Source organism: Cydia pomonella, chromosome 4 (genome assembly GCF_033807575.1).
Source record: "Cydia pomonella isolate Wapato2018A chromosome 4, ilCydPomo1, whole genome shotgun sequence".
NCBI lineage: Eukaryota > Metazoa > Arthropoda > Insecta > Lepidoptera > Tortricidae > Cydia > Cydia pomonella.
In genome coordinates this window covers 1,011,807-1,155,985 of record NC_084706.1, presented here as the reverse complement: position 1 = coordinate 1,155,985, position 144,179 = coordinate 1,011,807, and the positions used below count along the sequence as shown (strand labels likewise).

Genomic DNA, 144,179 nt, shown 5'->3' with positions numbered 1-144,179 from the left:
GCAGAAAATGATACGTTTCTGCTTTAGTGCACTGTACTTTCTAAATACGATTGTTTACTTTTTTAACTCTGCATTCCATAAATAACGATATTTTTACCTAAATTGTCAAAAAAGTAGGTAGAGTGTTTAACTTGGGTGAAAGGCACTATTTCAACCCTTGATTATCAATCTACTAAGTATTTAAAAAAATAAAAAAAACATTTTGACAATTGAGAACCTCCTCCTTTTGAAATCTTGAAGCCGGTTAAAAATATCTATAGATTTCCAGTCGTCAAACCTGAAAAAAATTAAAAATTTGTTATTTTTATATAGTTTACGTTTTTAGTATTGCATGAAAATTGGAAAAGTTATTTAGCGGAGAAGCCTAACATGTGAAGTGATTCCGTTTCTTTGCACGCGAGTGTATAACATGGGAACTGACTAAAATGTAAGGCTTGTGTATGTAGGAAATTATCATATGAATTATTACGTCCGCGTGGTAAGACTTCCCAGTACACCGTACAATAGGAAGTGATAATTAGAGGTTAAGATTCGACTCTGACGCAAGCGGTGTGGGCGTTCGTATTAGCTTCCGTCTTACTCTCGAGCACGGCACGGCGCCGCCGCCTCAGCCTCTCGCACCCACGGCTCCGACTCGCTAAATAATGTATTTGATGTCCGACAATGACACACCAAGTAGAAGCGACGAACCGCCCGTTTCGTTACGGAATTGCACAAAATATTCCATCCATGTTTATACGAACTTACATACATAGCAACTGATGCGAGATTATCTTGACGTTGATTCAATAGTATCAAAATTTATTAAAGGCTGTGAATGTAGCCATTATTGAATTCGACTGCGCTGTGACTGGGTGTGTTCCATTCAGAAAGAGCGGGCGATTGCGCACTGATGCGCGTTGAGCCTTCGGATGTAAAAGGAGGCATAAAAAGTGCTGCATAAAGCGCACGCAAGCCGGACACCCACGTCGCGAATTCCTGGCCATTATCGCTGCAATCTCACGGGCTCGTGTGACGAACAGAAGCCAATGCTGGGCGGTGCTCCGTTGCAGAGATTTAATTTTTGAGAAAAAAATGCTCTTGCTCTGATTACACAAAAAGCGAACGCTACTCGCTTTAGAGCTTGTTAAAAACCGTTTTAATTGAACAGTTATGTTCTCCAGTCAGATATCAGATTTTGTTTACCATAAAAACTTAAATTTGCCGGCAAACGAACTCTCGAAAAGTGTGTATTATATTGCGGTTACCTCATTAAATGTAAAGTAGTTAGTAACCTGAACTCCTCAGCGATCCTTCCATCGTAAACCACGCTAGTCATAATATAAGATAAATAACGCTGTGTTATTGTTTATGGACCACCAGCCAGGCACGAGATAGGCTCGTCCCCCGCGAAGACTGTAATCTCCGCCACCTACATTGGTTGTTGAATATTATTTTTAAAAGTTTTAAACAGAAGTGCACCACATGTGCACCTGACCCCGAAAGTTCCCACGCCGAGTATTTCCGAGCCCTCGAAACAAAAACGTCGTTAACGTAGTCACTCAAACACATTTCTCGTATTAAGCTCGTAACTTGAAACACGTTGAACAACGTTTTAAAAACTACCGGGTTTGTTTTCGGGAGCAAAATGTCTCGCCCGTAGCGAAGCTTATACTTTTTTCTGTTTACTCAAATGATCTGGTGATTGTTTTTTAATTTATTTTGTCGTCGCATGTGGATCCAATCAGAGTTAGTCAAGGCTTTTAATTTTTTTATAGAACATCTTAAGTTTTAAGTGATCGTATGGTTAAATAATCCCGAGTTTTTAGCTAAATATTCTAGTTTTTGAAGTCTAATACAACGATGTAGACTTTTCTAGTTTTTTTTTTGTCAACTCTAACATATTTGGAAATTATATACGAGTATGTAATAATAAATGAACAAAGCGAGATCAGCTGAGTCCACAATAGCTTAATGAAGCCATTAACAATGGCTACGATCCGTGCCCCACCCAAAGGCGAAGGGTTAACAACCAAAATAATGTGAATGGGCGCCAATTGCGCACGGCACAGTCAATCACCGGACTCGGACGTCCCGCCGCGTCGCGCGCACCCTTATCCCAACATCTGTCGACGAAATGCAACTTCTAATCACAATCTATATACTTTTATAGCTATTATTTCACACAAAACAAAATGTCTAGGTTGTTTTACATTATCTAAAGCTAAAGACCGTCATACTAGTAACTTGAACAAAATAAGATTGCCCTTCCTGCCAGTAATTTACAAATGAGAAACAAAAGTCCCTATAACATGTCTATAAGAATTTTCAACAGTCTTCCTAAAGAAATAGCGATAGAACTAAAATATGATAAATTTGTAAGTCGCTTGAAAACTTATTTAATAATTAGGTGATTGTTTCTATTCTTTACAAGAATATTTAAATGCTAACAAATAGGTACCATAAATAGGCATATACTATAAACGACTTATCTCTTTGGTGTATTCGGTAATTTGTATATTATAATTGTTTTATCTATGTGTTAGTGTAAGATAAAATTACAATACCCTTACAGGGTGTCATATTGTGAAACATTATTCGTTAAGAACATCTGTATGAACACCAATGTGAAAGAAATACTTAAACAAAACCTTGTACTTTTTTATTATGTTTAGAATCTCACGAACCCACCACCAAAAAGAAGATCCCTTTAAATACAATCGAAATTATGGTCTCATTTTAAAACTACATGCTTTAATTACATGAAACTTGACATAAACATTTACGTAACATGTATATATGTCAGGCTGTCAGGTACTTAGTTATCTTATATTGTTATACAAAGAAAATGAAAGAGCAAGTAGGAGTTTTGTATGAAAAAACTACACTTTATTAACTAACACAAACGGGACTTAATCGCGTATTAAGTTTTAAATTTAACTCCGACGTTTCGAGGACGGCGTTGTCTCCGTGGTCTCGGAGAAGACGTCAGTACGTCGGAGGTAAATTTAAAACTTAATACGCGATTAAGTCCCGTTTGTGTTAGTTAATAAAGTGTAAAAATCGTGAAAGTTTAAATAAGTGTAAATCTACACTAGCTGAACTACAAAATAATGAAGACCAATTACCTAGTCAGAAGTCCCAGTCACAGTCAATTCACGTTCGATTATTTGGAAGTCAATTGATTTCCGGGTTAGGTTCTAATGGAGTTTCTTAGCAAATAGATAATTACTGTTCTTGTGATAGAGTAGGAAAATAACAGGGGTTAGAAAAAGTTTCTGTCAAGATTTTAATATCCTTCAACTTTGTTGACATTAGGTAAGTAATTAAGGCTTATCGCACCTTCACAATACTCGGCAAAAAGGTACTCCGTCATTTCTCCCGTCCCGACTTGTCAACACTTTACCTGTGCAAAGTATTGAAATCCCTTTTTAGGGATCCGTAGCAATTAGGAACCCTTATAGTTTCGCCATGTCCAGAGGGACGTCGCGTCGGTCTGTCCATGCGCGGTTTTGTTCCGTGATCGACAGTGTTAGTTGTATTTAACTAGCGTCTCATTAAATAACCCTGTAAGTACACTTCTGTTTAATATTTTGCTCGTCAAATCCCTCAAATATATCAATACCACTAGCTATTTTTTATACTAATATTATAACTACTGCCATGGCAGGTATTGAGGGTAACGACATAATATTATGTACAATTAAAAAGAAAATTCGACATGTTTACACGATTGTTTTCTATCAAGCCAATTAAGTTTTGGTCGGGATATGCCCTTGCAAATATGATCTAATTTCCATGTGAATTTGTGTTATTGGCATTTGATTAAACCGTGTAAACATTCTATATAAAAACTACAATTTTGCGTGGGGTTAACGCAAAACTCTCTCGCTCCCACAAAATGAGGAACTAACAGGCCGATTCGAACGTATCTACTGGCATCAAAATGATTCTGAATGATGTTATTTAGTTATCGTGCGTCCCGCCCGCGCCAATACATGTACGGAGAAGTATAAGCGAAATGCACGATAACTGAATGACAACAGTTAGATGTCATTCTGATGTCAGCAGACCTACGTTCCAATTGGCCTGTATATAATAAATTAATAACACGAGTAATTCCATCGGATTAAGGAAGCGTCACCGCGGGCGGCGGCGGGAGCGGCAGGCGCGGCGAGTGACGTCACAAACTGAATTAACCTGATTCCGAAAATTCGACGCCGGGAGACCGACCCGTTTTTACAATTTGATATCATTTCATCCACATTACACAGATTATCAAAAGTGCGACCAAAATCGCAAAGATGTCATATATGTCATTGGAAGTGGAAATGTTGAGTTCAGAAATAAATAAATAATATTTGATTGCGTAAATTATTTGCTTGTACAGTATATTCTCACTTGCGTCGTTTGCATTCAGTCCGCGGCTCGATCGCACTTATTGGTGCGCGTGAGATGCAGATCGTATCAAAATATGAAGAAAACTACCTACCTACTTATATCAAACTGTTAAAGCGCAATTTGCATCCGGGAGGTAGGAGCTACAATACAAACTTTAGTAACTTTATCTTCATTTATAATATGTTATTGGCATCTGTGCATCTCTCCCGCACTTATATATTAATACGAGTAGGATACCATTAACATATCGACAACAGGATAAAATAAGAAAAGTGCGAATTGGCCTCCAGGTTGACATATTGTATTTCAGCGTTGGTAGGTCGGTAAAGTCAGCAGCATTAGTTTATGGCACGTCTACGCGTCAGAATCAAATGTATCGACAAAGTAGGTAGAGCCAAGAAGGAGGAGAACCTACCTAACTCTACGTAGGTACTTAAGAACGACCGCGACAAACTTTAGTCCTCATCTATATGCTAAGTTTTATATTTTTTTATTACCATCATAAAAATGTACAGCGCTTATGTTTTACATGTCCATGCGACCAGCTGTCGTTCTTACCACCTCGATACAACCGCCTGACGATTTTTTTTAACTAACAAACTTACATCTGTCAAAGTATCATACAGGAGGCGATGACTAATTTTTTTTACATGTTTCGGTGGCTGCCATTCCTCAATCAACCAACGGAGCGGCAGCTGACGTCCAAGAGGGCTCATTATACATAGCCGTTAACCACTATACGAGAAGCGTTCGCCCGGAGGGGTCATTGGAAATCTGTTCCTGGCTCGCGTCAAGAAGTTTTGCACACAAAACTTAAAGGCCTATTTACAGAATCCTTTTTTGAATTTAGATTTTTGTTTGTATTTATAAAGTCTGTCAAGCCATTTCTGTCAGTAGAAACCGGAAAATTTAAAAAAAATCTTGAATTTCGCGCCTTTTTCCACTGTCAATGTTGTTTGACAGACTATAATTAAACAGTCTACTTAGATAGGTAAGTAATATAGTCGGGCCTGTTTTTTAAATATTTATTTTAATAACACAGTACTTAAGTTCATTTAATATTAACCCGCTATGGATGCACAATCTGAAATATAAATAATAGAATTCAATAGAATTGAATAATTACAAATGTCGAATTAGATTTGAACTAACTCATATAATATATATTCACACGATAATGTTGCAGCTTGGTGTACGCTTGTCCTGATCGACGGCGCACGTGTGGACACTGTACTAAGTTATGTTTAGTCTGCGCTTTATTTCCGTCCATGTGTGGACCCGAGGCCGTTATTGGTCATCCATGAACAGTCTCGATGCAATCCTGGTCGGACTCATCTGGAACGGTTCTTTTAAATTGCTGTCCAGTTCTCAAAAAATACTTACATGAGGTTAGATGGGATAAGAAGGGAAAATAAACCGATATACTTCAAGTTATCAAAAGCTAAATTAGATGACAATATTTAAAATAAAACTAATACGTATATAAATTTAATGTTACGTTACCTTGAAGGACTTTCCTCATACCGTTTCTATTGCCCGGACCAAAATAAAGATGTTTCTCTTTGTTTGTTTGCAAATAGTTCAAAGATTTTAAGAAATAATAAATTACTATAAAGCCATTTTCGTCCAGTCGTCTATTGGATATAGTTACGGTCATGAAAATAGAATGAGTTTATGTCATAAAACTGTTTAAGTAACGTTCATTTAAAAAACACTGACAGGTACAAGAGGGATGTAAAGGTAGAAAAAAAACAGTAATTAGGAGGAAACAAAAGATAAAGGATATTGTGACGATAGAGGATCGCGCGGAATAAAAACGGATAAACGTTTTATCTCAATTACCTACTCTAAACAAATGTGACCGCGGCCGGCACAACGTCCCACTTTGTCGCTTGCCATAAGGACGCCTTGTCAGGTTATTCGTATAAAGATACAAGCAAATCTCGTCCTTAAGGCAACCGACAAAATGGGACGTTTTGCCTACGGCGGTCATAAATACTTATTCACCACACTAACTGGTAAAGGCCCTCTTGATTGTTCAAAAACGAATGAGAAAGTTGCATTTACCTAATCAGATGCAAATTTTGAGGTGTTTCCTTATGTTAGCTGGTTAAATTGACTTTTGAATGATACATTTCTTATTACGTTTATTTAATTGGATTTGATTTGGTTTAATTTTTTTGGTATTTCATAGTTAGTATTTTCCTTGCGTTAGTGTGGTGAAAATTTTTGTGTTTCACTCGGAGGTGAAGTTTGTCCCTGAAGTATCACTTGTGCCTTGTAACCCTCGTGCCTTGAAACCCTCGCAACGCTCAAGATTCCACTTCTCGAACCACTCGCTACGCCTGTGGTTCAATTTTGGAATATTTCGCTTGCTCGGGTATCAATATTAGCACGAGCGGTAAAACTACAACTTTGTAAAACAAATAACTATTCTTTAAAATTTGTGACTTTTTCTATTGAACCTAATAACCCCTGAATTCATAAAACTTTGGAAGCAATATTTGTCCCTTTCTAGCAAACTCAAATGTCAAAATGACGGATAAGGACGATTATCGATATTTAATGAATAACGCCAATACTTTAACATATAGTAAACACCCCTATAATGGAACAGGCACCAGTAATGGGATGGTATAGACAAATCCTGTAAAACAAGTATTTACCATCAGTTATTAATCGCTGGCAACATTTTACCATAAACAAAAGCCAAAGAGCTGCTTCATTTTAATTTTTCATTGATATTTGTTAGTTTAAAAAATAATGGCGCCATACATCCCATGACTGAAGCAAAAAACCATAGTTTTAATTCGTTAATAATATTGAAACCAATTGCAGTAGCTTACATTAAATACATAGAAAACATAAAGGACGAATGGGACATTCAACTTTTAAAGCATAAAGTGCTAGAAATTTTACAGGTGTCGGTGAAATATCAAAAATACTCCAAATTTTCTCTTATATGTTCCACGATTGGTGCCGTTCACATAAGTAGGTACAGTCACCTGCAATATTATGTTACAAAACGAAGGCCGCAAATATATCTGACATGATCTTATTTGTAGAGCCAAAAGGGCGTGTCACATACAAGGTGGCCAAAAAATATGTGCATTCCCGCTGCCAGGGAGCTTTTGGGATTATACTGAGCAACTTTTACTATGGGACCAACCTCGAAATCGCGAAAAAAATTTTTACCCTCCCATAAAAAATGGACCAGCTGAAATGTATGAAACAGCCACATTTTTTTTGCGATTTTGGGGTTGGACCCAAAGTAAAAGCCCCAAACCTCCCTGGCAACGGGAATGCACATATTTTTTGGCCACTGTGTATATTTCTTCGAAGAGTAACATTATTGCAGGTTGATGATTCCAATATCAAGTATCGGTTTGATATTAGCGCACGTTCGAATTGGCCTGTTAGTCTTTGTCTCAACAGTGCATGGTCTCCTCTTGAACTCTACTTGCAAAATAATATCAACTATGAGGCCTATCAGAACTTTGAAAAGCTCAACTTCATTTGGTAATATTTAAATATTATATTGAGTACTCGTAGCTTGTAGTGCATCTACCTATGGAAAAATATCCCATTTCAATATTTATGCCTGAGTCTCACACAATATAATGGGGAAGGTGTAGATGTATAATGTGCAAAGCCGGGGCGGGTCGACGAATAAACTTAATTAGGAATTTAAACAGGAAAGTTAAAGTTGTACGTCTATGTGTTAGTTTCTGGCATTTTATTAACTTAGACACTGTGGCATTAATTGTGTATGACGTATTTATTTTTTCTGAATAAAGGAAAAACACCGAAATTTGGTAAAAAACTTTTGTGTTGTTCCGGATTTTTCATCCCCCACTTAGGAGTCTTCTATAAATAAACCGGCCAAGAGCATGTCGGGCCACGCTCAGTGTAGGGTTCCGTAGTTACTCTTCCGTCACAATAAGCTAAACTGGAGCTTAAAGTATAGTAAATTGTTAACCAAGGGATGAAACGGTACCTTTCACGCGAGTTAAACAAATATGCAAATTTGCATAATCAGTACCTAATTAAAAGTAAGTCTTTTTACTATGAAGGGGAGACTTTTTGCGATAACTCAAAAACAGCTTAACTGATCATGTTCGCTATAGTTTTCATTTAATGTCATTCTTAAGCTCTACTTCCACGATTTTTTTCATATTTTTTGGACCTATGGTTCAAAAGTTAGAGGGGGGGGACACATTTTTTTTTCTTGCGGAGCGATTATCTCCGAATAGATTCACTTTATCAAAAAATGTTTGTTGAAGACCCCTATTAGTTTTGAAAGACCTTTCCAACGATACCCCACATTGTAGGGTTGAAGCGAAAAAAAATTCACCCCCACTTTACGTGTAATTTTTAGATTTTATTGTACGACTTTGGCGGCTTTATAGATTTATACATCCATGCCGAATTTCAGCTTTCTAGCACTAATGACCACGGAGCAAAGCCTCGGACAGACAGACAGATAGACAGACAGACAGACAGACAGACAGACAGACAGACAGACAGACAGACAGACAGACAGACAGACAGACAGACAGACGGACATGGCGAAACTATAGGGGTTCCTAGTTGACTACGGAACCCTAAAAACGATCCTAAGTAAGCGCTTTGTTTTTTCTGAAACTGTTATATTAACTCAACTAAAGGGGTAACATCACCAATTATAGGGCCCTTAACTAACCAAATAACGTAAACTGGCGCTTAATAAAGCCATACGGTGAACGTAAACATCGAACGCAACACGTAATACCTCCCGCCGTAACGTAATGCGGTAATAACGCGCGGTATATTAATATAGCGGAGCTCTCCCGCGGCGAGCGATACTCCGCCACAGAAGTAATCTTACAGAATGAACATGCTTGATGATATTATAACTTCAGATAGTTTATAGGCGTGCTAACATTACAGCGCTTAAATTGTACAAATTGTCTTTTAGAAAATTAGCGCAGAACTGACCAACCATCTGAATTAAGCCGTACGGCTGTAATATCTTACGTGCACAGTCAGCAGGAGTCGCTAAGTGGTTTAGACCATACAATACAATATAAACCAAATATTCTCTATTGCTTACCGATATGAAAAAAATTTACATACAAATTAAGCACACAACTTAAACTATGGTAAACAGGCCGTCTTATCGCTAAAAAGCGATCTCTTCCAGACAACCTTAGGGCGGACATTCAAAATAATCTGACCATAACTTTGTTATTAATAGGGGAGTTTTACGCGTACAGATAATTTTGATTTCTCGACCGCTTAGTGACTTCTGCTCAGGGGGCCTAGCTGAGACGACAATGAAACGCTCTTCCATATTAATGCGATAGAGACCTATAGCGTTTGTTTTCGTAGCCCAAACGATTATCATTTTGGTTTTGAATTCAATGAACGAAATATAACGGTGAAGTAAAATAAGTTTTTGACAAAAATATTCATTTTTGGCACAAGCTTTTTTCGCCGACTGTACTTTTCTTTCCACATGCAACTAATACTCACCGAGACAATTCTAAAAATCCTAAACGCAATTAGGTTGCGTTGTTTTATCACAGAGTTCCTATGCCCACCTCTTGTCTCCATCATCAGATCAGCTCGATGGTACCATAATATTGCATTGTCACCCGACTTACATATGTCTGCAAATTTTCAGCTCAGTCGGAAACCGGGAAGTGGATCAAATATCACTTGCAAGATTTGATTACAGAGAACGGGACAGGTAAAACTAAATAAAAGCTTGTAATATAACGGTTTTCATTTTAAGACCCGTTCCGAGCCCTGCTTCTGCTGCTGACTTCATCTCCTCGAGAGCTGGTGGTAGTGTGTGGTGTCACTACTGCCACTAGCGTGCCAGTTCCAGTAATAAAACCGCCTTCGAGAGTTACGCGGTTATCACCAAACCACATATTGCAATTGAAAATAAGTTGGCAAAACTACCTACCCTAAATTCGCCATTAGTACATAACCTTGCTGTATCATGGGTTAGTAATTCAACATTTAGGCCTAGGAATAAGTATTGAATTTTTGGTACAAGCTTTTATAGCTGACTGCACTTTTCTTACCACAGGCAATTAATACTAACCGAAACAATTCTATAAGTAACAACCCCAGACACAATTAGTTTGCGTTGTTTTATCACAGCTCGTTCCATCATCAGATCAGCTCAATGGTACTGTTGCATTGTTACCCGAATTACATATGTACGGAAAATTTCAGCTCAATCGGAAACCGAGAAGTGGTCAAATTTAGCTTGCAAGATTTGACCCACATATACATACTAAACAGGGCAAGTTAAGGTGGTTCGATTTTCATACAAAAAACAATCGCTATTTATTAATTAATTACACAATATTATTACATAAATAGTTGCGCATCTATCTACTTTCGAATATTCATTTGCGCTAAATTAATAGAAAAACTTTGTTTCATACAGAAATCATGCAATAATCAACGTTATATTTTTATAAATTTTACTCATGTGTGTGTGACAAATGTCGTGTACAAATACATTGCGGCGTTGCCACTCCATGCATCGGCGCGACGTTGCGATGTTTGACGCGTTTTTAGCTGACTCTGTCGACACTGACACTCAGTGTGACCAGGCGTACGATAATTGACGTACATGTACGATAATTTGGGCCCCGGTATGACGTAATGTTCCAAAGAGCATTATCGTACACTAAAGTACTATAATTTCAGCCCTTGGATGATGCCACCTTAAAAGTCTAGTAATTTGAAGCAAAATATGACACTTTCTCTCAGAAATAGGCTAAAATTAGTATCTTTTGGGTGTTCGGCTCCTTGGTGTAAGTTTAAAGTTTAAAATGTCACAATTTCCTGTATACCGTTTGAGTCTATCCCAAAAATACACAAACATAAACAGATTTTTGCCGCAATTTAGACGAAAATTGTCTTTTTTTTTATTATTAATTGGAAGTTTAAGCTTACTTTGCAAGACATTTTTAGGGGCTGCCTTTTTGATTGGCGTACGATATTTTTTTCAACGGTACAATAATATTGACACTCAAGTACGATAATTCTCTTCCGCTCACCTGGCAACACTGCTGAAACTTGACAGGACCTGGGGTCTACCGCGAAAACCTAAATTCGCAAATTGCGGGGATCTTTCTCTTTTACTCTCACTAAGACGTAATTAGAGTGACAGAGAAAAATGCCCGAAATTGACGAATTTCGATTTTCCCGGTAGCCGCCCTGGTGCTTGAGGTACTTGATAGAAAACAACGCTGCCGCATGTTCTGAATTGTGATTTTATGTGTTTTTGGATTGAAAATGATAGCAACGTCTAAATCAAGTTACAAAAATCATCGATATTCTGGTCCGCGAAAAACCAGGAAAAGTGTAACTGTAATTTGGAGTCTACAAAAATGACCAATTCATAGAAAATATGACCCAGAAACTAGTTCACTTTTATAAAACTCAATTTTGCCCGAGATTGTACTTAGGCGAATACCTAAGGGAGCTAAGTGTATTGATCTTGAATAATTAGTTGGCTAATACATATATGACTCCAACATGATATGGACATTTACATCATAACTATTATACCTAGTTGGTTACTAAGTTCTGTTACTCGATTTCTTTCTTTCTTCCTAGCGTTGTCCCAGCATATTGCCACGGCTCAATGGAGCTTGGGGTCCGCTTTGACAACTAATCCCAAGATTTGGCGTAGGCACTAGTTTTTACGAAAGCCACTGCCATCTGACCTTCCAACCCAGAGGGTAAAACTAAGCCTTGTTGGGATTAGTCCAGTTTCCTCACGATGTTTTCCTTCACCGAAAAGCGACTGGTAAATATCAAATGATATCTGTTCTGAAGTTCTGTTACTCGATTTGCAACCTCTTTATTTCCGTTAAAACAAATGCTACCGAAAAAATAAAAAATGACATAATGTGGTGGATTTGTGAGCTATAATTATATACCACAAATAACGCTTATCTCGTCGTATCTATAATGAATTGGGGCCTAAAAGAGAATCGTATTCCAAATTTTTGAAACGCTTGTATTACTTTCTATATTAACTAAAAGTTGCCTTAAAATTCAGCTTTTATACTAAAAACGGCTTTAAATATGTTAAATTAACAAAATATATTTTGACAGATGCTTTCGCGCCCAAAACGCTCTTTGAAAATTGTGTGACGTCACAGTTTATGGTTTGACACATAACTACATACACACGTAGAAGATACGAACTGTCAACTGATATTTGTCATTTGTTGTTAATCGCCTAACTGTCAACAGTGTCAATCCGAGAATTGTGACGTCATCAGAATCTTCAATGACGTTTCGGGTTTGGTCACGTGACGTGTGCCAAAAGATATTTTAAATTCAATATTTACAAAAATATGGTCATTACAGGTCCCCTAAAAGTAGTTTAACATGTTCTTATAATCCAAAAGAATTTTTTGGGATACAATTATGCTCTAAGATTTGTAGATGGAAACAACCCTATTGCGTTGCACAAATGTGGGCACCCGCCAAACATGATTTTGGGTGTATCATACTCGGGGCTAACACAGATTCATTTCTGTGAAAAAAGGTGTGAAAACCGGAAACTGGAAACCGTTCTCGAACCAATAGTGAAGCCCTTAAGCCACACCCTATTTCAAAATCAGCCATGGATCTTTGAACAGGACTCAGCTCCTGCACATAAGGCAAAAACAACTCAAGCCTGGTTTCGAAGGAACAAAATTGACTTTATTGCCCACGAAGACTGGCCGTCCTCCAGCCCGGACCTTAAGAGCAATTCCTAGCTGAGCAACTTTTCAAATCTCGAATTTTTGAAGCTATGTTTCTGTCGCGCTGCGGTGGGCGGGAGCGGGAGCTATCTAAGTGTGAGTGCGCACACACAGACGCGAGACGTGAGCGCTCACTCATTGCGCGCCGTTGCGTCGACATGTCGACGTCGCCCGCGAGCCAGACGGAATTCATCCTGCGCTGCCCGAAGCAAGTTGTTTTTGGTCTCATATCACAGATCTCATATTTTGATCACATAATATTGTTTTTCATTTTTATATTATACTGTATCTATTAATTACCATATAGGTAAAAACTGCAAAAAAGAATGATGTCCCTGCTTCGGTCGTCGTCGTACAGTCAAGTGCAAAAATATGTATCGAAAGAATCTTCTCATAAATATGGTACTACGCTCTTATTACACTGGTATAAGATGCTATGAGACATATTTTTGAGTAAGATGTGTACACCCATATTTTTACACTTGACTGTACCTATCCGTGACAGTAAGTTGGGTGTGATCATGGTGTGTTGTGAAATTTTGTAAGTAGGTATAAATATATGGTTAAACTACAATCTATTTTACTTGTAGTATGATGGGGCTAAACTTGGGTCGCCTTATTGAAAAACGTATCGCAATGACAATCTGAGTAAAGTATGTTGGGGTAATGCCGGACAACTTTGGGACCAATTGAGAGAACTCGTGAAAAAACGTTTTTTCAAGATCTCAGCACATGATAGATTCTTGAAGTACGGAGCAAATCGTTAAATAATAACCGTAGATTCGGCCTGAATTTTGGTAATCTTCAATATAGATCGGTTTCAGTTTTGTACCTGTGTAAAGATGAGACATACTTTTTTTGAAAAAAAGTTGCTTCTAATGGAAAGAGAATAAGATATCACAAAAAAATAGGTCCGGTTTCTACCCTTCTCGAATGTTTATAAATTGCAGCCACCAATAATTACAAACTTAAAAGTTGTCATCGAAAGTTTTTAATTCGTATTTTTGAATCCGATCTTAACCCTGATACAAAAATTGGTAAAATTGTGGCTCTCAAACTTTGATACCTATGTCAGAAGGAAATTGTGGCTCTCAAACTTTGATACCTAATATAAGGCAATTTGATATGTAAGCAATGTGCTAAGAAACCTCTTATTGTAAGGTTTACCCGAAGTAATAAAATAAGAAAAACGACTAAAATAATAGATAGGTTTCGAAGTTTTGACAATTTAAGATCTCGTGAACTGTACAGGTTTAGGAACTGTAAAGTGTAAATGTATTGTTTATTGAAAGGAATGTACTGGAAGATATTACGTGCTTAAGTAGGAGGGACAAAAATCGAAATAAAAAAATAATCGTGCTCAGTCATTTTTAATGAAGGTCGCCAAAAAAATAAGAATCAAACTTAGAAATCAAAAAGACTAAGTAGTTCTTTAAAAAGGTCAAAGTCACTGAGAGCCCATCTTGAAGTATGGAAAATAAGTAAAATTGTGATTTTATTGGTATAATTTTGAAATTATATATATAGTTGATATACAATCTTTTTTTTAATAAAATGTAAGGATCGTATGTAAAGAGTAAAGTAAATATATAGGAAAAGGGAGCCCTCTTGAAGCATTTTAAGGAAACTAATTTCGAAGCCCTATCTCTATTTTGTATCCGAAACTAGCTATGTATGTATGCGTGTACATTTACATATGCATCTGTATGTGTAGGTACTTTATTGCAAACAATTGCTCATTTGCTATTTATTTTACTCGATTTTGTTATAAAATTCAACATGTATCATCATCTCTATACAATATAAATACTCTTTATTGCACACCTCAATAAAAGAAAACAATACAAAAGAAAACAGAAACATAAGGACAGGTAAACAACATGCGGTCTTATCGCTAAAAAGCGATCTCTTCCAGGCTACCTTTGAGTTGCGGAAATTAAAAAAATGACATTGTCCGTAAGTAGGTGTACATACACATACAATATACATACATACAAAATAGACTCCTAAAATCTCTTCCTTTTGATTTACCGTCGCGTTGGTAGTTGGTAGTGGTACTGGATAAAAATAATGGTACGAAAGTGTGATCAAGAAAACAATAAATGTGATAATTAAGTAGGTCAGTAGGTAAATTGAAGAAAATTTAAAGTTTGACAATCACTGCTGTTTTTTAAATAGGTAAAGATCGGGTTGTTTCTCTCGGATCTTTACCTGGAAGGGTCAAGATCGGATATCGGTCTGCAGCAGTCCTAGGTCTGTTTTGATTGGATAGTTATATAAAAAATATCGAAAAAGAAATTATACATTAAAACAAAAACAGTTTCGTCACAATACGCAAAATAAATTACAGGGCGAAGATCGGATAGAAGAAAAAAATTGCGAAAATATCTTGCTCCCTGTGATTGCGCATAGCACAAGCCCGACGCCCTGAGCGACGCGGGGACACTGGCAGTCGAGGCGTAATGAAATGGCATCTTACACAATGTTGCCAACATTAAAAAAATAAAGCCAAATTAGGTAGACATGAATGTCCTACGTTCTTCACCCGCATCCGGTATTTACCCAACATACCTACCTTAATCGTTGAACCGCCGCATTTCAAAATGGCCCTTATTTTGATATCGGCTAGCCGTATTGTAATACGGTGGATTATACAATACGACTGCGATACTTATATATAAATCCCCTCGTTAATGTAATTTCATTTTTGCTATCTAGTGGCAAACATCAAAGTAGTTATCTTTTACTTGTGACGCACAAGTGTGAGCAATGTAAAATACTATAAGTATTTCTAAAAAAAATTGCCTTGTTTATTGTGATCATATGTAGTAAAAGAAATTGTGATTAATTGATTATTAAATTCGCAAAATGCTGTCGTTTTATTTAAAATAATGAAATAATTAGACCAGTTCCGAAAGTACCGGGAAATCCCTGTTCCTATTTCCACCAGTACCGAAAATCCCGGTTCTTTAAAACAGTACCGGTTCTGCAATCCCTAATAAGGATGTTATGCCCATCACTAATCCTTCTGTGTACGTATATTTATAAACTGTCTCCGCCTCCAATTCGTGCGATAAGGACAACTGCAGCTCGGACTAAAATTCACTCGCAAAAAACTCAAAAATCGAGGTTTCGCTCTAGACTGTTTCCTCCTCCAAAACGCAACCAATCATTATGAAATTTTGGAAATTGCAAGAGGAAGAAATAATCTATGCCGCTATGTTTTGATTTTTTGGATATTTATTGTCATATTTGTATACTGTGCCTTTTTTTACAGCCAATTCAATTGAGCCGTTTTTGCGATTTTTGAGACGCTGTAAGTTTCTTCAAAATAAAGTAATCCAAAAAAGCAAAACATAGCGGCACAGACATTGATGATATTGATCTTATTTGAAAAAATCATTGCTCTAGGTTCAAAATCCAGGGAGGAAATAGTCGAGAGCGTTTGTATGGAAAAATCACCACTAGGAATTCCTCTTAACCCCTTGGATTATGCCATATAGCAGGTTATTGAGGAGAAAGCCTGTGCTAAACCCCACACAAATCTTAACTCCCTCAAGCGGGCCATAGTTAAGACAGTGACGGAATTAGACATGACAATCGTGCGTGCCGCTATTGATGACTGGCCTCGTCGTTTGAGGGCCTGTGTCAAAGCCAGAGGAGGCGATTTTGAATGATATTGTCATATGTAATTCCTGATTTTGTGTACTTCATTTTAATATATACTTTTTTAAACTTTCGTTGGTATATTTTATGTAGATAAAGATTATTGCAGTAACAGAATTTAATAACCAACTAGGTAGAAAACAATGCAATACATAAACACATAAATTGGATATGATGTGATCCGTTGAATGAAATTGACAATAAATAAAATAAATAAATAATTTTCTATCTCTAGGCATTGTGTGAAGCTTCTAGTTGTGTCAAAATATCGGGAAATCAATAATATAAACAAACATGGTAAATATCTCATTTCTTTTTATAATGGTTATAAATAGAAGGCCATGCAATTTTGTAACTCACTGTAATTTAATTAAATGTATCGTAAAAAAATGTTTTAATTCTACTGTAAAATAGTACCTACTTTTTTAAAGGCTGGGCAGTAAGGGATTGCTTTAATTTTAGAACACAACAGCATTTTTTTTTTGAAAAAAAATACCGGGAAATCTGACTTACAAATTTGGACTTTCTTAGGTTCATTCTACTTAGAATCTTCTCCACCCTAGCATTAAAAAAAGATATCCTAAAATATCCATACCATTACGTCACATTTTAGTGTGAAAGAAATTTCAATGTAAAACTAAAATTTCGATACAAATTTTCGGGTTTTTTTAGCACGAGGATTGATTATGCTAGTGATTCTGAGTTGGAAGAACCCAAAAATATCATGATGTGTGAGAATCAGATTTTTAATATTTTTATGGAAAACGCTCATATTTCTCATAAAATAATTTATTAATAATAGGTACTTGATAATACTGATAACAAAAAAAAAACTAATGAGTCTCGAACCCACATCCTCTTGCATGTATTTCCACGTACATACCGCATCGCTATTGAAGCCTACTCCCGCTGTGCCAAATTGTCTACTACAAGGATCCCAGTAAGACTGTTTGAATGTGTGAGTGATACTTAGAAATAGAGTCAAGAAACATTCTGTCGACATTAAGGGGTAGTTTTTGTACAATGAAGTGTTCAATGTTTGTTGTAATAGTTCAATATTTATTTAAAGAGTGCGCTAAACATAATGTACAGTATAGAAATACCAAGACTACTCCACAAAAAAATTAAAACTCAAAATTTGCAATTGTGGCGCCATCTAGTGAGGTTTAAGCTTTGGGTAACCTAGTCGAACCACCTTAAATAAAAGCTTGTAAAAATGAAACCGAAGTTCGACGTGTGACAAAATTGGGTTATTTTAGAGTTTTTTACTTTTAAACTAAGTATTCCACGCAGCTCTATTTATTGTGAAATCGATAGATATACATTTAAGTATTTCTTGGTAAAATTGTTGATAATGTTGGTGAAGTTGGAATTCCCTACGGTAGATATTTTTGCCAGCCCTACTTTTTAATGAATTGCAACATATAACGGGATTGGTTATCATACTAATGCGAATACGCACACATCTCCAGGGTATGAACAAGATAGCGCTATGTAAATGTATGTTTAAAGGGTCGGCAACGCGCATGTAACACCTCTGGAGTTGCAGGCGTCCATAGGCTACGGTGACTGCTTACCATCAGGCGGGCCGTATGCTTGCTTGCCACCGTCGTGGTATAAAAAAAATGTAAATTAAAACGCGAAATGGAAATTTCATCCAAAATGTACTTTCTTTCGGGTAGAATAAAATATATGAACTGAACCGTACACGTATTAGGAATAGATGAAAAGATTATTAGGTACTAAAGTATTTTTTTTAATAAGCATGTAGATATAATGCTATGAATAAGTAACGTAGTAGTAGGTAGTACGTGGCGTAGGCTGTCCGCTGCTCAGATAGAATATATTAGGTAATAAGCATTCTGGATAGATTTAGCGAAATAAAAACAAGAGAAAATATAGGTGGTTGCTGTGGGTTTCGATGTAATTTCAAATAAGTCATAAAACATCTTCAGCAGGCTTTGATTTCTATCGAATGGTTTTTTTAGTTCTTTATCATCGGTACTCAGCAGAAGCGCTGGTGGCCTAGCGGTAAGAGCATGCGACTTTCAATCCGGAGTTCGCGGGTTCAAACCCCGGCACGTACCAATGAGTTTTTTGGAACTTATATGCGAAGTATCATTTGTTACTTACCAGTCGCTTTTCGGTGAAGGGAAACATCGTGAGGAAACCGGACTTATCTAGTTTACCCTCTGGGTTGGAAGGTCGGATGGCAGTCGCTTTCGTAAAAACTAGTGCCTACGCCAATTCTCGAGTTTAGTTGCCAAGCGGACCCCAGGCTCCGATGAGCCGTGGCAAAATGCCGGGACAACGCGAGGAAGAAGAGGATAATCGGTACTCAGCAGCCTTCGTACAGACGAGTTGACAACAAAAACAGCTGCAAGCAATCAAGTCCGCCTTTTTTGCGTTAAGTATAGTTTTTCAGTAATAATGATTTATTAAATGAATACAGAAAACACATGTTTTACATTTTACTTCCATTTGACATCCGATATCGGATCGGCCGTGGCCATTTCATATTTTATTACTTACCTCTTCATCATTATACCTAACACGTTTATTTTTTAATATTGAATACTGAAAAACCGTTCTTAATAAGTTGTCTGAGTGGAACGAACGGAATAGCTGCCGAAACGCCTGTCAAAGCAGAGGCGTTTTTTCTCTCTGCAAGAATGGTTTAAGTTTCCAAAGGCAACATTCGATATTTGTTTTCATACAATTTAAATATACAATACACAAATAATCGTAAATAACGATACTTAGGTAATAATAGTATAATATTTTATATTTACAATTGTTTCTGTCTTATAGAACATGCATAAAAAAGTACTTGTTGGTTTTCTTATTTTTTCGACGTTCGATACACGTGCGGAAATGTCATTATTCCGCACTAGCATCGAAATGTACTATTTCTTATGTGTAATAATAAAAAGACTAACTAAATAAATAAATACTATACACTCCAATGGTCAGGGTGCCGCGCCAAGATGGTAATCGCTTGAACTACGATTACGAAACATTTAGTGTCTTTCTATGACTCTTCTATATTAGAGCGACAGAGACAGTTGCGTTTCGTTTACTACGGAAAGTAAACGATTGGAATGTTGGCTACGCACCCAGTTCGTGCAGATAGGAGACCGAAAGTAAGTCCGGGCAGGACGAGGACGTTGCCGGAAGCTCCCCCGACTACCCCACATTCATCCCGTCATATCCGGTCACAGGATATCCGCACCGCGCCCAACTTATGACAACCTCACTGTGAAAATACAAATTAAAAATAAATTCATGTTGGCAAGCCAGCTTTGTCAATAGAAAAAAAAATCCTAGGCAGGGTCACTGCCGACTAGGCCTTTAGGATTACTAATGTATGGTAAAAATATCACATTTCCCAAAGTATCACATCGCAAACTATTTTACTCAAATTATAAATAATTAAATTAATTATTATATTTATCGCTATATGAAGGTTGCCTGGAAGAGATCGCTTTTTAGCGATAAGTCCGCCTTTTGTTACCTACTTACTTATGTCCTTTTTAGGGTTCCGTAGCCAAATGGCAAAAAACGGAACCCTTATAGATTCGTCATGTCCGTCTGTCTGTCCGATTATGTCACCGTCACTTTTTTCCGAAACTATAAGAGCTATAAGTACTGTTCAAACTTGGTAAGTAGATGTATTCTATGAACCGCATTAGGGTTTTTACACAAAAATAGAAAAAAAAAACAATAAATTTTGGGGGTTCCCCATACTAAGAACTGAAACTCAAAAAATCTTTTTTCATCAAACCCATACGTGTGGGGTATCTATGGATAGGTCTTTAAAAATGATATTGAGGTTTCTAATATAATTTTTTTCTAAACTGAATAGTTTGTGCGAGAGACACTTCCAAAGTGGTAAAACGTGTGCCCCCCCCCCCCCGTAACTTCTAAAATAACAGAATGAAAAATCTAAAAAAAATATATGATATAAATTGCCATGCAAACTTCCACCGAAAATTGGTTTGAACGAGATCTAGTAAGTAGTTTTTTTAAAACGTCATAAATGGTACGGAACCCTTCATGGGCGAGTCCGACTCGCACTTGGCCGCTTTTTTTTGTTTGTAACATGTATATTTCTTTGTAGTGCACAATAAAGTATTTTATTATTATTATCTTTATTTCTCTTTCTTCTTAGGTTATGTTTTTTACAATATGGATATAAAAGTAAAATATAAAAATACATCAAAAAATACTATACAAAACACATATAAACACATTGTAAAAAACTTAACCTAGTGTGCCGCCAGCAGCGGGGCAGGGCCCAAGCTGCCGGTGGTCAGGGCTGCAGAGAGAGGAACCGCCGCACTATCCGCGCCGTGTCCAAGATCACCGCCTTCTGCATCTGACCCTTGATCCAACCACCTAGCGAGAGTCTCTCAAGGTGTTGGTCGAGACTCTTCGCTATGAGACCGTTCGCTGAAACGACTATTGGGACAATGATCGTCGAATCAACATCCCACATGGCGGTTATCTCGTGAGCCAAGTCTAGGTACTTGCTGGACTTGTCCTTCTCGGCTTTCACGAGATTCTCATCATGGGGGATGGTGATATCGACGAGCACGGCCCGGCGTTGCGATCGATCTATTATCACGATGTCAGGCTTATTGGCTACAATAGTCCTGTCCGTGATAATAGATCGATCCCAATAGAGCGTGGCACGACCATTTTCGAGAACTGGCGCAGGTGAGTACTTGTAGTACGGTACTTTGCGGTCCACAAGGCGGTATAGAAGAGCAAGTTGCTGGTGAATAATTCTGGCTACGAGATTATGTCTGTGCAAGTACTCACCGTTAGCAAGATGAGAACAACCGGAAATGATATGCCTGAGTGACTCTCCGGGACGGCGGCATGCCCGACAAATGTCGACCGTACCGTCCTTCAGGATATACCTCCGATAGTTGTTCGTCATCATAACTTCGTCCGCAATTGCACAGGCAAAACCCTCGGTTTCTCCGAAGAGGTCCCCGAATCGTAACCAGTTCACCGACGCGAGCAGGTCCACGTCAGGTCCCGTGAGGGCCTTGTAGAACCGCCCGTGTAGCACCTTACTCTCCCATGCCGCCTTGCGATCCGCAGTACTTAGTACCACAGGTTTGCGCCAGTTCTCGTTTGCCAAGGAGAGCGGCGTGAGGTTCCTGTCTACTGCCACCACGTCACGATGCATCCCACACTCGTTGTTAAGGAAATAATTCCTGAGATTGCACACCTCGCGGTTGTGGAGATCTTTGGCATTTAGGAAGCCTCGACCTCCACACTTCCGTGGGATGTACAATCTCATAACAGACGAGCGTGGGTGTAGCATGCGGTGTGTGGTGAGCAGTAGTCGGACCCTCCGATCCAGGGCGTCCAGCTCGGTCTGAGTCCACCTTAGTATGCCAAAGGAGTATGTGAGTAGGGGCATTACCCAGGCGTTGAAGGCGCGCACTTTGTTGCCTCCTGACAAAAGACTGTTAAGGACTTTTGTGAGCCGACTGAAAAAGCGCTCCTTCATCGACTGTCTAATACCCTCGTCCTCAATACCCAACGACTGTGACATACCAAGGTATTTGTAGGTTTCTGATTCAGAGATAGATCTGAAAGACATTGTCTCAGAAAGTTGTAAATTTGTTGAATTTACAACCTTCCCCCGCTGTACATGCATAACCGCACATTTATCGACACCAAACTCCATGTTGATGGCACTACTGAAGACTTCGGTGGTTTTCAGTAGCTCCAACAAATCTTGGCTATTTGGTGCAAATAATTTGAGGTCATCCATGTACAGAAGGTGAGAAATGACTTCACCCTCTCTCCGAAGCCGGCAACCTAGTCCCGAATCCTTCAGCAGGGTGCTGAGGGGATTCAGAGCTAGGCAGAACCACAGGGGACTCAGACTATCACCCTGGAATATTCCTCGCTCAATCCTTATAAAATCCTGCGGGCCAGGGCGGTCATCCCCGCCTCCTGGTTGACGAAGGACTGTGGTCCACTGCCTCATACACGCGCTTAGGAAGGCTCTTAAAGCTGTATCAACTTTATACAGCTCTAAGACCCTCCCCAGCCATGAGTGAGGCACCGAATCATAGGCCTTCTTGTAGTCAATCCAAGCAGCAGAGAGGGCCCCCCCATTCCGCCGGATTTGTTGGCAAATGGTCATGTCTATGAGGAGGAGCTCTTTAGTACCACGGGACCCAACCCTACATCCATTTTGAGCGGAGGCCAAAATGTTGTTAGCAACAATGTGCGCGTTTATTTTTGATCTCAAAATGGATGTAAGGAGCTTGTAGAGTGTAGGCAAGCACGTGATGGGTCTGTAGTTCTTTGCTTCCGTGGTACTACCGGACTTATAGAGCAGGAAGGTGACACCAGTTGTTAAGGAAGGTGGGAGAGAACCAAGCTCGAGGGCTTGTTGAAATTGTGCTGCCAAGCGTGAGTGCGAGCATCGGAACCATTTTAGCCAGAAGTTGTGCAATCCATCCGGCCCAGGGCTTTTCCAGTTCTGGGTCGTGCGGATGGCACAACTTACGTCATCGGGGCTGATGGTGATTGCCCCCATAGGTTCGATGGACTCGCACTCACGCTCGACAACACTCATCCAACCCCCCTCGGTGTGTTCGACAGGCACTGACCAGATGCTACGCCAGAAATCAGTCATGGCAGTAGCATCTGGCGACCGCGTGTCGGACGCACGAAGGTTGGCTTCCTCCCACTTTCGGTATACCTTCCTTTGATCACTCTGAAAAAGACGATTCTGCTGGAATCGATCCACACGCTTTCTGTAGCGGCGAATACGGTTTGCCCATGCATACACTTTCTGCTTAAGAAAGTCGATGCGCTCCGTGAGATTGGCGATATAGTCGCGGGGCTCAATACCCGTCCCCGCGAACGCCTGATTCACGAAGCGCATTACTCGGGGGCGGTGGTTGCCCCCCCTGAAGCAGATCAGCTTTGCAATGAGAGTCCTAAACGAGTTGATACGTCGCTCGATCCGTATTTGCCATGCGGGGGCACCTCCGGCGGTCCTAGGTGCACGTTCAGCGTCCGGAAACTTGACTCGTGCAACACGGCACGCCGCGATGGCTCCGCAATACATGATCGAGTGTGTATCATCTAAATCTTTACTAGTCCATAAATATGGTTCTAGTAAAGCGTTTAGGGCTCCCACTAGCGCTAGATTGCGTCTATTCATAGGCAGACGTGGTATTCGTGGCCTAGTGTTGGTTGTGGAGCGATACTGCGTAATCGCCTCTTCCAAAGTCCTCCTCAGTTGCTCATTAGCAGATGTACTCACGCTCTGACTCGCATAGTCCCCCTCGTCGGTACTGAAATCAGCCCGCGGCGCCCCCGGTGCCAGGTCGGGTGCGGGCACCAGATCCGGCGATGTAGCGGGCAGATCTCGCACCGAGGTGGAGTCCACGCGAGCAGAGAGAGCCTCCTGGCGAAGCCGATCAAGTGTCGCGTCATCCAACCGCCTTAGCCGCTGAATAACGCGCACCTGATCCGATAGTCGCTGCTCCGACACGGTGATGGTGGGTTCAAGAGCCTGAAACAGAGGCAGTATCCTTGAACGATACGCAGATAGCTGTGTTCCCCCCTCTGTAGCCCCATAATAGGCGCGCATGACATTCTCATTCATCGATTGAGACCATCTCATGCGACGCACTATACCACCGGCAGCGGGAGCCGTGGGCGGGGCAGGATGTCCCGCAGGCCCCAAGCGTGCCGGCAGCGGTGGCCGTCCCCGTCGCGCAGGTGGTCGTTATTATTATTATTATTATTTGTCTGTCTTACCATATCTCGGGACCATGGGGTCCCGGACCTTTGGGAGGCATGCGTGGGGCCGAAGCCAACAGCGCAGAGGCCCTTTAAGACAAATTAATCTAAAAGCAAGGGATACACGGATACATTATTATTATTATTATTAGGTACCCGATATTCCCGATATGCATACGCGGCTGGCAACCCAGTTTCTCGCCGAGATTTGTAATAGTGCTTTTCTCAAACTTGCAATGAAATTAAAAATAAATGTAGTCAATTAGTTTTATTCGCAGGTTTACACAGCTAAAAACAAATTACGAATCTACTACTAATTGATGGTAGAATGCCAACGTTGCGTCCCAATTTGACGTTTAATAAAAACAAAAGGAGGTTGCTTTACAGGCCTAGGTGTGTAAATTCCTTACATAGTATATTCACTCATCACGTAGTATTTCCGAACCGAAAAGTCATGTCAAAATTTCATTGCAAGTTTGAGAAAAATAATTAAAACTCTAATAAACTAAGATTAGAGTCTAACTTAACCTAGCCTACTTTCAGTGCTTGTCGCAGTTGGTTTCTGTTGGGGCCCGGTTTTAATCCAACCTAACGTAGCTTCCTCGCAGAATTTCCTTTCTGTTGAGGTCATGGATCTAATCACAACCTAACCTACTTGTCTGGCCGTTCGTTTCTATGAGGCTCGCAGTACGAACTTAACCTAACGTATAACGTAACGTTTTTTTTTTAATGAGGTACCTACCCTACCTAAATGTAAATGTAAATTTGCTAGAGATTCATTAGGGAAATGTAACTATTTCGTTACAAAAGTTTTTTAAAAGTGCAATGTGGAGAAAAATAGTTGGTCCAAAGGGCAGGACACCAGGCCGTTAACTAGCTTTTTAAGTTATGTTTTTATTTAAACGGATTAATTAATTATTTTCTCAATTGATATCCGCCCAATTGGTGAAATACGGATAATATATGTAGATTTATCTACGGGTACAGGTGATGACGTCCTTTGAAGTTATGAAAGAGCCTCGGGTCGTTTTGCATTATCTCTTTCTTGTCTCGGATTTCTCCGACGGTATGCAGTTGAATAGCTTGAGCTTTGAAGGATGCCACACAAAGCGCAATAGCTTTTACATTTATACGATTGAGCGCAGATGTGACGACTAAAATAAACAAATGCACGAAATGATGGCGTTGCAAGTAGAAGAAATTATTATGCCACATTATTGTTGTAGGTACGCATCTGTGTGTCGTAAGCTGCCAGAGAAATACTTACGGCGAATAAACGTGATGTGGTAGTACCTACCATGCATATCGTCCTACATTCTTAGCGCCGAGAGTATCGGAGCATTAAGATTACTCTCGCTTAATCATTCGAGCTACACCGCCGCCGTTCAAGATACGCGCCACAAGGGACCTCTGTATTAAGTTTATTTAGCGTAAAAACATTCTGTCTCCGTTCACTTATCGCATTTCGCATTAAGGCATCCTTTATTATCTGGCATTTGATACTCGGACAGCTGCCGGCGCCTACCGCTTCCGTGCGCTTAGTGCGGATTCGATTCCAGACACGGAACTCGATCTTTTGTTGATGGAGGCGAGATTTGGGCATTTATCTGTGGAAGACAATCTTGGATGCCCCGTGCGCATGTCATCTTCGCGTGTAACGTTACACGGACAAGCTTTTGTGGTAGCAGCACAATAGACGGGCATGTGCCAGAATCGGAGACTTAAGATTGAGATGTGATGCGACTCCTTTATCAGTGACGGGGATCAATAGCTTAAGATACTTGGAGATTCGAGTGCAAAAGGACTTATTCATACTTCGGACACTTTGAAGTTCTCGTATCTACGTGACACTACAAAAAATCACTTAAGATTTTGAGATAGAGAAGAGGATTTTAAGTCGTTGAGTACTTCCATATCCCCTTACCATTCCTACCAATAACAAGCTGTCCATAGAAACCACTTTGCATTGATTGAAGCATTAGACTTGGTTACTGGTATAATAACCCAATAATAATGACGGCCCCCTATACTAGGCGGTAGTGACCCTGCCTATAAAGCAGGCGGTCCCGGGATCAAATCCTGGCAAGGGCTTTTATTTCTGTGTTTATCACAAATATTTGTTCCAACGCTATGGATGTTTTATATGTATATAACTAATATAACTATTTATTATGTACATATATATATACAGTAGAATTCATTTATAACGACGTCGCTTATAACGACTAACCGTTTTTAGCGTCGATATTATTTACTCAAGTTCGGTCCAATACATAATTACATACATATGTAAATATCCGTTTTATACGTCATCCGGTTAGTACGACATAATATCGCCGGTCCCTTGAAGGTCGTTATATCCGGATTCTACTGTATATTGTCATCTAGTACCCACAACACAAGCCTTATTGAGCTTTACTGTTGGACTAGGTCACTCTGTGTAAAATTGTCCTTAATTAATTTATAATTATATATTTTTATTAAATATTGGTCCAATATGCAACAAATATGTTCTGACAAAATTGTGTACCTACCGCTCAAACGTAAACAATAGCAACACTAGCCTAAAGGCAGAGTAAAGGATGTTGCATGCGTAGCGTACGCTCGGCCGACATGGGCATGCGGCCCACATGCATAATGCGCGTTACGGCAGGTTACGTGCGCCCGCGTCTTATGCAAGCGCCGTGAGAAGCGCGGGCGCAACACCCGCCGTTAGGGTTACCAAGTTTGTTTTTCAGTATATATTTCGGCAAAAATGGCCCACCTAGCCAACGTACCAATCGTTAACACTCCGTAACGAACGAAACGCAGCTGTCACTGTCGCACTAATTTGAAAAAGTGATAGAGAGTGATGGCTACGCTACGCTATGGAGCGTTAACGATTGGCATGTTGGCTACGCGGGCAGATGTAGATTATTCGCGAGATTGATATGCATAGCAGAGTATTATTTTGACTGTTGGAAGTATTTGTATAGCTAATAAGTAGCCTAGTGTAGTGTAGACGATTACTACAAAGAGCACATAGCATTCGTACGTTTTTACAAGCGCTGCATTATTTGCAGAAAAAAGTTTTTTTTTGTAAAATCAAATATTGACTTGTAATCCATATATCTACTTTAGTATCGATTAGGTATTTTAATCTCTTCGAGCCAATTTTGTCAAAATTAGGTATTTGATGTTTTGGCTACCTATAAAGAAATGACTCAAATTCTTGACTTCTCAACGTATTCGACCGAACCTGTTAAACTTTTCTACTGTAGTAATTATCTACCTATAGGTGGCAGAGTTCCGTTTGCCGCAAGTGCCGCAAGGCCGCAACCAGAAAGGCGTGCCGATGGTATTAGGTGTCGAGCAGCCCGTAATTGATTTGGTAACCCTACCTGTAACGTGCACACTAACTGGCTCCAGAACTAGTCTAGCGGTCATAGACAATACTCTAACAAACCGCCCGCGGCCTCACTTCCTATACTAATTACCTAACACCAGCTCAGAACCTGATTGCCGGTAATCTCTAATGTACGTAACGGGTATTCAATTAGATGTTTCGTAGTTTTGCTGCAACTTATTATTTAGTATCATAATCTGTCATGTGGATCATAATATCATATTGTGTATTAAGACCGGCGAACAGAATTTATGAACGAGTGTGGATTGTAGCTTGAAGTCGAAGGCGAGAACTTAATTAACACGTGTTCGTAATTCCTGTACCGCCCGTAGCACACACAATGTTTATCATCACATTTCTTTGGAAAAAGGGAAATAAAGAAAACTTGTGCCTAATTTCGTTTGATGAAAAAATACATTACGGCCCTAGATCGAAATTTAGGATTCGTTTGTATTTTTTATCATAATTTTCGTGTAATTCGACAATTAATTCGACAATTTTCGTGTAATTCGACTGACCGTATTGCCTACGTGTAATAACACCTTTTACGAGCAAGTGTGATGAAAAAATGTTTAGGTACTAAGACAAGTATGAGTTGGTACTTCTTGTTCACAAAGCAACTTTCGGAAACACTAATACAACTATCGTTCTTCCTTCAGCGTGCCATACATATACTTGTATTCCTTTAACAACTTAAAAACAATAGACTACAAAACAATTAAATATAATTAATTAGAATAAAATACAATAAATACCTAATACATGTAACTGTCACGAGGCGCAGAACAAATAATGCATGACACGCATTTCTAATAATGGGATTCACAAGCTGTCAGCCATTTCAAGTTCCATTGCATTTAGGGCAGACGCTGAAAAAAGAGCTACCTACATACACAACCAACTCGAAGCTATGTTGAGCAAACATGTGCGACGCAGTTCCTTAAAAAATTGTTGCTTTGAAAAAATGTCGAAAAAAAGTCACTCGAATACCGAAGCTCGCTTCTCTGACAGGAAATATGATATTTTATTTTGAGCGTGGGATCAAACCGAGTCGATAATTTGTGTCTCAAATAGAATGCCATAAAGAACGGTGAAATAAAATTGTTAAAGACATTTTTATGTCATTAAGAAAGACAAGTCTCTTTGAGAACGGTCATCAGGAAAGTTCAGAACATTGGGAAGAAAGCCTTTACGCTTTTATTTAAAGAATCATAAATACATTTTTAGGGTTCCGTAGCCAAATGACAAAAAACAGAACCCTTATGGATTCGTCTGAATAGTTTGCGCGAGAGACACTTCCAAAGTGGTAAAATATCCCCCCCCCCCCCCCCTCCTGTAACTTCTAAAATAAGAGAATGATAAAACTAAACAAATATATGATGTACATTAATTACCATGCAAATTACCACCGAAAATTGGTTTGAACGAGATCTAGTAAGTATTTTTTTTAATACCCCATAAATGGTCCGGAACCCTTCATGGGCGAGTCCGACTCGCACTTGGCCGCTTTTTTTGTATACATATATTCCCTACGCAAATCTAGCGGAAAACGTCAAATCACTACATCCTATAAAACGTCCCACAAACTCAAAAACTACTAAACAGATTTTCATACGGTTTTTACTTATCGATAGAACGATTCTTGAGGAAGATTTAAGTGTACAATTCGTTTTTTATAAAATTGGTTAAATATGACGAAGTAGGTATGCTAAACGATGTCGGAAAAATCAGGCTGGCTAGGAGCTTTAATCGAAAACGCTGCTTAATCCGTTTGAGCTATAACAACACAATGTATGGTAAGGTTGTCCCTCTTTCATTGGTCTACAAAAAAGTTCACGATGGTGTGTGTCTATCTTTTAAGGAAAACTTGCTATACCCATTTTTAACATCTAGAAAAAGATCACCTAATATGTGGTATTTGCAAATCTATTTACATGGATACAGTATTAATCATTATCAAATTAAATACGTTAGTTGTATTAAGCATTTCATACAGATTACAATGGTTCCGTACACTATACAATTTAAATGAATATCTTAGGAGATATCGTAAATTAAAAAATCCATTTCGTGCATATAATTTGTACGAAATGTTAACGACGCTAACCTCTGTTAGTGCCAATTATTACCACCGCATGCGCTGCGATCGCTTTACTATACACTCACCATGCACTTCGCACGTAGCCAATAAATAAGTTTATAAATGGCTTCAATTTAGAACTGAATCCTTGCAAAGCTTGGACAGCTTATAAGTGCGAGTGGCCGCCCGCCGGCGCCGCGCGCTCGCCTACTAGGTATCTACTAGTGATAATGAGACAGAAGCAATCGCGGACAATCTGGCGCAGAAGCCATACTACTGGCCGCTGATTGTGTCAATACATGCCCTTGATTGCTATTTAGATAAGTACATAAGTCCTTATAAGTTACTTTACATACGTATCTATGTAATTTAATATATGTAACTTTAGTCGGAATCAATAATCTGTTGTTGACACTTCATGTACATATTTGTACATCTGTAAGTAGCTTTGTCAATAGTTCGAGCTGTGTTATTATAGGTAAGGTCAATACGGGTAAGTGTGGCATATGGATAAGTACGGCTGGCCTTCACTAAATGCAACGCAAGTACCCGCAGCCACACTTTTATTCCAGGTACCTTTGGTTTATTATGTTGTAGGCGTAAAAAATGGCAATTTTTTAAGCTATTGCATAGCTTCTATCGCGGGCCTTGAGCGCGGGGACCGAATCCAGAAATTCCGTAACGAAAAAACCTCACGCTCCCCACTTCGTCTAACGTCGTTTCAGTTCGGCAGTCTTCGACACGGCGTTGTGTGCGTGCGATTAGACGTATTGTACTACTCAGAGACTTGTCATACGCTTCGCTTGACAGACAGATGAAGTGTGCGAAAGGGAAGCCATCACGTATATGAACAAGCCACGAGTGTGAAAGAGGCAGACTACATATGAGAAAACGTAACCATTTTTTGAATTCGAAGGCGGCCGAGGCGGCCAAAATCATATTGCCGTATTTTTTAACGTTAAAAATATACGAGAATCAAAATCAAAAATAAATATTAAGTAAGTAATTTAGTGAAGATGGTGTCATGTTGTGTGCCGGATTGTTGTGTTTCAGGGCCAAAAAACCCAGGGAAATACTCATTTCACAGGTAATTATGATAATCGTAGCGAAATTTTCGTAACGATATTATATCAAATTAACAGCATAAAAAGTGTAAAAAGCCAATTTATACAGTTCATTATAAGTTTTTCTTCAATTGTGTGTTAATATTTCATGATATTAGTCAATAATTTAGAATATTTTGTGTAAAAACCTAAACTGTTACTTTACGCTAGGGCTTGACAAAATGTTCATATGACTGTATCGATAACTTGTCGGTATATTAGTAGGTATGGAATTAGTTGTTCACAAGACATCATTAAGATATTAACCTTTATAACCGACGTAAAATAATAACGATTGTTATAATACCTTTTTTGAAGATGCACATGTTCAGCGATAAATTTAAACTTCACTTTCCAACACATTACTTACATTTTAACCACTTTTCCACGGCTTTGCCGCTAACACAAGGAAACACAAGACAGCGTATACACACCCAACCCAACTTGTCAGGCGGAAAAGGCGCGAATTTCAAATTTTCTTTGGTAAGTCAACTATTTGCGCCTACTGTTAACACTTAGCATGTGTTTGTGTTAACGACATTGCACATGTTACACCACTCACACCCGCATACGACAGAAACCTGCTTTATCAACGCGAGTCACCTGCTTTACCGACAGCGCCGGGTTCCATAATGCTTGATCGGACTACGTTAGTAATTTAGTCAAGTAAAAACGAAAAAACGTAAAAAGAGCGTACCTGGGTCGCCTAGCAGGACGTCCTATCGGACGCCCTAGGTATCGCTGGAGCGACATGGTGGAGGCGGATCTGCGCGAGCTTCGAGTCGACAATTGGCGAGAGGTCGCACAGGACCGAGAAAAGTGGCGCTGTCTTGTGTCGGAGGCCAAGTCTCATTTTGGGTCGCTGAGCCAACGGAGTAAGTAGTAAGTAAGTAAACGTCCCAGAACACCAAACCAGGTGAGAAAAATAAAAAATCGCAATGAGTGGCGATACGATTTTAAGTCGACACGAGTTTCGAATTAACTATTCGCAAATGTATTACAATACATATGGCCCTTAAAATGTTCGATATAGTTACGTAATGTGCTAATTATCGCACTAGTGCGGTAAAGTAGCTCCATATGTACTGTAAAATAAGTAACAATATATATTTGACCATTGTGACACATGTGTACCTATATATTTGACCATTTTGATGCTGACTGAAACGACTGTAACTGTAGCCTCGGTTATCACTATCAGTATTGTTATTTACTATGCGTCCGCTGTAAAAGAAAATTAAAGGTACTAAAGGCGCTAATAAGGTCTAATAGTAGTAATAATACTCATACCTATTACATTTTTTATAAAAACAAACACATTTGAAAAAGTAGTCGATAAAGCAGTTAAACATCGATAGATTATTAATATGTTGTAACATGACATCACTATTTTTGTTCGCACATAGACAATTTACGCACACACTTGCATTTCATTTTTGGTCACTCTTTTGAAGTTTGACAGTCGTTCTATACTATCCTATTTCTATGGTACTACTCTACGAAACTCGCACGAATCGAGACGAGCTGCTCCGAAATCGGACAAATACATAAGCAGCTGTTTATAGTAATCTGTATGTATCATTGATGTACGTAATAGGGGTAGATGAGGTACCAGGCGGTCGATCGTGAGCCACAAAATATAGGTTCCGGGACCTATATTGAATTAGTCGTATGGGTGACGCTGAAGTGTCAACATTGTCATCAAATTCGATAAAATATTGCCAAAGAATGCCGTGTTGCGCCTTTTTCCAGTGCTTCAATAGCTCCAAGCACAAAAACAAAGCTCACGGTATCACTTTTCATTCGTAAGTACTATTATAACATTTGAAAACATATTTTTTCTAAATAAAATTAAAAATTTCCTTGTTATTGAGTGAGCGCGACAGCTAAATAATGCATTACCCATGTGAGAAACACGTTTATCCGAGTGTCAAGTAGGCATGCCCGCTTCATGCAGTGCATGCATGCCCGAGTCAGCAATTTTTTTTATAAATAATGCAACTTTTTAAATCATGTGCTCCTATTCCTTGAAACTATAGAATGTAACCGGTTTTTATTTTAATATAAGGTCACTGTGGGCAAGACCGTCTACAAGGCAAGTCCGTCAACACATTATAACTTTTGAATTAGAAAGCGTTTGCCGCTTTGGCGTCGAGTTTATAAGTCAGTTTTTCGTGCTAGTTCCCTCACTCTAAAACAGGCGAAGGCGCTTATTCCCATGACTTACAACTTGTCCAATATAAGTGAATCCGTATACGTATCGTAACTATGAATAAACAAGGTTCACACTTTTATATTGGTTATCTTGAGTCGTGCGCTCGGTGAACGATTGGAATATATAAATACCAGGAGTAACTACGAATTACCAGTGTTTACATTATCTCTTGTCAAGCGTACTTGTCTTTTCCGAAAAACCATCAGAAGTGAAACCTCGAGATCCCTATCAACTGAGATCATATCGTTATACTGGTTCACTGGTGGTTGGTTATGGTGGTATTAATATCAAAGAAAAAGAAATACTGCATAAATAAAATAAATAAATAATTATAATTGCATAAGTTGATACAAAATGCTATGCAATAGCTTTACCGCGGCAGTCCCCGAGTGCCACACGTCTTTTTTAATTTACTATTTTGATTTCATCTTAAACCCAATCTTAAAGTGCACGTGTCTCCTTCAAAGTTTTTAAGCATTATTGATATTTCAAATCACAACAGCTTAATCTAAATGCCAGTGCCAGTTTTACCAATACAACCCGGCCACCAACTACCAAGAAATATAATTGGGTCAAGTAAGGAGAGATCCCTTGCGCAAGTTGAGCGCTGTTGCCGCCAGGAAGTGTGCTCTGCAACCAGTTCAGCTTAGTAGTTACCGGCATGTTCAGTGCGCGGAGTCAATTAAAAATATCAAGTGACTTGCCCTTTATTTCCTGCGCTGTAATTAAGAGTCCGCATGTCTTATTTGAAATGGGTTTCTGTCACATATTTGATACCAAACACCCATTTATTATCCTCCACCACGCCAACAAGTATTGTATTACCTAAACTCTGTGCGGAATGAGAAGACTCATAGTATGTTATATTGGTTGTCTTATATTATACTAGCTGTGCCCGCGGCTCCGCCCGCGTGGTATTCGGTCTGTGTCAGTAACCGGCTCGTTCACCGCTAATTTCTCTGCCTCTCCCCTGGAGGTGGAACTTGAAGTAAAGTTGACAGATAGATACGCTAGAGGACTGTAGTCTAGATAAAATATTTTACAATTAGGTACCACTTAATAAAACTACACACCAAAATCAATTATTTTTTTCAAATTCCACTGAACAAAAACAGTTCCACTTTTGTATTTTCTTTTACGTCCTTGACTGTACCTATCCAAATCATGTCCATGGAAAATATCATCCAAATCGGTGCTCCAGACCAATCAGTCTAAGCATGAAAAGGTAAGAAATATACCCATAGCCCCATAGAAATCCATACTCCCGAACACTATCGAATTTAGGTGTAATACCTATTAGTTAGAAGTAGGATTAGAGGAAAGGAGAATACTCGTAGATATCAAAAACTTGAGGCCGAGTATTTACATTTTGTTTATAGTTATGTTAATGTATGCACAACTAAATGTATACATATAATTATATCTACAGTTACATACTAATAATTAGGTATGTAATAGTATATTTACATAACATTGACATTTTACAATATTTATTTGTACACCACATTGCGAGTCTCCCCGGCGGGCATCAGCACGAATAGCTCCGTGCAGCTGGTAACGCGCGAGCACGCCACGTAGAGCTGCCCGTGCGAGAAGCAGCCCGTGCGCAGGTCCACGCCAGCGGCGCGCAGCGTCTGCCTCTGCGACTTGTTGATGTTCATGCCGAAGCAGACGCTCACGGAGAACTGTAGGCGCTTGAAGTGGAACGGGAAATTGCTCAGGAAGAGGGGGATGCGCGGAATGAACACGACTTCTGCGGCGCCGCACCCCGTCAGGATCTGCACCTCAATGAGGTTTCGCTGCAGCTGCACTACTTTTAGCTGGGTTCCGTTGCATAACTTTGGAGGCGACAAATTCCGAAGAAGCATGATTGGAACTCCAACTTTCAGGGTTAATGTGTGTGCTGGGAGTCCTGAAGCACTCAATGAGCTAAGGAACTAAGGAACTCTACCACCCGGTAGAGTTTCTTAGTTATGTTGTGACATTGCCTTCATCCAAGACAGTGTTAATGGAATTATATACTGCATGTTCACCTTCGATTTCCGCCTGCTCATTTTTCTGCGTGAGCATGGACCGTTCCTCTATGGGCGTGAGTATGGATCTCTCACAAACCCAAGAATGGCTCAGGTCTCCGTACACGCTACGAATGAGGTTTTCAATGGATGGAACGATCCTGCATAACGTCTCTGGTAGTTGTGGCTACGCCAAAAATCACGATCGTCGCTATAGTTTCGTAACCTCAATGCGTTGCGAGACTTTCGTGAAAGGTTCGCTTTTTTTCGGGAAGGCATTTTCAGTTTTTAGTTCTTATGGCATTTTAGTTCAGATATGAATATGGCATTTTAACGCGTATAAAATGCGAGTCCCAAATCGTTTGACATTTACACCGCAAATATCAGAGATTTTTTTTTTTCATAGTACCCACCTTCGTAGCCATTATTAAGTGCTTAAAAGAGGCGATACGTATGAATATGGATGATCAAGATCGGTATAATCTAAGACATATTCGTCAGATTCCTTTTTCGTCAGGATAAATTATAGCCTGTTTTTTTTCGGACGTAAACGGAATTCCTCTTTGGATAGAAAAAACTTAACTTAGGTGTGGAAGATTTCTCTAAGAAGACTTTCTTCTATTTCTGGACGGTTTGCCCTTCGGGCATTTGAAGCTACCTAAGAAACCTAACGTACCTACCTACCTATTCACTGAGTGTGACGTTAGTGAAAACTTTGGGGAAAATAGCGTAGGTAGCTAAACTAAACTTAGGTGTGGAAGATTTCTCTAAGAAGACTTTCTTCTATTTTTGGGCGGTTTGCCCTTCGGGGATCTGAAGCTACCTAAGAAACCTAACCTACCTACCTATTCATTGAGTGTGACGTTAGTGAAAACTTTGGGGGAAATAGCGTAGGTAGCTAAACTAAACTTAGGTGTGGAAGATTTCTCTAAGAAGACTTTCTTCTATTTCTGGGCGGTTTGCCCTTCGGGGATCTGAAGCTACCTAAGAAACCTAACCTACCTCCTACCTACCTATTCATTGAGTGTGACGTTAGTGAAAACTTTGGGGAAAATAGCGTAGGTAGCTAAAGACTTTCTTTTATTTCTTGAGGGTTTGCCCTTCGGGCATCTGAAGCTACCTAACAAACCTAACCTACCCATTGATTGAGTGTGACGTTTGTGAAATTTTTGGGGAAAATAGCGTGGGTAGCTTCAGATGCCCGAAGGCGAACCGCCCACAAATAGGAGCCCCGCGGTCTAGTTAAGTTGTGAAGGAAATGTTTTTAAAAAAAGAAACCGTGCGGTTTTATTCTGGCGAAAGCGGAATCTGACCAAAAGTCCGTTTTCGTCCGAAAAAAAAGGTTATATTTTGCTCTGACGAAAAAGGAATCTGACGAATGTGTCTTAGATCGATAAAATTACGATTAGGTGTAATTCATGACGGAGAAAATATTTGTTTAAACAATTATGCAGTTATACGCGTGTTGATATGTGTGTTGATTTTGCCACTACTTTAACTATGTAAGTAAACTCATTTTTAACCGACTTCAAGATTTCAAAAGGAGGAGAATCGAGGGAACTCTTCAAATATGAAAGTCATACATATAATGATTTTTGTATATTCTTTAACAAATCTAGCATTTACATTTAAAAAAGTGACATTTGATGAAGTGGAACTGCTGATGATGATCAGAATGGAACTCTTCAACGATACACAGTACCTACACGTTTGGCGATTTGGCCTCTTCGCTGTGTTTGTTAAGTAAATTAGATTTTCAAGACAAATTTTTGTCAAGTTCGAGTTCTGACGATGGGGTCCATGAGGAATCGAGGGAACTCTTCAAATGTGAAAGGCATACATACAGTGATTTTTGTATTTTCATCAACAAATCAAGTATTTACATTTGTAGAAGTGACATTTGATGAAGTGGAACTGTTCATGATGAACAGAATGGAACTCTTTAACGATGCATAGTTCACGTTTGGCAATTTGTTCTCTGTGCATGTTTGTCAAGTAGTTAGGTTTTCAGAACACATTTTTATATTTCTATCCTATTTAGTTTTTTAAATAATTATCTAGTGCTTTATTTCATGCATGGTGTGAAATAATTTATCTTAAATACAGTCGAATACCCTATTGCGGGTATCTTACAGGTCAACCATAGGGCAAATCTGAAATGTGTCAAGGTGGGTGCAGTGACAAAAAAAAACATGTTACCTCCTTTTCTACATAATTAGGCGTAGGACGCTGTCTTTTTAATTTCATTGTATGAAATCTAAAATCAACAATAATCGTTCTTTCACCGGTCTACCTCATTGAAGTCGGTTTTTTTTTCTTAAAAATTATTAGTTTACTTGATTACTAAATTTTTACTCAGTTTCCCAAAAGATGGCACTGTTCAATGTATGGCAATTAATTTACTGTCGTTTAATTTCGTTGTATTATTACAGAAACACAATTGAAATTGAATTGATATCCGTACCCCCCTCTTCTAACTTTAGAGTTAATTTGGCAAAATCCTTCCTCGGTGGCTTAATTTCAGCACCATATCTGTTAGTTTAGCAGGGTACTCGATACTCGTAGCACATATTTGTTGTAAAAGTTTGCACCTCCTTCCTAAGTAGCCCTATAAGATTCAGGTGCAAACTTAACTCAATCGAGTGTAGTGGCTATCCCCCCTTCTAGAGGTTGAATTTTTATAGCCTATAACTTGGCCGGGCATTTTCTCGACAGATTAGTAAAGTTTTTATCAAAATCCGTTCAGCCGTTTTCACGTGATGCGAGGTCAAATAAACAGACAAACAGAGAAACAGACAAACAGACAAAAATTCTAAAAACTGTTGGAACGTGTTCTGTTAACGATTCTTAGTATCCCCAGCCTAATTTTTTTCGAATATCTTCCATGTACAGACTTTCGACCCCCTTCAGCTTTATTATATGTATATAGATATAGATAGAAGATAGATTCCATGACTCTTTTCGCACGACTCTATATTATGGAAGGTCCTCTACCTCTTCCTTAGGCAAGGAACAGAATCTCCTTAGGCAGAACTGTTGCAAAAATGTCCAGCTATAAATAATAGTTCCAAATCTCTCCAGAGTAGCGCTAGAGTAGCTAAGAACCTAGGCGTTATTGACGGAGTGAAGTGCGCTGTCTATGATTAGATTTTTTTCTCAAGTATTCTAGGTATTGTAGCGCCAGTATTGTAGTGGTTTTATGTCGGACACTTTTTGGTATATGGAGATTTTGTTCCTTGTCTTTACCTTCCATACTCTATATTCAACATTGAAAATCAATTGGAAATTCGAATTAATTGCACGAGAATACCAATGTCGTTTACGATGTCACTTACATATGCGTGGTGAAACCGAACGGAGAGAACGAAATTTCGTTATCGGCCTGTCTATCGTTTTTGCGCATTCGAGCTGCGGTGCTCAGTATCGCTGACTGTAACTGAATTAGCACGTCTATCAATCCGTTTCCAGACATTTGTAATGGATCTATTCTCGGTGCTTTTGCGTTTTTTGTCCCATTGTTCCTATGGCAATCTACCGACTGCTTCATGACATGACATCAGCTCCATGTTAGTCTATTATACATATCACCAGGCTAGGGGTCGTGTAACGATCGGTAGCGAAGAGCTGGCCCACACCAGCCACACACCGTCCCTCAAATGACGGCCAATTGACCTGCGGCCGGTCGGTGGGGAGCGACCCGCGACAGGCGCCGCAGCCGAAAGGCGGAATGTATTTATATTGAATTATAACATAACTGTACCTAATTAAGATTATAATTATACGGTGTCAAGGCTCAATGTAACGTAACATGGGTCTTACTGAGACCCCACAATAAACACTCAACCCACACCCACACAGAAACAACATGATACATCAACAATACTATACTATATAATATATATTTATTGTAGTATTATACTAATAATACTACAATAAACGGGAAACACAACTCGGGAAACTACCAGGATTTTTTCCTACGTATTTGTCAGTATCAGTTGTCACTGCAGCTAAAGTAAGAACGCTAAGCACGAAGAATTTCGTACATTGGCCCACCTGTTCTATGTCTGTTATAAGTTTCTATTCGTCTATGACGATCCTTTTTAGGAGATAAAATATTATATTATTTGATGGTTTTTATGGAATTCTTGCATGTTAGTTTCTAGTTTTTGACGACCGTGATGTGAATTCCTATAATTTTGGATTAGGCAAATTTGTATTGAAAATTATATCATGAAATAAAATAATCTAATCTATCGCACGCGCGTAATCATTTTGCTGTCCAGTTCATGATGCCGGTGGTCAATGTACGAGCGGGATAGAAATATATATTCTGCGCATGCGATAGCGACACGAACAGACGGTTTAATGTACACAATTATTCGTGCTTAGCGTCCGTCCTTTAGTGTAAAATTAAGAACGCAGCGATGTTCGCGGACACATCGCCGACTATGTACAGTCAGCTGCAGAGAGAGGTGACCCCCCTGCATAGACAGATTGTATGCAGGTGGGTCACCTCTCTCTGCAGCTGACTGTACCTATAAGCTGCAAATGGCTCCTTATACGCACTTTAGTATGGCGCGGTGATGTCGTTGAGCCTATAAAGTCGTCTCAAGCGTAAACAAGAGTAAATATCGCCGCCGGGCCCGCGGCACGCACTCGTAAAATCTATTTCTCGCCCGTTGCCACTACGTATTACGACAGGAACCGGGATTTATTTTTGTTAATAAGATCCGCAATCGTTGCGACACATTCTGTTTGTACGTACCTGCTAAGCACCAAAGGCCGGTCGCACCGAACTATCAATGTTCATTGAGGAACTGTCCCAGTTTGACTGTTCTCTACGAGTAGGTATGTTCATTCGGTCACCGGTCAGTTCTACTTGTGGTAAGGGTTCAATCAGAAAAATAGGTTTTGTAGCCCTTAATATTGGGTGTGTCCATAGCAAAGCTAATCAGAGCTTTTTAAGCAGCTAACTATTAATAAAATCGGTTTAGAAGTTTAGCCTCAGTGGATCGATGTTCAAGATTAAGGAAAAATGTTGAATGAGACCAGTCCATGACTAATTGATGTACCTAAAGGTCATTGGGGGAAGGCCTATGTTTAATTGTTTAGAAGTGAATGTATTGTCTTTCAGCTGATATGTTGTTGATGTTCATGGTAAATAGGTATCTCATAGGTAAGCGTGCTCCACCGTAGACCGCATCATCACTTACCATCAGGTGAGATCGTGGTCAAACGCTTGCCTATCGTTATAAAAAAAAATATATACTCACCCAATGTCAATATCTCCGTTGGGGAAATTTCAAGTAAGGTTTCTGAGTCTCAAATCAGTAAACTGAGGATTTTATCCTCCTGAGACCTCTTGCACAAATTTTTGTACATAGGTATTTATTTATTCCATAAACTATTCTGAGCTTTTAAAGAGTAAGAGTTCCAAATTCAAAAACAATAGGTACAACTGCTTCCCCAGGAGCCCCATCTCAGGACCTCCTGAGATTTTAACCTTAAAATAATGAGAATATCTTAAATCGTCTAGGGTTTTTGAACTTTTAAAAATATGTGAACCTTATGAAAAATAAATAAGGTCCACCAATAGTCAATTAAGAAGTTTGCAGTCAGCGTAGGTCATCACTGACGGAGCACTGTCCAACATAAAAAATAAATAAAAAAAACATGGGCGCAATACTCGAAATGCACATAAGCTCGTTGCTATCAGCCGCAAGCTTGCCAAGTCCTCGAAACTGACTCATGTGACGGGCCCCACAGTATATAACCGTCTACCAAAAAATATAACTGGGGCCCCAAGCGTAAGCAGCTTTAAACATCGCCTAAGAAGTTGGCTTATTGAGCGCCCGTTCTACAATTATGACGAGTTCATAATGACCAATTAATAATTGTGCTATTTACTTTGATTACTCTCTATTTAAAGTATTGACATTTTATTATTATTAGTGACTTGTAAATTAGCTTTACAAATAAATGATTATGATTATATATATATATATATATATTTATACTACGTCGGTGGCAAACAAGCATACGGCCCGCCTGATAGTAAGCAGTATCCGTAGCCTATGTACGCCTGCAACTCCAGAGGAGTTACATGCGCGTTGCCGACCCTAACCCCCTCCCGCCCCTCGTTAAGCTATTATACTCGTGTATAGCTCAACGAACGTGTATATTTAGTCAAATTTTAAAATATTATAGTATCCTGCCTTTAATTTAAAATGTAATCTGTATTATGAAATAAATAAATATATCTATCTATCTTTATTCATTAGACTTCTAACAAAGGCGAAGGCGTCATCGACGGGATTAGTCTCCCTAAGTTGTACGACTCATTCGCACCACACGAGGTAGGTACCGTCGATACGAGCGATGACGCTCGATTCATCTTGATCGCTATTTCCGAGCCGCACCTCCTCACTACTAAACTAAGAACTTAAGATACAAGTTTTATTACCCAGAATGTGCAATAAGAGACTCTCATGTCAATGCATTAAGGACTTAAATGTTACCAATACCATAAATATGTCGGAAGACCTACATATTGAACTCCAGAACTCCCAATGACGTAATGAACTAAGCATCTCGACTGCTACCAAGAAACAAAAGATAATGAACGCTGAATAAATATTGTTATTGTAGCCTGATATAATACGCCAAAATGGGCCATCTTGAAATATTAACTTATACGTACTTACCTACATCTTCAAAAACGAATTATACCAGATTAATTTGTTTATTCGGGGCACTTTTAAATAAATAAGAAGAGTACTTCAATTTCCGAAGAGACTGGTTCAGGAGAATAAAAAAAATAAAAATTATTTCCACCTTACGAATAGGTAGGTAGGTAGGTGAAGGTCCTTAAAATAACATACCTTCCTGCACTTTATCAGATTTAGCAATCTTCATGCCAATGATGCCATTCCGTGAAAAAATGGTAACAATAATCCACTTTATTGAATGGAAGAATTACTGTATAAATTAATAGAATTTTGTCTAACACTGCTTACTGGCGTATTATTCAGTTTATAAATTCCTCCGACGTTTCGTAGCGGTATTGTCCCCGTGATCTTAGAAAAGACTAAATTAAACGCGATTAAGCCTCGTTTTAGTAAATACATAATAAGGCATTTTGTTTGTCTGTAACCTCTTTACTTGACCTTATAATCGGATCCGTTTGTTTGGCATAGTTATTGAAAGTCATAATGTTATGATAGTCATATTATCAATAATCATAACTCTGAAACCGTTAACTTTTCAGGAATTTCCTTAACTAGTTTATCCTATAGATAGGTTAGGTTAGGTTTGTTTTATGGCAACCCTGAAAAGTTACGCGTTTCTGAGAAAAACCAAAGTATGGCTAACGAAAATGCGGACAAACAATACATTATGACTTAAAACAATAGAGACCCCCTTATAATTGGGATATGTACAAAGCCTAGATTTTTTAGATTCCTACATATCAACTATCTACCTAAAGAAATAAGGGAAAATTACCCAGACCTTTACCACCACCACAGAAAATCATTGACATATATCTAAGTTCGAGCCTTACGGGTAATAAGAATGAGGCCAGTTCAGCGGTGTCACGCACCGAATTCGAGCCAATCGTGCAGTCTAACGCCACAACGCGATTGGTTGATGAGGTTGATTGGTCGCAAGTTCGCAACTTGTTACGTTAGACTGCACGATTGGCTCGAATTCGTGAGTGACACCACTGTACTAGCACCATTCTTAGTGCCCGTGAGGCCCCGTCAATCGGTAAATTAGTTACATATAACCTATAAATTTTAATTCCTTTTGGCCTTAATGCCTTTTGGCATTAAGTTCGCCATTTGTACATTTTTCTTTATGTGTGCAATAAAGTTTAAATAAATAAATATAAATAAATAAATTAGGTTATACTTTGAATATTTAAACAATTCTGGCTACAGAATACTGATTTTGCCTCCGTACTGCTTGTTTAAAAATATAGTACGGTCGCCAAGCCGCTCCGAGGCCAGATTTAATTGACTCAGCTCGGCCTTACCCACAACCGGTATCAATGTGTTCGGACAGTTTTCCTGATCACCGTACATGCGGTAGTAAAGCGGAAAAATGGTGGAGGGGATAGTAATGACGTCACAAAGATGGCGGCCGGACCTATTCTTTTTGGCGGTGTATCTCGAAAACCACTTAACCGATTTTAATCATCGAGGTGTCAAATAATAGCTTGTATTATGGAGATTATTTTCTTTTCTACAAACATTTACGTGAAACCTATAGGAAAAAAAATAATCACAAAAAACAGTTTTTTTATAAAATTATTATTTTTTATTTTGTAAAAATCTCCGTAAATATTAGCATTTCGCAAATTTTGTTTAATATAAAACATATTGCTTCATTATCAAGGAATATAATGAGCCTTAAAACATACAGATCGAGTAATAAACAATGAAGCTACACTCATTTATTTGCGCATGGGTAACGATAACTGGCTTTTACCGGTCGAAACTGTGGTGACTGTTATGAAACGTATTGAATGGAATTTATAGAGTATCGGTTTTAATTACTGAAATTATAATTAAAATTATAAAAACCAGACACAATAATGTTACCTTACTTCGACGTTTAGTCTCTTTTTTCGTCTTAATCATAGGTAGGTACATATTTCTTTTTACTTAAAAATTTTATACAGGGTGAACTTTTAACCACCAGTCATACTCTGCGCAGCGACTTTATAGGTCATACTTAACAACTTTTACTATGGGACCAATTCCGAAATCGCGAAAAAAATTTTGACTGTCCCATATAAAGGTGCGACCAACTTTACCAGACCAACACTTTTCCAAACTGAGCTACAGCTGTCCGATGAAGTTAAGTACTTAGGACTAACTCTCGACAATAAACTCAATTGGAACAACCACATCAACAAACGGATAGACAAGGCGGGAGTTGTCTTCTGGCAGTGCAGAAGGATGATTGGTAAGAGGTGGGGACTCAACCCGAAAATTACCCTCTGGCTCTATAAGACGATAATCCGCCCCTTACTCTGTTACGGTGCTCTGGTTTGGTGGCCAAGAACAAACCTAGGCAACGTACGAGACAAACTACAAAGACTTCAAAGGCTCGCATGCGCGGCCACCACTGGCTGCACGAGGTCTACCCCGACTGCAGCCATGGAGGTCATGCTAAACCTTCCACCGCTGCACCTACACATACAGCAAGAGGCCAGTCTCTCAGCGGTAAGGTTGCGAACCCTCAAGATATGGTCTAACATCACAGGAGCTCTTCACACAAAATGCCTGGAAAAGGTGTATGACGAATTTCCAGTGCTTAGGTCAGGCACAGACCGGATTCACAAACAAGCTATCTTCGATAAAAGGTACAAAATACAGTTATATGAGGACGACAATCATGAAGGACTCAATCCCCGGGAGCTGAGAATCTTCACTGATGGGTCCAAAACAGACAGCGGATCGGGCTCTGGAACCTTCTCAGAAGACCTGAACATGTCGATCACCACTCCGCTAGGAGCCCATAACTCGGTATTCCAAGCTGAGTGCATGGGCATCATAAACGCGGCGGCTGCCATCACTGCAAGGAAGGTAGTAGGATCCTCCATCCGCATACTCTCCGACAGTAGAGCAGTCTTAATGGCTCTAAATAGCCATATAGTTACATCCAAACTTATACACGAATGCCACGAACGACTAATGGAGGTATGTCATAATAACAAGATCACCCTACAATGGATCAAGGGACACAGTGGATCCCGAGGTAACGATGCTGCGGACGAGCTTGCCAGGCAAGGATCGAATGCGGGGGCGATTGGTCCGGAACCGATTCTTCCGATACCATTTAGCAAGGTACGCTCAATGCTGCTGGCACGTACAGGGAAACTACACACAGAACACTGGCTGAACCAGACTGGATGCAGACAGGCAAAAGAAGCCATGCCTGGCATCAACGGAAAACTCACAAGGGCGCTCCTGCAACTAGGGAAAGTCCGACTGAGTATGGTAACCAGTGTCATAACAGGTCATGGACTATTTAACAAACATCTTTTCACAACAGGTGTCACAGACAGTCCCCTGTGCCGAGGTTGCATGGAGACAGAAGAAACAGCCTCTCACGTGGTGCTGGAATGCAGCGGAGTGACTCCATACAGGGCTAAACATCTCGGATCTCCGAGAGACCTCCCCGAGGTCCTACTCAACATCAAAGGTTTGATAGGATTCCTCGAGGAGCTGGGCTGGCAGGACTAGCCCACCCCCAACATATCACGCAAAATAGGCGCAAGTCGTCGAGTTGCGGAAAAATCGCCCGAATACAATACAATACAATACAATACAAGGTGCGACCAGACCGCAGCTTAAAAAACGGTCACGATACGGAATCGCAGTGACGCGTCGTATGCGTACCGTTTTTGACGCATGCTCCCCACACCGCTGTTTAAAAAACGGTGATGGTACGGAATCGCAGTGACGTGTTTCACGCGAATCTTTTTTGTTCGCAAAACAGTTGCGTCTTTTACGTCACCGGTACGGTGTCTGCCATAAGATCTCCGTGTAATATTTTTTGCGATTTTTACGCAGTTCAATTTACGGTGCGTCAGCTTATTTTAAGCAGCGGTGTGGCGAGCATGCGTCATGGACCCGGGTACGTCCTTAAACTACGTCCAAAAGAGAGGTATGGGCATTGTGAATGTCATCTCGCTTTGTGTGGTAGGGCACAGCCAGTGGGTGTCATTCCAGATCCAAATTTTCTTGCGTGATTCGGCATTGGTCCCATAATAAAAGTTGTTCAGTATGACCTGTAAAGTCACTGCGCAGAGTATGGCTGGTGGTTAAAATTTCATCTTATACCTATATTCGACACAAGTAGTAAGTACTTACAGACCAACTATAATACACATTTTGCCTGTATAGTGATACATAGTGAATAAATTAATACCTGATTTAAAAAATAAAACAAAAATAACAAATAGCATGTTATTTAATTCAGTAATCACTAATCAGTCTTAAACAATGAACATCATACTTTTAGATTAGACAACAAAATGTATATTTATACTGTGTTTCGACTTGAAAGATTTTACTGCTTTAAAACATAAGACAAACCTACCAACCAAATGTATAAAAAAAAAAGTTTTTTGTGATTATTATTTTCCTATAGGTTTCACGTAAATGTTTGTAAAAAGGAAATAATCTCCATAATATAAGCTATTAGTTGACACCTCGATGAATACAATCGGTTAAGTGGTTTTCGAGATACACCGCCAAAAAGAATAGGTCCGGACGCCATCTTTGTGACGTCATTACTATCCCCTCCCACCATTTTTCCGCTTTACTACCGCATGTACGGTGATCAGGAGAAACGCCCGAACACATTGATACCGGTTGTGGGTAAGGCCGAGCTGAGTCAATTAAATCTGGCCTCGGAGCGGCTTGGGGACTACTAATAGGAAAAGTTGTTCAGTATGACCTATAAAGTCGCTGCGCAGAGTATGACTGGTGGTTAAAAGTTCATCCTGTATAAAATTTTTAAGTAAAAAGAAATATGTACCTACCTATGATTAAGACGAAAAAAGAGACTAAACGTCGAAGTAAGGTAACATTATTGTGTCTGGTTTTTATAATTGTCATTATAATTTCAGTAATTAAAACCGATACTCTATAAATTCCATTCAATACGTATCGTAACAGTCACCACAGTTTCGACCGGTAAAAGCCAGTTATCGTTACCCATGCGCAAATAAATGAGTGTAGCTTCATTGTTTATTACTCGATCTGTATGTTTTAAGGCTCATTATATTCCTTGATAATGAAGCAATATGTTTTATATTAAACAAAATTTGCGAAATGCTAATATTTACGGAGATTTTTACAAAATAAAAAAAATTAATTTTATAAAAAAACTGTTTTTTGTGATTATTTTTTTTCCTATAGGTTTCACGTAAATGTTTGTAGAAAAGGAAATAATCTCCATAATATAAGCTATTATTTGACACCTCGATGATTAAAATCGGTTAAGTGGTTTTCGAGATACACCGCCAAAAAGAATAGGTCCGGCCGCCATCTTTGTGACGTCATTACTATCCCCTCCACCATTTTTCCGCTTTACTACCGCATGTACGGTGATCAGGAGAACTGTCCGAACACATTGATACCGGTTGTGGGTAAGGCCGAGCCGAGTCAATTAAATCGTGTTTCTAGAGGGCTTTTGAGATTTGGCGACCGTACTAATATAAAATACGTACTTAGGTAAAGCTACTACTGTATAAGTATACAAGCAAATATTTCCGCATGAGATAATAGTTCTACATTCCAGCGATGCTGCAATTTACAGTTGTGTCATTTGATCTCCGCCTCCATTGTCTTTGTCGCCGCTCCGTCTTTTGAGATCTCTTGGGCTATGTATTTCGAGAAACAGTAACATTTTGTATAGGTAGGTACCTACCTACAAAATATTGCATATAATACGGCTTTAATTTATTTACAGGTTATACGAATAGTTTTGAATGATAAATATGAAATAATTCATTTGAATTAGATTTGTAATGTTTTACAATGTAAATGATTTTACAGTTAGTATTTAGCTTGCGTTGTTGGTGTGGTGAAAAATTGTGTGTTTCACTCTGGAACAAAGTTTGTTTAACCCTCGTGTGTGCCTCACAACGCTCAACATTCGACTCGCTACGCCCGTGATTCAATTTTGGGATCTTTCGCATACTCCATCAATATTAGCACGAGGGGTTAAACAACCACTTTGCCCCCGTGTCATAAATAATTGTCACCTCTTGACATTTTGGATACAAACGGCTCGTCTATTTTATTCAGGTTGCAGAAGGGGTATATAATTTTTAAAACAAACTTGAATCGGTACCATGAAATATCCAGCAACGTTGTCCCTCATGTGCGCCGCCGCGAGCTGCAGAGCCAGGTGTGCAGAAGGCAGCGGGCACGCGTACGGACGCGGCGCGGCGCTCACGGCGAGCGCGGCCCCGACGCCCGGCGCCAGCAGGAACCTCCCCCGCGGGTAGCATCTCCAGCTCGCACCCAGTCTAGCAGTACTATCCCATAGGCCGCAACATTGGACAAAGATCGAATGTGTGTTACTATTCTGTATCCTAAAACAATAAATGACGAAATAGTGAAAACCCACAGTCGAATAATCTACGCCAATTAACACTTGTAGTCGTCTGTCATCAGTTCCATGAAAAATGGAGATTCGTTAACGCAACTTCTGTAAGGCTTGTGACTCACGTCAAATGTTTAACCACTTTTTCCTCATCCAGATTGAAGCATAATGTAGACGGGGCCCAGGCGACTGTCAACGGATAACGAGGAATAGGCTGGAGTGGCGTGACAGGAGCGATGCAGCGAACAGAAATATCTCGGCCATGCCTTTTTCCCTTTGATTCGTCTAATTCAGTGACTGATATCTGAAAAAATAGGGTGTCATTCAATTATTTAGGTACCTAACTACTTTATAAAGGAAAAATAGAAATACTACCACTATCCTTATACTCGAAACTGTTATTAAATATTTTTATTTACAATAGTTATGATTGGTTATTATTACGTTCTCGCCTCTTATTTTTTCTCGTAGATTGCTACATATCACCGGCGGAAGACCGGAACTATCGTCAAAATCTGAACAAGGCGCACTTTGAGGACAGCTTAACAATCCGGTGCGAGAACTTTTCATATTAACATTTAATAAGCATGTTAAATTATTGCATATATTAAACCATTCCTGTCGTTCGTAAATGCTCAAAATGACACCACTAGGACACCATGCTAAATGATTAACCACAGATAAAAGAATAAACATCCATGAAAGAGGTTTCTATAATGGACATTATGCTACATGCCATGACTAAAGCACCAACCGAACATAAAATGTATTGAGTTAAAAAAACACAACATCAAAATGTTTAGTAAGTACTCACTTGGAGTTTCTCTGAAAGATTGAATCAGAAATGAAGATATTCACAGGAGATGGTAACCGACATAGCTCGTAAGATTTTTCAGCAGGATGATATTTAGTTTTCCGAGGGAGGACTCTATGCATTATTTCCTCCGTATTGCAGACGTACTACAAAGAAGTGACTAGAAAATTTGGAATCTAAATAACAAAATGAATGCCGGTTTCGTCAGTTTGAACGTTACAGTGGCTAGGCGGCGGGCAAGTCGGGCGGATCTCCGGCGCGTGCGTCGCGGCGGAACCGAGCAAGACTTCCGCTCCCGCGGGACGAGCGTCACGGTGCGCGCACAGTGCCGTACCGGACTTTCACGAGTGCCTTCACAGATTAGAATTGTTGGCACTTTTAGATCAAATAATAATGTAAAAGTATGTTCAACTGCGAATTAGGACATGAATCGACAAAGTGCGACCCGCGCGACCCGTTAGCGCCTTTGCAGCTGTACTCATAAAATACGAAACAGTTACTTAGTACATGGCCGACAGCACGACACTTTTAATTTTTCAAAACAAACGCAGATCATTTTTTATTTGAGGTTTCCATACTGCGACTATAGCGGGCCGAATTAGACCCACACGAGCTCCTTAAAATATAACCAGTGAAAAGAGCCAAATTCACGAAAAGGAAATAATTAGTTGGAGTTTGTTAACTCTTACATTTTTTCGACCTCTTGACTTGGAGACACCACCCTAATATGGTAGAAACCTGTTAAGAATTAGGGAAATAGGGTGCTTGATACCTCGGTAGTAGAAGAGTGGTAGTAATTAAGGGTACCTACTTAACCTGTCGTCTACCAAACGCGTATATTACCGGCCAAAAAAGCCAAATACATTGTCAAATTTTTGAGAAAAAAACATTCCTCTATTTATCTATCGCGGCCGGAGAGATGTCCGTCCAGTACTTTGTGCCCCGTATTTGTTACGCACGGAGATTATAATATATACATATATACATATTATTTACCAGGCTTGGTACCCGCATCAGTCGAAAGTCGCAGCCTTATTTTCATCAGAATAAGGTATTTGGTAAATACGGTTTATATGGTACGGTAATCTCCGACCTCGGTAGATAGAGGTGTGCTTTTTTTGAAAGTTTGATAGACGACAGGTTTGTAGTTTTCATACTAAACCAAGATCGTCGGGCCCATTCAGATCGTAACTGCCCTGATTAGGAATCATTGAAGTCTAAAGCCAAACACAAGTCGTAAATCATTTCATCATTGGCATACCACTAATACATTTCAGAGCCAAGCGAACAATCATAATAGCTATGCAATCAAATTTTACAAGAAATCAAATATTTAGGTGATGTTGACGCGTAGACTAAACAATGAGATCAGCCTTGGTCCCACAGCAGCGGGTCTGTGTAGACGTCACCTATTTTTCTGAACAATGACATTGATTTAACTGCCCTAAAAATGGGAATGAATTAAAGCTGTGTTCAGCTCTATGTGTTGATTGAGTGTTGTGCCTTTGGTCTCACATCTGGCGCTGTTCCGCACATTATATATTACGTTAAATTTGTCATCGCGGTTTAATTAACTCCTAACATAATTACGGAAGAGTTTCCAGTCGTTTCTTTAATGGGTATAATATAAATAGTTGTAAGAGAAGATCAAAGAAAACAATGTTTGACCCAAGGTGAAGTAACAACTTGTATTTGATGTGATCTTTAGGTGATACAATAGTAAAAACATCAAACCGCCTGGAAGACACCTTGGTCAGTGAATACCTACATCCCCTGCATCACATATACGTGGATCCATAATTAATCTCACAACGGTTGATAAAGTCCACTTATTTCACAGCACTGTCGTACGGAAAACCAATAACCTGGGCATTCCAAGAAGCTTGGGGGGGGGGGGGGGGTGAGGCGCGAGGAGACGACGAGGCGAAGTAACGGATGAATGTCCGTGGGAACGGGCAGCGCTTCCGCTCCGCGCAGCGCGCGCGCCGAGCCGCGAGCTCAGCTATTTCCTTTATGTAGGGTGACCTTCCATAACATCTCAACACTTAGTCTTATTACACTTCTAGTTTTCAACAAAAAGGATGGGTCCTTATTTCTTTAATATGATCGGGACTCCCCACTGAAGAGCATGTAGTAGTCAAAGTACATATAGTTCCTGAAGGTAAGTAAGATTATCAAAGCACACCATTAAGGTTCCGAATTTGCTCTAACCTTATCTGCCAGCAGAGAATTCTCATCATTATATAGGTGTAGGACAAAGCGTATGTGACACCTCTCGTAATTGTATCACGTTTAATGGCCTTGCCATACAATACCTATTTCCAGATTTTAGGGTTATTATATCTTTTCTGCTCATGACTAACAGCATATTAGTCACTTGTAGATGGGTACCTACCTATACGTATACCTGATGGTATTCTTTTTAGAGGAAATCTAAGCTTATTCTTATTACCTTTGAGCATGTACTAATCACCTAACTATTACTTACCCACATTTGTTTTCTATTACGAATACTATACGAGTTCTACTGAAGCGAGAACACCTGGTTCCACTACCTTTGTTAACGGGACGTTTTACTGAGTGCACAACGACTACGTTGCAATGTCCACCGCTTCTCTGTACTCCTTGCAGTATGTACTTACTATTAAACAAGCAATAATTTTACATACAGTTAACCAATTTGGACTTTGAGTAGAAGATTTAAAATTACCTCCTACGTTTCGAAGGCGATATTGCCTACATGGTTCCGAGAGATGGAGGAAGTGGTCATCAAATCAACCGGTGTGGAACCCTTCGACATTAAAAACGTCAGTAGCATCACGAATATTTAAAAAGTTAAAATTACTACGACACTTTGTGTGGGAATGTTCTATGGTGGGTCTATGGACAGGTTTGTTTCGGTTATATGTGTGGAATCATTTATTTACATAATAGAAATATATACAAGGGTACTACAGCGACTAAACTAATAACTAGCTTAAATCTAGCGGTTATATTAATTTACAATGTTAGTGTTAGCTTGAATTACCTAATACATACAACGACCTGTGACCAATAACACTATGTAATAACCACTCGGAAGTTTAAGTTTTAATATATCAAGGTTTCTATATACATACGTATGCAAAAGCGGCTATAATTATTAATATTTACTATACCTACTGGTTGATGGAGGGTAGATTTAGTTTTTTCTGCCAACAAACTGTACTGCAGTTTAGCAGATTAATCTTCTTTTTTTTATTTAATATTAGGTAATAAAGACCATATGTAGAAGAACACGTGTTAAGGATGTTTCATATATATTATCAAAAAAAAACAAATGGAAGTGGGCAGGTCACATACTTAGATGCAAGGAAGACAAATGGGCCAAAGAAGTGACTGATTGGTATCCTAAGGAAGGTGGCAGAAAAAATCATAGACCTCTACGAAGATAGGAAGATGACTTCAAAGCTCTTGCTGGTGCCACTTGGCGGACGAAAGCCCATGATCGGGAACTTTGGAGAAACATGGGGGAGGCCTATGCTGGAAAGCAAGACAATCTCGACTCCGATGTCTGAAACTGAGCATTGATATGCATAAGTATAATAAGAGTTTTTTAAACTAGGAAATACATAAGATGTTTTATTATATTTTGTAAACTAGTTAATAAGATTGTTAAATAAAGGCTTATTGAATTGAATTGAACAAAAATCTTGAAAGTTTCAATGTAAGTTTAAAGGCTTCTTAAGAAATTATGTTCAACCTGAGTTAGAAACCTTCCAAGTTGTATAGGTAATGCTTCAAACTTTTTTGGGAATTGAATCAATATTTCATTACAGCAGTGGCAGAGTGGCACCCTTCGTGAGACATTTAAGAGAATAATAATAATAATAATATAATAATAAAGCCATTTATTCCATATTTCGCATATATACATCTAAATTTTGTTAGTTGGTTGTAGTAGAAAGAGAAAAAAAAAAGTACATAAATTAATTTGTTAGTCTTAATGCTAATGAAATATGGACCCCTTCTGGGTAAAGGCCTCCTCCATCCTCTTCCATGCCTCCCTGTCCTTGCCCAGCTTAATCCAGTCGGCTCCTGTCGCTTGTGTGATATCATCAGCCCACCGCCTTATTGGTCGGCCAACATTTCTTTTTCCCGTTGGTCCCTTCCAACGCGTGGTTTCTATGGTCCATCTTCTGTCCTTGAATCGTGAGATATGTCCAGCCCATCTCCACTTAAGTGAGAGCGCGTGCCTGAGAGCATCGGTGATTTTTGTTTTTTGTCTAATGCTTTCGCTCCTTACTTTTTGAATTCTTCTAATTTTTAATATACTTCTTTCCATTGCTGTTTGGCTACATTTGATTTTCTGTTTTATTTCGTCTGTAAATGTCCAAGTTTGGCAGGCATACAATAGGCAAGGTAGTAGACATGTGTCAAATACAGTCTTTTTTAGGTGCAAACTGTAGTTTCCTTTTAGGATTTCTTTCAATGTCCAAAATTTCCTCCAAGTTGCGTTTATTCTTCTTGTTATTTCCTCTTCATTGCTAGACTTTTTGAATGACAGCTGTTTTCCCAAATATATGTAGTCATTGACATATTCTATGTTGTTTCCCTTTATCACAATGTGTCTTTTGCGATGGTTGGTCATAATCTTAGTTTTATTCATGTTCATTTCTAAACCAATTTTTGAGCTTTCGTAGTCGAGTGAGCTCATCATTTCCTCAAGGTCTTTACCAGTTTCAGCAATTATAACTATGTCGTCAGCGAACCTGAGATGGTTCAGAAACCGTCCATTTATCCGCACTCCCTTATTTTTCCATTCTAATTTCTGAAAGATATTTTCGAGTACTGCGATAAAAAGCTTCGGAGATAGAGGGTCCCCCTGTCTGACTCCTCGTTCTATATTTATTTCATCTCCTAGTGTTTCCAGTCTAACTCTACTTTTACTGTGCGTGTAAATATATTTCAAAATGTTGATATATTTTTGGTTAATATTTGAATGTTGTAGTGCGTTCCATATTGAGCTGTGACTAATTTAAGAGAATATTAGGAGTATATTTTTGATATTTCACCGACACCTGTGATGTCTTAATACATATTAAGCTTTGCAAACTTATTAATAATACTTACGTTTTACTACACCTCCCATACAACATAAATTATTTATTAAGTGATGTATGGAGTGAGCCCTTGTGGTACTTATTTCTCTATGAGTTCTATGACTTAAGAGCCCGGTAACAATTTTAGAGCTAAAATGTAAAATTGATACATTTAGTCGTTGAAATTGTACACCTTTTGTTACGTAATATCTAAATAACAAGTATTGGTTTCTATAAGTACGTCTTCTCATCTTGCCTTTTAATAATGCGTGCGTCCCCAGTAATATGTGACGAGAAGGAACAGTTTTGAAAAATTAATCTATAAATTATGGTGTTAAATTACACAAAATGATAAGAACAGTTTCAGCAAATGTTGTAGACTGTTTGATTTTCAAAATCACTTTGATTTTGTCGATTTTCAGAGAAAATGTCACTTGTTTTGAAGTAATTTCTGGAGAAAATTGATTTCGGCTAACTTTCATTTACACTACTTCAAATTTATAATAACAACAATATAGTTTATTAAAATTGAAGTACAGGATGTGTGTAATACAAAATTACCATTTTTAGCAGTCCAAACATTACGAATTTTTAGCATCCGTCTGTTAATTTAAGCGAGTCTGTTTAAAAAAAAATGATTTATTGAAATGAAAGATAACAAGACATGCTAATAGAAACCAGTACTTGTTATTTCTAATAGTTAACAAAAGGTGTACAGTTTCATCGACTAAATCTATCAATTTGACATTTTTGCGACTAAAATCGATAACGGCCTCTTAAGCCATAGTCAATAGAGGTGACAGCAGGGTGTTATTTCGTTACACACCGGCAAGGTCCTAAGCCTGCCTGGTCATGCATCATGCATTAAGTCCAGAACGTTGACCGCTGCAGTTCTTGCTATCGCCATCGCCGGAAGCCGGGGCGGAAGTGCGCAATCTCGACCAATTGGACGAGTAGCTGTCACGCTGCGAGCACTCCCCCTTGCAGCCATTTCTTACGGTTACAAAGTATAAGAATTTACTTACTACATATATATAGGCTCCTTTGCTTTGGCTAGATTTAAAAATGCATGTCGTATTTTGGTGCCCCGTAGCGAAAATGTTTAAATCCTTAGTATTATAAATGCGAAAGTATCCAGTAGGTAATAAGTAAGTAGTTATGGTGATCAAATTCATACCTGTCAACATTGCACATTAGCAATCCTCCATCAGGTGTCAACCAAGCCAAACTGAACTGTTCAGAACCATTATAAACCGTTATTTTTGTTTTATTATTATTTGCAATCAGTGAATTTTGGTTGTATCAAATTATACTGTAATATTATATATATATTATACAAATTATAATTATAATATCCGCACGTGCTAGAATCAATACTTGACTTGAGAGAATCATGTGTTGATTTGACGATGACGCGAAAGTTGGCAGTTTAGCAATTCGAATAAGGCCCAAGGATTCACGCTACCGTTTAACCGATATACCTAAGTAGATGAAATTTAATGAAGGCGCTATTGGTCCAGGTGTTCAAGCCGAGCTTTTTTCGATATTCTGATTCTAATCTCATAACCACAAGCTCCTACCAGCCAGCGCTCAGATGGGATGTCGCAAGTTTTCGATGGCGCTTCAGAACGTCTTTATATCGCGGAAACTTCAAACGCTATCGCTACGTTTCCTCTGTGTGTGTCATGTATTGCTAGAAACAAATATAAGCTGGCAACTATTAGGGCAAGACTAGAGTTATTTGTTTAACTACCGGCAAAAACACTGATCATTATTAACAATTTTTTACTAGGTATAGGTACATATTTACTAACTAACCCTGTTTCACAATAGGTAACTTAACTAGGTAGCCCGTAAATGCCCTAAAGAAAAACATCCAACTTAGCAACAAACCTGAGTGGCCATCATCAACATTCAATATGATAATCATAACATTGAAAAGGGCATGTTTAACCTACCTAATATACCTAAAGAGAAACATTCTCTAGGCGGAACCGGTAGTCTAAAGCCAATAAAGCAGCTAGTGTAACAAGAGCTCCCTCGCCGCTTGGTACCCGGCCAGAGCAACGAGAGAAAAGCCAACCGAACATTATGTTAAGGGTCTGACTAAAGTGGTCGTATGCACCTGACATTGACCTCTAGAGCGGTCGTCGAGGCCTCTCTCTGAACATACATATTCATAGTATCCATAGCGGCTTCATCTGCATATTAATGAACAGAGATGAGAATAAGACGACCGTCTATCCCGAGGCTCTGGGCTCTAACTAAAACTTTGGACTTCTTATTAACTTTGTGATGGATATGGGCTCTGTGATAAGGATCAAATTGTTTTTAATTGGACAAAAAGGCAAATATTGGTTATTAAGATTTGATCAAGAACTATATACATAGGTCATTGAGGTAGTACTAGAGTCGGCATCTGTAACAAAATGTTTCCGCACCTCCATGAAGTACCGGCACTTCACTGCGTTTAGTACGTTTCCCACACTACTGGCGAGATGTCACGCATTTAACGAAAAAATTTTTTTAAATACCTTTGTGCGTTATGAAAATGTATTCTAATAATAGGTACCAAGAAACATAATAAAAGCAAATCACTGCGAGAAAACGCCTGTTTTAAGCTAATTTAGATTATTTTGAAACGCCACTTCAAACATTCGCGGTGGTACGCCATTTTCTTTGGCGCATAATTAGATTACATTTCGCAGATGTAAAACGTAGGTTCTAATGATTACCTACCTTATTGTTTGCAGAATATATACACAAAAATGATATATAACTCTTTATCTCGTAATTTTTTGTAGTGTTTTATTATATTGAAGGAGTTTATTTTGCTATAAGCGCCATTTGATCAAAATTGTTACGAGTACAAGAATTAAATAGAAAGAGTTTATGACTATCTTTATAAATTATAATATCGTCAGTATCACACATGTTAAAGAAATTCAATACACTTGTAAGGAAATAAATACATTTTATATAGATTATTTACAGTGCGTATGTAGGCAGAAAATTAAGAGTTCTCATAACAGTGTCTATCTATGCAAATTATATACAAGCTAAATGACAATCAATTACAATCAACGTAATTGACCGAAGAGTTAGTGAAGGTATCTGATTCGGATTTTTTTCGATTCAGTTTTCTGAAAATTTTCAAAATGTAACACTAGTAATATTATTCATGAACTATTTTATTTATTTATGAACAGATGTCGAGAATAGGTGCATCTAGAATTCTAGATTGCCTAGATTTGTACCTACTACCTACTAACATTATGTAATGAGGCTTGGGTTAGGTTTCGACCCGAAATTTAAGAAGCATAAGAACGCACGATTGTGCAGCCCTTTCTTCTCGTTTAAAATTGAAGACTACTTATTTTCTTGGCTATCGCTGCTGTAGTTTTCATCAGCTTGCGCCTGGTGGGCCCGCGTAGCCCTCAGTAGCACCGGCTGCCGGGATTCATCGTTTGGCTCGATGAAGATTCAAGAACGTTAAGGCCAGTGACGATATTTTATTGTTTTAGAGTAGACTCGCGTACTGACAGATATTAGTTTATTTTATTGTACATATTATAAGAACGTGGTTTCATTTAGTTATTACCGCTTTAGTTAGCCGGCAACAGTACCTACTACCTACTAACATTATATGGATCTCCTAATTCGAAGTAAATAAATAATTACTTAATTGAATTTATTTAGTAGTGAAGAGGCGTCCATAGACTTATAAGTCTTAAAGAAATAAAACAAGCTTACCCAACCCAACTGATAGGCAGGTAGTAGGTATATACTCGTTTATATGATGCGACGCGACTGTTTTTTTTATCATTTTTTATTTATTTTACTTATTAATTAAGAGAATAAAGTATAAATTAACAATATATAGTAGAAAGTATAGAAACAAGTCGTCAATCCATAAATCGTAATCAATCAGCAACGCAGGCATTGTCATAAAGTAATCTTAGTTAAGAGTCCGCAGCAAGCTCCGCCGAATTCCACCTTCCCATACAAACGGAGTTTCGTTCTCAGTTTAAAACTACGGGTTGGATTGTAATTAAACTTGTACATACAATGACATAAACAGTGGCGGGGCAAGACCAAAATTGGGTGTGGGCAAAGTACATTTAGCGAGGCCCTCTGGTGGCGCAAGAAATAACGAGTCATTTTTTATGTTGCTTCCCAGTTATATGCAATGAGCGGAATTCTTCATAGCAAAAATCAAACTGTCAGAGGGATTGACCTAACTGTTTTATCGACTTATCGATAAATATTTGTCACTTAACGAAACACAGGTATCCCTAATTAGCTGACCGCCACTGTATTTTGGTATAATAGTAAAGAAAATACTTTTATGATGTAAATGAACGTAACATTTAGAGCAATATATAGTGGAAGAATCTTCTTTGAAACTGAAATAATAATCTTTCTGTATCCATTTTTTTTATTGTTTTCTTTTAGGATTAACCATTTTAGGAACACGGCACGGAAATCACTCATGAAAACTCAAGTGACATAAATTACATATGTGACGCTGACATGATTTACTTTAATACGGAGATGCAAGTTGCTTATCAAAGAGGTCAAATGTTACAGAATAATCTTTTAAGTTGATTATGGATACCTAATGCGATATTATTCCGTAACATCGATAAGTCGATAAAACAGTTAGGTCAATCCCTCTGACAGTTTGATTTTTGCTATGAAGAATTCCGCTCATTGGTTATATGTATTTGATGCGCGAGGCCCCTCGGACATTTTTATGTAAAATGTTGCCAAGACGAAACCATAAGGCTCGCACTGTCAAAAAGTTATCAGATCTCTTGTAGAGCCAAGCTTCTAACTCTACAAGCCCTAACTTCACAAACTGTACATCTTAGTCAAAATATATGGCTTGGCCGTTTCGCTACCGTCACATATTTAAAGGTGAAAAATTTATTCTCTATTAAAATGAGAGCGTAACTACGTTTGTATGGAGAGCCGAGCTTGTTGCGGACTCTTAATTCGTTTTAACATACCTAGATACGAGTACGAAACTCTTGAAATGTAAATAATTAATTACTTCCCTGTTTAAAAAGTAAAATGCTACCACGTTTTACCGTTAGCCATTCGGCTCGTAAGAAAGTAAGATTGTGTTCCTACTATCCAAGGTCGGAAAAACACCACATCGTAGATTTTTTATTCGAATAACTCATGGTTTGCTCGTTTAGTGTCGGAAATGTTTCTTTCAAGGTTCCATTCACTGCAGGCATTTCGATTAAAGAAATTAAATAGTTGGTATTAGGTAGGTATTTAAGGCACTAGGTAGGTAGGCGTAACGATTACTAGAGTGGTCTAACTGTGTAAGTAGTAGTAGAAGTGGTCTAACTGTGTAAGGTAAGCCGAAAAATCCAATTTTGATACAAGCTTTTCTCGCTGACTCTTTTTTTATACTATGTCGGTGGCAAACAAGCATACGGCCCGCCTGGTTACCACCAACAGTCTCCGTAGCCTATGTACGCCTGCAACTCCAGAGAAGTTACATGATGCGTGCTGCCGACCCTAACACTCCGCACCCTTGAGCTCTGGCAACCTTACTCACCGGCAGGAACACAACACTATGAGTACAACACTAGTGTTATTTGGCTGCGGTTTTCTGTAAGGAGGTACTTGCCTAGTTGGGCTCTGCTCTAGATCTGGAATGACATCCGCTGTGCTGTGCTCTACCACACAAAGCGAGACTCTACTCTACTTTTCTTTCACCAAGCAACTAATTCTCGTCGCGTCGAGACAATTTACAATTCACATTCAGACAGCAAACTGGACATATCCCAAACCACCGAAGCTAGTTTTATGCCAGTTAGTAACCGATACCTAGAGTCCATAACGACGCTGAGCTCCATCAATGTATAGTTAGCATTTAAGTATGTTTTAATACTCATTTCTCGATGTTTATTTATATTAGTCACTTCTTTTAACATGTGTAGCATGACTGTAATAAGGTAGAAGTACTAGTGCTCGACGCTGCACTAGTCGCCGACATGGGCACTTTATTTCATGGAAATATAGGTTAAATTTGAACAACGAAGATTTTTCCGTATTCAAACTTAATCCTTGTCACTTTGACATAAAGTGCCCATGTCGAGTACTAGTGCAGCGTCGAGCACTAGTACTTCTACCTTAGTGTTAATCTAAGGAATAAATAAAATAAATTTCCAACAATCCCAAACACAATTAGGTGACGTTGCTGCATCACAGGGTTCCCATAGCCACCTCCTTCCTCTCTCCATCATCAGCTCATCTCAATGGTACTTACCAAAATATTGCATTGTCACCCAACTATACATGTGTATTTTTTTTCGTTTTCGTGTTCGTAATATAGGTATTGTATATACAACATTAAAGTATAAACTATAATTACAAACTAAACTAATATTAAAATAAGACTAAATATGTATATCTAAAATAAATATAAAATAGGCCCCTGTGGCATAGTACCGAAAACGCTGGCAGCATTTCCTCACTGGATTCTTAAACTAATACGCTGAGGAAGCTGCGAGCTCTTCCGTCTCCTGTGGCGTATGTATTATATGTGAAGTTTCAGCTTAATTGAAATTAATTGATTAATTGCTTAATTGATAGGAAGTTGTTCTAATTAAGCTTACAAGATTTGACTCGAACAAAAATAAGTAATATATTTATTACAAACAAACATTGCAAGTTGTATAATAGCTTGTAAAAAACGAAATTCAAATACCTACGTTGCAACGGTGAATCTAATAAAAAACTATAATTATGTACGAAAATTTTAATACTATGAAATTCCGCAGTAGTTGCAAAAAGGAAAACCACAAATAATATGTTGTTACAGTTTACTCATTATCCACAGTCGCAGATATGTGTTTTTATTTGAAGTGGTGACGCTACCATAGGGTGTGAATGAGAGCCGGAATACCATGCGGGACATTACTTATAGGTGGTGCTTTAGTACATCTCGATTTGTAGGTACATTATGTACATACCTACTGTCAGCTGCAGAAATATTTGATACAATTAAATAAATAAAAATATTTCTTTCACACTAAACATCATCTTAAAGTTAGTGATTGGAACCGCCTTTTAAGCTTTAATATAGCCTGTGCCGGGAAGTACCGCTCTTCCTCATCTGGAGAATGATATAGTACATTGTGCAACGAGGGGGGTAAGTGAAATATTGTACGAGAGTCTATACATATTGTATAGAGTCTAGAGGCTGGAGTGAGTTAAAGACTCGAGTAACAATATTCTTACCCCCGGCGTTACAGACAATGTTTTTCATCACACTTACGAAAAAAAAACTAAATATTAAGCAAAATATTTCTTAAATAAGGTGACATTTTAAACATTCGTACGCCATATCGTTATGTATTGACAGTTTACGCATCGAATGCATACACAGACCTATTCGACGTTCAGCCACAATTGAAAATTGTGTAAAATTATTTTAGACAATGTTATTACAATTGTTTTTATATTTTCATTTCGCATTCGTGCCGAATGTGAAACCAATAAAATGTTAAGTCTAGTAGCAAGTTCTGTTTGACCTTAACTGCCACGGCAAGATCGAATTTTAATAACATGTAATGTGGTTCTGTACTGTGTTCCTGATGATATCACCGGTATTTTTTATCCTATTTGACATTCACTACAATTGGCTGCCAAAGTGTTATACGAATGCTTCAAAAAACGCGAATAATAAAAGCGAGTAATAATTACCGCCATCAGCAACTCACGGAAGACGGTACCTAAACTGCGTCTCTGTTCCAAATTCCGAGTTCGTTACGACTGCGTGCAATTAAACAAGAATTATGCGTCCGAATTCCAAATTGGTTTGTGGGAACGTAATTTCATTTAACTATAAAGATTCGTGTCGCGGAATCCTAAAAAGCTGTTGTGGTCCCGTGTCGCTACACATGACAGGGACAAAAAACAAAGACAATACTCGAGCCGGAAAGTCCACAAGCCATCTCATGTTCGGAATAACACTTGCGGAACCGGTCGGACATGAGTCGCCAAATACCAATATTTCCTTCCTCGGAGGTAGGTATTAATCGAGTGAGCGAGCGAAGCCAAGTGAAGTCCTTACATTCAACTGGGAACACACGGCTGGCTAGGGGCACGTCCCGGCATTTCTATGTTTTTAAGATGAGCTATTAGAAAATAGTTTGACGGACAATAACTTAAGTAAATTTCTTATAATTTAAATGAAATTGTGTAAACGTGTAATTGAAGGCATTATATTTTAATGATTAATTAATGAGCAGGCTCGATCACGGAACTATGGAAATATAGAATACTTAGAAGCCAAAAAGCTATGTATTTGTGAGGGGTCTTGCTATTCTGGTCATCTTATTTGCAAGAAAGTTTGGTCGAGTTTGGTATCAAATGAAAATGCTCGGTTTAAACATTTATAATAATATGTTTTTCAATTTACGATTTTAATATACTTTAGCAAGATAAAAACGAAAAAAAATGTATGTTTATTTTCTTTCGTTTTTTAAAAACGATAAAATAAACATACTTAATGTTGGTATTTGACATTTTACAAGGAAGATTACGGCTTACCACAGGTACTGTTTATTTTTATCTCTATGGTAACTTAAATGTATCAGTTAAGGGCTCCACAGATCTTGCAATAGATCGCACGCGGTTTTCGATCCTATGCCGAATGCCGACTAAGTAGGTGCATTCATGGGAGCCTGGGGTCAGTCAGTCAGTCAGTTGACAACTAATCCCAAGATTAGGCGTAGGCACTAGTTTTTACGAAAGCGACTGCCATCTGACCTTCCAAACCAGAGGGTAAACTAGGCCTTATTGGGACAAAAATGGCTTACCTAAGAGTACGAGTAACAATCGGTTTCCTACTTAACATAATTTAAGACAGTTCAGCTAATCCAAATGTAATCATGTAGCAATTCCTCATTAAGGCTGTAACAAGAGAAAGAGGCCAATTCGAGCGTACACTGACATCAGAATGATATCTGAATGATGTCATTTAATTACGAACGAAATTAACGATAACTAAACGAAATCAATCAGATATCATTCTGATGTCTGCATACTTTCGAATTGGCCCGAACACAGACCTGTCAATGTCAAACGCTTCGCTTAAAGACAGATGAAGTGTGCGAAAGGGAAGCCATCACCTATATGAACATCCCATTAGTGCGAAAGAGGCAGACTAGACATTAGACATTTTTGAGTTAGAGGTCGGCCGCAGTCGGCCAAGAACATTTTGCCGTATTTTTTAATGTAAAAAATATAAATGAATCAGGAAGAAAACTATTAATAAATTAATGTAGTGAAGATGGTGTCGTGTAGTGTGCCGGATTGTAGTGTCACAGGGCCAAATAACCCAGGCAAATACATACCTACTCATTTCTCAGATAATTATGATATTCCGAGCGAAGTTTTCGGATTAAGAGGCTGTCAATACCTAAAGCGCGCACACTGTCTACCTATTTGTATCGGGGTAAATGAGATAGCACTGTCGCATGTTACTGGGCCTGGACAAGAGAATAATAAGAAAATTATTTAAATAAAAAAAAGTGGATTATTAGTGTAATATTTTACTCGTTAGCGGTTTAGATATAAATGTTTTGAAATTGTGATTTTAATTGCAGACTCATAAGTCAAAACAATAAAGACATAGAACCATTTAATTGTGATTTTAAGACCAATCTTTGCAATTATTTTCTATCGAGCCGATTTCGTTCAATCATGTATCGAGTACAACCACGGTCTTTGAAATATAATTAATATGAACATATATTTTTCTTACCTGACTAAAACAAATAGTCTTTATTAAAAAACTGTTTAAGTAACATCAATTTCAAGGACATTGGGTGTTGACAGCCCCTTAATAGGTAAGTAATTATTTCTTCACAAGACATCATTAAGACCTTTCTATACGACTTAAAATAATAATGATGGGTATAAGGTATAATACCTTTTTTGAAGGTGCACATGTTTAGCGGTGAATTTAACACAGTACTTACTTACATTTTAGCCACTTTTCCACGGCTTTGCCGCTAACACAAGAAAACACAACAACCCAAACACACTCAACCCAACTTGTCAGTAGATAGAGGCACGAAATTCAAATTAAAAAATAAAATAAAATTAAAGGTACTATAAGCTCTAATATAAAAACAAACATATTTCAAAAAGTAGTCGATAAAGCAGTCAAACACCGATAGATTATTAATATGTTGTAACATGACATCACTTTTTTTTGATCTCACACAGACAATTTACGCACACACTTGCATTTCATTTTTGGTCGCACTTTTGAAGTTTGTCAGCCGTTCTTGTTCATCATATTTCTATGGGCCCAAAAGTCTTAACAACTTCAACCAGTATACCCGATAACAAAATGGCAACCATCAACTCCTATGACTGGAATATAACCCAAAACATTTCACTAGTACTTACCTAAATACATAGGGACCTGTAGCTACCACGTATCAGGTAATCCGTATCAAAGTATTCTACGCAGTTTCACAACCTTTCAAGAAAAGTCTGACTGGACTGTATTATTCAGCGGGCGTTATATATAGCCAAACCCTGGAAGTAAACAGGATGAGGAAGTCGTATGTAACGTACATGCAAAACTGAACGGATTTATCGATTGGCTTCTGCCAATATGGCGGCAATATATTTATCTTTCCTCTAGGTACCTTCCTGGCGCCGCTCTTCCGGCGGAAACGGGCGTCGTCTCCGCTTTAACCCTTACCGCGTTTCCGGTTTCCGTTCCTTTAATGCCCGCAGAAGTTTCCACGACTTTTATCAATTCTTTTCGAAAATTACTTTACAGTTCACTAAACCACGGGTAATCTGCATCTGTGGTTTTATTCGCCTTTATTAGGTGGGGTTTTAGGATTTTTCGGATATGCAGAAATTCTAAATGCCACACACTGTTTTAGGTAGGTGGTAAAGGACGAGGTGGGATCATGCACTATAAGAAAAAAAATTGTCCCGCTGGAAATAAATGTGAATAAATATAATATTCCATATTCCATGGTAACTAAGGGGTTGGTACAAGTGGGCCACCATAATTATAGTGTGTAAATTCAATAGAACCGTATATTAAAACGGTGGTCAGCATAGGAACTAAGAAGTAGATGAAGATAAATTTGGTTAGAAATATAATGAAAATATATACCATACAAAATAATTCGGCCCACAATGTAAAGCAACACAAAGTTACGAGATACGAGATTTTTAACGTAACTGTCAATCGCTTGTTGGCAATGTCGTGTCATGTTATTTTGCGTAATTTTTGCAGTACATTGCTGATCGGTAAATATTCAAAAAATAATGACGGGTTCATAATTAGGTGCAACTTAAAAATACTTCTTAATTAATGATTATAAAAATAAATGATATATCTGTTTTAATTTATCGCCCGTAGGTATTGGATAGACACACATGTATTACAAATTTGATTCTACCACAGATCTAGAACGACAGTGACACACGATCACATCGATAACCACGACCATATAAGGCCGCATACTTAGTACATAATATATTTATGATTGAAAGAAAGATGTGCCTGTATAAAAGCACTCCTACGAAAGAAGGTAATGCTGTCAACCAGGCCTCACCGCCTCCAAACATCCTTTCGAATTACGCACGCAATTAGCGTGCAACATCGGATTTCACAAATTTCACTGGAAAATTCCTAATCAGAGCAAGCCTGGGCCGTCGTCGGCGTTTCACAACAACCACAACACGGCCGCTTCCTCCGTTGCCGAAATGTGAAAAGCAATTTCTACATTTGTAGCACTTGCTGTTGATACGTCGGCTTGCGTAAGAAATATACATCGCAATATTGAAATTAATGTGACATGTAATTTATAAATAGGTGGTATATCAGCATAAGCAAAGAAAGCTATTGTCCTCAAATCTAATTTAATAACTTCAACTAATCACTTTATAATCTTCTGTTTAATGCCAAAATACAAATTGGGATTGGGATTAAACACATGCAAACACGCAAAGTCCTTATCTGAATTCTATTACACGGAGATAGAAGACAGTATTGCGTTATCATCCAGGCTAACCGGGAAGCCCTTCTGATTTCTCAAGCTTTCTGGGTGCCACACTCCGTGGACGTTGCGACCGCTTCCTGAGCCCTGACGTAACCCAACGCGGCTGTGGTTGTTTTGCAAATATCTGTGTTATTTTGACGCAATTACTCGGTTGCATTGCTGGTGTTGCTAATACTTTATCAAGCACATGTTAGATTAAACGCTTAAACCGTCTTAAAAGATAAAGGCTGCCACGTTCGGAAAGATTACTTTCGTATGGATATAATTATGTATGTACCGATGAATACGTTTTGGAACGGTTACATAATTTTGGTTATACCCACTAGTTACCACCAAATTGTTACCATTGGTGGCTCGATGAAAAACAATCACAACATATGTAAAAAATATAAAGGGTTATATAGCTTAAATGTTCATGTTTTTGGTGATTTCACCCTACAAATGCTAGAAAGCTGTAATTTGTACAAGAAATAAGAAGCGATTTCGAGAAATTTAACCCCTAAGGGTTTAAAAAGATAATGAAAGTTTATATGGGGTTCAAGTTTCACTTGAAATTTTGTAAAAAGTATTTTATCAACAAAATAAAAGAAAACTAATTCCAGCGTTTTAAAAATGGTGGTTAAAAAGAGGTTGAAAGTTTGTAAGGAACATCAAATTTTTTTTTGAGTGCGGGACTTAAAACTTTATATATAGGCATATTATTAGAATACAAGAAAAGTAATTTCAGCGTTTTTAAAAAAACATCCCATAAAAGTGAAAAAAGGGGCCAAAAGTTTCAATCCAATACAAATCCTAGAAAAATGTAGGTAGTTGTATACCAAGTTCATAATACGGTTGTTTCCATCTACAAATTTTAGGGCAGAATTGTATCCCAATAAATTCTTTTGGATTATAAGAACATGTTAAACTACTTTTAGGGGACCTGTAATGACCATTTTTTGTAAATATTGAATTTAAAATATCTTTTGGCACACGTCACGCGACCAAACTCGAAACGTTATTGAAGATTCTGATGACGTCACAACTCTCGGATTGACACTGTTGACAGTTAGGCGATAAACAACAAATGGCAAATGTCAGTTGACAGTTCGTATCTTCTACGTGTGTATGTAGTTATGTGTCAAACCGTAAGCTGTGACGTCACACAATTTTCAAAGAGCGTTTTGGGCGCGAAAGCATCTGTCAAAATATATTTTGTTAATTTAACATATTTAAAGCCGTTTTTAGTATAAAAGTTGAATTTTAGGGCAACTTTTAGTTACTATAGAACGTAATACAAGCGTTTCAAAAAATTGGAAACAACCCTATTGCGCGTATTACAAATTCATAATTATGTAATAAATTCTATTCATATTTTTCTGTCAATAAGTCATGCATATATATATATATATATATATATATATATATATATATATATATATATATATAATACAAAACCTTACAGGCTAATTTAAAGTGTCATCGAAAAACTCTGGCAATGAATAATAGCACTAAGATATTAATAATTTATTGAAGTCATTTTTAAACAAGTGCAATGGTTTCATTCTTAGAGCTCTAGGAATTTTGTTAAAAATCTTGCTCGCCAGACAAAACACACTTTTACGCATTAGTGCAGTACGAGAAAATACTGTACAAAGGTTGTGAGTGCCGTAGGTATCTCTGTTAAGTATTTGTGACACTTGTTTAAATACATTCAGTAGGTACCCCTAGTGTAAATAAATTCGATTTTGAAACGTGACGTACGCGTTTGCGTTTAGTCTCATTTTGTATGGGTTTTTGAACAGCGCGCCAAGCGGGACGTTTTGGAAAGTCAAAAATCTCATACAAAATGACACTTAACGCAAACGCGTACGTCACGTTTCGCTGTCGAAAATATTTACACTAGAGGTACTTATTTGATTGTGATTTCAACGTTTTTGAAAATTCAACCCCTAAAGGGGTTAAAAAGGGAAGGTATAGAAGTTTATATGTGGTACGAGTTTTCTTTTAAGGTAGGGCTTGAAACTTGGTAAAAGGACATTAAATTGAAATAGACAAGGGCTGATCACCGTTTTTGAAAATTCATCCCCTAATCTGGTGAAAAAAAGGTTTAAAGTTTGCATCGGGAGCGAACATTTAAAAAATAGTGTCAATATCTTCTTAGGGGGTTGAAAGGGATTTAGAACACTTTTTCATAAAATGAACATATCAATAACATTTTTTTCACGTAGAGGCTTGAAACTTCGTTTGACGGACAAATCTCATGCGTAGTATAATTATTAACAAATGATTAACCGTCCCTATTGCTATCTTTTGCTGCATAATGCTCTATGCTCATGTAGAATATATAACCACTACATACTGAGAAGGTTGGAAACCTTCACAGTCTCGTGGCATAACTGGCAACGATTATTTGAATTCAGAAATGTCGCCCTGCTGAAGGAATAAAGATCTGCAGGCGATTCATTCTGAAAGAGGCAAGCATCTGCGTTAGTCGATATTTCTGTTATTAGTTTGAAAAAAAAAATTATAAATATTATCAGAAACGTTTACATTCCCCACCTCAGACCGTATCTCTTTACAATACAAATCCACGAGTACGATGTCGCGGGCAACAGTTAGTATTTTATAAAACTAATTACACACATATAGCCTTAGTAATTTTCACTTTGTGTTCTATAATACGGTTTAATTAAAATTTTACCCTTCATAAGAAAACACTAGATTAGATTGTAGATATGTTTTTAAATTTGTTTTCTTTGTGGTGCAATAAAGAATATTTACTTACCTACTTACTTACTTACTATGTATTTAGTTACTATGAATGGTCAACTGTTTGATAAACGCCTACGCCTCTTGTCGAATTCACGTGCGATCAATCAATCGATTCGTTTCGGAGCATCTTACCAAAAAACGACCCAGTTTGCCAGCGGCGTGCGCTGCATTTCTTACGTCACGGACTACGCGGGTTGGGTCAACGACGGATGCCCCTCGTCTAATAAACCTCCATTCCCTTTCCACAGTTATTATATCATACAACTATGTTAATGACTACGATGCTCCGGTACTTTGTCAGTTATATAAAATTAACTATAGCACAGAGAGATGCAATCTTATTCGATTTTATCTCGGAATAATTTCCATATCCTGCCGTTGCACAGGTGCTTTCGCAACCTATATCCTAGTATGCAGGCGAGTTGCCAATTACAGAGACCTACTTTCTTACCTTCGAACTTTTACTTCCTGCGGGGCAGGCCGGGCCCGGCCGGTCGCACCACGCAACGCATTACGAAAGTGGCGCGAAATGCTCGGCCGACATTCGCGCTTGCGCCACCTTCAGGAAGTGCAGTTGCGGGATTACGTAGCTGCGGCCGCGCCGGGCTCACGTCGCGGAGGAACCGCCGCCGGCGCCGCACCGATAGGTACTAGGTGACGTTATACATATACATACGGACAGTGTTTATTTAGTCACCTGTAATAATTTACGGGCTGAAAATATAGGTCATATTGAGCAACTTTTACTATGAGACCTATCCTGAAATCGCAAATAAATTATTCTCCTATGGGAAAATATCAAGGTCAGATAGCCAAAATGTATGAAACAGCCAATTGTTTTTCGCGATTTCGTGGTTTATTCCATAGTAAAAGTTGCTCAGTATGACCTGTTCAGAAAGGTTCAAAAATGGATTCATTTTTGATCCTTTTTCTATAGGTCAGTATTAATGACAGTAATAAAAAATAATCTTTGTAAATTTTTATATAATTTTAATTAAAAAAAAAATATAACCTACGTACTACACACTAATCTAACGCAGTCATGTCATGTCATGACAGGCTATTATATACTTTTGGTGTTCAATTTAATTCATTTTGCAGATTTAGTTTTTAATTTTATTTTACGCTTATTTTAATTCTATAAATGTAATGATGTTTTGTTTATAATCACTACCGATGAAAACATTCATTAACAGTTGTTTGATAAATATGACACTTCATTCTAGTCCGGAAATCATAGATCACTCACCTCATAGACAGAGCGCGCAAGACTCGGGGTAACCATCCGTTGCATAAGTACTAATCCATTTGGGTCCAATGGCGTTCATGTTTTAAAAGGTCGTCCTTTTAGCTATAAGTTAATGGTTATTTCTTTACAAACAGTTAAATAAAAAACTTTTTTTATTCGAAAAACCAACCCAACAAAATTAGTCAACGTGCCAATCGCTAACGCTCCGTAGCGTAGCGAAGTCATCTCTCTCTATCACTCTTCCTTATTTGTGCGACAGTGACAGCTGCGTTTCGTTCGCTATGGAGCGTTAACGATTGGCACACCACGCTACGCACCCTGATTGTAAGTGTGCAAGGAGCATGCTTACTTAAAATATGTCTTATCACTCTCAATCTAAGGATCCAAGTTATAGTGGGCTGGGAATAGATTTGCAGTACCACTCCTTAGCTGTTCGCATAATAAAGCTGGCAAAGCGTTTAGTTCGAATTAGTGGCAGAGTAATAACGTACCTAAGCGTGGAAGTTCCCTTAAATTCCACGGTGGCAGAACGGAGATGAATCGCCTGATGGTAAGCGATTACTGCCATCCGGACACCTGTAAATCCCGAAATTTGTTCTGTAGAATAGAACACCAATAGACAAGATACTTCTCTACGGTGTTCAAGGCTCTGCAGCTGACCTCTCTCTATCAATCCCGTATCTCCAATAAGTTTTCTAGCGCGATTCTCAATGGATTTTAAGGCGGCTAATAGCGGCTAGCTGATACTTGGCGGGCTTTCAATACAAAACGTTATTTTGATATTACATAAGTATGTGTAAAATGGCGTAGGATTCATATCAGTGGTGCAACTCGCAGAATAGTATTTATAGAGCTTTTTTACATTTTCCGATCAGAACATCTGCTATAAAATGCCCTATGGTAATCGGTTTAGAATACCTGAGTTGATACCTACCTATGGTAAATCGATGCCTTTGGCAGCAAGTCCTTTTATTTTTGCATACACGCTTTCTTTTGAACATTTTGTTATCGGTTCGGAAAATAAAAACGCTACTATTACAATTACAATTGCTACGCTATTACAATTGAAAAACACTTATGAGCAGGGCCCGTACATAACATGCCGATGACACAAAAATTACGTAATTTAACATACAGGGTGTATATGTGTATGTGCATAATATTAATTAATAAAGTAAAAATCTATTGTTAGGTTGAGTGACAGTAAGATAAAAGTCAGTTCAGACGTTCTGTACCTAATACTGATTATTTCAAGTATCAATATCGGTTAACTAAAGAGGATGTTAAATGAATAATTATTACGAAAATCCTGATTAGAATCATACTCTGTGCAGCGTGACGTACGGATTGTACGGGTCCAGCTTATGCGATAACGGCAATCGGAGTCTACGGGTGCTGGTCTATTCCGGAAATGTACGAGTATAGCTTGCAATCGACTTTGCTGCATTATCAATAACATAAATAAGCACTTCAGATACTAATATAATTATCAGTAGTTACAATTAAATACATACATAGGTACCATGTTAACATGCTAACAAATTAGCTACCAATATTTTTACAGCTAATAGTACTTGGCTCCTGGAGTATATTTAAATATGAAACTTTATAGGTTTTAAGATGTTTTTAAGGGAAATTGGAAAACAAACTTGCTACGTAAATACATCTAGTTAATGAGATAATTAAATGAGACCTCATTTAACAAATTCTAGAACCTCCTTTACCTAACTCTTAACTGGCCACTTCAAGTTGATAAATCAAATGACACGTTGATTGTAACATTATAGGGAATAATAGTAGAAAAAACCAAACTTATGTACATTTTTGATGAAATTCCCATTTCGGGAGAAAACGATTTCCACTAACTCATTCATAACAATTTCGATTCTAATATTGATCGCTTTAGCGCAAATATTCTAGGTTTATAGGTTTCGCTTTAAAAAAAAAATAATAGTTACAACAAACGGCTAGTTCAAACCGGTGTTCCGAAAGATGCGCAACTGCTGGACTGTATGTATGTATATGTTGATTTTTTGGAAAATGGAAACGTCCGATAATTAGGCACCTAACACCTAATCTATGTAAGGTACATACATAAAAACGCGGGATTCCATCAGTGTGCAGCACTGTGCGGCACAAGTATATTCAGTACTCAGATGCTTGTGCCGCAAGGTGCCGCTTAAAGTTTAAACTGTCCCGCGAAACCGTAGCACAACTCTCGCGAGGTAACCTCGCAAGATAAAGGTACATTCGGAAGGCAACTGCAGCTGCAAAATCGACGTTGTTTCCCGGATTTTTTGACATTTGTAGCAGAAATACCATATAGTAATGCAGTCCGCAGTAATGCCGCGATTTAATACTGCAGCTGTAATGCTGGTCCTGTCTAAATCCGAATGTCACCTTAATGTTGTCAGCGTGATGTGTAATTTCACTTATTATTATTATTTATTATTATTTTATTTGTTACACTAGCAAGTCTAGCAGCTCTTGGAGCTGATGCGTGTATATCGCAGCACTTGTGTTTATTTAGCACTTTTTAACGTTCTAAAATGTGTTTCCAGTCTATTTTTGATGTCGAAATATCAAAATAAAATCTCGTATCAGCTATGAATTTTTAAATGTATTATCGTAGTACAAAAGTGACCAATGTGTTTTGTTAAGAAATAGTGCCGTACCTCGTAGCAGTGCCGTAAGAAGGATATCTAATTATATACCTATAATCTCCCTCGGAACCATGCTGAGTTAGGCACCTGATGTAATGGGGACTGAAACTTGCTCAACGGTTTACTCTGAGTGTGAGCAAGTCGGTCTTATGAAACTTGCACCCGTAGATTCATATCTGTAGGCTAGACACGTCATATTTTTGTTATTGTAGGATTTTAAAGGCAATGGGAATTTTCATTTTAACTTGTACTTTAAAACGCAACTTAAGTTGTGCTATTTCTAGCTATTTCTTCTAAATGGATCAACCAAAAAATATGAAAAAATATATATATGGATGTTCATTCTATGTACATCAATTGTATCATTTGACTTTTTTCCTGAAATTTACAATTTTACAACAAAATTATACGACAGACCATTTTTCGACTAACTATGCTTATTTCTACTAAACGGCTTAATAGATTAAAAATATTTTATCAGGTTATACAAATACATCGTAGCTTTTGTTGATCATTTTTTTTTAATCGAACTTTTTTTTGACAAAATGTAATACTTACTTAGTTTATAAGTTAACTATTAATGGTTTTATTCATATTTATCAAAGAGATAAAAAATTGACTGTATAATCGCACTATACGCCTCAATTTTGTACATATAGAGCTCTACCTATTAATCTAAAGGTCTGTTTCACAATGTCCAAGTAAAGTATTGAATAGCTAATTAACAAGATAAAAGTTTCTACAAAACTTAGCACGGTTAAGCTAATTTGAAGATTGTGAAATGCCAACGATGACTTTATCCGTCAGATAAGTGGCAAGTAGCTTATTCAGGACTTTACTTGGACATTGTGAAACATCTATCGTTTTGACTTAGGCATATTTGTAGGAAACGGATTAACCAATAAACACAAATTAACTAACTAATTGAGGGAAATATATTTTATAGTTAGAGTGCTAACTAAACATTAAAAAATAAATAAAAATAAAAATGCTTTATTTATTATTTCAGACCTGTTTACGTGATCCATATTTTAGTTAGTAACCCGCAAAACTTAATAGCTACGTTAGTATGAAAATAAAACTAAACTATATCTATTGATCTATAACTATAAATAACAACATGATTGGACATTACTTTGCCCTGCCAATGACAACCTCAACCCAGTATTTAGTTATGGGACAGTCGAGACGCCCTCCCAACGCCCCAAGGAGGCTGTTGCTGCTGCCCCGCACTCTCCTCAGCAGAGAGCCAATTCTCTTCCGCCTAATGGTAAAGAAATCATCTGCTCGTGCTTCGGCAAACATGCCAGATGAACTGCAGTACTTAGGCAGCCTCAACAACATCCTGAAGGCGTTGTTATACTGTACTCGCAATGTGTTGTATGCTTCCCAGTGAGTTTAGGAACATCACTAGCCTTGATATCTTTAAAAACAAATTGAAAACATTGATGTTGAAAGAGTGCTTTTATTATATAGAGGAGTTTGTGACCTACTTTAGTAATTTGCCTACGTAAGCGGGCGCAGCTGCGGAAAGCGCCGAAATTTTGAAACGTAATAAATATAACAGCCTCGGTAGAGAGTACCATTTTGTACCATTTGGCGTTGAAACTCTAGGTCCATGGGGTCCCAGCGCGCACAAGTATTTTTGGAGAAATCGCGAAACGTCTGGTTGACGTAACTGCTGACCGAAGAGCTGGCGGCTTCCTCGCACAATGTATCAGTATTGCGATACAACGAGGAAATGCTAACAGCATCCTTGGTACAATGCCTCAAGGGCCTATTTTAGATATAAGATAGTTATAGTAATCATCTGTATATATCCATTATGTATATAGTTATTGTAAATAAACTTACTGAAAAAAACATTTAGATAAATACGTCTGATATTGTTCTGCATGTTAGATTATATAATTATTAGATTTAGAATTTAGATTTAAGGAATTTTAGTAAGTAGTTATAATCAAATACAATTATTATATTGTTCATGTGTAAATAAATAATATGCCACAGACTACACTGATAATAGTGAAAACGGTACACGGTTCATGGTACACTGATAAGTGCAAAACTAAAACTTTGTATTTCAAATAATCTTTACAAAGAAGAAATCAAAAACACTGACTGCCACATTTTTTTGTATTACATCATATTTTTTAGAGATAATAATTATCATTAGCAATAAACAGCACGGAAATAATTGGATTTATATGGCTTACACAAAACAGAATGTCTTGCACCAGAGATAAAAAGTTCATAACCTCTAAGTATATGAAGCTGAAAAGCATCACCCATTCATTACAAGACAAGCTCATAGATTTTTAGGTATTTTAACCGTTTAAATTGTTCCCATAGTTTTTAATCACCTCTTATTTTGATAAATGTTTAATATAACGATTTTTTCATGATATACCTATAGACCTAGTGTCTATCTGTAGGTATCATGAAAAATAGTACCTGTATAACTGGAGCAGCTCCAAAAATCTTTATTAACTGGGTTTTAATTTCTATTAACTGAAAGATTGTATTGAAGATACTAATAAGGTAGGTACCTTGGTACAAGTTAGGCAGCTTGGTAAATAAATAGTTAAAATTTCATATTTCGATTCCAACTTCCACAGTTCCTGTGCAATCTCCGATCACCGCGCACTTTCAATAACGTTCCAATAATATGCCTTCAGGTAGCGAAAATATTTTCACCTTTCCCGCTCGGAAATGCTCTGCTCGGCAAAATCGCATTTTATTTTATTTACAGTCAGTGAATTATGCACTACCTGATAGTTTTACACTCGGCGGTAAATATTGTTTACTTCTCGTGTTGTTTACGCTCAAGATTCCACTTTTATGCATCTTGAGCGTGGCGTGACTAGCGAGGAACTTGCACTAGCCTCACACAGCGCCTTTTAAAATTTTAGAATCTTTCGCTTGCTCCCTTGTACATTATCTGTTACTATGTTGTAACTGTTTTCGTAAGATTCCACGGGTTTTTAACCTACTCATAGCAAATAATTCACATCAAGCTGTGCTTAATAGCATACGGCTCACTGCAGCCCCTGCATTCTCATCGTTCGCCAATCTCATTGCCGCAACAGATCCAATAAAAGCATAACCGCAAGACCTCAAATAATTGTGTGACTTCAGACCGCGTCGGTATTGGTTTGATTACCGATGGGAATAGCGCGGTCGTGTCAACCGTTGCACAAGTCCCGCATTACAGAATCGGAAAAAGCACGCAAAAACTATATTAGGGCGAGAAAATTCACATCACCGTTCCGTTATAGTGAATGCATAACCCCATCTTCTAACGTAATTGTGCAACGGTGCGCACCCGATCTCGCGCGGCGGGTCCTGAAAGTGGGTCATCTCTTTTTGTTCCACCACATTATGTATTCCGTAATTAGAAAGAGAGGGGTAAGGATTCTTGGGTGCGAGCTCATTCGCATGCATATGCTGCAATTGGGTGTAATCTAGGCGTGAACACTTTTAAAGTTGGCAAAAATCTGTAATTTTAGTTCGATACTAATCATTGCATACTATCATTTCATAATGCGCAGTTACTGTGCCTGCTTTGGCCATCAATATATATTTGTTTGATGTAGAGTCTAACTACACTACTTACGTGGGTATTATTAAGTTAATGTTAATTCTACGCGGTGTAACATGAGGAAACCGAAAGATTTTAACAGTGTATCTCTGATCACATTTAGAGACTGAAATGCCATATAAACTATTATGGATTTTGCCTGGTTTCAGAGTTAATACCATTAAAAAAAAACATCTTATTATATATACGAGTAACTTACAATTAGTGCAAATCGCCTTTTAGACGGCGATGATGTCATTATGGAGCGTAGTCTAAATATCCTTATTGACAGATGTCAGAAAATGACAAGTAACCTTTGCAAAAACTAACTTTTACAAAAAAAAATGTAATAAATCATTTTCAGTGTCAGTTTTAGCATAACATTTTATGTATTTGTATCATAAAATTCAATTTTTTTTTAAATGAAACAAAAAAAAATATTATCCGAAATTTACTAAAACTCGTAGGTATAATATTTATTATTCCTTTGGCTTCAGAAGTGCGTGGTTAAAATCTTTCTTAAAATCCACATGCATCGATCCGGTACATATTTTCCATGTTGCGAACATACAAAAATAAGCGAATTTTGCGGCTCTGGCATATGTAGTCGCGATATATATTATTAAGTGTGTCTGAAGATAAAGTAACATCCTACAACAAATGAATACGGCTAAATCAGACGCGAGCGCAAGGTGTGAGCCAAGATGGCGGCATGCGGAAGTGTGCGCGAGTCGCGACTTCCGCGTCGCCCTGCGCGTGCGCGGTGCGCTCGTGACTGCGCCGTGGACCAACACCATTGTTATTACCTATTTATTAACCTAAATAATCTAAATATGTAATTTTATTTGAGATGACGATCTGAAATGTCATATGAATGTTTAATACATACATGTACAAGTACCTACGTACCTACTAAAATGCGCTTATGATACGAATGCCTATATAATAAAGATACCGAGACTATTCAGTCAATTCGAATGTGCACACTTTAAACCGATATCAGAATGATATTGGATAATATCAGTTAACTGTTATTCGCGCGTGCGTCTCGCTCGCACTAATACTTGAGCGGACAAGTCTGAGCGAAATGACCGCGTAAATAACAGCTAACTGATATGATTTCAATATCATTCTAATATCGGTTTTAAGGCGGTGCCCGTTCGAATTGGACTGAACTTAGGGACCGGAGGTCCTGCCTAACCGCGCATTTCGTTCATTCGTTCGTCCATTTGCCTCTTATCTTATCTGTATCGCTTGAATAGGTAATGCAAGAGCGACAGACAAGTATACCTACCTACCTACCTTATACCTTAGAGTCTGTGCGGAAGGAGAAGAGTCGTGGAATGTATGGGGCCCAATACATTCTACTACTCTTCTCCTTCCGAACAGACTCTCCCTACTTTGATTATCCTGGTTATAGATAGTAGAATCGTATAGATGTACTCCGTGCGGGACAGAACACACGCAATGCGACAAAATTAAAAACACATTTGAACATTCCTGACAACATACCAAAAAAACCTACGTAATTTGGTCGGGTTCATTGTTACCCACCATACAAAAAACGGTGGGCACCAAAAAACGTCTACGTCACATAGGACTTTGTAAAAGTAGATAGAAAGGACAAGTGCTTAAGTGAGGCTATGACAAAGAGAAACAATCATAGCGCTTTCTCTGCTACTCGTACTAAAAGACCCGTAAGAGCATCTCGTTCGGTCATCTCCCCCCTCCCCCATTTCATCTCTATATTATTGTACCTCTATGATTTTGGGACATTCGCGGTCGATACCTAGATTAGCTAGGCCCTCGGTTTTGAACGACCTAAGCCACCGCCTGAAATTAGACTTCAGTATCCTTAACATTAATAAGCCGATCGGACGATTTTATATATAATTATATATTGCGGTACGACATTATGTAAATGACACAATAATTCAGTGCAGTTACTCAGATTTAATTTTGGAAGAAAAAGTTAGTATTAAGTTACCACTACTTTTGAGGTTATAAAATTTGTAATCTGAAATAAAGGGGTATAATGTTAAGTTTGCAATTAAGTATTGATGGTGTAAAACCGCTAGTACCCTATTGTTTAAGTATCGTAGCTCCAAGTAGGTAGGGTCCAAATTTTCGTAATTGGCTACTTGACAGTTATTTGTAAATAATGTCAATCGATCTTGATTTTCCTGAGGACCAAATGTAGGACTCATGGCATTTAAGCAACACAAAGGTCAGAAATGAGAGTTAAAGTCTGACGCTCGCACTCGACGATTGAAACGCCTCTAACAAAATGATAATGTGATGTGACGTCACATTACATTAGTCTGTCCTAAATGTATGGAAGATCAAGAAAATTGCTATTTTAACTCGGAAATATTGCGTTTATGTATATAGTTGTTATACAATTTATTTTTCAATAAAATGTAAGGAATCGAATAGGACTATTTTGTTTTATCTTTCCTAAATTAAAAAAAAAATTTTTTTTGGACTTTTGAGCCTTGTAATTTTTTATAATCTCAATGTATCTTTTTAATTTCCACTTTTTTATAATGGATGGCATCACCATCAAAGCTTTTGAGTGCGAAGATGGAGCAGGAATCATATACTGACAATCCCCCAAGACCCCTCCCTTCTTTTCATCACCTACTGAAGACAGCAGTATTTTTATATACTCTTTACCGTCTTCATGTTTATACATAAGCCTTGTATTGTGTCTTACGTTATCTGAGGAAAGGGGCCATCGATTCTCCATACAAACGTAGTCCTCATTTTCCTCCCTGGATATTGACATTATGGAAAATATTTTTAAAGAATTTTATGTATTTTAGTCATAGCTATGCCCGAGCGTTTGATTTTTTTCATTTTTTCAATTATTATAAAAGTTAAGAGAGAAAAACAGGTTTCATACAATTTTTTAAATGATCCTAATTCTTATATTATTGAAAAAAATCTAAAAAAATCAAACGGTCGATCATAGCTATGATTTAAACACATTAAATTGTGTAAAAATATTTTCAAAAATGTTAATATACAGAGAGGAAAATGGGCACTACCTTTGTATGACCCCTTTCGTCTTAACATCCTAAACGACAATTAGATTGCCCCAATTCTCCCAACCGATCTGACATTTTTATAATATCCAAACAAAAGTAGAGTCGGACCAAACTAACTCTCCACGCCATTTGTAATGACAATGCGTGGCAATGTTATCATTAATGTAAATTTCTATGAAAACGTGATGCTTATAATGACACTCCCTCACTTTGTTCTGTTCAAGTTGATGCTAAGTAAGCTTAGACGGACTCTATGATGATTGACTGGGAAGTAAATGACCAATAGAACTGTAATTTTAATATTCGGAATATAAAAACATAATTTGTTTAAAAGGATAGCGGACGACCGCCTTTTCATGCCGTAGTTCCCATTTTCCTCAGTGGTTAACATTGACATTAATCGTCGTGTTTTAATTCATCGCCACACGCCACGATTATATACTGTTACCTATTAGTCCTATTACATAACTCATTGTATATTTACCATAATTATGCCCCTTCGATTGATTTTTTGATTACTAAAAGAGTTAAGAGCGAAAAACAAATCTTTAAAAGCTCCTAATCATTATTATTACTATTATTATAGCGTATGGCTGTATTCCTAAATAAACACTTTTAATTTTATTAACACAGAAAAGAAAACATAATTATACTTCTTGTAATAATTAGATAATCTAAAAAAATCAAACGAAGGTTGGTGGTTAATAATATATAAGGGCGTTATCAGAAAAAATTGTACCCTGTGTTTTTTTTTAAACTTAACAAATTTTGTGTTATTCCTAGTTAGTATCACGAGCACTTTCCATTTAAGCAATAAAAATAGTGTCTCACTTTTATTTGTCAGTTTGATGTATATTTATGTTTATGTTGTATGGACCGTTACAAAACTGACTAATAAATTTGTATGGAAAATTAAGGATAATTAAGGCAAAACGTCTACTTTTTTTTCTGAAAAGTACATCAAATTGCGTTAAAAATATTTTCTATAATGGAGGACTATGTTTATATGGTGCGGGCTCACGTGACTTCCTCCAGTCTCCTCTTAACTCTCTTGAGTTAATATGAACGTCTGGAAACTACGCATCACCATCATTGCATATCCAATTAGATACCTACTTACATATAAACATATAAATGAATATGATATCATGTGCGCTGAGAGTCGCGTCTAATAGAGCTGCGGCACTGGTTGCCAACTTGCCAATGATACCGGATATGTGGTGTTGGAATATTTAATCAATATACGAGTACTTATCCATTTTCGTCTATTCTTAATTTTCATCGATATTAATGACGTGTAAATGTCCTAGCAATTACATAATTTTATTAAGACGGATAATCGGGCGATACCTTAAAAACTGTTTCATCGTTAATTGTCTTCCTACTCAATTTATTTTCTGGTTTTTTCTTTAGTTTAAAAATACATGTGATAAGTTGTGTAATTATTGTGACCAGCAGTGGGACACAACAGGCCCTCAATAATGATTTAATAAAATTGGCTAGGCCCTGAGGACCCTTGGCTCGTGCAGACGTACCTCGAACTCGTCACCTTAACCAGTTTAAAGTGTTTAAACAAATAAATGAAGCAGGAGAACTTCTTTAGCTAACTAGTCAGACTTATCAAAGTAATATTATTATTTAAACGCGATGATTTTAAAATGTTACTATATATGTTGTGCGGGAAAGCGTACTGCTCGACATGACAAGATAAAGCAAATAGACATAGTGATTTTTTTAAAGTTAGACGACAGTGTTGCCAGGCGAATTTAAAACTACAATCCGTTTTTTAAAGGTGTTTTCCGATAGTTGTGATACACAGCTTAGCTCCGTAAAATACTAAAGAATATTTGACGCAGTGGACAGCCCTATCGTCTGGCGTTCCACGCCCGGACATGCCGTCCACAATTACTGCCAATTGTGCCAATTGACGGCGCTGCCACCCTTCCGCTTTCATCTCCACCAACTCGCCACGTGACGTCATGTGCTCAAACATCTGCCGTATGACCCCGGTATTTACATTTCGATCTGTACGCTTTGTGTCGTCCTTTTGCGACTTATTTTAGGGCGGAATAAGGGTTATGCTTTTTGAAAAATTGAGTAGGTATAATTCCAGTAAACAAATTGACATACGTATCCCACCTGGCCTGAGAACAATATTGTAAGAAAGGAGAAAGCTTATGATTTTAGCATAGGTAGGTACTACTCGTACGTAGGTACGAGTAAGTATGAAGTATCACGCATTATATTTTTTGGTCCGACATGTTTTTAGGGTTTCGTAGTCACCTAGAAATCCTTATGATTTCGCCATGTCCGTCTGTCCGTCCATCCGCGGCTTTGCTCCGTGATCGTTGGTGCTAGAAAGCTGAAATGTGGCATGGATACATAAATCATGCATGGCGACTAAACGGTAAAATAAAATCTACAAACATTTTTTGGGTACCTCCCAAACATAATGATATTTTTAGACATTTTTTTTTCACGTTGACCCAATAGTGTGGGGTATCGTTGGATAGGTCTTTCGAAACGAGTAAGGGTCTTCTAAAAACATGTTTTGATAAAGATAATATTTTCGAAAATAATCGCTCCAAATGAAAAAAGTATTGATCTATGATATGAAAAACATCGTGAAACAAAAGCATAGTAAATACTTTCAGTGAAAACTGTAGCGAACGTGATCGGTTCATACGTTTTTGATTTATTGCGAAAAATCTTCTCTTCTTAGTAAAAAGGCGTACGAAGCGCTTGGAAGATACTCCCTTATGCCGTTTGGCCTAACCTAAACCCGACATGCTCTTGGCCAATATTTATTTTTTATGTATACATATACGGATTTATGTACCAATTCATATTATGAAATATTAAATAAAGTGTTCAACTATAAATGGGAAAGTAACTCTGTTTCTGTTACCTTTTCACGCTAAAGAGGGGATGTAAAGCCAAGAAATTGGAAATAAACAAAAGATATGCCGATACTTGCGACGGAAGATTCGCGCGGGCTTTAACGTTTTACCTCAATAACTCTGAAAGTATAACTTCAGTTTAAAATATTGTTATAGTAAGTGAAACTTCAGTTTAAAATATTGTTATAGTAAGTGAAACTTCAGTTTAAAATATTGTTATAATAAGTGAAACTTCAGTTTAAAATTGTGTTCGTCAGATCCCTCGGCTATATTACTACCTATTTTATACTAAAATATGATATGCATGGTAACGATCTATTACTGAAAATAAATTAAAAACATTGTTTTCGTGATTTTTTAGTTTATAAACTTTAAGGTCAGAGTTATGGCCTTGCAAATATGTTGTAAATAATAAAATGATTGAAGAGAAATTCATTTCTTATGAACAAGAATTTCATTTGATATTTTTTTTGTACTAAACAGAATATTTTTTGCATAATTAGGTAATCACACACAAACACGACTCTTCTCTTTCCGAACAGCAAAGAGTCTGTGTGTGAACAGACTCTACATATAGCTAATCGACAAAAATCGCAGAATAATAGTGTCTAGCTCGCTTTATGATTCTTATCACCGCCATTTTTATCGGCTACCGGGAAACGGAGTTTCGTTTTTTTTTTTTTTGTTTTTTTTTTTGTAGTAATACTTACTTTACTCTTTGGGTCATACTTTTATAATCAAATGCTAAGAAAAGTTGTAATATTAGTTTACAGTATACACCACAATCGTAAGAAGGTTAGTCAAGTAAAAACCTCATTAACTCATTCATAATTGTAGGTAAATACCTATTACTTCAAATGCGTAATCGCTCGAGGGAATGACGTAGCGTTCATTTGAAACTAGTTGTGTACGTTGTGGAGGCAGGGCTATTTCCGGAACCAATCGTAATAACAGATCTTTCATCAATAACATTTTAAACTCAGAATTGTAAAGCAATCACAATATGAAGTAATCACAAATCAAAAACATATTTCTGTGCCGGAAACGGAAACATCGGAATAGGAAACGGAACTTCCCTCTCGGATACTAGTCGCTTTTACCGCGGAAGCATTAGCCTTCTATAAATATAAACATCATGTATAAACTTATGATTTAATGCTTATATTAAATTAATTTATCACATATTCTTGTTTTAGGATTTTAGAGCTTAGAATAGTATAGATATGGCATCATATTTATACTAACACAATCAGACTATCAACAAGTCATGTCATAAAGTCATAACTAACATTTTTTTCCGACTCGGAATAAACATACCTACTCATCTCTTGCGAGAATCGTCACCAAGAGGAAGTATCTAATACTGATTAAGAGACGTCGCGAGCTGTCAAATGCTTGTCACTGACACATTCATCGATATCATAAATCTAAGGCAGTTCTAGGACCTTGGACCAGGAAAGAACCAGAGCGGGTCGCAAATGTCAAGATTCTATGAAAATGTGATGTTCATAATGCCACTCCTCACTTTGTTGCATCAAAGTCGGTGTAGAGTTAGCTTAGAGTCAAAGCTATAGCAGTGGGGCGACATATGAATAAAATCTAAAGTATGAGCACTATGCATTTGATTTTTTTTCGCTTTCGCTTCGAGAAAAGGTAGGTAGTGCCCTTGCTCTTCTCGTTGCTCGTCTTGGCGGGGGCACTGCCGTGCCCCCAGATGTGTTAAAATTGCTTAACTTCCAAAAAATGTCCACAAACATTTTATTACGTGACTTACCTACGCCATATAAAAATTAACTGTTAAAAATAAAACATGTACCTCATATGAAAAAACCTGGCAGTCAAAACAGACAAACACCTACAAAAAGAATTTCTGCAAAAAGATCGCACCAGAAGCCTTTAATGGAAACTTTTATTTACCAAGCCTATTCGGTAAAAAGTTCCGGGATGTCGTGCAGGTATCTCCGTTTAAAGTGAATATTGTCCATTAGTTACTTCCTAATTAAGTGCTCCTAACTAATTCCTAAATACAATATTTAATGACTCAATGGGGTTGGCAACTGTCAAAGGTTTGCATAGATGGCGCCATCATAGCTTGCCCCTGTCTCTAGTTTTGTTCTATGAGATTTGGCTTAAAGTACTGGAATCCAGGTCACAAAATTCCAAAAAAAAAACAAGAATTTGACACAATTCTAGGAATTGACAGGGCAAGCTATGATGGCGCCATCTGTTTAATACTTCGACCGGCCAACCCCATTGACACTTCAATGTTTGTTTGATTACTTGATTAGGCAATCACACCAATATTGAAATATAAATAAATTATAAATATTATAGCACAATCTTACACAAACCGACCTAGCCCCACAGTAAGATCAATAAAGTTTGTGTTGTGGGTACTAGACTGCGATATATATAAACACCTGCGATACATATAAAACATCCTTAATTCAGAAACAAATATTTGTGATAAACACACAAATAAATGCCAGGATTCGAACCTGGAACTTCCTGCGTCGTTCGTAGGGTCGCTACCGACTAAGGCTAAGAGCCCGTCAAAAAATAAAATATTGCGATTGTTTCTGAAGCAGTTCCTAAATAAATAAATAATAATAAATAAATATTATATGACACTATTACACAAATTGACTAAGTCCCACAGTAAGCTCAATAAGGCTTGTGTTGAGGGTACTTAGACAACGATATATATAATATATAAATATTTATAAATACTTAAATACATAGAAAACACCCATGACTCAGGAACAAATATCCATGCTCATTACAAGAACAATGCCCTTACCAGGATTTGAACACGGGACCATCAGCTTCGTAGGCAGGGTCACTCCACTAGGCCAAACCGGTCGTCAAAAGTTCCTAGAATCCAAACATGTATTCTGTAGCGCAGCAGATAACTACACAGAGCGGTTTAATTTGGTTCAATTTATTTAAGTGGCTGTCCATCACTAGCTAGCTCAACTAGCACACATTAGGCTTGATTTCTTTTCGCAACAGCAACAATTGCCTCAATTGACTGCGGTCGCCGGTCACCCTTCCGCTTTCAAGATCTGGTCTCATATCCACCCATGCCGTCTTGGCTTTAAGAACGTTCCAGCATAACCTGAGCCCTACATTCTTGACAGCCTTAAGTAATCGGAGATCAGATTTATGGACGTTTTATTGTATATTAGTACGGGTAGGTAGAGAGCTTTGTAAACGTTGCGGAAAACAGCCAGAATTTGAGCCTTGTTATCTGATGTGACGGTTCAATTTAACTAAACGGAATGACCAGCGCTCGAGTGCTTTATCTTCTAGAACAATGCAATTTATAAATGGAGCCTAGGAGTATGTTCATAAGAAGAATAAGATTCTAATTGACTTTCTTGTTTGTGAAATTCTTAGGACACCCGTAAATTGTTTTCATACCTATTTTTTATTCTACACATACACTTTTTAGGGTTCCGTAGCCAAATGGCATAAAACGGAACCCTTATAGTTTCGCCATGTCCGTCTGTCTGTCTGTCTGTCTGTCTGTCTGTCCGAGGCTTTGCTCTGTGGTCGTTAGTGCTAGAAAGCTGAAATTTGGCATGGATATATAAATCAATAAAGCCGACAAAGTCGTACAATAAAATCTAAAAATTTAATTTTTTTTAGGGTACCTCCCCTACACGTAAAGTGGGGGTGAATTTTTCTTTTCGCTTCAACCCTAGAGTGTGGGGTATCGTTGGAAAGGCCTTTCAAAACTAATAGGGGTTTTCAAGAAACATTTTTTGATAAAGTGATGATTAAAATATATTCGGAGATAGTACGGTCGCCAAGCCGCTCCGAGGCCAGATTTAATTGACTCAGCTCGGCCTTACCCACAACCGGTATCAATGTGTTCGGACAGTTTTCCTGATCACCGTACATGCGGTAGTAAAGCGGAAAAATGGTGGAGGGGATAGTAATGACGTCACAAAGATGGCGGCCGGACCTATTCTTTTTGGCGGTGTATCTCGAAAACCACTTAACCGATTTTAATCATCGAGGTGTCAAATAATAGCTTGTATTATGGAGATTATTTTCTTTTCTACAAACATTTACGTGAAACCTATAGGAAAAAAAATAATCACAAAAAACAGTTTTTTTATAAAATTATTATTTTTTATTTTGTAAAAATCTCCGTAAATATTAGCATTTCGCAAATTTTGTTTAATATAAAACATATTGCTTCATTATCAAGGAATATAATGAGCCTTAAAACATACAGATCGAGTAATAAACAATGAAGCTACACTCATTTATTTGCGCATGGGTAACGATAACTGGCTTTTACCGGTCGAAACTGTGGTGACTGTTATGAAACGTATTGAATGGAATTTATAGAGTATCGGTTTTAATTACTGAAATTATAATTAAAATTATAAAAACCAGACACAATAATGTTACCTTACTTCGACGTTTAGTCTCTTTTTTCGTCTTAATCATAGGTAGGTACATATTTCTTTTTACTTAAAAATTTTATACAGGGTGAACTTTTAACCACCAGTCATACTCTGCGCAGCGACTTTATAGGTCATACTTAACAACTTTTACTATGGGACCAATTCCGAAATCGCGAAAAAAATTTTGACTGTCCCATATAAAGGTGCGACCAACTTTACCAGACCAACACTTTTCCAAACTGAGCTACAGCTGTCCGATGAAGTTAAGTACTTAGGACTAACTCTCGACAATAAACTCAATTGGAACAACCACATCAACAAACGGATAGACAAGGCGGGAGTTGTCTTCTGGCAGTGCAGAAGGATGATTGGTAAGAGGTGGGGACTCAACCCGAAAATTACCCTCTGGCTCTATAAGACGATAATCCGCCCCTTACTCTGTTACGGTGCTCTGGTTTGGTGGCCAAGAACAAACCTAGGCAACGTACGAGACAAACTACAAAGACTTCAAAGGCTCGCATGCGCGGCCACCACTGGCTGCACGAGGTCTACCCCGACTGCAGCCATGGAGGTCATGCTAAACCTTCCACCGCTGCACCTACACATACAGCAAGAGGCCAGTCTCTCAGCGGTAAGGTTGCGAACCCTCAAGATATGGTCTAACATCACAGGAGCTCTTCACACAAAATGCCTGGAAAAGGTGTATGACGAATTTCCAGTGCTTAGGTCAGGCACAGACCGGATTCACAAACAAGCTATCTTCGATAAAAGGTACAAAATACAGTTATATGAGGACGACAATCATGAAGGACTCAATCCCCGGGAGCTGAGAATCTTCACTGATGGGTCCAAAACAGACAGCGGATCGGGCTCTGGAACCTTCTCAGAAGACCTGAACATGTCGATCACCACTCCGCTAGGAGCCCATAACTCGGTATTCCAAGCTGAGTGCATGGGCATCATAAACGCGGCGGCTGCCATCACTGCAAGGAAGGTAGTAGGATCCTCCATCCGCATACTCTCCGACAGTAGAGCAGTCTTAATGGCTCTAAATAGCCATATAGTTACATCCAAACTTATACACGAATGCCACGAACGACTAATGGAGGTATGTCATAATAACAAGATCACCCTACAATGGATCAAGGGACACAGTGGATCCCGAGGTAACGATGCTGCGGACGAGCTTGCCAGGCAAGGATCGAATGCGGGGGCGATTGGTCCGGAACCGATTCTTCCGATACCATTTAGCAAGGTACGCTCAATGCTGCTGGCACGTACAGGGAAACTACACACAGAACACTGGCTGAACCAGACTGGATGCAGACAGGCAAAAGAAGCCATGCCTGGCATCAACGGAAAACTCACAAGGGCGCTCCTGCAACTAGGGAAAGTCCGACTGAGTATGGTAACCAGTGTCATAACAGGTCATGGACTATTTAACAAACATCTTTTCACAACAGGTGTCACAGACAGTCCCCTGTGCCGAGGTTGCATGGAGACAGAAGAAACAGCCTCTCACGTGGTGCTGGAATGCAGCGGAGTGACTCCATACAGGGCTAAACATCTCGGATCTCCGAGAGACCTCCCCGAGGTCCTACTCAACATCAAAGGTTTGATAGGATTCCTCGAGGAGCTGGGCTGGCAGGACTAGCCCACCCCCAACATATCACGCAAAATAGGCGCAAGTCGTCGAGTTGCGGAAAAATCGCCCGAATACAATACAATACAATACAATACAAGGTGCGACCAGACCGCAGCTTAAAAAACGGTCACGATACGGAATCGCAGTGACGCGTCGTATGCGTACCGTTTTTGACGCATGCTCCCCACACCGCTGTTTAAAAAACGGTGATGGTACGGAATCGCAGTGACGTGTTTCACGCGAATCTTTTTTGTTCGCAAAACAGTTGCGTCTTTTACGTCACCGGTACGGTGTCTGCCATAAGATCTCCGTGTAATATTTTTTGCGATTTTTACGCAGTTCAATTTACGGTGCGTCAGCTTATTTTAAGCAGCGGTGTGGCGAGCATGCGTCATGGACCCGGGTACGTCCTTAAACTACGTCCAAAAGAGAGGTATGGGCATTGTGAATGTCATCTCGCTTTGTGTGGTAGGGCACAGCCAGTGGGTGTCATTCCAGATCCAAATTTTCTTGCGTGATTCGGCATTGGTCCCATAATAAAAGTTGTTCAGTATGACCTGTAAAGTCACTGCGCAGAGTATGGCTGGTGGTTAAAATTTCATCTTATACCTATATTCGACACAAGTAGTAAGTACTTACAGACCAACTATAATACACATTTTGCCTGTATAGTGATACATAGTGAATAAATTAATACCTGATTTAAAAAATAAAACAAAAATAACAAATAGCATGTTATTTAATTCAGTAATCACTAATCAGTCTTAAACAATGAACATCATACTTTTAGATTAGACAACAAAATGTATATTTATACTGTGTTTCGACTTGAAAGATTTTACTGCTTTAAAACATAAGACAAACCTACCAACCAAATGTATAAAAAAAAAAGTTTTTTGTGATTATTATTTTCCTATAGGTTTCACGTAAATGTTTGTAAAAAGGAAATAATCTCCATAATATAAGCTATTAGTTGACACCTCGATGAATACAATCGGTTAAGTGGTTTTCGAGATACACCGCCAAAAAGAATAGGTCCGGACGCCATCTTTGTGACGTCATTACTATCCCCTCCCACCATTTTTCCGCTTTACTACCGCATGTACGGTGATCAGGAGAAACGCCCGAACACATTGATACCGGTTGTGGGTAAGGCCGAGCTGAGTCAATTAAATCTGGCCTCGGAGCGGCTTGGGGACTACTAATAGGAAAAGTTGTTCAGTATGACCTATAAAGTCGCTGCGCAGAGTATGACTGGTGGTTAAAAGTTCACCCTGTATAAAATTTTTAAGTAAAAAGAAATATGTACCTACCTATGATTAAGACGAAAAAAGAGACTAAACGTCGAAGTAAGGTAACATTATTGTGTCTGGTTTTTATAATTGTCATTATAATTTCAGTAATTAAAACCGATACTCTATAAATTCCATTCAATACGTATCGTAACAGTCACCACAGTTTCGACCGGTAAAAGCCAGTTATCGTTACCCATGCGCAAATAAATGAGTGTAGCTTCATTGTTTATTACTCGATCTGTATGTTTTAAGGCTCATTATATTCCTTGATAATGAAGCAATATGTTTTATATTAAACAAAATTTGCGAAATGCTAATATTTACGGAGATTTTTACAAAATAAAAAAAATTAATTTTATAAAAAAACTGTTTTTTGTGATTATTTTTTTTCCTATAGGTTTCACGTAAATGTTTGTAGAAAAGGAAATAATCTCCATAATATAAGCTATTATTTGACACCTCGATGATTAAAATCGGTTAAGTGGTTTTCGAGATACACCGCCAAAAAGAATAGGTCCGGCCGCCATCTTTGTGACGTCATTACTATCCCCTCCACCATTTTTCCGCTTTACTACCGCATGTACGGTGATCAGGAGAACTGTCCGAACACATTGATACCGGTTGTGGGTAAGGCCGAGCCGAGTCAATTAAATCGTGTTTCTAGAGGGCTTTTGAGATTTGGCGACCGTACTAAGATAATCGCTCCGAAAGAAAAAAAAAATGTGTCCCCCCCCCTCTAACTTTTGAACCATAGGTCCAAAAATTATGAAAAAAATCGTGGAAGTAGAGCTTAAGAAAGACATTAAATGAAAACTATAGCGAACATGATCAGTTAAGCTGTTTTTGAGTTATCGCAAAAAGTTTTCCCTTCATAGTAAAAAGGCTTACTTTAATTAGGTACTGATTATGCAAATTTGCCTATTTGTTTAACTCGGGTGAAAGGTACCATTTAGTACACTTTAAGCTCCAGTTTAGCTTATTGTGACGGAAGAGTAACTACGGAACCCTACACTGAGCGTGGCCCGACATGCTCTTGGCCGGTTTTTTATTATTGTATTGTATCGTAATCAGAGAAGAATCACAAATATTCGGCAACTATTCGGAATTCGGGGTATTTGGTCACTTTGCCGTATATTCAGTATTTGGCCGAATTTTGCCTACTATTCGGCCGAATACCGAATACCTGTTGTTGCACCTACCTAAAAAGAAAAATTCCACAATAAGAAAAACAAAAACTATGTATACTTATTACTTATTATTATTAGAATGTATTCTTGGAAAGTTATTAAATACGAAGACCCTTCCTTAATTACAAAATATGTTATTTTTATTACTTGGTACAAAGGACCACCTTTTTCATAGCTTCTTAAGAGTAACACGAACCTAACCGCTATACAATCGAAGTTACGTTCTCATTTTAAAACGACTGAATTAACATAGAATTCGACATGAAAATTTAAATAACATACATCTCAAAATTCAAAAATGTATTGTGCCAGTAGGCCTCAAGGGCTCTTGTACAAGTCAATAAAAAACATTTCTCAGATACGTCACGTAAATGTTCATGCCAAGTTTCATGCAATTTAAGCATGTCGTTGATTGGGAGCGGCTTCTTGGCGGCGGGTTCACGTGACTCTTAAAGGGCACGGAATTTGCACGTGTAAGGTTTTTAAACTAATTAACCAGATTGCGATAGTGTATCTATTCTAAAACACTCGTGTTTAAGATAAAGAAGTGAATTGTACAATGTATCAGCAAATAGCGCCATGTTTATAAACAAGCTACATTCCAATGTATAGGTACAGCTACAGCCCACTGCAGATTGAAGAAAAAGTAATGAAATCATAAAATTGATTTTAATTAAGTAACTTTCATAAGAATCCATAACCATTACAACAAGACTACATGAGTGATGAAACACCGTGCGATTAAGTGTGATTGTAAATAATGGATTATTTATTGTTATGTTAATATTAATGAAATTGATAATTAGATGATAGAAAGTTTCTAGACTCGTATTTTTATACAATTTTGGTGTTTGACGATCCTTTTGTGAAATGCTTATTATTAAGTTTGACATATCTATAATATTTCAATATTTTTTGAGAACAATAATTACTGCATCAATAAATTGCTCTAATATTTGGATTAAGATGATATTTGTAAAATTTGACGATTTAAAACTGCTTTTTGCTAGGCCTATTTGAATAAAGAATATATTGACTTTGACTTTGATTATCTAACTCCCCATCGAGGGCTTCGGCAAATCATACAATTTTTATCAAATTTCCACAAAGGAGGATCATTTGATTGCCACTCTATTTTATTATTATTACGGTTGAGATAGTACGTATATTCCTTTTCATCACACTTGCTCGAAAAAAATCTTATTTCATGCAGGCGTACTGAAGGACAAATGCCTATATTGTTCCTACGGAAGTTATGGCTATCACTAATTCATACAAACGGAGTAGCGTAAATGAATTTTACTTTTAAAATACTGATGTTTATAATTTAATATTTTTGTTTATGTTTAAAAATATTTTATTTGATTAATTTAACAGCCGTTTAAAATAGTTTTACATAATTTTCAATCGTGGCTGAATGCTGAATAGGTCTGTGCCTTCGATGCCTAACCTGTTAAGAAATTACAAAATGACGGATGAATGTTTGATATGTCACCGTTTTAAGGAGGATTTTGCCTAAAATTTAATTTTTTCTTCACAAGTGTGATGAAACGTTGAACGATTGAACGTTGTACGATACACGTGTGAATAGGTAATTCGCACATATATCGTACAACTTTTTACAGTACATAGGGCCCTTTAAATTTTGAACATAGTTACGTAATGTGCAAATTATCGCACTAGTGCGGTAAAGTAGCACTATATGTACTGTAATAAATATTTAAAGACACTGCTACACAAATTGACTAACTCCCACAGTAAAGTTTGTGTTTTGAGTACTTAGACAACGATATATATATATATATATATATATATATTTATGTATAAGTAATATGTATATAATTATTTATAAATACCCATGACTCAGCAACAAATATCTGTGCTCATCACACAAATAAATGCCCTTACGAGGATTTGAACCCGCAACTCGCCACGAAGTTAAATGAATTTACAAGAGTCTATTTACTCTATTTATTTTAGCGGGTTGACGTAATATTGCAATATAGCTCCGGCCAGTTTCCGGGACAGGTCGCATGTCGCGGACGTACCGATAACGTTATCAGTGCCGGGCCGAGGTGGATGATCGATATATCGCGCTGTTTGTGGAAACAGTTATGATACATTGTTATCAATGTACTTACATCTGTGACGACAGGTGTTTATAAAATCTAAACTTGTACTTAATCAGATATGGTATCAAAGTATCTATTTGGAAGCGGTACCGAAAAAGACATCTGAGGAAATGAACGGACATAGCTAGCCTTATAAGACAACAAAATCACTTCGTATAAAATGTAAATGTTATTGAAGCGTCTCTATTTCATCTTGGATAAATATGTTTTGCCTTAAAAGAAATAAGTAATTGTACATCGTATGATGCTAGATGTAATTTTGATTCGACAATGTATAACTACTTTGCGTTTCCTGTAGTATGCTTAGTATTTATTCTAAACGTTTGTTTTGTATCAAATGTTAGTGTATCGTAATTGTACGTACCTAATGATTGTATTAATAATTCATTACTTTTCAATACAAATAGACAAATCATAGACTGAATCGTCAACTTTGACCTGCAAGGTAAGTGTCGTTACTGTAATAATGTGACACACACGTACACACTACACGTACTACACGTACACGTACGTATAGATCGGCGCACGCATCGACAGTTTTTGCCGGTTGTTTGTAATGCGATGAAATCACATTGTTCCTCTCGACAGAAGAGAGTGACATCGTCGCGTGCGAGCCAGTCGACGCCCCCGCGTTTCTCCGTCCCGCAACCACGCCGCGTGACCAATCGTTGCAGATTAAGATGTACTTCGTAATATATCTAACTTAATTAATTTATCTATTTCAGTTATGTACTCGCTGTAACATATCGGTGCTCAGGCATCTGTTTGGTTCATTAGAGCATCATCCCAAGCGGAACGACGGCTAAACGACATTCTAGCCTAGCATGTTGATACCAACTCCGAACGACAATTGGTTTCAACAATTCACCTAAAATTTAGTTTTTCATTTCTCACGAGGAAAGAGGGTCATCAAAAGTGTGCAGAAAGTGATACGTTTATGCACTAGAGCATTTTACTCTTAAAGTGCGTTTTTTTTCTAATTTTTTTACGATATGCAATTGAAATTTGGTTTTAAATAGATTTATTGTACAATTTCCATTCTGATGTTTAACTCCCCATTCTATAAATAACGATACTTTTACCTATATTGTTAATTGAAAGTGGGCTCTTCATGAAATAGTAGGTATAAAAATGTATACTTAGAAATGTTTAAAAAAACACATGCATTTTACAGTCCTATAGTATTCGAAATGAAAAATTTAGTGTTTAGCTCTGGTGAAAGGCATTATTTCAGACTCGGACTACACGACAAATCTCTATCATACATATCTAAAATACTCTACTTACATTTTCCAGTAATCTTCGACCTAGCGTAATATGTATTATTTTCCTCTTTAGTATGTCTAATAGTGTACCTATGTCCAATCTATTTATATAATATATTGAGCTATCTAAGTACATACCTACTCAGTTCACCTTCTTTTATAAATCGCGCAGGAAAACTTGCTATGGCAATTGTCAACTCTAAGTTTCCTAAGAAATGCTCTGCTTGTTTCCCCGTTGTTTTTAATTTGATCTAATATCCTGTCGGTGAAGGAAATGCGCGCTTTTCTGGAGGAATACAATCGCCCGCCGATCGCTAATCGTGGGAACCGCAATGTCCGGCTTCGGCCCATTCATTTTCATTTGCCTCGTAGTTTTTCTCAACTCGTGTGACGCAATCGCGGATGTTCTCAGTTCTTACCGGTGTAATTATTGCGTTTGTTCATTAACCGCAGCGGACAGATGCTAAACCGGTATCATATTAATACAGATTAATTGAATGTTGGAACTTGTGGACTCTAGGGTAAAACTATCAATTGTCACATTTTCATTTAAATAAATCTATGATTTAACTTGTATTGAAAAAAAGTGTAAAGAAATTAGTAATGTTGTTATGTAAAACCAACCAACTAGAGTCCAATATGGTCCACAAGTTAAAAGGTAATTAATACAATATACCTGGCAATACAATAGTTTTTAATTATTATTTTTTTGTTTTTTTTTTCATTTATAGTCATAGATACTTTGCCTTATTTAATCGTATCTATGGCATAAGTAATGAGAGCAATCAAAGTGTAGCCTTGAGGTTGCTCAGCCAGGCGATCAGTCAGGTGTGACGGTGTTCGGGGCCTCAGCAGGCCCAGGATATGAGTGGAGTGGGCAGCCTTGGAAGATCTGATCTGCCCTTCCTCTCCGCACGCGCAAAGTGGGGAAGTCGGCCAACCCTATTTGTGTGAGGCCGAATTGCAGCGGCCATGTCCGGTTCCGGCCAGGGTCTGTTCAGGCGGCACCAGGTGAGCCCAGCACTTTACCTTAGAACCACTCAATCCAAATAAAAGACAACCTGAACAAAGAGATTATAGTTAATTTTTGACCATAGCTGGGAGCACTGGTTTTATGGTGTCAAAACTCCCATAAAATTACTGCCGTATTTTATTTGTACCTAAATACGTGCCAGATGCAGCAAAAATACACAACACGTATATGTAACTAAAAGACTAATCCCGATACCTACATTAAGCGAAGGCGCAATAACCTAAAAATTTACATATTTCATTTTCCATTCGCCATGATTTTTTTTAGCATGTTATTGACACAATGAAAAACTATTAGGTTTATAGGTTTTCCTTTTTTCAAAATTTGCAACATAAATCTGTTTTTTTTTAAAGCGAATCCTATACACCTAAAATATATTATGCTGAAGCGATTGACATCAAAATCAAAGTGTTTTGTAAAAATTTAGTTAGTGGAAAACGTTTTCTCCCGATATTGAAATTGAATTTCATAAAAAGTACTGTTATTGTTATTTCGTCTATCGTTATTATTTATTTATTTATGATCGCAAAGCTATTCTTTCCACTTAACACCTCTTAACCTTTCTGATTTACAAAAGAAAAACTATGGAAATGGTTTTGCCCATCATATGGATATTATGAGGACTGTATTTTATGGATCCCATTGTCAAATCGTAAAAGCAGGACTAACAAAAGATAGTTCAGAGACTTAACATTTTTCGAGGACGAAGAATGGAGGAATAAATGATAAATAACTTAGGGTTTTGAGTCCAGAACTTCCTTATTTTTTTAGAATACAGTGGAAAATGTTATTATTTGCTTAGAACTAACAATTGCACGGCTGACGTAAATGCTCCTAATTAGCAAGATGTTGCTAAGTTGAACAGGGAAGGAAAGCCGAGACCTTGGCAATAGCCTTGCCCGTGGAAAGCGGCTGACGATGCGGAAGTTCCATGCATTGTTATACTGGAGGGCAAGGGGGGAGGGGAGGCATGAGTGAGGTAACCGACCGATGACTTGAGTGTTGACTGTAACACTTGGCTGACTAATGATTTGGTTAACTATAGGAACCTAATTAGTCAGCATCTACTAGATCAGACTACGCGTCAAAAGTAACTACCGTTTTTTGAAAATTTTATAATGATGTCCGATGATGATGTCCTCCCAGACGTATCCGTCGACGGCGACATCCTGACAAATAAAAGAGGGTCTTAACTATTACGTGCATGGGCGCGGGCGTGGCTTGCGAATCCAAATTTTGTTATAAAAGTCCGGCAACACGAATCACAGTAGAGCTGCCCAGATGCGTTGTATGTGTAATGGTAGGAGGGCTTGGGCTGAGTTTTACGCGTCAAAAGTAACTACCGTTTTTTGAAAATTTTATAATAGAAGAGATACGTCAATATGTACAACGATATTAGTGCGGGCTGTATTAACATATGGGGCACAGTGTAGTTTTGTGGGGCAATCGCATACCATACGTTTAATAATGAACTTATTAGTAAGCTAATAAAATACCTGTGTGTTATTCATAAACGTTTCTCAAATCTTTATACACCGTGTTTTTATTGAATTCCGTTAACTTCGGGGTATCGGTAAGTACGTTTAAGGAAACTAAATGGCATAGTTTAATTTGTCAAAAAAAAATTTTTTTGTTATTTTTTTATCTTTTTATTTTTACAAAAAGTAATTAAATGTTGCATATAGCGTTGTTATAACACGGACATTACATTTAACTCAACTAAATGTAAATAATTGAAAACGGTGACATATCAATATCATTTCGAACATCGATCGTCCGAGATAGTACTTACGTTTAGTAGCAAATGTATGAACTCGTACTAAACACTAATCAATATGTAAACAGGCCGTAAGGCAAGTGTACACGCTCGTAAGGGCCTTATAAGATAAAAATTAATTATTGATTATCTCCGAAATGGAGTTAATTAGAATGCCGGTGTGTTTGAGAAAGTTACTTAATTTAAGCTCAAAGATGCACCCTCGAAATTAACGGAAATAATAAAAAACACGGTGTATAGTTCCGTTGATAATCTTTATATAGTTCCTATCGGTCACTTCGGTATTTCCGTTGGTAAGAGACAATTTAACAGAGGTTTTTAAGAGTTTACTAAGATATATGAATAAGGGGCTAATCTCTATTTATAAAATTATTAAATCGATACCTTTGGTGCCTTTTGTTTTCATCCACTACTATTGATGCTGAGTATACTCGTACCTACTTGAGATAACGTCATTAATGTCGCATGCGTGTTTCCGCAAGGGAAGATGGCTGTTAAAATCAAGGACATAACAAAACTCAAAATACAGGTTTTTCTTATGCCTATGAAGCCGATGGTGCCGGGTTCAAATCCTGGTAAGGGCATTTATTCGTGTGGTGAGCACGGATATTTGTTCCTGAGTCATGGGTATAAATATTTATATATTATATATATCGTTGTATAAGTACCCCACAAGCCTTATTGAGCTATCAAAATCGTTGCCAACTTAGCTTGGTCTAGGTCTAAGTACTTGTAGACTAGCAACGGATACACTTACCTACCATAGCGAGCAATACTTATTTTAAACACGAACAAATTAAGCCGTTTCTTATACATTTTTGAATAAGTATTTAATATTGGTGTTAAAAAACAAATATCACCGTTTCGCCGGACATGGTGTTGTGTTTACTGCCATATTTTGTAAATATGAAAACAATTACTGAATTCACTGCATTGCTTCGAGCTGACTTGATAATAAGACCCTTTAAGGATAACTCACGCTACAACGGCCCGGGCCCTGGCGTAGGCGTCGGACACTATAGTTTTCTATAGACAGAATCACGTGATCACCGATCACCTGTCATAGAAAAAGCATCACGGGATCACTGATCACCTGTCATAGACAAAGCATCACGTGATCAACGATCACCTGTCATAGAAAAAGAAGCGTCGGAAGCCTCGTCCCTATCCCGGGCCGTTCTAGCGTGAGTCATCCTTTATTCACAAAACTTAGCAACCTCTTACAAACCTCTGTAAAATTTTGTCTCTTACTAAAATAATGGACAGAGGCGAAGATATCATCGATTTGTTAGATTTAACAAACAATTACGACGAACGCCATAGAATGTAATGCGCCAACTACATTCACACTTCCCGATATCGGGCCCGAAATCAGTCCCGATTTCGATCCTGATAATTGTTTTCCGTTTCACGGAAATATTGCAAATATTATAAATGATGTTCTGATGATGTGCGGACCCTATTTCGGGCCTGATATCAGGCCTGATAAAGTGTGAAAGTAATTGGCACTTAAGAAGAATGTTGTAAAGTTAGGCATAATAAAATAAAATAAATCATTTTCCGTAGCTCTTGAAAATGTAAATGCTATTATGCCTTCATGTAGGTTACATATTATCATTAAGGAAATACTTATTAGATAAATAAACACAATATATGTTTGGCCTGAATTACCATTACCTAATCCCCAAAGGCAAAGAGATGTATAAAAGACCACTTGACCAGCTACCTAAATAGTTATTTACCTTTTTTTTTATACTACGTCGGTGGCAAACGAGCATACGGCCCGCCTGATGGTAAGCAGACCCCAAACCTGACCCCCCCCCCCCCCTCGTTGAGCTCTGGCAACCTTACTCACCGGCAGGAACACAACACTATGAGTAGGGTCTAGTGTTATTTGGCTGCTGTTTTCTGTAAGGTGGAGGTACTTCCCCAGTTGGGCTCTGCTCTAGATCTGGAATGACATCCACCGGCTGTGCCCTACCACACAAAGGGAGATGACATTCACAATGCCCATACCTCTTATCTTATCTTCTTATCTTATCTTCTAATTACCGGGGGCCCTTGCGGATACACTTCGACCCATAGGGATCTTTTGTGTAGTTGCCCCCTAAGGAAAGACCCATTAGCTACTCAAGAGCCTTTTTGACCATTTCCATGTGTCGGATGATGGAGCTTATGGGTAGCCTTTTGAATTCCTTTGGTTCCAGATAGCCTGTTCCAAAGTCCTTCATTCTTTGTCTGGCGAGGGCGTGACATTCACACATTAGGTGTGTTACTGTCTCTTCCTCTTCACCGCACATTCGACAATCGGTGTTGTCAGAGTGTCCCATCCTGGCCAAAACCCCTTTGACCCCATAATGGCCCGTAAACACCCCTGTTATAATTTGGAGTTGTCTCCTGCTAAGTTTCCATAGCTTTTTGCTCCAACCGGAGTCTACTTCTTGTATGAAGAGCTTTGAGTGCTTTAGACCCGTCAGACTGTCCCATTCTTTTTGGTGTCTCGTCCTAGTGTGGTCTTTAATAGCCGTTATAATGGTTCCCTGTGAGAGCCCCACGAATGGTTCCGGACCTATGTGGTTACTTCCGGATCCGGCTCTGGCAAGTTCATCTGCATTTTCATTGCCTATGAATCCCTCGTGCCCTGGAATCCATACCAGTTGCACTCTATTTTGTCTTCCAAGCTTGTTCAGAGCTTGGACACCATTGTACACCAGTCTAGAGTCCACTCTGGGCGCCCTGAGCGCCGTGAGTGCAGCCTGACTGTCACTGAGTATATAGATATTCTTCCCTTGGGTTTGCCTAACTATATTCTCATGCACACAGGCAATTATAGCGTACGTCTCGGCTTGGAAGACAGTAGCGTAATTACCCATGCTTATGCTACAACGAAAGTCATTTGCATAAATGCCTGCCCCCGTACCAGATACTGTCTTGGACCCGTCTGTGTACCATATGATGTCGTTTTCATCCGAATTTGGTACTTGAAGACCTTCGGTCCATTCAGCCCTTGTTGGAACTTTAGCTTCAAAATTCCCATACCTCTCTTTTGGACGTAGTTTAAGGACGTACCCGGGTCCAAAGGACGTACCCGGGTCCACCTACATATGAAACTGAAAAGGAGTAATCAAAGTTATACCCGATCAAACAACTTTGTCAGTAGAAAAAGGCGCGAAATTCAAATTTGCTATAGGACGAAGGACGATAACCATTCGTGCCTACATTTTTTAATTTTGCCGCTTTTTTTACTGACGGAAATGGCTGACACACAAAAAAGAACATAGTACCTAATCTGTCGGTGTATTAGTTTTTTTTTAATGCAAAAACCTAAACTACAGAAACCAGAATTATTATCATTCTTCATTGCATGCAAGCACAAATTGAAAGAGGTATCCTGCTACTTAAAATTCACCTGAAAAGGCTAAAACTATCGTTTTACAAGTGGGAGCGGTATGGAGTTACCTGTAGATATTCCCGGTGGCGACCGCTCGTGTAGCATTACACTGACCGCAGCGAAACAAAAACAAATCGAGAGAATGTCCTCAATCGTACGTGCGTGTCCTGACTCCCACAGGGCTGCCTCAAATTATTACATTTTTGATTACATGTTCAAATACTTTAGAGATATTTATTTACAATAACAATATACATAAAGGATATATACAGATGATTACTATAACTAGCTTCTATCTAAAATAGGCCCTTGAGGCAATGTAACAAGGATGCTGGCGGCATTTCCTCATTGTATCGCAATACTGATACGTTGTGCGAGGAAGCCGCCAGCTCTTCGGTCACCAGTTACGTCAACCAGACGTTACGCGATTTCTCCAAAAAACTTGTGCGCGCTGGGACCCCATGGACCTAGAGTTTCAACGCCAGAGATTTGACTTTAAATCATTGCTTAGTGGAGAGTTGTAGGTATATTTGGAGTTTGTGTTTCATCTTATCCTGCCTTCAATGGTTTGTTTAGGCTGTGCGTTATACGTCAGTATGTATCTGTCGGCGGCCGATCGTAACATTAGGCAGATCGTGAAATTCCTAGGTATATCGTGAAACGTGAAAAGCTTTGTTCCTCGCTCTGGTTCTTTCCTGGTCCAACAGATATCACTGGCCATTCAGCGAGGCAATGCCGACAGTATTTTTTTTTGCTTCTTTATGTATATATTGACGGAAAAAAAAAACCTTTGTCTCGCTCCCTGAGTCAACGGCTTCTACATATTCCTAGACAGTTTGCCCTTCGGGCATCTGAAGCAACCTAACGAGCCTATCCTACCTATCGATCTATAAGTATCGGAATGCCTATAGTATGCACGAAATCCACGTCACCACGATATAAAGTGTTTTTTTTTTCTTTCTAACGCCAAAACCTCCATAACTCGAAATTTTTAACGTCATTAAGACGAAGTAAGCATCACTTCCTCAACGGTTGTACAGACCACAATTTTTCCCTCTATTGCTAGAAAAAGTAAATTTGACCACTATAGAGAAATACCTCTATACTTCTATAAATTTATTAGAGTTATAACTCGATAAGTAGTAGACGTAGGTATTGTCTCATCAACTCTTTACCTCGAAGTTATTTAACAAAAAAAAACCTGTTTACCTAATTCAAATAAAATACTGAGACTGTAAGCGTTTATATAGGTAATTACCTCTTTAATACGTATTTGTAATTACTTATATATTTACCTTTGTAACTCGTAACCTCTGACGAAACTCGTAACCGCGATCTTTATTGAGTTTCCCTTGAGATTCGTGTTATCGAGGTTCCACTGTAGGCGTATGTGTGATTAAAACATCCCCTTGTCATTTAGGAAACACCTACCTGGAATCTAAAAACGGAGATTACATATGTACGAGTAAACAGGTAATGTATCGGCAAAGCCATTGCTTATTGACTTGGCGGACGGCTAAGTAATTAAATTGACGTTCGGGTCTTCCCCACTCTGATTATCTTTGATGTTCATAAGGAAAATCTATTTCGCTTTCCGGTAAACTATTGATAGCAATAGTTCATATAATATTTATTAATGTCTCGGCTATTTTTCCATGCATAAAACCTTATAATGACAAGCGAGCAAAATACACGACAACATGAGATTATCGGACATGGTAAATAAATAAATAAATAAATAAATAAATAAATATTATACGACATTATTACACAAATTGACTAAGTCCCACAGTAAGCTCAATAAGGCTTGTGTTGAGGGTACTTAGACAACGATATATATAATATATAAATATTTATAAATACTTAAATACATAGATAACACCCATGACTCAGGAACAAATATCCATGCTCATCACACGAATAAATGCCCTTACCAGGATTTGAACCCGGGACCATCAGCTTCGTAGGCAGGGTCACTACCCACTAGGCCAAACCGGTCGTCATAACTATTATTATTTAGTCGGACCAAGCTAAATCTGCATACCATTTTCAATGGCAAGGTGTGGTAATGTCAATGACACGCCTCACTTTGTTCTATTAAAGACGTCGCAAAGTTATCTTAGACGGATTCTAACTATAGTTACACAATAATTTAAGTAGGCCAATTCGAATGTAGGCACATCTGACATATGAATGATGTCATTTAGTTCTCGTGCGTCTTTCTCGCGCCAATGCATGTACGGACAATAAGTCTTATAGATACATAGTTTTATGTACGTTCGAATTGTCTCTGGCACATCCCTACCCGTAACCCGTTGGTGAGACGCGCGGGCGCGGAAGCCGCAGGACATCCGACACGTACAGGAAGCAGAACCAGTTCCCTTTGTCCCTCCCAGCCTCCCCCCGCGGCCGCCCGACCGCATTCCTCCGAGCCTCCGCGCCAGCGCACCCTGCCCTGCGTCCCAGAGAACGGGGTCCTATTATAAAATTCTTGTAGTTTAACACCAGCTTCGAGTATTCTAAAGTGTTATAATTACAAACTTCCATCCCCTAGTTTAAGGTATAAAATTTCCAAGTTTTAGAATGTCTTCGTCCTCGCGTTGTCCCGGCATTTTGCCACGGCTCATAGGAGCCTGGGGTCCGCTTGACAACTAATTCCAAGATTTGACATAGGCACTAGTTTTTACGAAAGCGACTGCCATCTGACCTTCCAACCCAGAGGGTAGACTAGGCCTTGTTGGGATTAGTCCGGTTTCCTCACGATGTTTTCCTTCACCAGAAAGCGACTAGTAAATATATTTCGTACATAAGTTCCAAAAAACTCATTGGTACGAGCCGGGGTTTGAACCCGCGACCTCCGAATTGTCGTACGCTCTTACCGCTAGGCCACCAGCGCTTCGTTCCAAGCTTTAGAATGTTACTAATATTAGCTTACATACCAAATCTTCAGGAAGTACCCTACGAATTTTGATCATCCTCAGTGTGTGAGTAAGTGACGAAACCGGGGTTTTTTGATATCAATAAAATCTAAACTATAAGAGCTATGCAATTTAAACTTTAGGTATATGTAATAAGTCCACAATTGAAATCATATCCCGAGAATTTTATTTATCCCGTATAATCTAAACCCAAGTTTAAGGGTTCAAAAAAATATCAAGAAAAGGTAGGTAGTGCCCTCGCGCTTCGCTTGGCTCATCTTGGCGGATTTATCTCACTATTCACTGTTTCGGCTGTAAGCCCTTTTGCGTCGACCGTTCCTCTAAGTAAAAATATTATTATTTGTGGGCCTGTGGGGCTTACTTAGTTAAGATTAGGTATGCTAGGTGGAAAATGAATCAGATAGAACCTATCACGTCAAACGATAAAATGTTGGTGGACTACCAACTTAGTCGCAGTTGTTATTACGAGATATAATTAATTCAAAAACAAAGATTCTAATAGAACAATTCTAAGAGAAAACATACTAGTTGAAACTCACTGAATAGAGACTAAAAAATCTTGTACATAGGTAAGAAGGAAAGAATCTAGGGTAAGAAGTGTAAGAACTGCTACAAATTATTCTCATTCCGTGGATAGGGTCACGAAACTTAGTTGCGTACCTAGTCTCTAGTGTGTTTAGGGAGAATCCTATGTGTGTAGTAGTAAGTTTGAGTATTCTAAACTGTTTGACTACTCATTAGTTTTGTTTTGCTACTATAGCATTAGGAATATTCCGAGAACCACGACTAGTAGCTATTACGACGGAATTGAAATATAGACACGTGACTTTGGTTAAAAATGATGCTGAATATTTATGTAATCTTTTCACGCACGAAAGTTAATATCCCCATACTCGTTAGTATAGATGAAAATACCTACTCAATAGTTCCAACGATGCCAGTTTTCGAAATGCTAACACGACAGCAAGGACTGCTATAAATTGAGTAAACGGACATTTCTAGATTTTCTAGGAATGTGGGAAGATTGGTAGGCATTTTCTTTAAAAAATGCGTGAGTGTCGTGGAACACTCGGTTGGAACGAAATTGTTCATGTTCATGTCCATGTCCATGTTCTTCGTGTTTGTGTCCGTGTCTTCTCATTCTTTCTCAAACGCATGAGTTGTGACGGAAAAATCTTACACTTCTTTTCGCCTATCCCCTATCCCCTATCCGCCAAGTCCGTACCGTCCGATAAGGAACTTCGCTCCAAAATACTTTGTCAAAGTGTACGAAGCGGTTATGCTACTACGCGCATGTACACAAAAAAAATGTAGGTACTTAACTTGTTTACCGACCACTAGGTACCTATTGCGCCTGAATTCCGAATTAATTCCGAATTGTCATCAAAGAAGAGTATAAAGTTGTCGGCAAGCAAGTGTGCAGTCAGATATGAAACAAATGATTGTTTAACAATCTTATTTCAAGCTTTATTACTATTTCCAAAACATGATGACATAGTGGAAGAACACTAATTTTCCCTGCCGCAACCGGCATTCCAGACCCGTTTCTAAATACAACTCAGACCAATTTTCTCTAAAAATAAAACGGCTCCGTCTAGCGAAGATTATTAAATCGCCAAATGTCTCCATGAAAACGGAAAAGCGTCGGTAACCCGAAATAACCGCTGAATATTTCCGACTCGTACGCAGCCCGAGTCGTGGAAATGGTAGGTATGTAAAGACGGCGTGCGCGCAACTTCCGGAGCGCTGATAAACATGGCGGCGGCGGCGAGCCAACATGGCGACGCTTCCGGTCGCGCTGATTCACATGTGATGGCGGCTGGCTGGGCTTGCTCACTGCATTTCTGGACTGTGATTCAGCCTTACGCAACACGTATTAGGTAGGTGCCCTCGAACTAAGACGTTTTGAAATTTACTGTCTGGCACTAACTCCCGCCGAACTATGACTATTTCGAAGCACCTATACATTAGGAACTAAACTTAGCAAGAGAGTAGTTGTCATCGACAGTAAGCCAGTCTATTTCAATAATGGTGAGAGAATATTCCCATAATCACACAGGATACACACAGGTGGCACCCGCTCAGGCTGTTAGAGAATAGGACCTTCTGACTACCGATGGATAGTGTTCTATCAGGCCGGACGTCGTTTCACGATTAGATGATTAGGTAACTGTATATTTTACATAATTATTATTTTATATTTATAATTCAATTTACAAAACGGAGGAATGAATAGAAATAAAAAAGTGAATTAATCCATATTATTCCATACTTAATAAATGAATATACCTAATAAAATAAATATTAGAGTAATAAGATCTACCCATTCCCACAGTAAGCTCAATAAGGCTAGCCTTAGCCATAACACTAGTATTGTGGATACTAGATGATGACATATAATATATAATTCTAGGTAGAATTTTAATATAAATACATATGAAAACATCCATAGCTCAGGAACAAATATTTGTACCTAATAAACACGCAAATAAAAAGTCCGTCTTGCCTATTTGTGTTAAAAGCCCAGAGAAGCTAGTAAAATGCGAAAATGCCAGTCAAATTCGAGTTTTAGTTATTCGATCTGATTCCGATACGATACTGACGTGTCAGTGTCAAAAGTGACATGTCTTCAACCAAATCCGTCACTTTTAAGCTGACAGACAAGTATCACATCGGAAACGGATCGAATAACTAAAATTCGAATTGGCCTATAATTCTTTATGTCTGTTACCTCTCCACGCTTTAAACAGCTGAACAGATTAAGATGACTTTTATTATGGAAATTGTTTGTGTCCCAGGAAAGAACATTAAGAGGCTGTCAATACCTAAAGCGCGCACACTGTCTATTTGTATCGGAGTAAGTGAGAAAGCACCACAGAATAACTAACTGAATCAAAATAAGTTTTTATGTTGAATTCAAATTGTAGCACTGGAATTGTAGACTGTAACGATGGAATGTCAAAAAAATCTGCCAAAAGCATATCGGGTCATGCGTCACAATAAGCTACACAGAAGCTTAAAGTATTAACGTCGATAGTACGTCTTTTTACTATGAAGGGGAAACTTTATGCGATAACTCAAAAACAGCTAAACTGTACCCCTAGTGTAAATAAATTCGATTTTGAAACGTGACGTACGCGATTGCGTTTAGTCTCATTTTGTATTGGATTTAGAAAGAGCGCGCCAAGCGGGACGTTTTGGAAACTCAAAATCCTATACAAAATGAGACTTAACGCAAACGCGTTCGTCACGTTATGATTTCGATAAAATTTACACTAGGGGTACCGATCATGTCCGCTATAGTTTTCATTTAATGTCTTTCTTAAGTTCTACTTCCACGATTTTTTTCATATTTTTTTGACGTATGGTTCAAAAGTTAGAGGGGGGGAAGAAACATTTTTCTTTTGCAGTGCAAGTGTTATTTATACATCATAATTTCATAGAAGTTTGACGTTTAAAATAACACTTGCACTGCGTGTGCTATCAAAATCTGCGTAAAATCATTATACGTGGGAAGTTTGGCACGTTGTAATTTTGATAGAGGTAAATATATACTATCTCCACAGTCACCCGTTATCCCGTGTTGGGATGTATTCTAAATTCATTATACGCGATATAATCAATTTCCATATTTTTATTATTGAGTGACTATCGCGGTAACATAAGCACCAACATAAGTAGCAAGTACCGGGTGTTCCAGAGGGTGGCAGATATTTAAACTAAATTATTATTGTTATTTATTATTTATTTGGCATCTACACTACTAACATAGCTTAAGTATAATGTAATTATTATTAATACTCTATGGATTCTGTGAAATATACATTTTTTTTATATAAATAAGTTATTAACATTTTCAGTGCGTCTTGACTTGATCGAGAGAAAAAAGGTGTTTTTAGTCATTTAATAAATAAAGTCTCATTAAGCTTGTTTTTTTTAATACATAGTGGATTTAGCATTAAGCTAGAGAATACTGTAGTACAACAAAAGAACGAATCAAATTTATTTATAATATTTTGGCTCAGCGACCTCATTACTGAAAAAGGGTGCCAAATTTGAAATAAAATAGGGACGAAGAGGTGACTTCCAGAATGTGAGGTGAATTCAAAATGTTCTATAGAACATTTGAATTTTGCGCCTTATTCTGGTTGTTGGATATGTTTCAGTGTATTTTAGTCAGAAAATAAATGTTACCTAAATGACTTTATTCGCTCTGTACGGCTTAATAACTCTATGCACTTTTTGTGAAAATAAAACAAAAAGGGCAAATTTTTTTTTTACAAATAAACTTTAATAATAAATATGATTTTTACTGAGCGGATGAGGTAGCCCTCTGCTTAGAAAACGTTCGAAATTAAAGCTTAGTACCTTAAAAATAAAGTTGCACTTTATTGGTCTTTTTTTGGGTGAGACTTTTAGTAAAAGCGCCGGAAAAAGGCCCGTTCCAACAAAAATTGGTCCGTGAAATTTGAACATTCTGTCAAACATATAAGTCATAAACAGAGCCCGTATATTTCATGCCGTTGACAGAAAAATGACGTCACGCTACATAGAGTTGATTCCAATTAGTATTTTCGTAATAATTAATCATTTGTCAACCTCTTTAGGTAACTGATACATATACTTGACAATCAGTATAGAAACGTCTAACTGACTTTCATTTTACTGTCACACAAATAAATAATAGATTACTAATTTATGAAATAATACATATTTTTGGTTTTTAACAGCGTAACAAGCTTTTATTCACGTAACAAGTATTTATCATGATACCCATCAATAAGTAAGTTATCTAAATTTGTAGTAACTCCCTGTATGTTAAATTACGTCATTTTTGCGTCAACGGTATGAAAAGTACGGGCCCTGGTCATAAATATCGAAGCTAAAAATTTTGAGGACATATATTTGTTTGCTAAAACTACTTTCCTATATGAAATTACCACTCTTTAGCTGGACTAAGTATTGAGTCCCTTAGCAACCTAAGATCAGGCCGCAATTAAAAAACTATGAAAGATAAGGTCTACTTCATAATTTTCTCTTTCTGTCTGTTTAGTTGGTTATTGTATTATTAGCTTTCTGACAGCTATATTTTTTGCGGAAAGCTCGAGGACAGGGGAGAAATTTTTAGTATGAAAACTTGGAACTTTAAATGCATTTTTTGTCGAAACTACTGCACGTAAAATAAACGGAAAATCAATCCATCGTTCTGACATTTTTTACAAGCTTTCGAATGGTACCCCACGTGATTCTTACAAATTAAATATAAATATAGCCTATCCCCTACTACCTAAATTCCCCCCAAAATAAGAAATAAGCAGTTTTGATTTCTTCATAGTAATAGTAGTGGTAATTGCTATAACTGTTCCAAATTTTAAGTACCTACGTCATACGGTCTCTGAGACAAACGCATTAACCGATTTGTAAGACCGAATTGATTCCATAAGAACTCCGTTAACGAAGTTTTGTACGGAGCTCTAAAAATTGGGTATAATCTTACACAGGTTGATCTAGTCCCAAACTAAGCAAAGCTTGTACTATGGGTATGTACTAGCCGACAATATACAATACTTAAATAGATAAGTAGATAAGTACATACTTATATACACAGAAAACACCCATGACTCAGGAACAAATATCCGTGCTCATCATACAAATAAATGCCCTTACCGGGACTCGAATCCGGGACCATCGGTTTCATAGGCAGGATCACTACCACTACTCACTAGGCCAGACAGGTATCGGTGAAATATCAACAATGCTTCAATTTTTCTCTTAAATGTCTCATAATTGGTGCCGTTACTAGTAAGATGTCTGGTAGAAGGCGGGGCAAGGTTGTGCATGCGCGCAGTCGCACGGCCGTGGCAGTGAACTTGCTTTCTTCGGCGCCCGCGCAGTCGCCCAACCGTGAACTAGCTAACCGTTGACATCAAATTATGTATCTACGATTCGAACGAAACCTTCATGGTCATAGTATTTGACAAAAAACTAAGTACTGTTGAAATTCCGAAGTACCGATCGGAATTTCAGTGCATGCGATTATGCAAGGCAAATATTACCTACAATACAATACACTACATTTATATTTTGAAGTTATACAACTTACGCGTATTTTTATAGGTTGCGTAGTGTTATAGACAATCATAAGTTACGCAACAAGAACCGTGCCTAGGTAGACTCCTTTCACAACGTGCACTAGGCAGGCTTCAGGTTCAGGAAGTCGCCGTGGATTTATGATATGACGAACGAATGGCACCACAAACCTACGCAATAACGAATACAAACGATCTAACGTTTGCAAGCAGTGTTGCCAGGCGTACGATAATTGTCGTACACGTACGATAATTGTCGTACACGTACGATAATTTGGGCTACGGTACGATGTACGTTCCAAAGGGCCGTTGCGATGTATCACAAAAATATAAAACTGATTTTTGTGCAATTTAGACGAAAATTGCGTTTTTGTTTCATTATACATTGGACATGTAGGCTTATTTTGCATGAAATTGTGGGAGTAGTGCATTTTTGATAGGCGTGCGATAATTTTTTCATCGGTACGATAATTTGGACACTAATGTACGATAAATTTCTTCCGCTCACCTGGCAACACAGCAAGTATAGATGGTTTCATGGCTCTCTGGCTCCCTTGAAGAGACAACGGTTGAAACAAGTTGTTTTCAGCAGTATGAGATAAAAGTGTGACCACAAAAGCACATAAAACGATGGTTGAAATATGGGTCCAGCCGCAGCAGCTCCAGCAGGTGCGCATCAGATTCTCAGTCTGACCGACATCATAAATTAAGGTGTTTATTCAAGTGTATTATTTTATGTTTATTTGAACTTTGCGTTTCTTACCCCAATAAACTGACAATGATAATGACCTCAAACGGAAAACACGGAACCATTTTAGGATCACTTTATTGTCCGTCCATCCGTCCGTCTGCCGACCCTTTATCTCGGGAACGCGTGGAGGTAAGTATCAAGTTCAAATTAAAACCATATACACAAACACAGGTTTACAGTCTCTTGAAGAGCTGTGAAATCAAGCTTCTAAGTTAACGTATTAAAGCGGCCAAGTGCGAATCGGACTATATCATATATTTTTTTAGTTTTATCATATTGTTATTTTAGAATTTGGGGGGGGGGGGGGACACATTTTACCACTTTGGAAGTGTCTCTCGCGCAAACTATTCAGTTTAGAAAAAAAATATATTAAAAACCGCAATATCATTTTTGAAGACTTATCCATAGATACCCCACACGTAAGGGTTTATCGAAAAAAAAAACTTTTTTGAGTTTCATATCTAAGTAAAATTTATTGTTTTTTTTTCTATTTTTGTCTGAAAATCTTAATGCGGTTCATAGAATACATCTACTTACCAAGTTTGAACAGTATAGTTCTTATAGTTTCGGAATAAAATGGCTGTGACATAATCGGACAGGCGGACGGACATGACGAATCCATAAGGGTTCCGCTTTTTGCCATTTGGCTACGGAACCCTAAAAGATACGGCCGTTTATGCCGCAAAAATAGTATGTAATACCATACAATCCTGATATAATAGAAAACTTTTCAGTCGAGTATAGTGTTTAGGCAACGAAGCTTGCTGAGTTGCCCAAGTAAGTAAGGTTACAAGATTGAAAAGCCTGATAATATCACTATAGTATACAATCATTTTTCTACGAGTCATCTAAATTAAATTAATGAAAATTGGTAAGTATCTCAGTAGACAAAAAACCGGCCAAGTGCGAGTCGGACTCGCGCACCGAGGGTTTCGTACAAACCTGTAGATATATATTATTATATGATGTAACTAAAAAAACCGGCCAAGTGCGAGTTGGACTCGCACAGGAAGCGATATCTATAAAAACGGTCACCCATCCAAGTACTGACCCCGCCCAACGTTGCTTAACTTCGGTGATTGGATGAGAATCTCGAGATTGGAAAGAAATATTTATTTTATTCTGTTTTTAGTATTTGTTGTTATAGCGGCAACAGAAGTACATAATCGGTAGAAATCTGAGAAAAAGGGTCTTGACAGACAGACAGACGGACGGACGGACAACAAAGTGATCCTATATGGGTTCCGTTTTTTCCTTTCGAGGTACGGAACCCTAAAAATGTAGTGCAAAAGACATAAACGCGCAAAAATTCCCCGTTTAGTATTTTCTATGGGAGCGAAGCGGCATGTGACTGGTCAATTTCTTTTTATAGTTGACTACAGCACAGCGTAAAAGTAATGAATATTATAGCTGAGTTGGGAGCACATATATGGCAAGTACGCAATTGGGTACTTGACACATGTTGAATATTATAACAAAATTTAGCTAAATGGATATAAAACGAGCCATCTATTATAAAAAAGTGGAAGTATAAAAGACATATTGAGATTATAAAAAAATACAAGGCACTAGACTCAGAAAAAAAATTTTTTTTTAACTTTTTTAAAGAAGAAAGAAAAATGTTTCATTCGTTTCCTTACATTATTTAAATATAAATTGTATAACAACTATATACATAAACGCAATATTTCAGAGCAATTTTCTGGATCTTTCATACATTTAGGGCAGACTAATGTTATGTGACGTCACATTACAATATCATTTTGTTAGAGGCGTTACAATCGTCGACTGCGAGCGTCAGACTTTAACTCTCATTTCTGACCTTTGTGTTGCTTAAATGCCATGAGTCTTATATGGACATTTGATCCTCAAGAGAATCAAGATCGATTTACATAATTGTCAATTGCTTGGTATACCATTCAAAAAGCTATTCTTCCCTTAACTACATACCTATACGCGTTTTAATCGGCGTCCGCGATCCCACTTCCGCGTCATCCCGCTGCGCGACCTAGGCTAGGCCTCCCGTTATCGGGCACCCGTTACGAGACGCGCGTGACCCGGATCCGACGCGCTGCGCCGGCGCACCGTACGCGCAACAGCTGGAAAAACGCACTAACTGTCGCAGCGCAGGCATATATAGAACATGCGGTAAAAACTTTAAACCTACATAACTAACACTAATTGAGATGCTGTTATTCGCAAATCACTCGTCATGTAACATTTTTGCTACAAAAAAAAATTTGTAACATACTCGTAACATATTCAATTAATGGCTGCACTTCTTGTTAATATTAGATTAGAGTATTGGACAGACAGTCATTAAGACGATTTTAAGCTAAAAATCAACGACGTTGCGATGTTTCATTAAAAATCCCATTATATAAATTAAACTTTTTTTTATACAAATTTATAATTTTCAGATTTTTCCCTGTACTTGTAGTTAGTGCAAGACGATATTACTTGCCAAATTCCATAGTTCTAGGTCAACGGGAAGTACCCTATAAATTATGATTCCCTTGAGTGTCGAAATACTTATACGGTTTTTGCGGCATAAACGACCGTAGGATTATAATTCCAGGATAGATGCCCCACTTTTTGAAATAACTTTATAACTCAATAATTCATCATTTTATAGCTAGGTGTCCTATACATATAATAACTTTGGTTCTTAATCTATTATTTTACTGTACTTGTTCCGGTATAAGTCGTATAATTTTTGTATAAATCTTACTTTTTTTGACCTCTGAAAAATGGGATAGGTGCCCACCGTGGGGGATACACGACACGTTCACGTTGCAACAATGGGCCAGAAGATAGATGCCTTTTTCAATCAAATACAAAGTAATAATAAAATCAAAATAATATATATTAATCCATCCAGCCTAAACTTCACTGTACCCAAATCAATTAATAAAAGACAGGAATTATAAGCGAAATAAATATTTACCAATATTATTTTCACTTTTTTTTTTAAGTCTAGCCGCGGAAGGGGCCCGCGATGTATAGTGATGGATAAATACTTGAGATTCTGTGAGGCGATGGAACTTTGCGCTCAACCGTTCCAATATTGTAAAATAAAATCTTTAATTGGTAGTCTAAGTTTCGGGACGCATTTCTGATACTGTAATCTTATGTAAACGTTTGTATCATTAAATAAATATATGCTAAACAAGGTAGTTAGATACCCCAACCTTTCTATTATTTGTTTATAGGGAATAGGTAAGTTCGATTTTATTTATTTATTTATTTATTTATGCCATGCCTATCACTATATGTTTAATGAAAGCGCAACAGTAAAAACTATTTTAATGTCATCGCGATCAGTTATAATTCCATTACAGTTAGTGCACACTTACGAAGGTGCAATTAAAACCACAAGTAGAGTGCAAGCTGGACCGCTAGGCGGAGCGGTGACACTTGTGAAGCGAGCTGGGGCCCGCGTGCCATGACCGTAGGCGGCGCCACGGGCTCGGACTAGGTGAATGGAACATGGGAGCTGGATATTGAGAAATCTTCTGATGCGTCATCGCGAGAGGAACCGACCCTCCATTAAGAGGCTGTCAACACCCAATGTCCTTGAAATTGATGTTACTTAAACAGTTTTTTAAGAAAGACTATTTGTTTTAGTCAAGTAAGAAAAATATATGTTCATATTAATTATATTTCAAAGACCGTGGCTGTACTCGATACATGATTGAACGAAATCGGCTCGATAGAAAATAATTGCAAAGATTGGTCTTAAAATCACAATTAAACGGTTTTATGTCTTTATTGTTTTGACTTATGACATAATATAATATTTATACATATACACAATTTCAAAACATTTATATCTAAACCGTCGTTGAGTAAAATATTACACTAATAATCCACTTTTTTTATTTAAATATTTTTCTTATTATTCCCTTGCCCAGGCCCAGTAACATGCGACAGTGCTATCTCATTTACTCCGATAGAAATAGACAGTGTGCGCGCTTTAGGTATTGACAGCCTCTTAAGTCCATTATTTAATAATATACGGAAGCATCTGGTTTCATGACACACATCTAATATGTAGGTAGATATTTGTTTTACAAGGGGGCCAAGTTGTTGTTTAAGCCCTCGTGCTAATCCAAGCAAGCGAAAGATCGCAAAATTGAACCACGAGAGTATCGAGTGGTTCTAAAAGTGAAATCTTGAGCGTTGCGAGGGTTGCAAGGCACGAGGGTTTAATAATGCTCCCGAGTGAAACACAAAAACTTTCACCACACCAACGCGAGGAACTGTAAAATATTAGAAAGTAGAAATAAAAAAAGTGTATATATAAAAAAAATATTAGGCTCAAATCAAATCCTAATAAACGCTATCTAATATTTAACATTAAAAATCATCATTTATAAGTCAATTGTATCAGCCTTACACGAGCACACATCTCAATTAAAATTTGCATCAGATTACTTTGTCACACATGTGGATAACATGCAACCTTTACAAGTTACTTATTTGCAAGTTACTAATTTGTATCATTACAAGCCCCACACCTTAAAAAGATATAAAACTTAAAAAGTACTTATCCGATTTTTTACGGGCTTTTTAGCGGGTTTACTTTAGATTGTCACTCAAATCACTCAAAGAACATTATTTATCTCTCCCTTAGTGTTTATATAGTACATAGTTATTTTTACTCTGTGGCTGACATGCTGCTGTCATATTTAGATATGTTTCGGTTAATTTTATATATATTTATATGTATGTTTATGTATGTCTATTTGTATTCCTTATATGTGTATGTTTATTCACTGTAATTGTGTGTATGAATGTAGGCTTCATAACGGTTTAGCAACACCTACTTTTTCGATTAACTTCTCTATTTCCGCTACCCAAAGGTTGTCTGGAAGAGATCGCTTTTTAGCGATAAGACCGCCTGTTGTTTGCCTCTAAATTTAATCAATTGTTTATTTTTCTTGTATATTTCTACTAAGGTATGCCAATAAAGAGTATTCTATCTATCTATCTATTGTCAGTAAAAAAATAGTGGTTTCAAAGTAAATTGTGAATATAACTTTGATCGCGTTGTTTTTATTTATTTTTGAAAAAAAAAAGCCCATTTTTTTAATTAGGGTAAAGGCACCTATTACCGTGGTAGTTAAGGAACTTTTCAAAAGAGATCCAAAAATTAAGGGTATCAATGCTGTCTAACAGCCAGGATTTTTTTTTTTTCATCAGAGCATTTAATGAACTTTCCGTTTCACACGTTTTTGGATTCATTTTGGGTTATTATATGTATTAAAATATTTTTTGAAGCCAAAATGACCATATCTTCTCTTACCGTGGCAAGGGACAGGCTGTGATTCTATTATCGTGAATTGAGCTTTCATTACCGAGGGTACAATTGGCATGATTTTTCTGCACTCGTTAATAGAAACCAAACTCAAAATTCGAAACCTAATACCGAGGGTTAAAACAATAATAACGACGTGGGTTCTGTATATTATTTTTGTGTCATTAAGTTTAATAATAAGTATGTTTAAAAATAAGAGATATATTCGAAGAGATTATAATTACACTTTGGCACAATCAAATACTATTAAATAGTTAACTTACCAAGTACCCACGAGTACCTGTATAACAAGTTATAAGTTGAATGTTTTACGTGTAAAACAACAAAAATTATTGTTAGTAAAGTTTTACTAAGGACGTATATGACTAATAGGCCTGCCTGTTATTAAATAAAGTAAATTTTTAAATGCTATAAAGATTGATAAGAGTTTGTCTTACTGACATAATTAGCTGCACAAAAAAAACAAGTAAGTAACATTTTCTCATAAGGCACAGCGTAAATTATAGTCGAAATTTTATAAGCTGGACGTTTACCACCTGAGTGAAAGTTTACCACAGTGAAATGGTAAACGTCCACATTATAAAATTTCGACTATATATAAAAACATGAAATTTTTTAATTCTAATATTTTTGATAAGGTAATTAAGTTAAATAAAGTCTCTCACATATTATGTTATAATTTACCCGTTTATAACTAACAAATCACAGTACTTTTCTTATTGCTGATTCTTATAGCTAAAAAAAATCATGTCTGAGATTTTGGACTACTGTATAAATAAAATTATATAAAAAAAAATCTAATCGGAATTGTCCGGCAGTTGGGTACCATTCCTTGTCTGTCAGAGTAATAACTGAATCAGAAAACAGAAGAATTTAAATATGATAATGATAACTGAAGTCTAAATTTTATCAACGAAATCTGTACTTGCGGTACCCTAAATGCGATATTTCAATACAATACCAAATAGTCACTCGGTAATAGATAACTCTTTAAGAGCCTATTACCGACCCATTCGATATTTCTCTGGGTCGGTAATAGATTTCTATACATTCTATTACCGAGGGTAATCTGATCATACCATCGGTAATAGGCTTAATTTGGAGTTTAATTAAACCTAATTCCGACCCATAAAAAGAATAAAACACAGATGTTTTTTCAAATCAAATCAAACACGTATATTACAAGCTTCTTGTAAAGACAAAATCACATAACTGGCAAGTAAATTTTAGGTTTTAACTCAAAATAAAAAAAGTTGACAGATTAAGGGTTCCCATAGAAACAAGGAAATCGGTGCTGAAGTTTTTGTTAAAAATTAAGGGTTAGTTGAATACTTTCCATACCACGGAAATAGCTCTTTAATAGCGTGAATAGATCAAGATTGGAATAAATAAAAGAAATTATAAAATTGATAATTTGTACCAAAACTAAAGAGTAAATAACAAAACTACCACTTTTTCTATTAACGTGGCATACCACGGAATTACTTACCACAGAAGTAATTGGCGCCTATCACCGCTGTATTTTATTTTCAATTTTAAACGTATTTCCCGGTCAAAAACTAAGTTAAAAGTAATTCAAAATCGTGTAGAAAACAATACACAACCTCTTAAAAGGCATTGCACTAGTTTATTTGCCATAACTATTACGTAAAACACTAAGTAAGATTGGAGTGCACTTACCTGTGGAGTCACGCGTCTGTATGGAACAACCGGTTCTTGCGCCGCCGTCGCACAAACTGACGAATCGCGAGTTTTTTGTTACACTCACACAAATGCACACTAATGGGCACGATAGACCAATGAATGAGCTTGTTTTGTGTATGCTTTATTTCTTAGAGAATAGATCTGTTTGCTTGCAAAATGCGTATTTGTAAACACCGCGGTGTTAGACGTCGATTTTGATACCCGCGTTAATAGGCGCCGTTACCCTAAGTGGGCTGAAAGAGTAGAAAAAAAACGATTATTATATTTTAATTTCATATTTTTACGCATATTAGGATCGTCAAAAAATGGTGCCAACTCTAAAATTGATCAAAGTAACCCCGGTTTACGGTAGACTTTTCCTGTGTGTTTATTATTATTGCAGGTGACTGTATTAGGACTAGGTACGTGGCGATACAGGACAGTTGCACTTGCATACTAACTTACATGTGGGTATCTCTGCAGATGTATATTGAAAGCGCCAATTACATCCACAGTTCCTGATTTCGGCGTTTAAGCGTTTTCGTTTCACGGAATATCAGCACATCGTTAGCCATATATCGTTAGTAATAGCAATATATATATTGAAATTTCAATAAACTCTAAACTTGTAATTGCCAAAAATGTTCAATATTTGATATTTTTGCATATGAACTATTTTTTTACATTTCAAATCATGTAAACGATGTGCTGATATTTGGTGAAAAGGGAAAATATTATTTCTCGGGTCTGATATCAGGCCTGATAAAGTGTGGATGTAATTGGCACTTAAGGAATTACATCACTCACATTTAAACAAAAATGTTATCACAGGTCAGGTGATATTCCACTAGCACTTAAAATCCAATCCAGTCAACTATTATTATTGCTGACGCCACCAGTGCCTGCCCCGTGGACTGATCGACAAAAAGTATGCATATATTTGAATTTAATTTCGCAAACAGGAAATACCGAGCTCGCTTGCGGACAAGTTGTTAACAAAAAGACAAAAGAAGCGGCTAGCAGACGCACTATAATGCGGAAAACATCTTGAGCTGGACCATTAACGAGTATTAAAAACCAATTACAGCTATAACAGCTAACAGTTAGCTGTGACATAAAATGTTTTTAGCCATTTTTTGGAAGTATTAGCAAGTAGCATTTAAGTAGTAAAAATACGGTAAAAACATTTTTTTTTTTAATTAAGTCAAACCAAAGATTTAAAGGAACTATCATGGAAACTAGGGACCATCATTCGACGCGAGAGGTACAATACTTATAACATGGGTATCTAGATAATAGAAGAATTACGGATTACTGGGTACTAGACATCACCGGTGACTGTGTCCGAAAAGCAGTAATATAACTTCTAGAAACACGCTATAAATGGAGGCGTTCGCGGTGTTCAACTTACGAAAAATTTGCCTCGATCCTTGCAACGAGCTAAACTCCGCTCTCCTACAGATATTCAATTAGTATGCACTTATTCATCGCTTGTGTTTGTGTGAAAGTTAGAGCCCATCCAAAATACAGACAGCAGGTAAGCAATAAGCTATATTTTTGGTAAGTGGAACACCGCGAACGCACTGGACTGTACTTATCTACTTATACACCATATTTTTATTGAATTCCGTTATGTTCGGGGTTAATTTTCAACAAAAATATATTTTTTTTTATATTAAAAGTAATTAAATGCTGCAAGTAGCGTTGTTGTAACACGGGTAAGTATTACATTTAACTCGACCAAATAATTGAAAACTTTGACATATGAAAGTCCTTTCGAACATCGATCGTGCGAGATAGTAGGTAAATATTACTTACGTTCAGTAGCAAATGTATAAACTTGTACTAATCACAAATCAATATGTAAACAGCCCCTAAGGCAAGTGTATACGCTCGTAGCGGCCTTATCAGATAAAAATAAATTATTGATAATCTCCGAAATGGAGTTAATTAGAACAACGGTGGCTTGAGAAAGTGACTTAATTAAAGCTCAGGAATGTATCCTTGAAATTAACGGAAATAAAAAAACACGGTGTAGAAGCAATGCATCGGGATCGGGTATAATTTAATGATTTATGATCCTTTACCAAAAAAAAGTAAACATTACAAAATGAACCTAATTACCTATTACCTACAATTGATTATATGTATTTCCAGAAGACTACGTGGTTACAAATTGCCATCTTTGCATTTTTTGTATAATAATCTAAAAAGCAATTTCATGATATTTGGATCAGTTTGACATAACCTTATTAAAATTTCTGTAACGATTATAAATTTAAATACAACTATGTGGCGCTATACTATATTCATGTTAATGGGGCTAATTTATGCACACCACGACTACTCGTATTTGCGACCGGCATTGTTATCTCAATGACTCTTATGAATAAAATTCACTGTCACTCAAATTCAAGCAATATCTTTGAGAAGCGTAACCACAATGGAGAACAACGCCCATAACGCCGTTTGAGAATTGAAAAAAACAGTTTATAGACGTGCAACAATTGCAGGGAGTTCATCAATCTTCGAGCGTAGTGTGCAACAAGCGGGCGGGGCGCGGGCGCGGGGGCGGCGACAATGACTCCGGTCATCCAGATAAATTATTAATTGGCCCTAGGGACATCACAAAGAAGCGGAAATATAAAACTTCTGCGATAGACCCCCCGGCGTTAGGAGTTTTACCTGACTCTTGCCCTGCCATTGTGTCCTGATTCAAAGGAAGGTATTTGCTTTTGATACCCTGTGGGAATTGCGCAACGACGGTTACCTACTCATAGGAAGCCTCTGAACTGTCAGTTTATAAGGCCGTATCGCTTTCCGAACTGATGCTTCGTTGGCTTTAGTATAACCCTTTAATAGTACCTACTGTACCTGCGAATGTATGATCCGCGATAAGGAAAACAGTTACTTACGGGATCCTGAACACTGTTTGTTATTGACAATACAGCCTTCACCGTGAACGATAAAAAAGGCCGTAAAAGATAAGCCAGAATGACGGCTGAGGTAGTCGTTTAAAAAAACAGATTAAATACCTTTCATCTCATAGGCCCAAAATATTGCTTATGTTCATTAGAAAGTCAAATTAAAGAAGGCAGATACACTATCTTATCAGTGCTAATAACATATGACATTGAAATTAGATAGAAGTGTACCTATTGCACACATTACACTTCTCTTGTGACGAAATCCTAATGGATCTTATCAGCGATCGTGTGCTAAACCTGCGAATTCACACCTTATTGTCGCAGGAGCCGATCAAGCGGAGATTCGGCGAAGTGGCCGGTCTTGTCCCTGCCCACTGCCCTCCGCGTCTCACGAGTCGGTGTCAAACAAATACTGCGCGCTTCCTGGAAGGGAAGGGACGCCGCGGCGCTTTAGAGATGCTGACGTTTTTGTACCCATACAGATAATAAATGACGCACGAAAAAAAGACACCGACCTGTTCACGAAGATAACGATCAGGAATGATTTTTATGGAAATGCTCGCCGGAATTATAACGATCAGGAATCCTTTGGGATGTGATGGAGCGAGCAGACAATACGTCGGCAAAGCTACACAGTCACATAATATCTGTTCTGATCTACAGTAATAGCTGTTAACCACGCCCTCGTTACGGCAGGTAAGCGTCGTGTCGTTGCATTCCAACCTGGACATCCTATCGGCATATAGGTTAATAAATGTATTGCGGGTGTCGCGGTTCATCTACTGCTTCTACTAATACACACTGAAAAATATGTCCAACCGATGTAACCACTTATATTCAAATGGTTATTCAACTTTCGCTCGCATACAAAAACTATATTCAGGCAAATTAAGACCATATTATTAAGAAGCAATTATATATCAACACCAGTATTAAGTACGAACTTACGAAGGGTTCTTAAACCATAATAGGATGTTCAAATAGTTCAGTATTTAAAGGAGCTGCGGCTAAAGGCATATAATAGCTTGAAAAGCTTAAAGGGAATTTTATTATTTGTCGAAACATAAAGGACTGCTGGTGAAGCCTTGGCGGAACAATGTCTCGGCAGACGCCGGCGTTACGTTCCTATTCCTTGAAAAGGATATGAACACAACTAAATAATGTAAAAAATGAAAGCAACCTATTTCCTATTCCAAAAAGAGACGCGAATCAAAATAATTATAAGTCCTCGTAGATCCAGCCTATTTAGGTATACCGACATGATCAGAGAGCTATTTATTATTTATTTATGACAGATTGTACGAAAAGTCACGTGAATATTATCCGATTGGCGTTATGTATCAACGATTGTCATCTTGGCTAGGCTCAGGTTATGGAAGGTAGGGTTAAGGAATAGAATCTCTATATACCCAAAAGTGTCCGACAAAAAACCATAAATACGTGGCGCTACAATACCTAGAATACTTGAGAAAAAAATCAAATCATAGACAGCGCACTTCACTCCGTCAATACCACCCAGGTTCTTAGCCAGTCTAGCGCTACTTTGGAGAGATTTGGAACTATTATTTATAGCTGACAGCTGGACACTTTTGCAACAGTTCTGCTTATGGAGATTTTATTCCTTGCCTCGACCTTCCATAGTTCAGGTGTCAGGTGTTCAGGTGTGTGTGAGTTAACATAAAGGCCACAGTCGTGCACATAATGATTAAGATTTTTATTATTGTATGTATGTTAGTCTGTAAGTTATGTATATATGGGCCATAGTTGCCTGAAAATAAATGATATTTAATTTAATTTTAATTTAATAGCCAAGCCAATTTCCATTATATCAGTAAAATATTTTTTTAAGTATGTTGCTTATAAATTCTTAATCACACTTAGTACATACACATATAGAGACAATGTTTTTTTAACCTTTGGAATGCAATAAAGGCTCGTTTGAACTTTCAACGGTAGGTATGGATTCTACCTTTTAGACAAAAACCAACTTCCATAATAAAAAAGAGCAAAACTATGCTCACCCTCTCGGGGACGGCGCATTGTAACCGCTTCGGGATGGAACTACTTTTTAAAAGGACCGATCCATTTCGATCTCTTACTTTTTTTGTTGTTATCGCGCCGTTTAGTTACATTACAATACAATATTATGTTAGTTAGGGTCACCAAACCGATTTTTATTTTGTGGTAAAAATGTAGGTAACGTGTGACGAAATTATGTAAACGCAAGGATTATTACCTAAATTGCATTTTTCAACCATAAAGCCTAAGGCATTTATTTTGGTAAACTAAAAATATTTTTGACTCATCACGTTATCACGTGTGCATTTAACAATCGGTACTAAAGTAAGTCGGATATACAACAGCACCGCAACCGGTACACTATGTGAGACTGATATAAAAAGAAGTGTACATAAAAGTGCCAACCCTAGCGCAGTTTCGTTACGCGCGAATAAAGAGCCGGCCATCTCGCACCGACCTGGATCACTGAAGGAACCACTATTTACCACTTCGCTTCCCATTCAAACTATTGTTCGGAAGTGAAGAAGTGGTCCATACTTGGAAATATAATGTATTCCATTGTACCAAAGTTAATATTTTAGCCGAACGAATTTCGCATCTATTGTATCCCACAAACGTTACCTGCCATTGAAAAGAATAAGTGTGCGGATTGCACACTTATTATGCGAAAAACATTTTAAATAGTGCAAATACCCGCGAACGGATCAAATATAAGCGCGTAATGCAAAATATTCCAAAGAACCTTTATAAGTGGGCTGGACGTCGTAATTGATCGCAGGAAATAATACTCACCGAAGCAAAAATAGTACCTACTGTCTGTACTTCACATCATAATACTCTTCCTAAGAATCGCTCCTACTGACCCAGTTTCTTTAACAACACTTCAGATAAATAAACAGCTAAAGGATAATCAGAATTAACAAATAAGTACACATACATCTTAGTTTATGGTGCGAAGTGCGTTGTGAAAGGACTAAGTAAATAATGAGCTTAATGAGAAAGGACTAAGTCCTAATAAATTTGTAACAACTATCGCATTGCTATTAAGATAATTTACTAGACGAACCGAGTGCAGTGACTGAGACGACTCGAGTTTAAAACAATAGTCTCGTCAGCGTCAGAATGAGGCGAAGCGACGCTGCGTAACGTGTGTGCTGGATACACCGGTGACCTTGAAGGACGCTAGAACGTCTTCCTACACTACAACTACATCACTTCCTGCTCGACGCCATCTTGTTGTCTCTGGCCATCGAACGTCGCCGGTGTCGGCGCCATGCGATACGTATCTGTTCACGTGACCCTAATGATTCTAATGAGCGACTTCGTTAAGTGAATTGTAATAGTTAAGTAATACGAGCCAACAAATAAAAATATACACATCACTTAAATGAGCGTCTGGGTATCACGAGGGCAATATTTGAACTAGTTATTGTTCAAAGTCCAATTGGAAATGCACAGATAAATCTAGAATAAAAAGTAATTTACTAAGCGATGTAGTCGGACAAAGCTTACTGATATTTAAGGTAATAAATAATTATTATCTGAATAAATACAGCAAACATACATTAATTACAATTATGGAAAATGGTAGGATATCTACGTCATTCATGTTTAATGATAAAGAATTTGCAGAGTTGTTTTTTCGGAATACCTAACCCGAATGCTCGAATGCACTTTCTTTATTACAGCCTCGTTTCTTTTGTCTATGAAAATGTAAACTTCCTGAACATATGCGATCCATAATGGTGGCAACATTAATGCTAGGTAAAGACAATGTGTCAACGCGACGGCACGGCCATAGACAATGTGTTGCAGCAGGCTGGCGCCCCGCAATCTTCCTAATGAGTGCATCCTTTCACACTTCTCACAAAGCCGGGGTTTTCCGGGTGATGTGACACGTATTCAAAACATCGTTCTTTGTTAATGGCAGCTGAAATGAGTTTTTATCATGATGCATTTGTTAATGGAAAGATATTTCTAATGAAAAATGAGTTTTCACATTCAATATAGCTAACGACATTAACGTGTTATTTATAACTTCAGCATATGAAACAGGGAAAATCGCTTTGCAGAAAGCAAAATGCAAAACCGCACTTTGCTCAAACGCATAGAAAAGATAGAGAAAAATTCAAGTAAATAAGTAACGTATGTATTACGGTTTACGCATGTATGCCGATTTAAAGTAGGAGGTACAGTCAGCATCAAAAGTAGCAGATCAAATAACGCTTCATAAGTAACTACTATTCTGTAACAGCTTGACAAAAAGTGATGTCTTTAATATAGAAAAACTAAGACTGTAAAAGCAGTAAAAGATATGCTATTGAACGCGAATTTTAGAAATTAATCTATATTTGGAAAAGTTATACGGAATATCAACTACTTTTGGCGCGTTGTTTCATCCGCTACTTTTGATGCTGACTGTACCTAGGCCATCAGTACTATCATATTGTAACACATAAATGTGGTTATGATATAGTTTTAATGTATAAAAACTGTTGGAGCACAATTTTCCAGTGAGAAGCAAAGTAGGAACATTTTACGGCGCACATTTTAGTTAATTCTGATTTTATTTAACCGGAAATTACGTACTCCGAAGTTATTAACCTAAGCGGATATTAATACACATTTAATTGCTTAGAACATTTCAGTTTAGTTGAACTCTTTAATAGTGTCGCCAACGTGGCGTTAGTGACTATATAGATTGGGATATTAACCTATAAAAAACACAAAGCATTATCTTGATAAGTAGCACAAATAAAAACTTAAGAAGTCGAGTCTACACAAATTCAACTGTAATACGAACTGACATAATAGTTGCGTCACTAACAAATACAAGCAATACATATTGCGGTAGTAACAAGAATGTAGCGTGCGAGCACTTCGGATGGGGGCCGGGCAAATAAAGAAATTTCGAATTTCCAAGTCCGCGGTACAATTCAACCCATAAATTAAGGGTCGGTAACGCGCATGTAACACCTCTAGAGTTGCAGGTGTCCATAGGCTACGGTGACTGCTTACCATCAGGCGGGACGTATGCTTGTTTGCCACCGGCATGGTATGAAAAAAATTGACCCATAATAGGCTAAATAATAAGAACCATAGTTCATGGGCGTCATTGTTTGTTATAGATACTGGAAACAATTTGTACATGAGACGCGAGAGTCAAAAATCAAATAAACGGACAGACAGACGGACATGATGAATCCATAAGGGTTCCGTTTTTTGCCATTTGGCTACGGAACCCTAAAAAGGGTTACGAAAATTAAGTAAGTCTGTAAGTAGTACAGAAATATACACAATTCATATAAACTAATAAAGCATTAGATAACATCAAAAGAACTCACTACCTGTTGCTGCAAAGGGGTCGCAGGGCGTGACTCTGAACAATTTGTACACCTGTGAGCCGGTCCAGAGAAGGGTTGCGTCTTCTCACGCTCGGCGCTCCTCGACGCAAGGTGTCGCCTTACCGGCCCCGGCTACGTAACAAGTGCCATCGGCAAAATTGCTCACTAACACTGCCACTTTTGTTATTATGCAAATTAAGCACAGGATAATATAATAGGCTTCCAGATATAGTAACTGACATTGTAGATGTGTTTTTAAAATGTTTTCAGTATAATTACGGTTTAGTCGCCTAGCGATAAGTGGGGACCTATTATAATCTATTTTAGGTACCAGTTATGGATCCTACATGGATGTATGCATTAAATATACCATCAGCTGTCTTAAAGTATGATGGTTCAAAATATCTAGGTACTACCTAACCTTCGTGTCAGGATGTAGTAGACTTGACTGGAAATTGTCCTACACCTACTGACATAACATTTTTTTTTTTAATTCCGCTACCTAAAGGTTGTCTGGAAGAGATCGCTTTTTAGCGATAAGACCGCCTGTTGTTTACCTCTTCTTTATGTGTTGTATTTTTTGTACTGTTTCTGTATTGAGGTGTGCAATAAAGTATATTTGTATTGTATTGTATTGTATTGTCCTTTACAAAAATAAGATTGTTCCCGTTCTAACGCTTCGCTATATCGAAGGCGTCCCAGTTAAATCGAACTATAAAGCCTAAAACTTTACTGAATTCTAAGTATTATAACTTTCTGTGCTTTTCGGGATGAATGCACCTCGATGAAATAGGAGCAGGTAATAATCACACGTTGTATTTTATATTCTTCAGGGTTCCGTACTTTAAAAAAAAAGGAACCCTTAAATCGCTTTGTTGTCCATCCGTCTGTCTGTCAAGACCCTTTATATCGGGAACGGGAGCGTGTAGGTATCGAGTTGAAATTAAAACCAAATATATCCCTACTCAGGCCTACATTCCCTTGAAGCTATCAAACTTCTAAGATAACGTAAAATAGATACGGCCGTTTATGCTGCAAAAAACGTATATTTCGAGTTATCGACACTCTCAGGGAAATCAAAATTTATAGGGTACTTACCATTCACCTAGAACTATGAAATTTGGCAAGTAATATCGTCTTACACTACACTACAAGTACAGGAAAAAATCTAAAAAATAGGTATAAATTTGTAAATAAATAGTTAAATTTGTACGGAATCGACTCCGAGAGCCCGACTCGCAATTGTCCGGTTTTTTATTCTATAACCACTGTCTATCTTTTCTGAGAACTCATCACTTTTACTAACTGTAAAAGGAACAACAGAATCAGATTAAATTCAACAAACATAATGTAACAAATAAGTATATTGACTGAGATAGTTTTATTTTTGTTTTTTTATTTATTTTTTCTTATACTGCAAAAATGTACCTATTGATAACTAAGTACTTGTCGAACGTAATACCATTCAAAGTTAGTCATTTCGGGAAATTCTACTTAAGAGGTCAGGGTTTCGAATGTTGCGTCCAACTCTTTTTTACTATGATTAGGGTTGCCATACGTCCCATATAATACCTAATATTATTTTCCTGTTAACTCAACAAGTATTTTCAGACATTTAGTGGAAAAAAATCGGAAATTAGTAATTACAATCACGTTAATGGTAGACGTATATACTAACAAATCTAACCCTATACGATAGAAAATGCGTCAAAGTCAAAGGAACTGTATGCAGCAAAACCCCACAAGTGCTTTAGCAGCATCGCTCTTAGAGAAACAGCACATGAACTACCTATGTAATTTCATTACAACACCGTACTGACATCACCGGCTGCGGTAATCGCAAGCTTGGGTCATCATTACCCTCTACACACCGGCAATACAGGAACAAGTGAATAAACAATAACACTTGACTAGTGACAAAAGAACAAAAGCAGCCCTTGAAAATCATTTGTAAAAAAAAATTCGAAGCCTAAGAAGATGTAACAATGCTTTTATAAGGCAGGTAAATATTATTGTAGGAAATTTTGGGGGATTCGTTATTTGAAATCTTGGGGAATAAATAATTTCTGATTTCTGAGCGCAAATCAATTAATAACAATGAATAACAGTTTGGTTCCCGTTAACCACATATTCGTAATGTTACCTTATTGGTTGTCAGGTAAACCTCGAGCTGACACACAACTTACTTAAGCACTAAAAAATATTTCCAAATATCACAAAAATATCTACAATCGCAAAGTAAAACACCGTATCTAGTCATTGAGTTTAAAATGGGAATATTAGCCAAAGCCAAATAAGAACATAAACTTAATAGTAACAATAATAGTTAATAATTCTTTATATGTACTTATAGATAGTAAAGGTACAATAAGTGTATTGAAAGTGAGTGCATTATTCGCCAATAAACAATATGTTTGACGAAACAAATGTAAAAAAAGCGGCCAAGTGCGAGTCGGACTCGCCCATGAAGGGTTCCGTACCATTTATGACGTATTAAAAAAACTACTTACTAGATCTGGTTCAAACCAATTTTCGGTGGAAGTTTGCATGGTAATGTATATCATATATTTTTTTTAGATTTTTCATTCTGTTATTTTAGAAGTTACAGGGGGGGGGACACACATTTTTTCACTTTGGAAGTGTCTCTCGCGCAAACTATTCAGTTTAGAAAAAAAATATATTAGAAACCTAAATATCATTTTTGAAGACCTATCCCTAGATACCCCACACGCATGGGTTTGATGAAAAAAAATTTTTTTTTTAATTATTATGATATATTAAAAAAAAACTACTTACTAGATCTCGTTCGAACCAATTTTCGGTGGAAGTTTGCATGGCAATGTATATCATATATTTTTTTTAGATTTTTCATTCTGTTATTTTAGAAGTTACGGGGGGGGGGGGGACACACTTTTTACCACTTTGGAAGTGTCTCTCGCGCAAACTATTCAGTTTAGAAAAAAATGATATTAGAGACCTCAATATCATTTTTAAAGACCTATCCATAGATACCCCACACGTAGGGGTTTGATGAAAAAAGATTTTTTGAGTTTCAGTTCTAAGTATGGGGAACCCCCAAAATTTATTGTTTTTTTTCTATTTTTGTGTAAACATCATAATGCGGTTCATAGAATACATCTTCTTACCAAGTTTGAACAGTATAGCTTTTATAGTTTCGGAAAAAAGTGGCTGTGACAGAATCGGACAGACAGACGGACATGACGAATCTATAAGGGTTCCGTTTTTTGCCATTTGGCTACGGAACCCTAACAATGTACCAGACTTTATTTATGAAAATAAATTAAAAATTAAAATTTAAAAAAATCCAGTAACTTTGTCACCCGTTGTAATGGGGTCCGTTTGCGTCAAATCCGGTAATTCTGATTTTTTGCAGACTTGTTTATGATCTTGGCTCAATGAATAATCCAAGTTTGTGACCTCGAGCGCCGACCGCAACTTTGTAAAAAATCGAAAAACCCGCGAATATTATTATTTTTTTAGATTTGGGCGATTATAACCCTAACGGACTGGTTTTTGATAGTGGTGTTTGATCAGGGAGTTTTTAAACTAGACTAATTTTGCTACTAAACAAGACTAGAACTGTCTCTATAGATCTAATAGTTTCCAAGATAAAAATCCTTTCTAATTTTATATTTTTTTCGAACTTGGATTAATGGGTACCTTTGTAAATGCAGTGAGTATGTACTTTTGTCTCAGGCGATGCCGCTTGGCACGATTGTTCCTTATGTCAAACAAAGCTGATTTTGCCCGGTAGCCACGAGATCGTAGGTACCGTGCCTACCCCTCAAAGCAGGGGAGGAAATGACTTACTCAGTCTACGAATACAAGGTCGAGAATATTATAAATTTGGAAAGGCTTTATCTCGGAAACTTTTAGATCTAACAGAGACATTTCTAGTCTCGTATTGTAAAATTTAGTGTACTTTAAAGAACGCCCTGAGAAGGCATTATCAAAAACTAGTACTTAAGGGTTATAAATGTTATAATCGTCCAAATAAATAAAAAATGTCGCGGATTTTTTGGATTCTTCATTGGGCCAACATCATAAACAAGTCTGAAAAAAATGAGAATTACCGGATTTGACGCAAACGCTAATGTATAAAGTTCCTGGATTAATATATAAGTAGTATGTATGTACATATATAAACTACATCTTCAATGAAATCTAAATTTCTAATTATAAGAGTTAGGAACATTTAGAAATTTGTATGAAATCGGTGTTTTGTTGCTAATTTTTACAATAATAAAATTTTTAAAATAGTCAAACGTAGGGCATAGCTATGGTTAATATAAATAAAATTATGTAAAAATATTTTCCATAAATTATCCGATTATCCAGAGAGGAAAATGGGGACTACGTTTGTATGGAGAAGCGGCCATCCCCTTTCCTCTTAAGCGGATATTTCATTCAGTCGACTTGAGAGCACCATGTGTGGATCACATAACACATTCATATCCCTAACCCTTCGCTTTCATCGAAATCAATTAATGATTTGGTGTCTAATCTGGACTTCCCCATGTGACAGATGTGTACGACAGGAGGGATCGACGTCGAAAATTTGAGGATCTCCCTCTAAATCCGAGCAGCCCTTCTGATTGTGCAAACTGTTCGTTGCGTACTGGGTACCTACCACATCTGTCCACTTGCTATCCTGGATGCAATAGGGTCGCTATGTTTTTACATCGACATCGATGAAGCATTAAGTAACCAGCTGACTACAATGGGTAATAAAATACGTAACTCAACAACAACAAAGCGTCTTAATGACGATAGCAATTAGAACAAATAAAATGCGTTTCATTAATTTAAAAAAATAGGTGAGCACAGTCAATCAAGCAAAACGAATAAGAGAAACACTTCCTGAAACTGGTTGAGTTTGCAAACAGCAGCGGAACTGGTATTGTTTTGTACCGAGAACCAAGTGTGCTCGAGACATATTCCAACGGACTTAATGCTTCCTGTTTCCAATGAGAATGTAAACATTGGCTCTTTGTTTGCTGTAATCTACCTTCGTTACAACGAAATGGCGTACCGTGTAGAGGACTTAGATACTACAAGCAGACAGCCAAGTAGTTAACTTGCATGTTAAAAGTGTTGGTAGTTAGTACCTACCTATTAGGGACGATAAATAAACTTTGTATTGTAAATGTAACATCGAAATAAATGAATTAATTTATTAATCAGCGAGTGTCGATAAGCTGCGCTGTTTTCGCAACCACCCTATGGTAACAGGATAGGACGCTGCACTCTGTCCCTCGGCGAGATAAAGTCGCCCTAGCTTGCATTCAAACAAGTGGCTCACTCACACTAACAAGTAATCAGGAAGTACAATGGAGATTAAACTGACTTGACACACACACGTGTCATATAAGTAATAATATTCGTCCAACTATAGCTGTAGCTACGACATATGTAGGTGAATATAAATAATATTGCGTACACACACAAAGGGACAATTTAAATAACGCGTCTCGTGCGTTGTACCAGGAAGTAGCGCTCTTACCCACACATGGGTGAGCCGTACGGGCAAGTAGGTTGGTTTGTTATGTGGCGCTCGTCTCGCACACTTGTGCGTCGGCTTCGCGTGGGAGCGCGCGCACATGGCCCCGATTGGGAAATAGCCAAGCGAGCCCCCAGACGATACTTTTACGACACTGATTATTACAATTATTTGTCGCAAGCCGCATAATAATAAGGCAACGCTCTACCCCCAGGGTTATGTTATGGGCTTACGAAAAATAAGATTTAATTAATCCTTACTCGCTAGCAGCAAGCCAGGGTTCGGAACCGTTTTCAGGTTACATCGCAAAGCAACAGTAGATGGTTGACGTTGAGTTGTTGTTTCGCGAGTGCCTAGTGCACCTAAATAATGTGACGAATTGTCACTTGACCGTATCACAGGAGAAGAGCATCTGGTTGGTGGGATTGAGCGTTACGGGCGTTTAAATATTAAATGTATTGCGAGTACTCAGCTCATGTTTTATTACGGTTTCACATAAGTAATTAAATAAAATAACATCATGTAGGATAAGCGTGTGCTCGGCAGCGGCGGTCAGAGCAAAGAAAAATAATGCATAAATCGTATATACAGGGTGATTCATGAGACGTGAGCAGGACTAAGCCTACACAATCAGTAAATGTTAATGAACCGTTCATCATCATATTTAAGTAAAACAATCTCGCTTTATTTCTGTTATTTAAATTTTTGGGAAGGACAAATTTGATAATCTACAATCATGGACATCCTACAACACTTAATTAAGAAAGATAAAACCTCTTAAACCGTTATGACAGCAGTTTGATTATGAAGAAAACAAAATGTCACACTTGAGTGAGATACGATTTTTCAAAAGTAACCAGACATTCAATTTGTCACTTGTTATGGATAAAACAAAGAGGGTGACCATACATGGCGTAAATAAATTAAAACATTTTTTTTTAACAGTAAAAAATAAAAGAACGTTAATCTCACAAATACTGGTACGAAACAGTTGCTTTATAACTTACTGAATGCTCAAGCTTGATCCTGCTCACGTCTCCTGAATCACCCTGTATATATTTTAATTCATTAAGGGTGAGTTGCACAAATCATCTTTCACCATTAAACGATCACTAAATTAAATTGTATGGGTTTCATAATTAACTGCAGTGCTGAGGTTGATCGTTGATCAGTCTATAATGGTTGGTGTAAATGGCTCAAACTATGAGCAGAGCGAGTTAAATAAGTAAAATGTGATCTCTCGTGAGTTGCAGCACACGTCACGCAGCAAGTCGTGCCCGCCCCATACGGGTGCATTCCCGACCCGGTTTTTTTTAACGCGTTGATCCCAAATGCACGAAGGGGGTCTCTTTGTCATGTCATGTGACACTTGTGCGCATAGAATCTGGCCCCTTGGGGTTACTCGTTCAAATTAAGGATTAATTGCGTAGGCTATAACGTTGCCTGGAAGCTTAAGCAGACCGGCTGTAAACTGCTAAATTCGTGACAATATATATAGTAGGCTAGATGACTCAAAATAAGCTCATATCAGATGAACTTTTTTCACTCCAGCAACCCAAGCCGAAAAGTTCACCTGATATTTAGCTCTGCTTTACATGCTTGAAAGTATATGATCGAGTTTTTGTCTACTGACATACAGAGGAAAGAGGACGGCCGCTTCTCCATACAAACGTAGTCCCCATTTTCCTCTCTGGATATTGACATAATGGAAAATATTTTGACATAATTTTATGTATATTAACCATAACTATGCGCCTACGTTTGACTATTATTATAATTTTTTTTATTGTAAAAATTTGGAGCGAAAAACGGATTTCATACAAAATTCTAAATGTTCCTAATTATATCTCATATCATAACTGTGGTAGATATAAAATAAATGGTGTCAAAATAATTTCAATTATGTTAGTATCCAGGGAGGAAAATGAGGACTACGTTTTTATGAAATGGCAATTTCGCACGGGCACTTTCGTCTTAAATATTAAACAATTATCTAGTGTTTAATGGAGATACCTACTCATAATATGTGAACTGAACTTACAAAAAGTCAAAAAACTTATAAACCATGTTATGTTTTTATTACGTAAGACGATTTTTGGCAGTTTTTGACTCCCTCCTCCCCTTTATAAGATAAAATAATAATCCCTCCGGTGTTGCGGGTGTCCATGGGCAGCGGTAATCGCTTACCATCAGGTGATCTGTCTGCGTCTGCTCATTTGCCTCGTATAACATAAAAAAATAATAGTTCGTTCGTCAGGCAAGTCGCTGAAATCTGAAGAAAAAAAATTTTTTTTTTTTTCAAAAATTAATTTAAAATAATCTTGACGTCAGGCAGAGGTGGAGGTTGGCCATATATATATAACGTATCTCCTACAACAGCGATTTAAAAATAAACTAAACATAATGCATTTGAGTTACAATTCATTCGAATCGAAGCAATTTGTATTAAAATAAATAGGTAATTAAGTAATTAAGTACGTGCAATAATAGTAGGCCACAGTGGGACGTATTATTAGATTTAGAATATTGTGTAAGATTATTGGCGTTGTTGTTGCGTGACCACAAGACGACTTGGATCGGCGTTGGCTGAGGCCAGAGGAAGTGGACGATTTCTTAACAGCCATAATAAGGGGCTGCAGGAAGAGGCCAGATGCACAATATAGCTGTTTGATAAAGTGTTGCTTAAATTATGTGACAGATATTTTGACAAAGCAGCATTTATAAGTACAAGTACCTACGGCTAGCAAATTGATCTAAATCATGCATGCAATGGAAATCATATATATTACCTATCAACAAAATATGTATTACAAATATATATTTTATGCGGGTCAAAAGTTTTGTAAGGTTCCGTTTCTCCAAATTATATTTTTATCACACCAAAAACGTGCCAATAATATGTATACACTACCTTAATATATGGGCAATTCTAACTAAAACTAGAACTAGTGCCCAAGCCAAATCTTGGGATTAGTTGTCAAGAGGACCCCAGGCTCCCATGAGCCGTTGCCAAATGCCGGGACAACGCGAGGAAGAAGAATATATGGGCAATTCGTGGATACATATTTTTGGCATTTTTTTCGTATCGATATTTTCAGACGTAGGTAAAAGTACGTAGTTGTACCGTACGATGTCATAACTTTGTACATACCTACAATGTGTAAATCCAATACAAGCGATGAATTAAACCAGTTAGAAAATTTATCTGTGTAATCATACTAATTCTTTAATCAAGAAGTTATTTTTAAGTTAGGTCTAACTTATGACCCTGTAATATTTTTTTGAAAATTTTCTAAACAGCAATGACAATATGTACCTACTGCAAAACATTACGAGACGTAACCACAGAATAAATAATAGTATGTACTACCGTACAGAAAGGAAACTTCCTACAAAACCGAAGTTTGACAGCGATTCAGACGAATCATGTATCCTTTCTAAGGTATGGCATTATCCCTTTCGGGTATTTAGGGTTGCTTTTAATTGCTCCTAGCAATGCTGAGCCGAACAGAGCTGAGAACGCCCGAACGCTGCAGTTTCCCACCACGGACATAACGAGGGCATACCATGACATGACCTTACGAAATACGAGCTTTTTATGGTTAGGTACTTTACTGTCAACAAACGTTGACAGTTAATTTAAAAAGCTCGTATCACGCATACTTCTTAGGTCCTAAGCTAGCTACCGTTTAAATATTCGGCCGTAGGTAATGAATTTACACACTGTATACTAGTATTATTATGTTAGTGGGCAAAGGTATCATACAGATTTCTCCTTTTAGTGATTAACAGTGGCCTACACCTAGCGCTGGTGGCCTAGCGGTAAGAGTAATCCGGAGGTCGCGGGTTCAAACCCCGGCTCGTACCAATGAATTTTTACGAACTAAAGTACGAACTATCATTTGATATTTACCAATCGCTTTTCGGTGAAGGAAAACATCGTGAGGAAACCGGAGTAATCCCAATAAGGCCTAGTTTAGTGAGCGTCAGGATGGCGGGAGGACCTCAGCAAAATTGAACGAAATATTTATAAACATATTGTACCTTCGGTGTACCTCAGTGTACCTTTAATACAATCCAGTGTACCTCTCCCTAAAACGAGATATTTAACAAAAAAAGGTCCACCCGCCATTCTGACGTCAGGATGGCGGGTGGACCTATGAAATCTTGAGTTTACCCCTCTGGGTTAGAAGGTCAGATGGCAGTCGCTTTCGTAAAAACTAGTGCCTACGCCAATTCTGGGGATTCGTTGTCAAGCGAACCTCAGGCTCCCATGAGCTGTGGCAAAAATGCCGGGAAAACACGAGGAGGAAGAGCTGCCTTCACCTAATAATGTTAATTGGGTAACTATTCCAACGAGTGCCAATTCTTGCTTTTGGTTGAGACGCGTGTACATAAATAAAGCAATGGATAAATAAAACGAATAAAATTAAATCAAAGGTTCAGCAAACGACTCTGTAATTACGTCTATGCTATTTAAGAGATCTGGTGAGGTTACACCTCCTTGACGAACTCCGCATTCTAGCCTGTATTCGCTAGAAGTCGAGTCGCCCCATCTTACTGAGTTCAACTGATTCTCATACCGTATCTCAACAGATTCACGGTTTGCTTTGGTACGTCTGAATTATCGAGTTTCTCCCATAGTAAATTATAATTTACCAGGTCGAAAGCACGATTAAGGTCTAAGAAGCAAGTATATACCGAAGTATCCCTATGAAGGTAATGACTTACGGTAGACTTTAGGCTGTATATAGCGGAATCTGTTGAGAGCCCGGTACGAAAACCAAATTGCGCATCGCTTAACTCCAGATTATGCTTCAAGGACGGGTGTAGTAGCCTTTCTAGTATTTTTCCTGTAATGGTTCCAAGAGAAATGGGACGATAGTTTTTTAGACTGGTGAGGTCACCCGTCCTATTCTTTGGAATAGGAACTACCACGGTTCTCAGGAGACTGTCCGGCAGATAGCTATAATAATTATTATAAAGTAAAATTACATAATATGGTAATTTATGTCACTTAATATCATGCTTTGTTTTTGTTAATAAAATGTACTTTACATTGAATTTAGATCTAAGATAAGTACCTTACCAAATATTGTACGCCTTTGTAAGGCAGGATATGGAGAACATGACTCATTTACCTAAGACCTTTGTAGAACCCATAACCATACAATAAAATATTTTTGATTTGATTTTGATTAAAAATCCGGCCTGATACAGAGACAGACAGACAGTCCAGTCGTACGGACGGATAGCGGAGATACAAAAACAGTAGCCAGGAATTAACGGTTCTCGCCAAACAAAATCTGAAGCTCCAGTTATTTAGTACTTTGAAAAGTTATACGGTGTCATTTGTCACCTTTCGGGTACCGGACTCTAAAATCAGTAAGATTATCCAGAAATACAGTAACAAAACAAACTCTTTCTTACCTGAAGATTTCCAAGCCATTGTAATCTTCGTAAAGGCCAGCACTCTGTTACCTAACTTGATAGGCCTCTTTAGTCCACGAGTAGTAAGTGGCGCAATGTTGCGGTGTGACATCATTGCCTAGTTCTGAGTCGAGTGGCACCCGATTATGTAACCAGAAACAAAAACGCGTGAATCGGGGTCGCGGCTCGCGGGCTACAGACTGCGGACCAGGCTCTCGGAAGTGCGTGAAGACGTTGCAACACTTGCGACACTGAATATCGTGATTCATTGCGACCGACGGACGGACGGTTCATGAATTTTAAGACTCTGGCGGCAACACATCTGACCTAAATCGACTAAGTAGTAGGTCAATTACCAATACTTTCCTTGATTTGTTAAAGAGCTCACAAAAGCAATTCTTGAATCAATTGTCAGACTAATTTTTAGTGGGCAGGTAGAGAAGAAACTATGTATTAGAAGATTTAAAAAATAAAGTTGATAGTAATAAGGCTTGACTTAAGACGCTTGTCTTTGATAAGCGCAAGAAAGGAATAAAAAGTAAATTTAACCATCATAATATGTACTTATCACAATAATTCCGAGCTATCTAAATATGCTCCAGTTTGAAACAATATTCAAAGAACATGTTCTAGCATCGAAGGAGAAATAGATAAAGCGGACGCGAGGCGACGGGTCCGCGCTTCCGCTACGTGGCCCCATTCCTCTTCCGGGCCGCGGCCACCGCCGGAAGTAAAGCAGAGATTCGCGCGTCCCTCCCTGTGTAACCCCCATGCTTCCGGTGGCTGGCGGCCGCCGCTGTCTAATTTCCTCTTCCCGTGTACCTATATTAATTTCCGGCTTAAGTATTTCGCCTGTTTTGTTGCTAGTTCACCACCTTATTAGCTCTCATGATACATGTGCTGCAGACATGGCACATCATGGAAGACATTTTGATCTAACAAAATTTGAGACACAACCTGCCTATATATACTTTACATCCCTATGAGCTGTTCTAGTTTGATTTGAAAAAAAATGTCATACATAAATAAAGCATTAAGGTCACTGTGGGCAAGACCGTCTATAAGGCAAGTCCGTCAACACATTATAACTTTTGAATTAGAAAGCGTTTGCCGCTTTGGCGTCAAGTTTATAAGTCAGTTTTTCGCCCTAGTTCCCTCACTCTAAAACAGATGGCGCTGTGACAACGAACTTCAGAGCAATCCGCGTAAACAAGTCATTACGTGTATGGAACTCGAAGTGATAGTGCGACAGTCTCTGCAAATAAAATTGTTAAAAATAGTTTGTGACAAGATTTTGCACCAGAAATTGACTACGTAAGTAATATAAGACCCGGTAATCTTTATTATGTGTTTAAATTATCAGATATTGGCTTAGTTTGGTAATTATACGTTCCATCATTCATCACATTAAAATTTTGCTAAGTTGGAAAGTCCGTCTACTATGCACCAGGCAAGTCCGTCATATGCCGGACTTTCCTTGAGTCAGAGGTTACCAACTGTTAAATGGCTTCAATATTATTTATTAAGATTTTATAAGGTTACTACAGATACGCATTTTTACGACATTGCGCATGGTGTTTGTGTTTTGTGTTTATTAACAATTTTAATCTCGAAACTACCTACTAAAGAAATGTGTTCTTCATCCTCAGCACTATGTAACCGAAAATACAAATAAGAAAATACCTTTTAAATAAATAAATAATTAAATATTGGTCGCAAACTAAGCATAGCTTAGCTTTTACTATTGGTGGTAGGCGACGACATATACAAACTTATATAGATAAATACATCAAAAACAAACATGACTGGAGGAACAAATATCTGTGTAGATTATACAAGCAAATACCCCTACCGGGATTCGAACCCATGAACATCGCCTTCATATGTTATATTATTATACCTATGACACATATTATTACCCTTTTTACTCCTCTTGAATTTTAGAATATGGCTGTAGTCATATTTTCTTGACAGTTTTGAAGATTAAAATCATTGCAGCCATATCAGTCCGTACGTATTTTTTATTTCGGAACATTTATTGTACTTATCGTGGTTTAGGCGTTTTGCCTACACCGTGATACAAGGTTACGCGCCACGCCAACGCTGTACCGCGCGTGCCACGCCGCTATGTGACGTGGGTTCTTCGCCTTACTTATCCTGAAAATTTACGTATGTAGGGTACCTACTTGTGTTATGGAGTTTGATTTGCCAATCACTATTTGATTTAAACTTAAACGGTGTTCGTAGTTTAAAATTGCTACTACTATGAGTTTAGTTATGTAACCCTCTTTGATCTCCGTAAATTTAAAAAAAACGAGTAAATTTAAAATGACTATTGGTATTTTATTTGAGAAGTTCAAAAAATAAGTACGTATAATTATTTTCCAAAAAAGGTTTACCACCCCATTTTCGTAATATATGCCGGACTTACCTTTTAATAAGAAAAATTGTGTTTATTTCGAATCTAAACCCTATATTAACAAGTTTAGAGTACACTTTTCATTGTCTTGTTTCATTCTTTGTAAGGATTCGAATACGAACACATAAGCACCCATAGTATGGCTGATATCGTTACTAGACGGACTTACCTTAAACTACATGGGAAGTCCGTCTGCTCGCCGAATTTTTAAAAATACTATTGTTTTTGCTTAATTTATGATTAAAATGATCTGTCACTATAGCTTAACTATTATTCATGAAATTCTTCATCGTATGTGATTACAAGCGGTCACGTAAGTGAATAATTAACGGAGCTAGAATACTCCAAAGTAAAAAATAAATAAAGTATGCCGGTCTTGCCCACAGTCACCTCTTGTGAAAATACTATTGACATCAGTATCGAACAAAATTAAGTAGGTAAGTGAGTGATAAACACTTTATTGCGCAAAACAAGTATACCGATAACAAAGGCGAAAAAGGATCTCTTAATTGACCCGAACTTTATACTTATTCTACACATTATACACTTATTCTAGTATGGTCAATTGATGCCTACGAAGACTTAAAGTACTCAAAGTAAAAATAAACAGGTAGGTACATAGCGTACCCATCAACATTCCAATCCTTACACCAGGTTTGACATCCACGATATGTCCTAGTCTAAAAAGCAAGACTCCCATGATCACTCCTTTACAAGATGTTCTGCGGTCACGGTCACGTTGTTAAGTTTATTTTATACGATCCACACAACGCCGCCTTTTGTACTCCAAATTACTGCTCACAACGCCGCGAGTCCCATGATAGACGCCTGCGTGCCGCCAGCGGAGTCCAGCCGTGTAGGAGCGAGACGCGGCGAGCGGTGCGGGCGGGAGGCGAAGGGAGCAACAGGTAAAGATTCCGAGGCCACTTCCGTCTTGGCTGCCGAATATTTCTGTCTCGAACCGGTAGTGGGACGACGGCCAGGGTACACACAAGTTTAATTTAAACGTGCACATATTCACACACAAACGGAGCATTGGCCGTCTCGTCTGATCCAGATAATTAATGCTTCAGTTAGAGCGTCAGGAATTAAAAGATTACGTAACCCTTATAATGAGCAAGAACTAAATCGATAATATCTTGGCTTATTACAATTAACGACTATTCGTGACTTATGTGGACTGTTTATTAAATTGTAAATATTGGCACATACGATAAACTAAAAACAAACATCCTACAATAATACTTATGACATTAACGGACAGCATATAAATGTAGGTGCCTATAAGCCGCTCGTATGTGCCTACTTAAAGTTGTTGCCGACCATACGTATAAGATGTAGCTGGGTCGAATGAGCTCAGCTGAAACCGGTTGGCACTCATATTGTCTCACTCTGCACCAGGAAACCGCCGCCCGACCGCTCAGACATTTCCTGTGCTTTGTCTCAACACTGCCACGACACGCGTGCCTTCCAAATTGATGACGCCCGTTATGAGATCGTAGATTTTCAAATACATGTATTACATACATGTCATGTATGTATAAACATTGTCAAATACATACCAGACTAGAAACATACTCCATGCCAGCAGTATTAAACACAAGTCGTGTCACAGCAATTAACGACACTGCAAACCAGGAAATATTGAAAGTTATTAAAACTGTTGCGCTGACGTAACACCTACTGGCCGCTTAGTACTTCCGCATGCCCTAGCCTAGGCAGAATGGACACTATAATAAAATATTGTTGCCGGAACAAAACTTAGCGAAAATATTTGAAATTTCATTCCGGCGTCTAAAAGTAAACATATGTAAATATCATAATTACTTATTATAAATACCACATGAAGTAATAATCAGTATCCGCATATACATGAAATGCGCTTGTCAGAGCCGGCAATTCGCGATAACAATTTGCGGAAGCATCGCGCTCGCATTTGCCGTTCTAGTCAAAAATTTATTCGTCTTGTTCTTGTTCCCGAAGTTTTATCTCACCAAGCAATGTGTGCGAGGCACGGCGGGGAAGGCGGGCGCGCGGCGAGAGGCGACGAGCGCGGGTTCGTCCGCCCGCGCCGCCACCGCACCGCATCATCAGTCCGCGCCGGAGAGCCGACCGCGACGCTTGTCCGTGAGTCTGTTCCCTCAGATACGCTGCTGGTTTACGGCGTGCCGTAACACGACACGTTTGGAGGGACCGACGCATCAACGCGTGTGCCTGGTGCTCTGTGAATGCTGGATACTGTGCTATAAGTGTTGTGAACTATGATACAAGTGTGCTGAAGTTATTCTATTGACATCTAATACCAGGATTTTTAAAACTGCCAGTTCCGGATCTGCTTAGCCGGTGAGTCTGAGTAACTATCGAAGCTTATCGCAAACGCGCTATCGCGTACTCACGCATTTCCGACTGCGCCCGATAAGACAGCTATGCTGTACTTGATGATATGAAATTTGGATACGGTAAAGGGGCCTCAGTCTAAATAAAATATCACTAAGTTACAATTTCATGCCAGTTAGACCAGCAAGATCCGCGAATAGCGCAAAACCTATATAAACTAACTTTGTTATCTATTTTTATATACATGTAACTTCCTTTTGGCAAGAAAAAATACATATTTTTATCAGAGATTATAATATACCCTTTAAATATTACTCCTCTTATAATATGCCTCGAGATTAGGGGATTCAAAATAATAATATCCACCCCTACAGTGTAACAACGTCCCCATTGATCCTTGCAAATATGCGCTCCGGCAGGTGACAACCCTAAATTTATCACTTTGGGTTATGCCCCCGACCACTGTATATACGCCCCCAATAACGTACAAAATCATATAATAGAGTAACTTTCGATGTAATTTAAAATTAATACAGAACATAGTAAACTTCATTTCTAACGTTTGGCGTAAACCAAACAATACATGTATAAATGTAATACACCAATGTAATTGTAACACAGCTAAATAAAAAGTTTATAATGACGCAATAACCCATTTAACAGCTTTTATCAAAACAATATTGGTTTAAAACGAGTCTAATTACACTACGGCCTAAAATACAAAACTTTATTGAAAACAAAATAGTTCGGAAAATTACACTGTTCGCAAATCCAACTAATACTTCGAGTAAAACTGTGATCATCGTTAACTCATTATGCTTTAAAATCATATAATCATATATATATATATATATATATATATATATATATATATATATATATATATTTAAACGACTTTGAACGAAGACCACTTAAAATAACGCCTTGTTGCCATACGACTACCGCGTATCAATCTTCCCTTGTTACGAGTAATACCAACGTCCGGTATATAATATACATCTATACCACAGTAAATAACTTTACTATAATATGCCATATTTTTTTCTTTACATTTGTATATTTTATTGATTATTGCTTGGAAACACAAAGCGCAATAGGAATATCCTACTAATAACTTAATTATGTAGTAACTAATTATTATATTGTAATCTAAGGATTGCTTGTCTCTAGGCATATTTTTTATATACAACATAATTTTGTTTTCAGATAATCGTGATGAAAGTGGTCAGTTTGCAACTGCCTTCCGGGCCGAGCATGGAGCGCCTTCCGCTGCCATTCAGCCCGACGGAACTATTGTGGCGGTACCCCTTGCCGTGGGCGCCGCCGCCTCCGTCACCTCTCGGTGACGCAAAGGCCCAGCTGCCCGCTGGTCTCCCCCCAGAACCCCGACTCTGGACCAGAGAAGACGTAGCCGTTTTCCTCAAATGGTGTGAGAGGGAATTCGATTTACCAAACTTTGATATGGATCTTTTTCAAATGAACGGTAAGCAACACAATCAATGGCGAGTACTTAAGTCCCTTTTCTGGGAAAACGAATTGTTTGCTAATCGCTCCTTTTGTTTGCAGGTAAAGCGTTATGCCTCCTTACCAAAACGGATCTCGGAGAACGCTGTCCGGGGGCTGGTGATGTTTTACACAATGTTTTACAAATGCTGGTGCGAGATGCTGCGCTGTTGGGGAGAGTGCCGTCGTCGCCGGTGACCCCGACGGCGCGCGCCGCCCCTTACCCGCCCTCGCCGCACTCGCACCCTCCCACCCCGACGTGGGCCGTGGATGGCTTCCATCACTTTCACAGCGCTGCGGCTGCTGCCGCGCAGCCCAACTCGGTGACATTGAGCCCTGCACCGTCCGTCGACAGTTCAGGAAGTCCCCAAAGAGGAGAAACAATGAGTTATGCGCCATCATATGCACCGTCTACGACAGCTGTGGTTCAGAACGCTAGCTCTGGAAGCAATCATTCGGATTCGGATGAAGAAGCTCAATTTACGCCTCAACCACGTTCGCCTAAAGAAGTTCCAATGGCGAATTCAGTTTCGCAAAACCACCAAGCGCAACAGCACTCGCATTATCGCGCTCAACATAGAGAATTCTTTCCGAGTGATATGCCAGAATCGAACACAAGTAAGTAAAGAAAAGTATCATTATTCGGATTATCAAGTTAATGAGTAGTAAACATACTTCATGCCAACGTATTAAAAAATGTTTTTCCACAAAAAACTTAACTATACTGCCACTACGACCTTGAGGAAAACCCACAAGCGTAACGATCTTATAAATATTACGACAAAATCACTGGAATAAAAGTATTTAGTCTCTACTAATCGTTCTTTATATTATTTTCAGATGGAAGACTTTTATGGGACTTCCTCCAACAGCTGCTTAATGACCCAACACAACGATACACAAACTACATCGCATGGAAGAACCGAGAAACTGGTGTCTTCAAGATCGTCGATCCTGCTGGCTTGGCAAAATTATGGGGGATTCAGAAAAACCATCTTTCAATGAACTACGACAAGATGTCCCGCGCTCTGAGATACTATTACCGTGTAAATATTTTACGGAAAGTG

At 37.9% G+C, this 144,179-nt stretch overlaps 2 protein-coding genes across 2 annotated transcripts in view; one reads left to right on the top strand and one right to left on the bottom strand.

Annotated features, from left to right (window-relative positions):
- Window positions 1-47,927: 47,927 nt before the first annotated feature.
- Window positions 47,928-136,872, bottom strand: LOC133517421 (uncharacterized). Its single transcript, XM_061850737.1, has 4 exons — window positions 136,854-136,872; window positions 103,136-103,338; window positions 48,651-48,829; window positions 47,928-48,514 (listed from the first exon to the last, which is right to left on the bottom strand). The coding sequence occupies exons 1-4, from the start codon at window positions 136,870-136,872 to the stop codon at window positions 48,217-48,219; spliced, it is 699 nt and encodes a 232-aa protein (XP_061706721.1). The 3' UTR covers window positions 47,928-48,216.
- A 4,491-nt stretch (window positions 136,873-141,363) lies between these two features.
- The window catches only part of LOC133516803 (ets DNA-binding protein pokkuri), a 4,346-nt gene continuing 1,530 nt past the window's right edge, over window positions 141,364-144,179 (top strand). Inside the window, exons 1-4 of the mRNA XM_061849775.1 lie at window positions 141,364-141,615; window positions 142,816-143,092; window positions 143,176-143,730; window positions 143,953-144,179. The exon at window positions 143,953-144,179 is cut by the window's right edge and continues 1,530 nt beyond it. Of these exons, the coding sequence (XP_061705759.1) occupies window positions 142,825-143,092; window positions 143,176-143,730; window positions 143,953-144,179 (1,050 nt within the window). The 5' untranslated portion in view covers window positions 141,364-141,615; window positions 142,816-142,824. The remainder of the gene's footprint in view (window positions 141,616-142,815; window positions 143,093-143,175; window positions 143,731-143,952) is intronic.

Bases quoted from the DNA above. Each gene is read 5' to 3' on its own strand.
- LOC133517421 (XM_061850737.1), bottom strand. The intron at 48,830-103,135 runs GTAGGGATGTGC...CTATTTTTTCAG, and splicing joins GTCTCACCAACGGGTTACGG to ATATCAGTCACTGAATTAGA. The intron at 48,515-48,650 runs GTGAGTCACAAG...TTATTGTTTTAG, and splicing joins AAAGTGGTTAAACATTTGAC to GATACAGAATAGTAACACAC.